At 40.4% G+C, this 143,701-nt stretch overlaps 10 protein-coding genes across 10 annotated transcripts in view; 5 read left to right on the top strand and 5 right to left on the bottom strand.

Moving 5' to 3' along the window:
• The window catches only part of gcgrb (glucagon receptor b), a 9,581-nt gene extending 763 nt beyond the window's left edge, over positions 1 to 8,818 (bottom strand). Inside the window, exons 1-12 of the mRNA XM_054604894.1 lie at positions 8,765 to 8,818; positions 8,553 to 8,649; positions 8,342 to 8,449; positions 6,559 to 6,647; positions 6,084 to 6,190; positions 5,330 to 5,486; positions 4,449 to 4,608; positions 3,325 to 3,385; positions 3,039 to 3,108; positions 1,338 to 1,426; positions 1,104 to 1,248; positions 118 to 159 (exon numbers count right to left, since the gene is read on the bottom strand). Coding sequence (XP_054460869.1) covers positions 118 to 159; positions 1,104 to 1,248; positions 1,338 to 1,426; positions 3,039 to 3,108; positions 3,325 to 3,385; positions 4,449 to 4,608; positions 5,330 to 5,486; positions 6,084 to 6,190; positions 6,559 to 6,647; positions 8,342 to 8,449; positions 8,553 to 8,649; positions 8,765 to 8,818 — 1,179 coding nt within the window. The remainder of the gene's footprint in view (positions 1 to 117; positions 160 to 1,103; positions 1,249 to 1,337; positions 1,427 to 3,038; positions 3,109 to 3,324; positions 3,386 to 4,448; positions 4,609 to 5,329; positions 5,487 to 6,083; positions 6,191 to 6,558; positions 6,648 to 8,341; positions 8,450 to 8,552; positions 8,650 to 8,764) is intronic.
• A 41,856-nt stretch (positions 8,819 to 50,674) lies between these two features.
• slc25a10b (solute carrier family 25 member 10b) lies at positions 50,675 to 61,664 on the bottom strand. The gene is made up of 11 exons (XM_054604857.1): positions 61,359 to 61,664; positions 56,719 to 56,838; positions 55,957 to 56,071; positions 55,734 to 55,782; positions 55,606 to 55,647; positions 55,471 to 55,514; positions 55,318 to 55,388; positions 54,077 to 54,169; positions 53,919 to 53,996; positions 53,737 to 53,793; positions 50,675 to 52,735 (listed from the first exon to the last, which is right to left on the bottom strand). Exons 1-11 carry the CDS (start codon positions 61,446 to 61,448, stop codon positions 52,634 to 52,636), a joined length of 861 nt encoding a protein of 286 aa, XP_054460832.1. The 5' UTR covers positions 61,449 to 61,664; the 3' UTR covers positions 50,675 to 52,633.
• Positions 61,665 to 64,059: 2,395 nt separating this feature from the next.
• On the bottom strand, positions 64,060 to 64,728 carry LOC129095673 (claudin-9-like). The gene has a single exon (XM_054604210.1). The coding sequence runs from the start codon at positions 64,726 to 64,728 to the stop codon at positions 64,060 to 64,062; it is 669 nt and encodes a 222-aa protein (XP_054460185.1).
• Positions 64,729 to 66,372: 1,644 nt separating this feature from the next.
• LOC129095764 (uncharacterized) lies at positions 66,373 to 71,013 on the top strand. The gene is made up of 3 exons (XM_054604321.1): positions 66,373 to 66,489; positions 66,590 to 67,429; positions 69,949 to 71,013. Exons 1-3 carry the CDS (start codon positions 66,468 to 66,470, stop codon positions 70,788 to 70,790), a joined length of 1,704 nt encoding a protein of 567 aa, XP_054460296.1. The 5' UTR covers positions 66,373 to 66,467; the 3' UTR covers positions 70,791 to 71,013.
• A 1,400-nt stretch (positions 71,014 to 72,413) lies between these two features.
• LOC129096166 (GTPase IMAP family member 4-like) lies at positions 72,414 to 75,135 on the bottom strand. The gene is made up of 3 exons (XM_054604852.1): positions 75,012 to 75,135; positions 74,734 to 74,805; positions 72,414 to 73,713 (listed from the first exon to the last, which is right to left on the bottom strand). The coding sequence occupies exons 1-3, from the start codon at positions 75,118 to 75,120 to the stop codon at positions 72,782 to 72,784; spliced, it is 1,113 nt and encodes a 370-aa protein (XP_054460827.1). The 5' UTR covers positions 75,121 to 75,135; the 3' UTR covers positions 72,414 to 72,781.
• A 4,814-nt stretch (positions 75,136 to 79,949) lies between these two features.
• rasd2b (RASD family member 2b) lies at positions 79,950 to 82,483 on the bottom strand. Its single transcript, XM_054604322.1, has 2 exons — positions 81,781 to 82,483; positions 79,950 to 80,470 (listed from the first exon to the last, which is right to left on the bottom strand). The coding sequence occupies exons 1-2, from the start codon at positions 82,481 to 82,483 to the stop codon at positions 79,950 to 79,952; spliced, it is 1,224 nt and encodes a 407-aa protein (XP_054460297.1).
• Positions 82,484 to 84,498: 2,015 nt separating this feature from the next.
• Positions 84,499 to 99,320, top strand: mycbpap (mycbp associated protein). Its single transcript, XM_054605106.1, has 19 exons — positions 84,499 to 84,643; positions 86,089 to 86,156; positions 86,309 to 86,465; positions 86,625 to 86,731; positions 86,881 to 87,064; positions 87,444 to 87,559; positions 87,697 to 87,847; positions 88,146 to 88,264; positions 90,152 to 90,276; positions 90,729 to 90,837; positions 93,979 to 94,171; positions 94,323 to 94,510; positions 94,644 to 94,790; positions 95,754 to 95,852; positions 96,397 to 96,524; positions 96,666 to 96,793; positions 96,873 to 97,012; positions 98,318 to 98,497; positions 99,028 to 99,320. The coding sequence occupies exons 1-19, from the start codon at positions 84,601 to 84,603 to the stop codon at positions 99,124 to 99,126; spliced, it is 2,481 nt and encodes an 826-aa protein (XP_054461081.1). The 5' UTR covers positions 84,499 to 84,600; the 3' UTR covers positions 99,127 to 99,320.
• Positions 99,321 to 99,769: 449 nt separating this feature from the next.
• Positions 99,770 to 112,989, top strand: epn3b (epsin 3b). Its single transcript, XM_054604947.1, has 12 exons — positions 99,770 to 99,953; positions 103,882 to 104,109; positions 104,359 to 104,517; positions 105,540 to 105,623; positions 105,967 to 106,270; positions 107,948 to 108,066; positions 108,867 to 108,953; positions 109,966 to 110,089; positions 110,188 to 110,358; positions 110,482 to 110,577; positions 110,988 to 111,281; positions 111,374 to 112,989. Exons 2-12 carry the CDS (start codon positions 104,041 to 104,043, stop codon positions 111,664 to 111,666), a joined length of 1,800 nt encoding a protein of 599 aa, XP_054460922.1. The 5' UTR covers positions 99,770 to 99,953; positions 103,882 to 104,040; the 3' UTR covers positions 111,667 to 112,989.
• Positions 112,990 to 117,591: 4,602 nt separating this feature from the next.
• On the top strand, positions 117,592 to 130,873 carry b3gntl1 (UDP-GlcNAc:betaGal beta-1,3-N-acetylglucosaminyltransferase-like 1). Its single transcript, XM_054604875.1, has 12 exons — positions 117,592 to 117,868; positions 118,215 to 118,331; positions 118,477 to 118,576; positions 119,581 to 119,645; positions 120,578 to 120,643; positions 121,392 to 121,487; positions 124,734 to 124,829; positions 125,628 to 125,752; positions 127,739 to 127,874; positions 127,978 to 128,046; positions 128,207 to 128,281; positions 129,443 to 130,873. The coding sequence occupies exons 1-12, from the start codon at positions 117,791 to 117,793 to the stop codon at positions 129,521 to 129,523; spliced, it is 1,104 nt and encodes a 367-aa protein (XP_054460850.1). The 5' UTR covers positions 117,592 to 117,790; the 3' UTR covers positions 129,524 to 130,873.
• Positions 130,874 to 136,930: 6,057 nt separating this feature from the next.
• Positions 136,931 to 143,144, top strand: metrnlb (meteorin like, glial cell differentiation regulator b). Its single transcript, XM_054604572.1, has 5 exons — positions 136,931 to 137,227; positions 138,357 to 138,540; positions 138,630 to 138,855; positions 141,129 to 141,188; positions 142,054 to 143,144. Exons 1-5 carry the CDS (start codon positions 137,133 to 137,135, stop codon positions 142,368 to 142,370), a joined length of 882 nt encoding a protein of 293 aa, XP_054460547.1. The 5' UTR covers positions 136,931 to 137,132; the 3' UTR covers positions 142,371 to 143,144.
• The last annotated feature ends 557 nt before the right edge of the window (positions 143,145 to 143,701 follow it).

A 143,701-nucleotide genomic window follows, 5' to 3' on the forward strand; every position in this document is an offset into this window, starting at 1 on the left:
ACACTGATGATGAATAATGTCGAATTTGTCGTCTCTACTAAAGGGAAAGGAAGGAACTGCAGCAAGAGCAGAGATTAAATTAAGGTGGTGCTTGACATGAAAGCACATCCGTCTCACCTCTTTGTTGACGAAGCAGTACAGAATGGCAACAAGCAGGCCCTGAAACAGAAGGAGGAGCTTTAACATTTCAGTCATGTCAGATACCTGAGAAGAAACTAATGTTTTTACTGAGCACAGTTCTAAATATTGAACTATTAATAACAAAAAAAAACAATATCACTTTTGCCTTTTTGTCATAGAACTCCATTGTTGTTTAAAAAGTCAAGATTTAAAAACACATGAAAGAGCTATACCATATCGCTGCTAACTATGAAGATCAATGTATTGCTAGTTTAGGTCTACAACTGATCTACTGGTGGCAGTAATACAGCCACGCACCAGCAAAGGCAGGGAGGAAGAAGACTGCTCGCAAACACACAAGGATGTTAACAATACTGTTTTTTAATCTTACGACAGCTTGTGATGTTGTCGTCACCCCTCCCACCGCTGTTTTAAAGCATCAGGACTCAAGTCTGATTTCTGCAATGGGGTTCCTCTGGGCTTGTCCTCCATCAGCAGTCATGTGGTACACGTTAATGTGGCAGGTGGCTTTGGAGAGAGGCCTGAAGGGTCTGGGATTTTTGCGATTTTTTGTTTGGATTCTATTACAATGTAGCTAACTCATGCTGGTGTCTCCAAATTTGCCTATCCCAGCTTTAATGTTGAATATTTAATATAGATTAATCAAAGAGAAATACTCAGAATTAGATTTAAAAAAAATGCATTTAAAGAAACAACATAAGGCTAATAAATTATCTTGTATGGCTCAAAAAAGAAAAGAAAAAACATATACAGTGAGAAAAACAGAGGAACATTTATGTTCAAATATTTGAGGTTAAGATAAAATAAGATAATCCTTTATTAGTCCCGCAGTGGGGACATTTGCAGTTGTTGCATGTGAGAATAAGTGAGAGTTCAGTTTTATGTAAGTCGCTTTGGATAAAAGCGTCTGCTAAATGACTGTAATGTAATGTAATGTAATGTATGTGAAGTTGAGCTCCGACCTGGAAAGAGTTGAACAGCAGGTCACAGAAGAGGCGAATGAGGCGCAGCATGGAGCCTTTAGGGACGGACTCGTCGATGACGAAGGTGAAGAGGATGGCGTGAATCCCGAGCAGAGGAATTAATGTCAGAGTGGATTTTGCTAATCTATAATCACAAGAAACCAGAGAGGTTAGACACCACTCATTTACCACCTCCATCAGGTAACAACAAAGATTCAATATTCAAAAACTCACCTGAACTTGTAGTCAGTGTATCTCATCTGATGAGCTCTGAGTTTAGACATCAGGATTTTGATAATTCGTATGAATATGAAGAAGTTAATCTGAAATAAGAAGACAGGGGGAGTTAAATGATGCAAACAAATATGCAAAATATGTTCTGAAGAGGTTAAGATGACAACATGTGTAAGAGGGAGACGGAGACGCCTGAAAATGTCTCCAGACTCTTTCTGCGCTCTGAAGGATTTAAACTGTCCACACACACACACTCTGTGATCTAGTGCAGACCCTCTCCAATGACAGAGAGCATTAATTATTAGGGCACTCAAGTTATAAGCACTCCAAATTTGGTAACGTGTGTATGTTGTCCTGACAGATGTGTCTGTGTGAATGTGTGTGTGCGTGTGTTTGAGTGCACACAAACACAGTTTATTTAGGTGTTAATGTGTGTGTGTGTGTGTGTGTGTGTGTGTGTTGTGTGTGTGTGTGTGTGTGTGTGTGTGTGTGTGTGTGTGTGTGTGTGTGTGTGTGTGTGTGTGTGTGTGTGTATGAACAATAGATGAACTGCAGGGTCGTGTTTGGGATTGCTGGAGGATGACATATAACGTTACACAACCGTTCGGCAACTATTTCAGAGATTAGGATAAAGAGAATTTTTCCAGAGAGCACAATCTGTGTGATTTACACAGTCCAGGAAACACACGGGTTTCTGAATATTTCAGCGTGTGTGTGTGAGCACACGTACGCTTCTGCATGAGGTAACAAAGGTTGCTACTGTTACTGTGCACTCCTCTTAAGTGTGCCCATCCATAATCTTGTTTGTCTCTATGGGAACGAGAGGCAGGAAACACACAAGAGGGACTCCACAACTTATTTCTGTGTGTGAGGGTGTGTGTGTGTGAGTAAGGGTGTGTACATCAATATGCAAGAACCTCAAATAAAATAATTACTGTACAAAATAACTGTATTGAAAAAAAATTGTGTACTCCCAATCACTTTTTCCTGCTTTATTTGTGAATGAATCAGTAAATGTAATCATAACTGGTTAGGTTAACTGCCAGCTGTGATTTTATTGTTGTGGTGGACTAACATTATGAGTAAGTTACTGTTATATTATTGCAAAGTGCACTGCATTAAGAGCCTGACAAAGAGTCATGTCACATCTACTCCATAAAATAAGTAAGTAAGTAGCTACACTTGACTTCACAGAGTGACCTTCTGGAGACAAAAACTAAAGTACCGTACTCAGAGAGGAGAGATTATTATGTTACTGATCTATAGGAATGTACGCTGGGAAACTGTGAAGTGAGGTGTAAGTCTTATGTAAGTGATGTTTTACTCCAACCCTCCTTCCAGCTAATGCATCTTTAAGAAAGGAGATGCACTTATGACTTCTGGTGACTAGTAGTTCTCTTGAATACCTATGTTGAATACACTTCCTGTAAGTCGCTTTGGATAAAAGCGTCTGCTAAATGACTGTAATGTAATGTAATGTAATGTAATGCATCTACATACTTTCAAAGAAGCACACAGACACCCAAACACAAGCATAGTTGGTGAATGTCAGCTGCTTTGTGTGCGTTTGTGTGTGCGTGTGTGCATCTATAGCTCGATCACATGGCAGCACACTCTAGAGTTGACTTTCCTTCATCACATTGTTCAACTGCCACATAGAGAAAATAAGGATACGAGACAAACAGATACAGACAGATTTACCAGATAAGCAAACACTATAGGAGAACGGATGATCCACCAGTATCCCATGTTGATATTCCTCTCCCAGCACCTACACACACACACACACACACACACACTTAACATTGTAACTTATTGTTGTTATCATGTATATCTGATCTTTTCACTGTATCGAAAAAGTCATCACGTATTCGTACATTATAGCAAAAACTCTCACAACTCAAACTTGTAAAATATGTTACATCTAAACTTACATCATTTGATGTGGCAACATTATTATGAAATATTAATATAAAAAGCAACTTACTCCTCGTTCTCATACAGATATTTCACTGTGATCCACGGCAACACGAATATGAGCGGTGCGCCTGAAAATCATATAACTTTGTGAGACATAAAGACATTGAGGCTGTCCTCATTTTACCAGAGAGATGTCATCATGTGCTCCCGGTCCATATTTCACTACAAAGCTTCATTTTTTAGAGCACACATCTAATGTGTTTAACGAATTACAGTTTGCTCTTTATTCATTCTTTAACCCAGTTATCAGGCTGACATGGTACTTTAGCATTATTTATGATGATGGGTTTAAAATCTCATTATCTCAAGACAAATATTTCTATTCTTCTCTGAAATGATGAAGACTTGAAACATTTTTAAATATTAAAATGTCTGCCTGTGTGAAGCAAATCTAATCTATTCACAAACCTGCTCTCTTCCTCGGACATTATCTGTTCTGTCGGGCTGCAAAGACTAACATCAATAGGACAATCCAGTTAATAATGTGGCAAAACCGTTATTTGTTATCTCCGCTCTGGGAGGACTTTCATAATCAAGGGAAACAATGTTTGAATTCTCAAGATAACTATATGATTAAATTATCATCTCAGAATAGCAATCTGAAAACTTAATATGAACATCATCGGCCTTTACTTGTTTAGAGATAATTAGAAAATTGAGTTTTCAAGAAAACAGTTCTGGAAAGATAAACCAAAGCTGCCCCGGGGCGTTCGGGTGTATTATGTGTGAGGATTTCTTATATAATATATCATTAAAATCAGTAGGAGGTAGACTAACAACATACATATTTAGATGTACCTGTTTTCTTTCAGTCTGTTATGATAATGTATTAGATATATGGGGGCTTAGCCAGTGGTTACCTGACTCATACTGAGAACTGCTCTTTCATTAGTCTGTTTACATACCTCTTAACCATTCTGCTACATGACTGACTTCCTGTTGCTGAAGACTGTTTGACGGAGTCTGTGCGCTACAACTGATCTATCTGAACTCTCTGCTTTTGGTTCAAAATCCTGTTTACTCTTCTCACTAAATTGACCAATATTTGTCTATTGGCAAAATAATAAATACACAGCTTCTGTAATAACCATAACAACATTACTGTTCACTGTGTAAGAGTGATGACCTTACCCCAGCCAATGGCCAGATAAATGTAGAAGTACTTCCTCTCGCTGAACACGGTGATGACCAGCAGGCTGTGCAGGTAGATGCCCTCCACCAACAGCCAATAGTTGTTGGCCATCACGCTGTACTGCATCATCACCATGGCACCACGACACCACGTAACAGCCTGACACGCGACACAGAACGGAGGCGGTGTGGATACAAACAATAAGCCAAGGTGAGATCCTCTCCGATAGCACAAAAGTCGAAAATTTGTAATACGAAAGCAGTTCAGAGGAAGGCCAAGGACTGTTGTCTTTCACATGAACTGCTCTGCTCACAATCCTTCACAGCAATTCAAGCTACAACATTACCTTGACTACATTTCCGATGTGTCTTGCACCTCAGCACAAAAGCAGCATATCACACTTGGAGGACATTTTTAGTTGCCCCTTGCTTATACTTCACAGGGACTGAGGCGGCCACAATGGTATTTGTACCATTTTATATGAGATATAGTGTTTATTCCAGCGTGAATGTAGCAGGAAAGGAGTGAGTGGAACTGGAAAAAAATCCAAATGTGTGGGCATTTCTTGATTTTCTTCATCAAATATTTCAGTTACACAAGTTTTGATATCTTCTTTAAAAACCGATGCAAGATTTATCTCTAGTAAATGTAATTTGTCCCAGAACATGAATTACAGGTAAAGAGGCTGAACAAATATTATCTGGTAGAATATCTCCCCCTTATCAGCACTATAAGAAGTTACATGCACTATTTTGCATTTACAATGTATGTTCCATGAGCAGTGCAGGAAGTAGTGGGATGTATTAGTCTCATGGTAAATAGCTTCACACGAAACACAACTGATAGCAGATGAGGCTGACGTGGTTGTGTCTGCTCTCACCGGTATGTTGACCCAGGCCTGTGTCCGGCTGTCACTGCTGCTCCGGGGGTCCAGTGTGAGGGACAGCAGGGCGTCTTTGACCAGGATGGACACGGCTCTCAAGATGAAGGAGGCAAACAGGTTCATGTGGATGTTGTTCCTCATACAGTGGAGCTTCCTGGTGCACAGGTGACAGTGTCTGTGAGGGCTTCTGACTTTGATAAGTTGTATTCACAGGAACATGACTGCAATTATTTTTCCAACCCTTTATTGTTAGTACTTGCTCATATCTTTTGTTCTCTACATTTGCTCCTTCTTGATTCTCACCTTCCTTCGTTCATTGTTTTTTCCTCCTCCTCTTTTTTACTTACTTTGTATCCTTCCTTGGGTCCATCCTTTACTTTTCACATTTTTTTCCACCTTTCATTCATCGTGTCTTTTTCTCTTCCTTTGATCTGTCTGTTCTTAATTCTCTCTAACCACCCTGTTTCTTTTTATTCTTCCTTTCTTTGTTTCTGCCTTCCTTCCCATTACTCTTTCCCTCATATCATTAATTGCTTTGTTCTCTTGTATTCTGAACCTCTGACCTCCTCTTTACTCCCATCTTTCTCCTTTCCATCTTTCTCCTGCTTCCCTTTATTCATTCCTTGGTTCTCTTTCCTTTTTCTTATTGTTCTTCACCCCCTTATCTTGATTAATTCCTTTCCTTTTTTTCTTTTAATTCCTCTACCTATTTCCTTCTTACTTCTCTGTTAACTCCTCGTACATGTTGTACCTGAAGGTGATGAGGATGCCCAGGGCCAGCAGCAGAGCTCCCAGGGAGAGCGAGTAGCCCACAGTGTACATGATCCGTAACTGACTGAGGGTGCGGCCATACTGCTGCTGCAGAACCAACAGGAGAGAAAGAGTCAGATGCTTCCACGCATTGCCATCCTACACACCCGCCAATCCATCCACCTCCACACACACACACACACAAACACTGGAGATCAGATTTGGCAGAAAAATATGTAAAAAAAAAAGGGTCCTAAAGAGAATTTCAACAGATGGGAGGATTTTCACATGCTGAGTCATTCGGGATCGAGTCAAGTTAAAGTATCAAGACAGTCACAATCACAATATCGTGTAACCATCTGCCAGTCCAAGTAGCTGCACACATGATAACTGTTACCGCATAAGGCAGGCTTGGCACACACACACACGCACACACACAAAAACACTGTCAAAAACACTGTACTGTGTACACACACCTCACCGGGGTCGTCCTCACATTCGCTGGTATTCTTTTGCGCCCATTGACCCTCTTCGTTGCAGACTCTGTAGACCAGACCCTGTTGAACTGTTCACACAGAGACTCACATTAGGATGGCATTGTACACTGTTCAGAAGTCGCTACATGCCCACACAATACTTTTTTGAAAGACAATATTTAGTGTCATTATCTTGATGATCATTGAGGTTCATTCTTTGCCTTCCAAACATTAGTTTCTTTCACTACAGCTCCATAAAAAGCTAGGAAGCAGAACTTGAATGAAAGTGAAATATGCTTAGACACTTTCCTGCCGAGAGCTTATTTAATAGATTGATACCAGTCTTACATCTATGGAAAATATGAAGCTACAGCATGTAGCCGTTAGCTAAGCTTAGCATAAAGACTAGAAACAAAGGGAAACATCTAGCCCTGCTCTGTCTCAAGGTAAAATTAAACACCGTACCAGCAGCTCTGAAGCTCTGAAGAACGGAGAAATGATGTGTTATTTAGGATAACACATCATTTCTTCGTTATTTAACCCATAGGCCTACAAGAATTGGGGTTATGTGTTGGGCTTTTTCCTTGACTTTCCACTGGTTGCCTGGCAACTGCTTTCAGTCATGAAATAGCCTGATACACATAACTCATATTACATGCTACAACATACGATTTTTACACCTTATAATAAGTGAGTCCCTCTTACTTTCTTATCTTTGAAAAGAGCACATCTCCAGTCTTTGTGCTAAGCTAAGCTAGCTGGCTGTGGCTTAAAGTTTACTGTACGGATACGAGGTTTCAATCTTCTCACCTATCGATGAGCAAGAAAGAAAATGCGGGTATTTTCTTTTCATTGTGCTGCAGTTAAAACTGGCCACACAAAGACTAAATATGAAACCTTAGTTGACCACACAATGTTACTTCTGAGACGTCATTGAGCCAAAGTTCAATGTCCAGTCTCCAGTAAACACAGACAATGCTCATTTGTTTTTACAACTCTTTAACCAAACTATTAACCTGAATAGTAAGTCACCATCTATGGAGCGTGTGGTTATGGCGCTGCAACTAACTTAATATGCAGATTATTGTTTTTTTATTGATTAATTGCTTAAACATTTTGTCTGTGATACCGTATAAAATATTGAAATGTGTCCATCAAAGTTTTCCAGATCCCAAAGTAACATCTTCAAATGTTTTATATATTTATTTTATTTGTTTAATATATTTTATGCCTGACAATCAAAAAAGATAAAAAAAAAGAACAGAGAGGAGCCCCTGCCAGGCTGCTCGTCAACAAGAGATAGCAGAGATTAGCTCATTTTCACACCTATTCCCTGCCTCCAAACCACCTGCAGGAAACCTGAACATTGACAAACAACTGACTCTACATTTGAAGAGCTGCTATGAACTAACGATGTTATCTATCAGAGAGAAAGTGAAGTCTTTACACCACTTTCAGGTAGGTTGTAGAGTGATAGCTGACTATATATGTGGCCTTCACACACAACTAAAGCTTAATTCACTCTCTGAAACTATTGTACACACTATTCAGTACAGCATTCATCCAACACATTGCTTTCTTTCATCCCACTTTCAGGTTAAAAGAACTGTCACATTCCATACTTCTCGTGAAGGTTTTGAGGGGTGCACACAGCTCATAAAATAACAGATTTTACTTTAATGCACATGTATTTCCACTCTTTCCTACTTGGTATTGCAACTGCTGCACGACAATTTCCCTTTGGATTAATCAAGTTTACCTGATCTCATCTGAGAACACGTACCTTTATGGTACCATGGCAGGAACCATGGGCAGGACACGTTGACAGTGGTTCCTGGGAGTCCATCAGGCCAACAGGCGTAGAGGTCAAAGGTCCTGTTACACACCAGCCCTGCAGAGGAGAGCACTTCTGTGAAACGTGTTCTCCTGGATTCATTCTCCTGCATGCATCTCTTTAGGACACAAGCTCCAACTTGTGGGGGGGGGGGGCTCACCTGTGGCAGGGGGCGTGGCGTTGTGGTAGACCAGGCACTGGTTTTTGTAGCTGCTCCACTGCTCCTTCACGAGCTCCAGGGAGTTGGTAGAGGAGACCTGCAGGAAGACGCTTCATGTTGAGTTTCAGTAACAGCTGCCGATTAAAGACACAGCTCATTCTGTGTTTGTGTGTGTGTGCAAAAAAGAGAGGGAGCGAGGCCGAGAGGCGTACCTTTGTGCAGCTGCAGAGCATAAGCAAGGCCAAGAGGAGACACACCTGGGACATCCCACTGCCGCTGGGAGGGTGGGGGTCGGTGGGGACCAGAACACAGAGGAGGCCCGACACATGAGGCGGTCCCGACCCTATCTCACCGTGAGGCCTACACACGATAGGGAGAGGCTTGTTAGTGTGATTAGTGTGATTAGTGTGTGTGTGTGTGTGTGTGTGTGTGTGTGTGTGTGTGTGTGTGTGTGTGTGTGTGTGTGTGTGTGTGTGTGTGTGTTCGGGGTCGTTTGAACTGGAACTGAAATGGAGTGATATACTGAAGATATGAAGGAAAAAAAACAACAATCAGTGAGAGACTGCCTCCTTTTGTCACAACACATGCCTACACACATCACAGCTGTCGGATGTGAAACACCAGGCACCTCCACAATGCCAGATTTTCATGAACAAAGATATAAAGTACCGAGGTATATTTGTGAGTTCATCCAATTGGTTGAATTAACATAGAAGTTTGAGTTATTTTCCATCCTACAGAAAAGCTCATGGGATTCCTCAACTCACATTTTTCACAGCAATGAAAGACAAATATTGTCATTTATCCAAGCAAACTGTGTACTGTGCATGTAGGACCGTCTCTTGTGCAAAATGTACGGCATCTCTACACATTTCTCAAATCATTTATTGCGAAATTGCCGCACAAAAGCATCAATCAATAAAGGGATTGGACGAGGATGGTGGAAGGAAGAACTGAGGTTTTTCTCAAATTGACAAATGTTTGTATGTGCTTAATCCCAGTTCAGTATACCTTATAAATTATTATGAATACCTGTTGAATGAAAGCCACAATATTTAATCCCATCAAATAGCTAGTTTGTGTGTTGATTTTGATGGCCGGTGCATATCCTGTGGCGCCAGTTGACCGTCTTCACCAGCGATGTTGGAGAACAAAACGAAATCTGAAACGTTTCTGCAAAAAACACCTTGACGATGGAAACATTTTTGGCTAAAACGTTTCAAATTTCACTCTGTTCCAGTCTCTTCTGTTGAACTGCATCCGATGATGATGATGATGATGCAGCAGCATCAGACTGTTTCTGTGTCTGTGTTTCTGTCCTTTGTATCAGATAGTTGTAGTAGATATACCTGAAAGAGACCTAAGCCAAACATTGATAGCCTGTTGTGTGCCCGGGGCGGCTGTGGCGTAGTGGAGAGCAAGGTAGCTCTCCAATCAGAGGGTCGGTGGTTCGATACCCGGCTTCGATGTGTCCTTGGGCAAGACACTTAACCCCAAGTTGCTCCCGAAGGCTTGCCATCGGTGTGGACTGGATGATGAATGTTAGTTAGAGTCTGATGGTGGCACCTTGCATGGTAGCCTGTCATCAGTGTGTGAATGGGTGAATGATATGTAATACACTACTGATTGTAAGTCGCTTTGGATAAAAGCGTCTGCTAAATGACTGTAATGTAATGTAATGTAATGTGTTATCACAGAACAGAGATTTGCGCCTTCATTTAGAAAGGACAACAGAGCAAACAACAACACAGTGAGCTGCTGCTGTATTTCCTTCCAACAATCCGAGCTTTTATCTTGTGTTGTTACAGTAATAACCTTCCTCTTTACGATCACATGCAGCTCTTATCGACTGAGATACGCCAGGAAATACGCCAGGAGTTTCTCTGTAAATTATATAAATATGGTAAATAAGGTAATGTTTTTTTATCATCAACAAATCCCATACAAAAGACCAACACCAACTATACTAACACTGAATATCCAAAGCCTGATATATATCGTAATCCTCTGTTGCATAAACATTAACACATCAAAGAGCCACATAACGGTTCACATGTACCTTCATTATTATGAGCACAGGTACCGCATTTAATCAGAGTCAATCCCACAATAACCTTCCTGCTGCTTTATTTACTCATAGAGCATGTATCAATTAATCAATCCTGTATTCATTCACAGCTGAGAATAGTCCCTACTAAATTAACGATTTACTTCTGTTTAAGTTACTTTTGGCGAAACCTACAATGCCTTGTTGTTTAAGGAAATTACTGAGCCACTGAATAAAAAAAAATTACAACAGTAGGGAGACTGACGCTCACATTGTTGGCTTTGGTCTTTTTGTTTGATTTGGTGACAATATCAGCAGTCTTATCCTTCCAGCCGTTCTTATGAGAACAAATGTGGAAATAGAGCTGCTGTTACAATAATCTTGTTATGCGGATTGATTGATAGATTTTATTCATGACTCAGATACGGACCTAAAATCAAAAGTATAACATGTTAGCACAAAAAACTAATATAATATGTTTAAGTGAAAACACATATTTCCAAGACAAAGAACACATAAAGAGGCACAAGACCTGCTATTGTTAATAACTCTATAAAATGTGTTTTCTGTCATAATATATGAACTATGCAGCTTTATTAATGTTATGTTAAATAGGATTTTAGTAATCTGCAGTTTATGTAAATTCATCTCCTAACCTCCCTCGTATGCACAGTCACATAAATAGAGAATTATTTGACTCTCATTATTAGTTAGACATATGAGAGCTAGTGTGCATATATGTGTGTATATGTGTGAGTGTGTGTATGTGTGTGTGTGTGTGGTTTGTTCGTGAACATGATCGCTAGCAGCATCTATGTGTCCTTTTTTAGTTAACCACAACACTGAGAAGAAGACAGACATAATCACAGGACTGTCTCGACCTGATAGCCTTATCGACCTCTTAGGCAGGTTTTACATACAAACACACACACACACACACACACACACACACACACACACACACACACACACACACACACACACACACACACACACACACACACACACACACACACACACACACACACACACACACACACACACACACACACACACTGTGGAATGAGGATGTTCTAATAGATTTTCCAGCCTGTGAGAGTCTCTGTTTCCAGGGTAGTAGCACCTCAGGTAATTAAATCCTCTTCCAAATGTTTGGCAGTAGCTGCTTGGTGTTGCTCTTGGATGACAATTATCACTGCGGTGAGATGTCTTTGTATCTCCCAAATGTTATGTTTTTCTGAGATTGAAAAAAAGATCTACATTGCTTGATGAAGGTGCATTCTTTTAGTTTTTTCAAAGGGTTTGAAGTAGATTATTATTTATTTTTTATAACCTTCAACAGGCTGTGAAGGTTTCTCAAAACACAAAACATCTTTTGGTGGAAGTAGAAACATAGAAATTATTTAAAAAGTTATTATTTTTTTTACCATACAGTCATTCTACAACATGGATATTTAGTCCTAGTGCTTTTTAGGCTCTTTGTCTGAATAATGAATTACTTTTATTTCAATTTGCTCAGCTAAACCTTTATTCAAACTTCAGCCACTACTGAGCTTGGATAATTCTTTCTAAATGACCTTTCTGGACGTCTTTTACACAACAAAGCAATGATAAAAGCTTTGCGTGTCTGTATGATAATCATATGAGGAATACAGAGCTGTGTGTTTGTTTGTGTGTTTTATCATGGAGAAAGACAAAGACAGAGATAGAAAGCGAGAAAATATCTGCACAAACATGCTCGCTGATTTGTATGAGCACAATCAGCCTGTGTGAGTCACAGCTCTTTCCTTTGGAATATTGCTGAATAATGCCCCGTTCATGCAAAATACATGACCGGGGGACACGCAAGCTTCTCTCTTTTTCTGTGTGTTTGTGTGTGCTGTCAATGTAACAGCACATTTAAGCCATTGTTTGCATTATTCATTTGTCTCACACTCAGACAAACATTCACGCACATACACATGCTTTTGTCCTCTTCCTTCTCTAGGGAAGACAGAGGTGGAATTTTTAGGACACACATGACTTTCACCCATGAGATTTCCCTCGATCTATTTCAGAATGCAGTTGTTCTATGGGAATATAATTCTGCAGGAGACAGGTTTGGTATATTAGTCCCTTTCATTCATATATGTCATCCTCTTCACAAGCCTCTTGAGAGAGCACCTCTTTTCATTTTCTTTCTCAGTCCATATCCGTGTGTCAGAAGGAAGAGCGTGCCTCTCTCCTTCCCTACATTTCCATTGAAGTGCACATTATGTGAGTTTGTCCGGAGGAAAAACACAGTGACAGAGCAGGAAATAAAAAGCAGAGGGAAGTAGAAGTGGAAATGTGTGACAGCAAATCATTGGGAAATCTGAGAAACACTGATCACACATCAAGGACCTCAAAACGGTCAAATGGCCGATAATGAAGTCTATCAGGAAAACAGGCAGCTCCACATCATCATTAGGGTTATGGCGTCCTCCTAATTATGTTGTTTAAATCAATAAGCCCCTATGTGATGAAGCGCGGGTAATTAGGTAGAGTATGGAGAGTATGTAGGCGGTAACGGAGGCAGGAGTGCAGCGGCTGTGATGGAGCTAAACGGAGCACTAATTATGTTGTTTCTGCCTCGGTGAGTCGCTCTGAAGCTCCAATACCATGACTTTCCCCCATCTCTCTTTATTTTGAACTACATGTTATTTGGACATGATTCAAATTTTAAAGGGTTGGTTCACCAAAATAACAAAAAAAGAATATTTTTCTCTTGTTTTATTTTGTGTAAATGACCTTAGTTTTGTCTGTTATACAGATACAGTTATTGTGATTACAGTTGAAGTGCTCAGCAGCTTGTATGACTAATCGCTCAAGACAGAATCATTCCTCTACATGTGTTGCTTAATGAATTTTTATAGTAATCATGTAGTCCACTTGTTCATTTTTGGACTTTTCATACATGACGACATATAGAAAATTGTTTAAATCTACGATAGTTCTTTTTGTTTTACCTAACTCCCATGACACTGTGCATTGCAGTAACCCCTCCGCTTCCAGCGGGCTACTTGAGGGAATCAATTTTCTCTCAAGGAGAAACGTAGTCACCTCCAAGCTAATGACAAACTGACAAAAGCGAGCCGACAACATGCAGCAGCGAAACTTGTTCCTAAGGCAACCTTTTATCGCCTACGCAAACAACACTAAACAAACAGTGGGTTGAAAATGCCATTCACGTAATACACAAATTTAATTTGTACAGTAATTTGAAAAGCATTTGAAACAATTGTGCTTTATTTTGAAACAGGCAAAACATTTTTATATAAATAGCAAAGCTGTCAATTTCATTTTGTGTATTAAGGCATGAGAAATAAAGCAAATGAAAAAAAATCAGTTATAATAACCATTAGCCCCGATGTGATCACTATAAGCAGTTTCCAGTGCACTATAAAATTGGTGTTTTTCATATTGAGTCATTTCATCAATATTTTCTTAAGGCTTTGTCATTATTTGTTACTTAAGTTATAATACTGTATTATTAAGGCTGGAGCTATTATTTTGAAGGTGAAATGCTGGTGTGTGTCTTCCAAACAATCAATAAAGGGATTTTTGTTTGTTTAGCGCCTACGATTAGTCGTTTTCATACTGTATTTAATATATAGTGAACTGACATAAATTTGATTTATGTCCTTTAAGGACACTGAGGCAGCTCTCTGTTTAGGTTTCTGTCCTCTTCAGTGACAGTAGTTTAGGCAGATCAGGTGTGTTATTGGCTTGTGAGAGTCTCAAGAGTGTGTGTGCGGGAGTGTTTGTGTGTTCGTGCATGCAAGTGTGTGAAGCTGTGTGTTATGATTAACTGAGGTAGGTGATGGGGGTGACCCAGAATCTGCTCCTTCAGCAGATGTCATGCTTCACAAACAGAGCAAGAGCCGTCTATTTTTTCCTTTTTTTTTTATCTCTCTCTGTCTCTCTATCTCTCATCATAGCTTCTCCTTGTCCTTCCCCCACTCCTCTACTTTATATCTCTCCAACCATTCAGTAGCAAACAGGCATGTCCGAAGTGGGGAAAAAAACAAACAGAGAACGCAGCCTTCCTCATTCGTTCTTTGGCCTGCTCGAGGGAGAGCTGTGTGACCATCTTGTTTCCTGTCTCTTATGGCAGCTCAGAGCAGTGGGAACCACACAGAAGACGGGCTTCAGTCCTTAGTCTTTTTAAAGCACTTCATATTGAACAGCTGATTAATAGCTGATTAAAACTCTGTCAGTAGTTCACACGTTCTGCTGTCCCATACGTTCCTTTACTCTGCAAACACTAGCGGTACTTTAGCACCACGCTAAAGAACTCAGTGACCTTTACTGTTTTGTATGTCGGCCTGTAACCATAGTATCTGTTCATTAAGAGGATTAAGTGTTTCCACTGCATGTAGAAAACCCAGCAGCTCTCTGCTTCATGGTTCTCATATCAAAATAGTGGAGATAGTTTGGCTCCCAGCACTTATATCATGCTTAAATCATCACCACTTCCACTTTGGAGACATCTGGGCCGGGAAGAAGTTTGGATGCTGCCGAAGCCACCGGCAGATGGTCCGAGCGGCTTTTGGCTGACTTGATTCAAAATCAGGCGATATTTCTGTCTGATAAGATGGCAACTTCTGAACTGTCCAGTGGTGAGTGTGGGTGTCAACCCAGTGGTGTCCAGATGAGCGCCGTAAAAGTTGTGTGTGAACTCAGAGAGTGTGCGAAAGGAAGGGGTGAGGGAGATAGAGAGAGGGAGAGCACATGGGAAGAAGGAGGCTTGGCCAGTACATACCATTCTCAGTGTCCCGTGGAGAATGCCAAGAGACAGACCCTAAATCCTCCGCCATGTGCTCCCTGGACTCCATAAAAACGCTTCATTGATACCACAGATATCCTGCTCGCTATATATTGTCCTTCAGCCTTGCATTGCTCCCACACACGCCCTCTCTCCTATGGAAACAAACAACACCACATTCCCCCGCCAGCGCACAGGCAAACAACCAAGTGAGTTAATAAGTAGAACATATATTACCACGTAACCTGCTGTAGGTTCATGCAGCTGGAAACAAATACGTAAAGTTGAGGCCCCCTTTGACAAGCCATTTTCGGTGTCAATGAGGTGAACGTCACTCAGTTATGGGACAAGTTTGACATTTTGGGAGATACGCTTGTATAGTTTCTTTCGAGTTGGATGAGTAAATTTGATACCACTCTCAGGGGTGGTGGTTGTGGCCCAGGTGGAAGAGCGTGTCGCCTCCTGATTGCAGCGTTGTCATAGAGTTCAAGCCTGCTGTCTGCGTGGTAGCTCCTCGTCAGCATTGTGAATGAGCTGCAAAAACCTTGTGAAGCACTTTTTATAAATGTAGCCATTTACCTTTAATGTCTGTTTATTCACTATACAGCAGATATATCATAAGTGATGTCTTTTCCTGGTTTTAAAGGCTACATTACAGTAAAGTGATGTCATTTTCTGAACATAACAGACTGTTCTATCTGTTCTATTGTTCTATTATGATTTTGTTCTATTCTGTTATTATTACTTTAACCTACTTAATCGTTATATCCTGATTAACAATGACTATTTATCAAAAATCTCATTGTGAAAATATTTTGTACAAGCACCAATAGTCAACCCAAATATATATATTTTCAAAATTGATATTGAGGTATTTGGTCAAAAATATTCTAATATTTGATGTTTATCCATATCGCAAAGGCCTAGCTATAAATGTGCTGACTGATGTATGTTGTTACTTTTGGATAAAGGCTGGCTGCTTCACATTTACTGTCCAGACATGACGTCAATCTTTTCATCTAACCCTCAGCGAGAACGCGAATAATGGAATTTTCCAAAATATTGAACAATTGAGCAGCATCTAATATTTTGTACGTTGACAATGTTGGTTGAGCTATTTGAAAAATCTAATCTATTACTCATAATTTATTGTAAAATAATGATATTAATAAGTACAACCACTATTTGTTACCTTATTCTCGTCACTCAGCCCGGCTCTTTGAAAAGTGTCTTTCAACAACTCTAAAGCCTCCACACCCACATGAAACATCTTCTCTATTAAACTCATGCCAAAATAAGAAACAATTGGCCAAAGTTTGATTGCACTGTATTTACAGAAGATCAACAGCTGTCTTAGCCCCAGTTACTGCACAAAGCTATTCTGACTATGTGAGGCTGTGGGCTTCACAGACTTCACTGGAGGACACAGTGCTCCTCTGCTTGCTTAAGTTACCACCTTTCCTTACCTCTAGCCCCTAAACCAAGCTAACACGTCATGACCAGCCTCTGTAATGCAAACACAGAGACCAAACTGATTAACGCCACCATCTAAATCCAAGTAAAACAGCAAACACATGGCCTTCATAAATGTAATCACTGAATTTGTTATCTCTTATACTTATCACATTACAGTAACGTGTCAGTATGTAATGGGTTACTCTTCAACACTGGTAGTTGATATATATATACACACATCAACAAGGATGGGCAAAAGGACAAAAAGGACAGAGGAACCAGGGCTGATCTAATGTCTCATACAACCCTTTCTCTGTGTAGCCAAATGTCACAAGCGACTGTGTTGGTGTGTATCATATCCAAACTAACCTGCCTGTCATGCATTTGCTAGAGACGCACCTACTAAACATGTTCCGTCACACTGTGACAACCACAAACATGAGGGACACAAACTGGTCTATGGCAGCCTGATGCAAAACAGTGACCAACGATGAGGGAAACATGCGTGAACGGTGCACAAAACCACACATAGCGGCTCTTTTAATAGCCTTGATAATGCACAAAAGCTAGTACAAAAACAAAAGAGCAAGCATAAAGAACCTAACAATCAAGTAGCACTTGTTCCTGTAGCATAGCAGCTCTGTCTCCATAAGTCAGCTGTGCATGTGTGTGCCTGCATATAGACCTGCATGCATGCATGTGTGCTGTTTAAAGGAATGGATAGAGACAATCATGGCACCAACATTGTGACCACGGTACATTGAAACACATACAGGATGATGCTGGTGGGCAAACAAACGACTGTCTGGTTCTTCTGCAGACAGAAACTTAGAAATGCTGAGTTAACCTTTTTTTAAGTTGATTATAATAACATATATGTAGCAATACATTCTGCAAAGAAAACCTACCTGCCATATTTAAGTTTGTTTCATATAAATGCCTGACATGCATTGAAATCGTCATTTTGCAGTAATATGATGTTGCCATCCGTAGTGCCACCACCACATATTGAGGGGCAGATGAGGTGTTTCAGCAACAGAAAAGTCCTGTCAGCACTTTTCACCGTAGTTGACGCTGTTAGCATCGTTAGCTACAAGCCGCTAGCTTGCCGTCACCATGTTGAGAGGCATTCGAAATGCTCCCACTCTTGTATCTTGCACCAGTGCCCAACACCAACCTGCTAGGTTATAACGAGACAAACCTGTTTACATTTTGATTGAGCTGCTGAGCAGCTGATTGACCTCAACAACCAGGCAACAACAAAACATCCTATGAACCCAAAAAACAAACTAAACACGCATTTATCATATATTACGCTTAACTTACAATGTATTAAATAAACTGAAACATCTGACTTATAATAATAATTAACCTGACTCAGAACCACTGTCAATGTTGGGGAACAGGGCCTAGAGAAAAATGAAAGGCAACCATCGACTTTGACTTCTAAAAATTGAGGTGGAAAGATGAGACTTGAGGACAAACAAGTTGGAAAACTAGTTAAAAGTCAGAACACATCAGTGCTGTATGACTGACTATTGGTTTCCTCCAATGAACCCATACAAACACACCTGAAACAGCTGATGCTAAAGGTTCACTATAAACCCTGACTGAGCTGGAAAAAAGGACATTGTATTCTTTTGAGTCATACAGAAAATTATTTCAAGGAAAAAGCAGTTGAACAACGTCCTCCAGAGCTCCACATCCATCCTGGTCTTTCGGCTGTTGTTACTTGGCAGATTTTAGCTAAAGGAAGGCTACAGGAAAAGTGACGGAAAAAGAAAGCAAAAAATTATTTAAGATTAACGTAGTTAACAGCAGTGACTGAGATCCCCTCACACATCTGACGTCTCTTTATGGGATTAAAAACCTTAGTGGATGACTTTGTATTTTTCAAATATGATATCTGAGCTGTCCCTGTCATCTAATTGCATCTGTCGAATCATGCCATTTTATGTTTTCCATTCCATTCCATTTTCCGTAACCTGCTTATCCAGTTAAGGGTCGCGGGGGTGCTGGAGCCAATCTCAGCTGTCAATGGGCGAAGGCAGGGTTCACCCTGGACAGGTCGCCAGTCTGTCGCAGGGCTGACATATAGAGACAACCATTCACACTCACATCCACACCTACGGGCAATTTAGAGTCTTCAATGCACCTAAGCTGCATGTCTTTGGACTGTGGGAGGAAGCCGGAGAACCCGGAGAGAACCCACGCTGACACGGGGAGAACATGCAAACTCCACACAGAAGGATGTCTGGCCCGGGAATTGAACCCGGGCCCCTCTTGCTGTGAGGCGACAGTGCCAACCACTACACCACCGTGCAGCCCTACATTTTATGTTTTATATCTGTTAAACATTATTATATTTTTCCAGTGTTTTTTAAAACTTTTTTCGAGCTTATTGTTTTTGTATTAATATTACTTATTATTATTATTACAATAAACAAGATAATATTCCACATTGGAGCATCTGGATTGCTATGGTACTGAAACATTTATCGCAATGTTTTTTTTTTCAAGGAAAGGGGTTGATGTTAGTGGACGTTTGTTGTCATGGTCCCATAGGTTTCTTCCTTTTTTCTCCCTGTTAAAGGGGTTTTTTAGGGGAGTTTTTCCTGTGCCGATGTGAGGGAAGATAAGATAAGATAAGATAAGATAATCCTTTATTAGTCCCGCAGCGGGGAAATTTGCAGGCTTACAGCAGCAGAGTTAAAGTGCACACAAGAGACATAGTAAAGAAAGACAAGATAAAAATAAAAATGAAAAATAAAAATAAAAAAACAAGTATTATAAATAAGTAATAAAAACAGTAGAAAAACACAATAACTGAAATATAATATTTACAGACAGAAAAAAACTATTTTAACTATTATTGCACAAGGACAAGGCATGAAGGACAGAGGATGTTGCATGTGTACAGATTGTAAAGCCCTCTGAGGCAAATTTGTAATTTGTGATTCAGGGCTATACAAAATAAACTGAAATTGAAATGGTAACAACAATAACCATGCAGTTAAAGTTAGGGAACAGCCTTGGCTGAAGTTAAAACCAACGAATGTTGATTGTTGGAGGGAAACAGAAAACTAGTTGTGGTCCTAAGTTTTGTCTGGGAAGTTTTTTCCTCCTGTCCTTCTGACAAGAACCATAATGACTGCGGCTGCTTGGTCACCTCAACGTAAACATTTGTTGTTTTTGGGGTATTTGCTGTAACGGCTGAGGCTGACATTTGTTCAAAGATGATGTTATCTGGCCCGAATATGTGTTTCCTGTCCTGTGCATCACATCAGTAAAGCAAACGGCTCCAGGTCAGGTCTTTAGGCTAAACAGGACAAATTGAATATCAGTGACTATTATTTATTTTTATGGCATGAAAAACATTTCTTACTGAGTGCCTGATGTTTGATAGAGATTGAGAGTTAGAGCAATCAGATCAATATGATTGGTGGTGGGCATCAAGATATTTAGTTATTTCTTGGTATCAAATACTGCTGCATCAGCATCGTACTGTATATTGAGACCTAAATTACAAGGAAGTGAAGGATGTGGTATTGTTTTTATCCCCTCTTTTGAATAGTAATAACGGATTTACATAATGTTGCATTTTTGTAAGATTTCTCTCTTCAAAATAAGATTGCATTCCATCCTCCTTCATCTTGTATAAACACTGTTTTGTAATACATTTTAAACCCATTCAAAAGATGAATATGACCTTCTTTCTCTCTTTCTTATTTCTGTTTTATTTGGTCTATTTGTAACAGGGAACCTATGTTAGTACGAAAAGTGAGCAAAGTAGAAGGAGGAGAGAGAATTTGGATCCTTTCTTTGCTGTCAGATGAGGTGAATTTCAGATTTAGTGAACAAACTGAATTGGATAATTCTGTTAAAGCTAAATAGACCATGTGCCAGAGGACTCTGGAGACACAGAGCTCGATCTTTCTCTCTGTGTGTGAGAGAGAAAGAGACACAAAGACAGAGTGTGTGTTGCATGCATTTGCATCTTGCTCATAACTCTACTGAGTTGTTTGGCTGCAGATTTACTCCCTTAAATCATATTACAGATAATTACATTTATAATGTTGTCTTCGGAGAAACTGAAAGGGGTAAAACATCAAAAACTCATCTATGTGTCTTGTTAAATTCAAGCCCTTAAATTATAGACTAAAGGACTTTCCTGCAAACAAATGATCTTTATGAGCAAAAATGATTAAATGTAAAAATGAGCGCACAATGACAAATGCCCAACAACCACAGATGTTGTGGATTACAAATATGTCTGTGAATAAAAAAAAACCCTGAATGAACGAAACATGCCTCCAATTGTCATTAATAAACTCCTGAATTGTCGCTTTAATCTAGGATGTTTTGAAGGTTCAGAGGTAAAAATGTGCAGCTGTCGTAAAAAAAAAGAGCTTTGGCATCTAAAGGCAAAAAAAGTTCCACTTTTCCAAAACTGTAATGGAAGCCATTGTTTCATGAGCTGGATGAGACGATCTGGGAAGTTAATGGATGTTACCTTTAATCACTTAAGCAAAGATCTTCACAGAGGGGTAACTACATTTTTCAAATGTACGTAAGCAATTTCAATGAGCTTAAATAGGCTTTTTACGTTAAAAGATGTAATGAAAGCAAAATGTAATGCAAGAGAAAAGGGCTTGCTTTTATTTTGTATGCAACCAAGGATTCCAGTGAAGACTAATAAGCTGCCTTCTCAGTTTTCCCGGCTCGTAGAATCCTGCAGGGAGTCCTAAGTAGTGTTTACCACTACAATGCGGTGACAGTGTTGTTTCAGGCCTTCCCAGGCTGAAAAGAAATGAAATCTTAAAATGATTAAAGTCCCCACACACCCACACAAGTGTTTTCAATTATTTTCCGGCTGATTAAAGCTGTGCTGGGAGTTTGCTGAGCTCATGTACGAATAGACTTTCTTTTTCAGAACACACATTTTTATTGTCATAACATGAAAAGCACAGATGTTAATTATAATATTAACCGTGGTTCCGTTCTGTTCAAGAGTCCCAGAGAGCCGTGACGGTGTGACAGTGAGCCTGCATGCACAACACCAGGACCCTGAAACTGAAGCAGCTAAATGGAATTCAGCCATTAGTATTTGTTATTTTACCTTCACCTGGCGTTTTTTTTCACAACATACATTTTGTCTCGTTACAGTAGAAGCACAGGTGTAACAAATAATATAATGTCGACTCTGTTCAATAAAACTAAGCAGACGTCAGCCATAGTTGGCTCCAAATGTCTGCTGTAAAATAGCCATTACGGTTTAAAGGTGTGGTTATATTAAAGTTTTGTAAATATTCACTCCTTCTCCCATTCACTTCAATCAAAGCCAGTACAACTGAATTAATATAATAATGCAGTTCCTGTGTTAGTACTATATTTTGGTCAACTACGATGTACTCTCAAGTCACTTTCATTCAACATTGCCTTGTGAATTTGCAATCTAAACATTGATGCACTGTGTTTGGAAATGGAGAAGTCAATATTCCAGTGCCGTGTGTTATCACCTTGTTTCGAACAATATTACTCTGCAAACAGCAGTTTTGTCTATGATTGGTAGGCTCAATATTTTTTTATTATCAGCGTTGAAAACATGACATTGCTTACTTTTTTTCTGGGCTGAATGTGGGGCAGTCTCATTGGACAGAAGGCTAATGTGATCATACCTTGAGTCAAGGGAGCTGTCAATCAAGCACAGCCTGTATAAGCCCACACAGCATGAGAAGAAGTCTAATCAATGAAAGAAGTGAAAACACCTACAGACTTAATCAGAAAATTTAAACCAGCGTTTTTTCCACCCACTGGCCAGATCAGCCAAATGTACGTTGAGGCTCTCGGAGCTGCCAATATGAGATGTTTGGTGATAGGATGTCATGTCACCAAAGAGAGTCCTACGGTTCATCTGGTGTAGCCAACTGTTCATATTTGTTCATATTTTGTTTGTTAGTGTTTCATTTTCTTCCTAATCAACATCAGTAATGTATACGCCCACAGACAGAGGCCACACAGGCCCACAGCTATGCACTCACATAATTTCCTGCAATATCCTTTCGACATGTTCTGTAGAAAAACATGTAACCCTGAATGCAACAAAGAAATTAACAACCCTGCTCACACATATATAGAAACCCCACTTGTCAAGGGTATCTTTTCACTGACTTAAGCAGCATTCTAATACAATGCGTGACAGCACACATGCTGCAGTGTATAAACTGAGATGGGTCCAAGAGTGGAGGGCGAGATGACAGGGACATATGTGTATACCTTTATGTGGAAGCAGGAGGAGAGGGCCACATGTTTTCTGTCATCTGAAGGAGAGCAGCGCTGCACAGCTCTCCATTCACTGAGGACCAAAAGGGACAACCGAGCGCATTATGTAGGTGCCATACATGATGTCAGTTATGTGTTGTGAAGTAGGCCTTTAGTAAAAGAAGTGTTGATTTGAGGACTTCCGTTTTGAAGCCTTGAGTTTGACGTTTTGGCCGTCGCCATCTTGGCTTTTTTGCAACCAATGAACCGTAGTTACCTTATTTGGACAGCGGAGAAGTGACGTGAAGACGCCATATACGGCTCTCGTAGGGTAGCGACCTTACAATCACAAGGTAGCCTGCCCTAAAGCATATTCCGCTTGATGGTCTATTTGACTCAAAATGGGACCATAATTTACTAAATAAACATCATGCTGTATTGAAGAACACTTGAAACTAGGGATTAAGACCATAAACTCATGTTTACGAGGAGTAGAAGTAGGGCAGTTTTCTCAATTCAATCGGACATCTTTTTGCAACCAGACGAGTCGCCCCCTGCAGGTCAGTAGAGAGAATCCAAGCTTTAGAGACTTCCGCATTGGCTTCACTTTTCAGAACAGAGGTTGCTTCCTGGTTTTAACAGAAACTGAAGCAGTGGGCATGTAACTGTAGTAAGAGAGCGATACTCGTTTACAAGGCGTTTTGTGACTTATTTGAATGGATTCAACAATGTGCTTTTATACTATAATGTATGCAACATAGAAATGAACAACCCTGTACACATACAAATAGAAACCCCGCATGTCTACACTCAGCACTCAGCTATCCCAGCCAACTTTAAAACACAAGCAAGGATTGCATCTGCCAAACGCAAGGTTTAGTTATCATCCTCAAAATAGAAATAAATAACACATAAATCTAACTGCTGTGATGCTCGTCAAAGTATGTTTTTCTGATTAAGATGCTGAGTTTTTGCCTGGGACTTGGCCTGATTCATTAAGCATGATGTCAGGTTTGCCTTTTTATCAAACACTGCTTTTTTTTTGCAAGACCCGTCCTGTGTAGCATTCAAGCGCTCAGATTGGTGATGCGTCGTCAATGCTCGTCGAGGTAGCAGTAACCTGATTTGTTCAGGTCCTCTACCCTGGGCAATCAGCTTTCCTGACCCTAACGCCTCGGGGTCAATGTCTAACGTTAACAATCGTCTCTGCCTTAGCTCTGCGGTGGGATACACAATTATGTGTCATGTGTGCAGCAAACAAGTGCATATTTAAGACTCTTATACAGGGTTTTTGTTTCAAAATGAGTCAGACTGCTACAGTGTTTTCAACCACCTCACAAAGGTAATGCTCATTAGCTACAGTAGCTAGCTAAAGCTGATTAATTTCGGCCCTGGAAATGAAATCCCTGCTTTTGTCAACCGCGTCTCTCATATTTGCAGAATGGAAAGTTTCAATGTGTCAATAGTCTCCTTCTGTGCTACAGTGTTTTAGAGGGAATGAATGTCCACTCAACTTGTTTTTGAACATTCCCATGATCGCCGAATCCTGATCCCGACAGAGTCACAGTCAACATAACCTGAGTGTGAGAGCTGGTTTCATCAATCTTACCGTTCCTTCCATAATCCCCTTCTCCGGCTGGCTCACTTCTGTCCAAGCTGCTTTCATCCCACTAACCATTATTAATGGAGCCGAGCCTGCAGAATGTCGGCAGCTATGACAAACCTGCCGCTACACACAAATATTTACACTCAACAGGCTAAGTGTGTCTGCACGTGTGTGATCTGCCTCAAACACCTGAAATGGCAGGACTCCGTGTGTGTGTTTTTTTGTCATGTGTGCATGCAGAGAAGAGCATTGATACGTGACAAAAAGTCAGCAAGAGTATTGCTTTGTCAACAATACCAATCAGGGTGGATCAGCTCTGACACCTATCACAAGAGTGTAATGCTGTGTGTGTGTGTGTGTGTGTGTGTGTGTGTGTGTGTGTGTGTGTGTGTGTGTGTGTGTGTGTGTGTGTGTGTGTGTGTGTGTGTGTGTCTGTGTGTGTGTGTGTGAGAAAGAAAGGAGACGTAAGAGAAAGATGTGTTAGAGACAGATTCAGATGGGAATGAGAGCACTCTCACTCTTTTTTCTGCTTTAAAGCAAAAATCACAGAGGAAATTGAAGAAGAAACACTACTAAAGATGTGAATAAAACTTAACAGGAGTAAATGACCAGAATGGAGAGCTCTGCAGGGACCGGTTGGCACACTGTAATAAATGTCAGTCACAACGTTGCAGCATCAGTGCCATAACAGACCAGCGGGTCCATTCAGATATCAACATGACGCCTTGGCCGTCTATCCAAACAGCCTCAGGTGCTTTATGTCACAAGATTAAGGAGCAAGAAAGTGTGAATGAAATCAGTTATGGCGAGGAATAGAGAGTGGATACACAGATAAGGCGGATTGATGCTGAGAGTGCTCCAACACATAAAATATCTGACAAAGTGTTAAGCGGCTGATCCTCAATCTTTATTCACACCAGTACTGTTACTGTGTTGTACACAGAGAGGTTGCACATTTCCTTTACTCATTGTACATATAAAGTACTTGATCATTACTGTTATTTCACAATTTGATCATTATTGGATCATCTGGGAAGAGGCTATGACTTGGACCTGCAGATAAAATGCTGCCTCAACTTCCCCACTTTTCCTTGTCTTATATTTCAAATGAATGAATCAAATTAACTTAAATCATAAAGGTCAATCTGAAGTTCTGTTTGCATTTTGAAACTTCGTCATCTTTAACACTGTAAACACACAATGTTCATAAGAGCAGACTGTGACTCTGTGAGTGTGCACTTGTTCGTCTTTATGCATTTAAATGTTCAACATTAGAATTCGAGTATTTAGAGCAGTGTATGGCATCCACTTTTCAACCATAATTTTCCTGTGATTCATACCCAGTTATGGAAGTATAAAACAAGAAATAGGTGTCCAGAACAGGATGCAATTTTTAATATCAAACTGTTTTGTCACTGATGTCTCAAACATAAAAGTAATAATCAAAAATAATAAAGAAACTTCCAGACAGATAAAAATACTTTCCTTCAAAAACAAAAGGAAACTGGAAGTATGTGTTTGTGTGTCAGAAACTCATGGCTGTGTGACTAATCATGAGACTAGCATCATATTTTTCTACTGAGCTAAAAAAACTCAAGGTTCCACATCCCAAAAAAATGCAGGGTCATCTGGCAAAAATAAGTTTACTGCAACATAGGCTCACATTGACCCATCTCCACAGCGCTGTGTCAAAAGGTCAGACTCCACACATTATCATTCTGGTAAAGGGGAAAAAAACCTCTGGCTTGTTTGTATTTCCTCGAACCAACTACAATCATCTTGGCTGACGTTCCGCTGAGGACACAAAATAATAATTACTGATGAATTACTTTGTCACAGTGTGATAATTTTAAGGCTGTAAAAATCTTCTTCATACAATAATAAACCACCCTGCAGTGTGCAGGCGTCTGATAAGCCTTCTAACTCATGAATCTATTACTCAAACCAGCCTTTCCTGAAGCAACAAGAGCCTCTTTAGTCTATTTCACACATGAAACCAGCTACTCTTCCAGTTTCAAATATCCGTGTACGGCAGCGGTTTGTGGTATTCGCATCCAGAAGACAGAAGACAGACACACACGCTGTAAGTGGAAGAATGGCGGTGAGCTGGAAGGCAATGAGACCAAAGACAAAGAGTGTTTTGGCTTTTCTCATAGCTTGCTGTGCCTAGATGATGAGTTTTCAGATTCAATTTGGAATAGGATGATTGTTTATTCTCACATCGCGATGCTGACCATGTGGTCTTCACTGTGGGGGGTGGGGGGTGGCTCGCATTGGCTTCAGTACTTCTAGATGTGATTTGTGCAGAGCCTGAGAGATGTCAGGAAAAACAAAAATAATTGATTGTCTTGTCTTGTGTGCATTCTTCACGCTCTCACTATGGATATCTTAAATGTAACTATTTATTTATTTTGATTTGACTTAGAAATGTGGATATCATTTTCTATCTTTGATACCCCTTAAACGTATTTAACAGGAAAACGGACTGTTTAAACGTACACATTATTAACACTGCGGATGTCATTCAGTTATAAAAGTTCAGCTCCCGGAGTGCTGGAGCACTTCATGGATGTCATCTTCCCATTCAATATTACATTGAATCGAGAGCACTAATGAAGTCATTTGTGTGCATAAATTAATAAATCAGGAGCACAAATGTGACTTCTCTATAACATCTTCTGGGCTCCCTAGGGTTTGGAATTCACTAGATTTGTTGTTCATCTTTAGAGGAATGTATTAGTGGTTTGGTCTCGATGGTTTTATGTTGTCAATTATTAGTGGGACATTAAAACGTCGAGATGAAATCCTTGGAACTGTGTGTTTCTGTTGTAGTGACAGTAGAGGTCAGTACATGGTAGCGCTGGGACACTCTGAGGTCAAACACGCAGAAGGCCCGATTTCAATCAGCCTCTCAATCCACCATGCTTAAAATCTACATCATATTGATCTGAGCTTGGCGGTCGCTCCACTCACTGATGTTCATGACGATGGTCAGCTGTGCTGCTGAGGCTGATCGTGCAGCTGATCGAGGAGAGATTGTTCATTCGGTTGTGAGCGAGCAGGTTTAACCAACACCATCAGTTGACCAATCCTGAAAACCTCTGGCTTGTTTGTATTTCTTCGAACCAACTACAATCGTCTTGGCCAACGTTCCGCTGAGGACACACAATAATAATTACTGATGAATTACTTTGTCACAGTGTGATAACTTTAAAGCTGTAAAAATCTTTCACCAGGAAGAGTTAACAAACCCAGATCCTTTCCTGAAAACTTGAATTATAAAAGATAATGGACTACATTTAATACCGTTGTAAAACTGTGATGTGTTAAACAATCACAAACATAACTAGACAGTAACAATCATGCAATATAAAAGTTTGGAAGTCTCTGGTGCATTTCGTAGAGGTATGTTTTTGGTCTGTAATCTTTTGTGAGCACTTTAGAGGGTACTTTACTGATTCAGAGATGAACTCCTCTTCCATCTATTGCGTCATTGTTGAACAGCTCAAAACTGATGCTGCAGAACCAGAGACATCATCTTTGTATTCCACAAAAAAACCTGGCTCCTACATTCCCCACAATGCAACTAGACCAACCACAGTTCCGTTGGAGATTCGGGTGTGTCGTGCTAGTAGCGGATAATGTAGCCTTGTGCTGCGAGCCCATGGATATATAATAATATAAGAACAGCGGCGCCACTCAGCCTTGCTTCCAAAATTCCCATAACACTATATTTTCTAGTATTACAGGGCTATTTGAATGCGAGGACAAAGCCTTGAGGGAAAGTATTACAAAATCTGAACATTGAAATGAATGAGTCATGCTCTCAAAAAGACCACGCTCTTGAATAAAGACAGAACAAAAAGCTCCATATTAATCCAGAATGAAGCTGGCACTACAGAGAAATCACTGTAATAATGCTCGAGGGCTATCTGTGTTCACTGAGTTAGATATTCATGGCTCTACAGTCCGTAGCAGAGAAAGCATTCATAAATATCCTGTAGTGTCACAGGCCTGACCGGGCATACTCTGCCTCCACTCTGCTCTGTGTCACACTGATCGTTGAATGAATCACAGTGTCGCTGCTCTGATGGCAGGCTGCATTAAATAACCTGCGTGTTCTTCAATCAGAGGATGACAACAATAATGAACGGAAATTGGGGAAATTATCCGGCCATGAAAACAGAACCGAGACAACACCCGAAAAAGAATCAAAAGATCTGGGTCTGGGTATAAAAATGGAATTTGGATGAGAAATAACGGTTGGTGGAACCTGAAATTTTTGTTTCCCTTTCAAATGTTTTGCCATATATCTCACAGAAAACATGGATTTTTTAAATGTAAAAGAAGAGGAGGGAGGATCCAGAATATAAGGTTGTATCTATGGAGACTCCTCTTTAAGCTCAGGGAAAAATGTACATCTGTGACTTAAAATGTCACATGATTTCCGTTTGTCTAACACATGAGGATATCTCGGAGATATCGGATACATTTTAAAACAAGTTTCCTAAATGCTAAATCCACTCTCAAAACCTACTTAACCCCAATGTCCATAATGTTATCTCTTTGGCATTAAGGCTCTATTCACCCAAAGTAAAACCAGGCTTGTCTCCGTGCTAAAAGAAAAAATACATTGGTTGCATTTCCATATACCAAATATCAAAATTTACATTGTACAATAACAGTCAATATGATAAAAACAAAAAAAGAGAGTTTTTGTGCCTAAACCAAGCCAAACCTTAACCATACCTGTGTCAGATCAGAAAACATACAGTAGATGTCATTCTTGAGGACAGTTGAAAATTTTGTTTTTTGTCATTTATTTGAAAGGTTGCCCAGAAGTCCATACTGTCTTCCTTATGATCTATGTTTTTTTTTTATGATTTGTGCCAGTCTGAAGGACAATCTGTCAATCTGAAGTGAAGAAAGGTTTTGGCAACATTGATGTTTAGCTGTTATAATGTCTACCGTGTCCGTTTAGCATGATGGCATGCTAACATTGTCATTAGTTTTGCAGATATTTGGTCGTATCCCAAAGGGGAATTTTGATCTGATGATTGTGCTAGAAAAGTAATTTTAATTAATCTTGAGAGGGACATAAACGTCAATCCATCCACTATTTGTTGAGAAATTTCACAAGAAACCAAAAATGTAAACCTTCTGTTAAAAAGTCAGGTGATCACCAAAGTCCGGATTCATTCTCTGAGGAACATGAATGTTTGTGCAAAGTTTCATCACAATCCACACAATAGATGTTGAGACATTTCAGAGTCATTAGATTTGGCTATATAGCAAAATGAATCATTTCTAACTGCTGCAATTGTTTTAGTTTCCAGTTGTCGCTTTATTTATGATAAATTAAGTTTGCACATGTCATCATTTCTTGCTAATTAGTAGAATGCATCCAATCAAAACATTTTAAAACAGTTTTCAACTATTTTGCCACATCATCCCTGATTGTTTTTCTCAAACCACTGTTGTTAAACTTTAAAACTAATTAATTGTCAGTTCACCATTAATTTGTCACTGCCAACATTAGCTCATTGACATGATGGATGGGAAGTTTTCGCAGGAGCGGACTGCCATCTAGATTAACTTCAGCTGTCCCGTAGTGAGCTAGAATAATGGTTGTCCCAACAACTGGAGTCATGACGACACAGGAGCAGCATGACTAAAACATTAGTTGGGCGTTTGTGACAGACATCGAGGGGTAAGTGATATCCTAGAGGGTAAATATTCACCTGTCTGTAAATACGGTCGCCACACAAGGCTGAATGCATGGACTTATACGCAAGCCAGACAAAACCTCGTTCAGGACGACATCACTGGTCTGCCAGCGTGATCTCTGCTCTGACAAGTCTGGACATAACCTCAGTAATGTTTTTCATTCCTGAAATTGTGTGCATGTGTGTGTGTGTGTATCTGAGAGATAGAGTTTGCTAAAAAAAAAAAAAAAAACATTTATTTACACCGTAAAGGTCAGTTAATTCATAATAAAAAAAATTCTGTCAAATTATGTACAGTAAGTAATGCTTCAATGGATTAGCGATTTTGTCAGCTAGGATTCATCCGGGTCAGGAAACAGCAGCAACAGCAGATCTGTGTTGATGGTGTCAAAATGTCTCCTTTGACTCATAGACAAACAAAGTCTATATTACCTCTCCATTTCTCCCTTCTCTCTCTTCCTCCCCCCTCGTTCTCCATCTTCCCTCCCAGCTGTGTACAGTAGATCATATTATATATTAGCGCCTCATGAATAATGGATCATCTCAGGGGCAGCGGATCGTTCGACGGCTTCACTTTGCTCCCAGCATTTCTTTGGTCCATTTGCTGCACTTAGTAAAAACCTACAGTGCTGTGGGAAAAGCACACACTCCTGCACACACATTCAGAGCGGGTAAACCACTCTTTCCTTTGTTAAATTCAACCGTCTTAAGCTTAAAGGAACAGTGTGTAACATATAGTGCAATTAATTGGCAGAAATGGAACATAATATACATAATGTTTTAATTAGTGTATAATGGCCCGATAAAAATAATTGTTATGTTTTATTTAGCTTAGAAAAAAAAGTTTATATCTACTTAGGTAGCGGGTCGTCTGCCACGGAGTCCACCGTCTAGCACAGCCATGTTTCTACAGCAGCCCAGATCAGACAAAAACTATCCAACACTGGCTTTAGAGAGAGCGGCTTGCGTTTTTTGCATTACCTACAAGGTAGAGATGGCTACCAAACTCGGTATTAAACGTGCCCCTGATTATTAAAGTTCAGAGGATTTATAAGCTTCAACCTTACTTGTGCTTTTTTATTCGTGATTTTATTTGGTGTTACTTAATATTGCCATTGCTCGATGCGTCAGCGAGCAAAGATGTCGTGATGGTGAAGTGAACTAGGTGAAGTAAAGAACACTCGAGATGACGGCAACTATTACTATTACTATTAGTTACTGTTACTGCAATAAAACATTCACAAGTGAAAAGCCAATACTTTATCAATACATCTGTTTAGCAGCAAGTACATGTAAATGAAAGTGAAACCTAATCCAATCGTTTGCTGTCATCTACTGCCGCTATGTTTACACAAGCACAGCACGCATGGCCAAAGCATTTTATTTTTTACAAACAAGCTAAAACAAAAGCGGTCTGTCTGTATTTTTTATCCTAGTTTGTGCTTGTGAAGTTCTCTGCTGGCTGAGATAAAGCAGGCAAGAGGACAGGAGGAGTGAATGATACTATCTGATGTCTGTGTTCTTCATTATTGATTATTATCATTTATAAACTTCACTCATGACTGTTATTTTAGTTTGTTTCTAAATATTCCTTTTCTCTTCTATTTTTCTGTTTCATCATTCTTCTCTCTCCTCACACATTTTTTATTCATACTGGAGCTCATCAGACATCATTTGTCTTTCAGTGTAGACAGAATGATTTTTTATTCTTAATACTGTGAAGCTTTGAGCATCAGACATCATTTGCTTTGGTGAGGACTCCCACCTCGGCACTTCTGTGCCGAGGTGGGAGAGGTTCAATTTTACGCTTCAACAAAGAGAGTGAGAAAATATGGAGAGATCCAGACTGGGACAATTTGAGAGCAAGCATTGCAGAAGGAATGGGAGAGTGTAGGGGGGAAAGATGTATTGGCAGACAGGGATTAATGTACAGTGTGAGGAGATGATGCAATAAAAGGGAAGGGGAGGAAGAAAGACAAATGGCAGAACAAGAGAGGGAGTGTGTTTAACTGACTCCCTTATCAGACAGGATGTATAAAGGAAGTATTATTCACATTAAAGGGTGAAATGGCTGCGATAACAGATTTAGATGCAGGCCAGGAACACTGAGAAGTCAGAGAGAGAAAGAGGAGGTGGTACAGTGAGGAATGACGCACACAGTGTTGACAAACCCTAACCATACCCTTAATCTAAAATAGTTTATTTACAATAACCACAAGCTGCCAACGTGAGGTTGCTTGGAGTGATGAACTTACAGAACATTAGGCAGCTCCCATTGGCTTTATGGAGCCTCATAGTTGTAGCACATTATGTAGCTGTATGTCCAGCAAACTTTACTGTTTTGGTTTCTCTTTTAATGCTCTCATTGTGTTATTTCCAACCGCAGCTGGCAACTGTTTTCAACTAAGAAGCTCTAAAAACAAACCTTACTCTACCTGCTCAGCTCCAAACGACAGATATACAGAGTTAGCGAGTAGCTCGTGAACATTGTAAAACATTTTGCAGCTAAAGAGAAAGATATACCACAAGTAGAGCTAAAGGAGAAATAATATTGGACTTAATTTAATCAGGGTGCACAGAAACCGAAACAGAAATCCAAATGATGTATAATATTGATCTGTAACTTCTGGTTGTGTATGTTTAAACATATCGTAGCTGCCATGTGCAGATATTGTAGAAGGTGGGAATTTGAAAATACACTGGCTTTGGACATGAGAAACCACTGAACAATTGTCGACATTCTTGTCTTGCAACTGGGCTGATTTGAAGTGGGTTTTGAGTGAATAGAAAAAGTTTAAGACAAAAATAAGTGAACTCAAAGATGTCGGTCCGTCCATCCATACATCTATCCATTATCTTTTGGCCTATATCTGGGGTCAGGTCGCGGGGTAAGCAAGCTTAGCAGGGTAGCCCAGACTGATTTCTCCACAGCATCGCTCACCAGCTCTTCCTGGGGAACCCCGAGGCGTTCCCAGGCCAAACAAGATATAATCTCTTCAGCGTGTTCTCAAAGTACTCTTTCCAATGCTTGGGTCCTCAGCTACATGTTCCCAGTTCACCCTCACTACACTTTTGCTTACAAAGATGTCAGTATACATAGTAAAGTAAATCCAACCAATCCAAAAAAATCTAATCTAGTAACTTTCATGTGCAACTGGCGTTGCTGTTAGTCGGCAAGACACAATGGAATTACACTGATTAGTAGCAGAAAGTGATGTAATATGCATTAATTGATCCGCAACTCTATAATGCAACAGTCAATTAAAATTCACAGAAAAAGGGTAATCTTTATTTTGTTTTTTTGTTTTTTGAAGATCAATAGCGCATACCCTGCTTTATTGTCTATCTGACTCTAAATGGGACCATACTTTACAAAACGAACATCCTGCTGTAGTGACGAAGACTTGAAACTAGCGATTGAGACCATACAAAGTTTACTCAGGTAATAAATCAAGAGAGAAGTGGGGTTATTTTCTCATAGATTTCTACACAATCAGATTTCTTTTTGCAACCGGAGGAGTCGCCCCTTGATGGCCAGTAGAGAGAAAGCAAGTTTAAGGCACTTCCGCATTAGCTTCACTATCATAACAGGAGGTTGCCGTCTGATATCCCACAACACCTGTCTCCTGAAACGTGCCTCACGTTCAACTCTACCGTGTCTGTAGAGAAAGCTCAGCAATTTAAAACATCTGTAAGGCGTGCAGCCTTGTGTCCTGCTGCCCTGCGGTCATATCCTGGATTAATTAGCCACATGAGGATCTCACGTTGATGACATCAGCATCAGACCGAGATTAGTTAATGTGATTTTCGCTGACAGATAAAATGTCTCTGTTTAACCAGCCAGGGGCAATCTGCTCCTAATGTGCTCAGAATATGTATGTGTGTGTGTGTGTGTGTGTGTGTGTGTGTGTGTGTGTGTGTGTGTGTGTGTGTGTGTGTGTGTGTGTGTGTGTGTGTGTGTGTGTGTGTGTGTGTGTGTGTGTGTGACCACAGCATGCGTCAGAAACCAGCCTGGGTCATTGTTGATTAAATAAACAATTGTGTTTATAGAGCAGACCTTCTCTCAACATGTATGCTTAGAAAAAAACACACACATATACATGGTTTTACCTTCAACATGCTATGCTGTCACACCACGTTTTTCTTATCGCTTCTAAAAAAAGTGACAAATAATATGGTTTCATGTGATGGAATAAACATCAGTGGATCAAGTAACTGTGATTTTTGACTACAAACTTGAAAAAATTTGAAATCAACCCCAAGCTCGCACACACTAAATTGTTTCATGGAAAGAACAGCAATTATATACAAACTCCTCAATTCATGTGTTGAAATTTAAAGATTTGGGGCCTGATCAGAGTATTTTTGCAGATCAATATATTTGCTGCTGCCACTGAATGTTTGTGTGTTCACATGTACTGTATGTTCATGCATGTGTGTTTGTTGGTGTGGTGATGCAGTGTGCAGGAGAGAGAGACTGTAGTGAGGCTCCTCGTGTAATCACTCGCCCCGAGTCTTCAGCCCTCCCTAATGAATAAATAACAGAGCGATCAGATAGAGGGCGGGTAAACCCTGGACAGGTCGCCAAACTAATGCAGGGCCGACATATATTTATATATAGAGAGAGACCATTCAACAACAACAACGACAACTTACTCACATTAAGTCATCAATTAACCTAAGCTACATTTCTTTGGACTGTGGGAGGAAGAACCGGAGAACCCGGAGAGAACCCACGCTGACACATCACAGCGCAGCCCCAGCTGTATATATATACCTTTTAGTTTTCCATATGATCAATACATAAAGGGACAGAGGGGAGCAGGATACGATACTACTTCACTTATAATGTAGGTTGTAGTAAATGTGAGCAGTATGAATTGTGTGGATGTCAGTCTGCTATTATGTGTAGTGTGTTGATTCAAGCACCACTTTGCACCACACTCTAAAAATGTGTCTCATTGAGCAAGAAGCATCTTCTGGAAATAAAAGAGAGTCCAATATATTAATGGACAAAAGGTTGTAGGTCACAGCACTCATTTTCTTTCACAAAAAAATTCACAATAACCCTCCTTCCTTGTCTGTTTACTGGTTGAAATAAAGATTAGTCAGTGGAACCTCAAGCTTTTTGACAATAGCGTCAGGGGGAGGAAGTTAATGGAAAAAACAAATTAGCTTACTTCGCCTGCTTTCATGTTTGAAGGCCAACGTCTGAGAATCAATATCTGCTCTTTGTGAATGTTCCCTGTTTATACGTGTGCTCCGACCCGTCCTGACCAAGCAAATCAAATCACCGGCCATCATATCATTACAAAAGAGTGGTCTGAAGAAACCACCGAGCCCTCGGGCAGGACAACTTGGGATATTACTTCTCTGAGAGTGAAAGAAGCTACAGAAGTGGGTAAAAGGACACAGAGGGATAGAAAGAGTTCTGTTGCAAACACAAGCACCGTCTTGGGGCAGCTTTTGCAAAACCAGGTTGACCGGAGCACAACTGGGATGAGGACAGAGGGGATGAATACCTCTGTGTGTGAGACAGGCTTCACTAATGGCCAAATAATAAATAAAATTATGAAGACCCTGAACACACCGCCTGAGATGACAGTAAGCCACAGAGGGCATGTATGTTACAGCTGTATATCATTATTTATTTCTACATAGGGCTGCAAGTCCTAATATTCATCATCGGTTAATCTGCTGATTGATTCCACGAGTGATTTGTTCAGATTGCTTGTTTGATTTGACAGTCAGTCCAAAACTTTCTTATATTACAAAGCAGCAAATCAGAATATTTGGACATTTTTTTGCCTGAAAAAGTGACGAAAAGGATGAATTGGTTATCTAAATAGTTGCAAATTAATGTTCTGCTGATCAACTATCTGATAAAGTAATTGTTGCAGCTCAATGATCACAACGTAATAATCTTATGATCTTGATGTAATGAGATCTTATTACAGCAGAAACCGAATGCACACCATTTGTCCCTTACATAACATGGATTTATGTCGTATGCAGCCTCTATATAGTACACTAACTAACGGATGATGACTGCAGGGCCACTCTCAGCCCCTCAAGGCATATTACGGGGACTCTGGTTGCAGCTGCATTAGGCTATAAAAATGATTCTGTCCAGATGTCGAATGTAAGCAGCAAAATAAGCGGCAGAGATGTCTGCTGATTCTAGCTGATTACCCAGCGCAGTCTGACGCATCTTTACGCAGTGATACCAAGACATTTAGGGATAAAGAAAGGGGAATTGTCTGTTGAGATTGCAAACTATTTCCTCCAGTTTCAGACGAAAAAAACAGCCCCCGTTTGATTATGATGACAAAAATAATCATTCAGCAACCTTGTTCAAATCAGACAAAATAACCCAATCGTGAAACCAGCTTTCTGCAGCTCATCATATCACACTACTCCCATCTTTTTGGAGCCACAAAACTACCAAAGTGAAATCAATAAGAAGCATTACTTTGCAGGAAATAAAATAATCGTGGAGAAAGAAAAAAAGACTGATGGATAGAAGGGGGGAAAAAAGATGAAATAACTACACTCCAAACATTTCATAATTTAATTTCAAAGATCACATGCCTCTTATTCACCATGAGCAAAGAAGCTGAGACATGCACAGCATCTATGGATTCATATTCTATGCTCTGTCTTTCTCATCAGCTCATCAAAAGTCTCAAACAACCTCAATGTATCCGTCCTGGACATCAACAAGCAAAATGATCGAACCAAATCACATTTACTCTACACATACCAAAATCATACACAGCCGCCACAACATGTAGTAGAACTATTGTGTGCCTATAGCTCCAGAAAGCAATTAAATACAATTAAATATAATACAGTAAAAAAAAAAAGAACTTACGTACATTTCAAATAAGAGGAAAGTAAATGAAACAGTGAAATTGTTTAACATGCATATGCAATGTATTGCAGGTGGATGAATCATATTGGTGAATTATGAAGTATGTGTCATGTATTATGGATGACTATGGCAGGTGATGAATAAAGACCACACTGAACTCTATTTGTTGTTCTGGCTGTTTCAAACAGACAGACAGTTGCTTGTTGAAAGAGGAAACTGTTTGTTGTATATAGCTTCTCCAATTCCCTCTTAGAGATAAGACAAGATAAGCATTATAATATAGTTCCTGAATCATCTCAAAAAAGTTGATCCAACAATCCTCTGTTCCTCTAAAGCTCAGAGAGATCAGCCAGAGTACATGGGTGAAGAAACAGAGAAAAACATCAACAGAACACAGTTTGTTTGTTTGGTTTTTTTACCTAAGCGTCCAGACCTGCTCTTGCGCCCCTGGCACCCCCCACAGAGCTGCTCATCTCTCGGGCCGACCCATCACCGCAGGTAGCCTTCAGTCCGGAGAGCACCGGCGGCGCGCATCCCCGTGTCCGAAGGTAGAGAGGGAGGGAACAGTTAAAAAAAAACAAAAAACAGGTGACTAAGGATGAAAACGGAGAAATAAAAAATAAATAATGCACTTGTGAGTTCTAAACTTTTCCTTGGTGCAAGTTCGGATCACTTTTGTTTCTATAAGTCACTTTTCTGAAGAAGTGTCGCTGGTGTTGCGGTGGACTGTGGAGCGCGTCGCACTGAGAGAGGCTGGACGTCCGCTGCTGCTGGTCCCATGCTGTGAAACCAGCCAGCATAGGAAGAGGCGACATCCGGTGGGAACCTTCACAATAAAACTCAGGGTGTACTGTACTGAAGAGGATGAACAGTGAGTGTATAGTATATATATATATATATATAATTGTAGGGGCCAATTATATATATAATTGTTTACAATATTTGTGTGTGATTATATTGACTATTTTTATAATATATGACGTAGATATATATTAGATATATATATATACACACAATTATTCTGTATTCTGTATTCATATTTGTATGCATTATTATAGCTTGCATTATACTGACATGTTGGTGACATCTATCCAAGCTAAATTGATCTATTAAGGGGTAGGACTAGATAAGTTTTTTTACTTCCTCCTAAACCCCCTTTAAAGCATGTAGAAAGTTTTTTTTAAATTTTACTTCTTTTGTGTGTTCTTTTGTTGTCTCTTTTTTTTTTTATTTCATCTATTAATAATCAATTGATAATCATTAATTGATTAATAATCATGTTTTTTATTGCTTGCATGTTCGAAATAAAGACAATCAATCAAGTGTGAGTGTGTGTGTGTGTGTGTGTGTGTGTGTGTGTGTGTGTGTGTGTGTGTGTGTGTGTGTGTGTGTGTGTGTGTGTGTGTGTGTCCATACATTTTAGGAAATTACAGTGCATCCAACCAAATGCTACAACAACGCTTCTCACAGAACACAGGAAATCAATTCCTATGAAATAAAAGTTGAAACCGACATAAAACTACATTCCACAATAAAGTAAAGTAAATAAAAGAACCAACAATGAAAATAAAACTTATTTAAAACTTTCAGGTTTTTTTCCAACTAGCTATGTAAGATTTCCTAGTGACTGATGTGTCTGCTCGTCCGCAAGTGCAAAGTGTCCTCATCAACCATCTTACTGATGGGAAAGGACGTCCGTCCAGAGAGCTGTAATACCTCTGTCAGGTAGTCTATTGATCATTTATGCCCACGCACTCTTTGTAGTGGAGGGGGTCACGACCTTTTGAACAGAATAATGAGAGTGCAATGTTAACTGACAGCAGGTACTGAACTCTGTCCCTCCTAACAAGTATCTTTGAGATGTGTGTGTGTGTGTGTGTGTGTGTGTGTGTGTGTGTGTGTGTGTGTGTGTGTGTGTGTGTGTGTGTGTGTGTGTGTGTTTGTGTTTACTTCATTAAATGTCTCAGTGTGATCATAGCCTGACCTGCCATATAATGATAACCAATGTTAAAATTAAATCTATTGTGATCCCATTATAACTAGCCTGAAACCGGGGAATTAAGTCGTTGCATCGAAAATAAGCACATTTACTATTTTGGGTCTAATATTTTACACTAGAAATGACTTTGAATGTAGCATTAGAAGGCTTATGTTATGTAAATGTGATTAATGTTTAAAAAAAAGAAAAGTAAAAATGTACTTTTTTTATAATGATTAAATGATATTTATAATGGGAATATGTTATTACTGTAAATATATTTATAAGGTCTTTATATATGTAGGCCTGATATCCAATATGCCGGGATATAAACTTGCATTTTAAAAGCTACAGTCCTCTTAATGTGTTTAGTTGAGCTGAAACACATTACACATTACTGCCACCATTGTTGTAGCACATGAGGAAAACTGTATAACAAGATATTCGACAATGCTAAAGATGACAGAACTTACAAATAGCTGATTAGGTTTAGTCCAGAGCACAGGAATGTAAAGATCACTACTCCCTTGAAGTTGTTCAGAGCTGGTGCTCTCTCCTGAATCTCAGTGATAAATGAAGCGGAGGTTAGTTTGTCTCAAGGTTCGGTCTGTTCCCTCTAAAGGGGTTTGGTTTCCCTTCACTTCTGTAAACCACACAGCATGATGTCATACAAGTAGGAGGTAAAGCATCAACTCAGGAATTTGTAGGCATCCTCAGCTCCTCCACAGCCCTGGAGGAATAAATCCGATTATGTTTATCATTTTTTTGTGTGGCACTGTGCTTTTATAGTTTTATTTTGAAATACCATTTGCTAGACTTCCGTTTAGATGATTCTAAGTGCAGGTCGCTTTATCCAGGTCGGCGATTATAACTGAATGTGGACCAGTCATTTCACTTTTTTTCTGTCTGACTCATGGAAGCCAGTGTTAACCAACCCTTAGTCCAAAGGAATGTAACAGGAAGTGATTTTAATGTTGATTTTTTTTTTTGGTCTTTTTAAAGAAAAAGATAGACTGCCATGATGAACAACAATACTGTTGTGTCTGAGAAAAAAAGATGCAGAGATAGGAGGAGCAAACCTGTCCACCAGGTCACCTGACATGACCTGATCACACACACCTGCTCATCTGTTCACATTCCCAAATCATCCTCACCTTCTGACACACCTGTCTCACATCATCTCCTCAGTTCTTCAGTGAATGTTACCATCTTTTCCAGTTCGTCGTGCTACCACCGTTGTGCACCTGTGGTGATAAAACATTGGTTTCTGTTCGGTTTCAGTGTCTGCATTTGGGTCCTGACTCCTTGTACACACCTGCTGATAAAGCGATGAGACTCGTGAGGGAAACAAAGTGGAGACCCTGTTTGTTTTCTGTTCTCTGGCTACAGTCCCATGACTTTCAGCTCTTTAAATTGGCTGCACGTCTCAGTATCATAGGATGCTCAGCCAGTAGAAAAAAAGGAAATAAGGTTACAATTTACAGAAAAATTCAGAGATACCAAGATTAAACTGAAATCACTGAAAACACTGATTGTACAATAACACAGATGACAGTTCATTGCTTATAACCGGCGACAGTGTTTACCATGTGTTTCTTTTTCGGCTACACATTTTAAAAGAGAGTTTGTCTTGTCTGTTGCCAGCTTTGATTTTGATGGAGGAGTTGAGTTGTTTAAATATTTAACAAGCATCCCCATCCCCTATGATTCTCCATCTTATGCTGTTCTGCCTCAATAATAAGACAATGTGATTCACCATTGCTCAGAGAGATTTCTTTCAGGGTCAGTGCCCTGTAATTAGCAGCATAGCCTCTCTGATCATCAGTGAGAGTCTTAAGGGAGTGATGAATGGGAGGGTGCTGGCTGACTGTATGTTGGCATTTGTGATGTTTACCAAGAGGAAGTGATAGGATAAATAGAAGTAAACAGGAACATGTGAATGGATAAAAGCCCCGAGGAACAGTTTGACTTGAGTGACGAATGAAGCGATAAGGGAGAGTGAATGAAGCAGTCGTCGTGAGGGAACCCTCGCAAAATGAAATTATTATGCAAACACAATAAACCATCGATGACATTTAACAGATTTAGCTGGTTCAATGTTATTTTAGCTGTGAAAACACAGGATTAAAATGCAACACATGATGATGAACCTTTGTCTTCACGTCTAAATAATTGGCTCTGATACTGATGATTAACGTAGTGTCTCATTTAAAAGTGTCTAATGTTATTTCTGCATAATGTTACTAGAATCAAAGTGGTTGAAAAAAACTTAATTGTATTTGTCAGACAAACTCTAATCAGCCTTGTTCGGAATTGAAGATGGTCAGAGTTTGGGGGAAAATCATCATAAAACCCTTTTTGTTCCTAATTCATCATTCTGAAAAGAGTGGGAACCAGTGAGGCTTTTTTTTTCATACAGAAGGATTCTCTGAATCTCATTTGAGATATAAATGACAATCTATTAATTTGAGGCCTGGCTCGGCACTCTAAGATTGAATCTGATCTCAGGTCAGATGCTAAATGCTCCCAGTGATGGACATTGTTGTCTTTCTACCTCTTCCTCATTCTCTGTGGTATTGAAGGTGGTCTTTATGAATAATGCAATTAAATATCAGAGTGACCTCTGACCTCGAGCTGTCGCAGCTTCGTATGTGCTTAACACAGACCAGAGCCTTTTAAGGATGATCCTAAAACGTGAACGGAACAAATTAGCACGGAAACACGGCAACAGCATTCAGAAGACCACCATCATTTACACGTACAAATGTTCAAACACACACAAACACATGCATGTTTGCAAACTCAACTTACACATTTGATTCTAATAACGCTACAAGCTGTGATTGTGACTTATGATGGGAAATCAGATTAAATGTCAAGGTTCAGAGAGAGTTGAAAGCTCGAAGCATCTGAAAATGCATTCAAATATTTTAAGTCAACTGACAGTATTTTGTTGAATGAACAAAGAATTCATTTATTTAGGCCTATGTTGTGTAACAAATTTGATTTGATTTTATGAGCCTGAATGAGGAGAAAAAATGAAAAGTCCCACTTACGTCAGAGCTGCTTCACATGAAGAAAAGTAACATTTTCCTGCCTAACTTTTCTATCAATTGTTGTTTATTCATTAAAGTGATCACTGGAAAACTCTCGGTGAGTCATTCTTTACTCCTGCTGTGAATAGACTGACAGCTCTGATCTGAATTTGGAACTAACACATAAAGATGTATCTGGTAAATTAATTTGTAAACATTGTGCAGATGGCAGCTGGAGAGCTTCATAATGATAAGACTCTTTGTTACCATCTGCTCCATTCCATTAATGTATTTTTAATTTCCCTCAACAGTTGTGACGAAAACCTTTGAAATTGTGTGTGAGTGTGAGAATAAAAAAAAAAAAGGCATATTAGTCAAAGTCCAAGTAATGTTTCTTAGATTAAAACTGAAAAAAATAACAGCAAGTTGATCATCTGCGAAATACTAATTAACATTTTGCTCTGAAAATGGGTTCGAAACTAGAGTAACATCTATAGTGTGAAACAGAAACAGCGTTGAGCTTCACATTCCAAAGGATCTCGGGTACATTACCGCAGAAAAATAGGAAACATTAAATCCCCCTCAATGGTTATTATCAGCCTCACCATGACGTCTCTCCTTTATTGTTCTCCATTGATGTATTTTGTTTCACCCATTTAAAATCAATAAACCCAGAGTTGTCTGTTGTTTATTGAATGCTGGATGTCCCCAAACTCTCTCCAACTGAATATCATTAACTATGAGATCATTGTTGTCGGCCCCTACTAATGAATAGATAAATAAATTATGATCACTCCTGATAACCTCTCTGTGCGTCCACAGCTGGGAATATTGAAATGCAGTTCAGTTTTGTATGATTGTGTTTGTGTAAATGTCTTTTTTGTCTGGTAGGTCAGTGGTAACGCACTTTGTTTCTTATTCCTGATCAATGAAGAAAAACATTTCATAGATATGAACGTGGAGTTACCAGACAGCCAGAGTAAAGAGTTAGTGGACTAAACCAAACAATCCATTAACTACCTGTCCGTTTAGCTAAAACTAACATTGGAAGAATGAGTTTCAGGTACCATGCACCTTTTAAATGGAATAAACCGCAAACTGCCCGGAAACTCTATTCTTTAATTCACATTGAATAGTTAACTACTTGATGTTTCTCATGACTCTTGCAATGGTTTTCACTAATCCTTTGTGTCACTTGATTGATGCATGTGTTAACTTGTTGATTCAGTGGGAGTGAGTGAGCAGGCGAGCAACAGAAATATATGATTCAAAGGCAATTGTGATCTGCAGAACTTTTGTCTGGTTGCCACACAGTTTAACAAATTTCCAATGAATTATTTTGCTTTCAATGTAAAGCAACAGAATCTGAAACAAGACAGGCATGAATGGGAATCATTAGATGCATATATATGCAAATGATCTGTTCTTGGTTTTTTTTACAGCTGGCTTATGTGTCGGCGCAGGCTGAAAACTCACCTCTTCAAGAAGTACTACCCTGAGCCTTCCTCGTAGCACTTATTGTATTTGTATTAGTTTGTTTCTGCACTTATTGTATTCGTATTCGTTTACTGCACTTATCCTATTCGTAGTAGTTTGTAGCACTTATTATATTCGTATTAGTCTGTTCCAATTATTGTTTTCGTAGTAATTTGCCTCTGCACTATACTTTTGCTCTGGTTTATGCTTTAAGATGCTTGTTTAAGAAAGGAGATGCACTTATGACTTCTGGTGACTAGTAGTTCTCTTGAATACCTATGTTGAATACACTTCCTGTAAGTCGCTTTGGATAAAAGCGTCTGCTAAATGCCTGTAATGTAATGTAATGTAATGTAATGTAATGTTTCCCCCCTATCCTCACATTTCCTAGAAATGTGGTTTTAATAGCTCTTTCCTGTGTTGCTTATAACGCCCCGTGAGACAATGTGGCAACAATCTGCAAGTCCACACTGCGATTAATGTCACACAGTAGATAATAAAATAATCATGAACCATGAGTGGAACCGTAAAGAAAAGAGTGAGAAATAACACCACCTTCGGCATCTCGAAGGAAGTTTCACAGACGCACATCCCTTCAATAACACTTAAGATGAAAACCTAGTTAAAGTCAGCGTGCACTCATAGATCAGGCCTGGATATCCTTTCACATAGAGACATGTGTGCACATACACTCTGTGCTTTATGTCTTACACAGGAGAAAACAGGTCATTGCCACAGACTATTTGTCTCTAAGCCCCTTGTTTTTTGATACGCCATCAACCACACACCTTGCCCTCCTGCATACACACACACACACACACACACACACACACACACAACACACACTCAGTACGGGCAAACATCTGCATCTCCCCCCCTTTGTCCCTCAGTCAGAGGGTGAGTTATGATCATTCACATATTCCTCCCAGCAGAAATGCAATGCCAGTGTGTCAGAGACAGAGAATTTTTCTCCCGGTCGTACACCCAATTTATAACACAGTTTTTTGGCAGAGGCATCAGTCTTATTGGTTGTGATGAAGTCATGAAAGTGTGAGGTGAAATATGTGTTCTGGTTTGTATGTGTGAGAGAATGAAATAACTCAGTTACTCACGAGCCCTCTGGCTTTTCTCATACTCTTTTCTAACAATAAATACCTCCGATACATCCCCTTCTGCAGTTGTGTTATTTTGTTTTCTTCCTCTACATGTAAAACTTTCTGAATCCTCTATGTCCTAAACACTTAAACAATGGATATCAAACATGAACGTAATGTGTCATTTCAGTTTTGTGAATTGTTCGTCTAAGCCACTATCTTAAAAAATATGATGTTGCAATTTATTTGGCAACAGTAGCACATGTTATGAAATAGAGAGGCACGAGCTCGTTATAATTACATTTAGGGTTTTAACAGGTACTTTTTATTCTTAAGTGTTCTTGTAAAGATGTTTCCTAATTTCTTTCAAACTTGGATCTGTCTTCTTAGCAATTTACCACCGTTAACTAATAAAGTATTTCTGATTCTGATGTTGTTGCTCTTTGCAAAGGTTTCTCATAAAATTTTGGTGCACTTTGTTAAGCAGATATGCTTCTGTTTACCAATAGCAAACTGTTAAAGGTTTTCTATAAAATATTCAGAGCATTAATATAGCAGCAAACAACTATTTGCCGTGTATATTTCTCTCTCTCTCTTTCTGTGTGAGTGTGTGTAGCGTTGTTTGCAGTGTTAGCACTGTTGAGAGCCGTGTGGAGGCAATAGATATGATTTAAATTTAGTTTTGAGCACCTTCAAGGTTCAAAAGTCACACTTTAATCCATACATTTTAGGAAATTACAGTGCATCCAACCAAATGCTACAACAACGCTTCTCACAGAACACAGGAAATCAATTCCTATGAAATAAAAGTTGAAACCGACATAAAACTACATTCCACAATAAAGTAAGTAAATAAAAGAACCAACAATGAAAATAAAACTTATTTAAAACTTTCAGGTTTTTTCCAACTAGCTATGTAAGATTTCCTAGTGACTGATGTGTCTGCTCGTCCGCAAGTGCAAAGTGTCCTCATCAACCATCTTACTGATGGGAAAGGACGTCCGTCCAGAGAGCTGTAATATCTCTGTCAGGTAGTCTATTGATCATTTATGCCCACACACTCTTTGTAGTGGAGGGGGTCACGACCTTTTGAACAGAATAATGAGAGTGCAATGTTAACTGACAGCAGGTACTGAACTCTGTCCCTCCTAACAAGTGTCTTTGAGATAAGTGTGTGTTTGTGTGTGTGTGTGTGTGTGTGTGTGTGTGTGTGTGTGTGTGTGTGTGTGTGTGTGTGTGTGTGTGTGTGTGTGTGTGTGTGTGTGTGTGTCTTTGAATGGGTGGGTGGGTGGTGGCTGAGTGAAAGACAGAGAGAGAGATCGACAGAAAAAAGGGACATTGAGTTATTTTATTTAATGAACTAAAATAATGTACACCAATTAAAAATAGATGTCACATTTTGAGCCACACTAAACATTATCAACTTGATGTCTGATATATTAACTGTGAAACGCAGTGAAACAGGTTACATTTGTGTTCAATAACAACTGCCTCCTTGCTAAAATATATAATGTATATATATACACATATATATATACACATTATATATTATGAAAAGGCAACTAAGTGCTTTATAACACAAATTATACGGATAAAAATTATTTCATAAGGAAATTAAAAAGATTAAACAGAAACATATTGACGGAGGTTCAGGATGTAAGCACAAAGTGTAATTAAAATGTAGATTTTAACTGTTTTTTCTGCTCCACAGGACAGTAGGATGCAGTACAGTGCATTTCCTTAAAGATGACTTTAAACTGACTGTGCAGTTGTCTATTGTCCTGCCTCTTTACTGTGCAACAAAATGCAAAGCGGTGTGTATGTTTGTTGATCAGACTATTACTATAGTCTTCAGTCATGACATCATTTCCTCTTTGTGTCTCATTATCACCTTTCTCAGCTTCTACGCTTCTTTTCCTTTTTTTTCTCTGGCCACCTGGGGGCAGAACAACATACTGTGATCACAACACTGACATATCACCTTTTTAGTTGGTTCATGTCTAAGCAAACATATTCCTATTTACACATCCAGCAGACACAGAGCAACAGAGCAATCATCTTTCAGTATTGTTGAGTATTGTTTCTGGTGATGGGAAGAATTTAAGTCCAATTTATTCTCTCCTTCCGGCTCCTGTTGTCAGGCTCATCACCCTGAGGGAAATATGTATCCTTTTTAGCTGCTAAATGCTAAAGAGATACATATTTAGTGTAGAGTAGCGCAGAGTGGGTTAGTAGAGCTTTTTTGCTTAATGCAGCGGACAAAGCAACACTATGTCCATTATAGTCGCTGTAAGTATGTACACTAATCTGACAAAATATAAACAGAGGGAATTATTCTAACTTCCTTTATAAAGTAATATTTTCAAATACTAGGTCATATTGCATACTTGTCTGTTCTAGCCATGTTATCTTGTGCTAAGGAACTGACTGAAAAAAATTAGCTTCATTCTTATCCCTCCTTCACTCTCACCAAAGCGTCACTGTGGCCTTTCAGCTTCAGCTCAAATGACCCCAATCTCTTTTCTCTGAGCCCTCGGCTGTGCTCAGATTAAACTCAACTAAAGCTGGCCTTTTCGATCACATTCACTCGAGTGAAGTGGGGGATTACTTATTATTCCTACTCTATCAATGCTCTCTCCTGGGTAGATCACTTTACTGAGTGAAAAGAAAATCATCCACAATCTTGACAGAGCAGAGTTAATGGAAGTTATCACTCTATCATTTATTAATTACAGTGAAATTTATGTTTTGATCTCCACTAATACATGTTGGACCTCTTCACCAGCTGGAAGCTAACTTTGTCTGCCTGCTGTTGCTTCGAGGGCGCTAATTGTCTCTATGTTCATATTTCACATTCCGCAAAATTGATGAGAAATATTAATTTGTTAGCTTTAACCTGAGTTGAAGGATACATTTCATATTTCCCTTTTTTTATATTCTATCCTAGGGAAATAAAACTTAAATCCTTATTTGTATTTTAACAAAAATAACATTAAACTTTCAATCAGAGACACTTACAGTAGGTGAAGGAAATGATAGCAAATGGTTATGTCGCAGGTCCCAGACATGCAAACCCACACCCGTATTTAAGACAGCCTAAAAGTTACCTTTTTTTTTAACAATAACAATATGAAAACACAGACTCAAATATTACAGTCGTTAAGAAGTGTAAAATCAGTAAAATTCTGTAAATAAGTGGTTAACTTAATGTGCAAAGTAATTCTGGTTACTGGAGCTCTTGAGTTTTCAACCCAAATAAAGTAAGGAACAGGTAAATACAAAGTAGGCTGAACAAAACGTTAGACCACCAAGATGGAAGATCTACTCACTCTGCTGGTCTATAGAGGTGAATTGGGACTAGGTATGGGGAAATCCGAATAAGCTAGTGGTGTGGCGTTGTTGGGGGGGTGAGGCGGGGAATATGACGGAGTATGATGACGTGGCGGTGATGGAGGAGAGTGTCCGGCTGGTTGGTGTGGCAGGAAGTAAAGGGCGAGAGTGCAGGTAAGTCTGAGTCTAAATTTTCAGGCAGATCCTTCGACACAGAGAGAGTCCTTAGAAACGAGGTAAATAAACAAACATGGCGCTAACGTCACAAACGTTAAGCTGAGTACTACCACTGAGGGCTGTCAACAAACTAGCAAACAGTAGGTGACGAGTCGGGGGTTTATACACTGTGTTTGATGAGGCTGATGGAGGGCAGGTGTGCTGGAGTGGTGGAACGACCAGCTGATGAACCACAGGTGAGTGAAAGTAGAGCAGCTAACTTAATAAGGGAAACCACGGCAACATACACTCTCACAGACAAAGCAGAGGAAGACAGGTGGGCAGACAGACACAGGAGCGACTGGGAAACATGTTGAACATGATGAAACTCAATTCCCAATGACCTTAAAGGGACAGTGTGTAGTATTTGGTGGCATCTAGCGTTGTGGTTGCAGATTGCAATCAACTTAACACCCTTTGGCTCACTCACTTCACTTTCTAAGACTGCGGTGAGGTGAGCTGTTGAGTGCAAATCTGTGGTAACGCCATTTGGCTTGCTGAAAGTACATCCTTAACCACAATAACATTACTTTAAGAACAAGCTGTTTTGGAGGTCTACGGTGGCCTTCAGATAACTTTAAAATGTGTAAAGCTCTCTCTAGAGCTCGTGTTTAGCTTGTCCGTTCTGGGCTACTGTAGAAACAATTTAAAGAGGACCCGCTCCTTATGTAGAAATATATAACTCATTCTAAGGTAACGAAAACACAACAATTCTTAGTTTAAGGTCATTATGCACTAATGAAAATATAGTTATAAATAAAATATTCCATTTTACTGATAATAATTCCTAAAATCCTACATGCTGGATCTTTAAAAACTTAAAACAACTGCTCTATTTCACATTTACACACCCACTCATCATGCTGAGATGTAAATCTTGAGGAGACCTTGTGACTCCGTTGATCAATGTTGCCTCTTAGCTTTGCCTTGAAAGAAAATTAATGAAACAAATGTTTGATCCAATAGTAAGGTCCTTCATTGGAACTCAAACATGTTTTTTTCCCTCTTCTTGTTGGTAGAAGGGTGAAGGTTGATGTTAAAGAACAGGAATAAAAACATTTGGAGATGTGATGTCGCTTTAGGCAGAACATGTTGCAAAGTCAAATGTCTTGCTTTGCCTTTTGAACTCAATTTAATTACAAGTCATATTTTTGACACCTGTTAAATTGTAAATTATTAAAGTGTATTTATAACACAGCCATCACCTGAAAAAAGTGAGACATCCGAATCTAACCATGTTTGAATTCGGCCTATTCATCCGTCGCCTATGTGTCTTTGCTTCTCATTTAATAGAATATGCCTCTTTAATATTAGAAATTGTAGCTCCTGAACCATTTCTTTGTCCTTGTATGTATCAGTACTGGTAATGGTTTTTTGTTATCCCTATGGGGAACATTTTTTGTCAGGCACTTGCATACAAAAAAAAGGCAGCAACAAAATGGTGTCAAGTCAGAAAAAAATACATAATCTGTGTTGGTATTTTGAATATACAGAAAAATAAAACTATCTGTGTGCAATAAAGGAAAAATCTTTCATTCTTCTTGCTCGTTCGTAATGATTAAGATTCAGATCATCAAACCTGATGTGCTTGATTATAAATGTTTCACTTTCCGTAGGCCCACAGGCTGATTCTCCGTTTCACTGCATACACAGGCAGCAAAGCAGTCCATGCAGAGAGGCATAATGCTCACACATTCCCACACGTATATATGTGATGGTAGAGGTGAGTGCTCACCGTCATTAATGCTTTGCATGTGATGGATAGTATTAATAAAGCAACGGTCATTTAGGTGGAGGAACAGAGCCACGCTGTCGCCATTCATCATTACAGCTGAATACTACCTCTTAACCACGGATGGTCCTTTCACACGGTGCAGGCCGGGAAGCCTTAACTCTGCAAAATAAGAACTGATCTTAGGTCTGTGGGCTGGTGAGAAAGAACAGCAGAGCTAAATTTAAAATCTGTCGTTGTGATGAGGGCAAATCCCAGAGGGTGAAGCTTGACTCACAATCAGCATCAGTTGAGCCTGTGGCAGCAGAAAAAAACCACAAAGATCACACTGCTTTTATTACATGGATTAAACACTGATCACAGGGGCTGCAGCTGTTTTATTAAATTATAAGGATAATTATAAAAATGTGGAGTGATTTGCATCAATCTGATTTACAACCAAAAAAAAAAGTTTATAGCCTGACGTACTGTTTTACCAAAGAAACCGATGAAATAACACAAAAACACACATTTCTCATTAGTATTTTAATTCCTAAATCAACAATTGGTAATCTACATAATATAAATTCACAGCACCCAGAACTGTAGGTCCCCTCCAGTTACATGTCTGTGCATATGAATAAAGCTGGGGTTAACATTAGTCACTATGGCTGATCTACAGTACCTCATGGTTTTGAACATGCAGGTTCACATTATGTGAGGTTGCTCTGAGCTTGTGGCTCAATTCTTTATTGTATTATTTATTCATCATTGGATGAAGGTGCAGGGCTTCACAGGACGCCCAAGAGAGCATAGTTCAGGTTGTTTGCATCGATATCATTCACACGCTACTATACCGCCCCCTGGAGGACACACACTGTAAGGCAACGTGACTTGGCGAGGTCTCCGTCAAGAGAGCAGGCACAGCACAGAGAATGCATCATATCACTGGAACAAGGCCAAACTTATCATTGGACAATAACTGGCATGCAACATGTCAAATACATTACACATTGGCCTCAAGTGGAACTGTTAACATTGTGAACTCAAAACATCTGATATCATTTTTTTTTTTTTTTTTTTTTTTGAACTTTCAGAACGTTACAGTATGCAGCAGGTTAGTCAGTACAGAGTCCGGGGATTTTAATAAAGTGCCTTTTAAAACAGAGTAGCATCCTGAGTCATAAAGTCTGACATGCGCTCAGCTAAACGAAACAGTAACATTGCGGATGGAATTGCTACATTTACACTTTTACAGTCCAGCAGTCCTCTACAGACATCTCTATTCATACAGTAACAACTTTTTAAGAGTTTAAGTGGTCATACAGCATTTCACATGGACCGGAAAACTAATAGAGACACTAACAAATGTACCTTCACCAGTCTGCTCTCTCTGCTTCACAGTTTCCACACAAACTACCTCCCTACTTAAAAAACACAAGACAAAACAAACTTGGTCCTGCGAAAGATTTAAGCGTGAAACGATTAAAGAGTAATTCGGAATGAAGTGTCGGGTCAAAGTTAACAACATTTTAACTTGCTAGTAGTTGATTTCCAGTTAGAAAACATTAATTTAGTGAAGAAAAAGCAAAAAAAATGTATATATATATATTTTCTTTTTTTTTAATTCCAGGAGTATCACATATGGTCACCACTGTTGGGAATGATTACTATGTCATAACATAACAGATTGTTCAGTCATGTTTTATTATTATTGGCTTTTTGGGAAATAGTTTAGATTTGAAAGGATGGCACTGGTGACAAGGCTACACTGTTTGTTTGCGTTTAGTTCTTCCGCTGTATCACAAACTCTGTCCCGGCCTTATATCACACCAATAATCTGTTGCAGAGGACTAATAGGAAACACATTCCTGACGCTAACTTTTTAAGCCACAATCGTTGAGCCCTGAAGGCGCTGTGCACCGCTGGTGAACCAAGCCTAAGTACAAAGAAATAAAACATGAAAAAAATTATTTGGAATTAGTTAAAATTAACATTTTATCTTAATACGTCTAACTAACCCCACCTGAAATACACTGGACAACTACATCGAACATCTGCTAGGGCTAATTCTAATCTTCTCTCTAAATCCGGCAGTTCACTCTAATAACCCCATTAAAGCACTTTAATATTAAGCATGATCATTCTTATCATCATGTTGATAATCTAAGCTGATCGAGGAAATCGACTGTTTGTTCTGTTAGTGTTTATTCTTCCTAGAAGTTGATGCTCATAATAATCAAAGCCATTGGTAGCTGGAGGTAGAGCAAAAAGAAGAAGAAAAACATGCACAAATCCAAAATAAACCGTACATGACTCCCTTTCTTCCCTTCTTTTCTGGTAAATGCCCGAGAATAGAGCGATGAGTGGCAGTGTCGTCGTTGGTGGTGTGTGTGTGTGTGTGTGTGTGTGTGTGTGTGTGTGTGTGTGTGTGTGTGTGTGTGTGTGTGGGGGGGGGGTGAAGGGCAGCTCGTCACGGAGCGCGCTCAGGAGATGATGCGAATGCCAAAGTATTTCTTGAGCTGCTCGAGGAAGATGAAGGTGAGCACTGTGTGAGGAATCAAGCGGATCCCTGCGGGGACGAGACCCTGCAACAAAAATTTGCATTAGATCACCATTTGCAATTTTCTCACATTACCTTTATCAATTTACAGCTGCTGTGCATAATTGTAGCTTAGTATAAAACAGGTTCTTAATCGTAACAGGTGGATTCCAAGCTACTGTAAAAGCAGGTAATTTATCACATTGACATGCAGCCAGCGTGCTCTTTAATAAGGCCGTCAACAATATTCATATGATTTGACAAATTTACTGTTAAAAGGGAAAATTCACAACCTTTTATGTAGATGTCCAGTAAATGTAGGCGATGAGGCAATACATTCCTCAGAGTGTGCTATATATTGTCTGAGAAAGCTGAGTAAGGATGCATTACACGCTAGCTGCTGTTGCCAGGAAGATCACCAGTCGGCCATATCCTCCTGCTAGGCTAAAGCAGCTGCAGCCTCGGCCTCTCGGTGGCTTCTCTTCGGCCGTGTACTCTTGCCCGAATAAATCAGGCTGAATATCCGAGTCAGTCAAATCACAGTAAAAGTGTATCCTCAGCCATGACGTCCTCTGCACTCATATTTTTGAATAAGTAACTCATTTGCAATACAAGGTAAGAGAGCAATGAAGTTCTGTTATTGATCGGCATTTAAAGCATGGTACCCCCCCCTGGCTACCCAGAGGAGGAGACTAGAAATTCAAGATGAAACAGCAGAAGAACAATAGGTTTTCAGCTGCGCACTCAGCTTTCTCAGTTAACATATAGAACACACAGTAAATGTATTGCTTTATCGACTACATCTACCATCAACACTGATTGGACATCCACAGGAAATGTGGCAAATGTCCACTTTAATACTTTTTCATTGTTGGAAGCTACATCAGAAATGCTCCTTTATGCCTCTGAGTGGGCAGGTTTGTATTTGTGTTTGATAGACAGCTGAGCTAGCGGTGTCTCATTGCAATTTGCCCTTGCTATTTTAACCTCTGACTAAACATGGGACTAAATAACCCTTGGTGGTTTTAATATATGATGTTGTCGTACCTTGTAAAACGCCGAAGGACCAAGCTTGGCAGTTTCTCTTAAGCAATGACTCACCCCCTAAAGACAGAGACACACTGGATTAGAAGCAACGCTGAGGAATGAAGAGGATGGACAAACAGAAACAGACTAATGGAAGGATTAGAGGGCACAATGATGGGGGGGGAGGGGGTAGATCCACTCACTGTGTACTCTCCCTTTGAGCTCATCAGCCTCGTCTTCATGACATCCAGAGGTTGACACAAGAATGTAGCACAGCCTCCCTGCAGAGGGAACAAGCCATCAGTCCACAGAACTGACTCAAAGGGGTTTCTGGGGCCCTCAAATGAAACCTGATACTCACGGCAATGGAGCTGGAAACAAAGTGTGTGAGTATGTTGTCTCCCATCATGCCTGTTCCCAGCACGAGCTGCTTGGCCTGGTCATAACACGCCAACTAAATTAAAAAGGAAGAGGAGGAAAGATTTGTGTCATTCTGATGATCAATGTATTCTAATACAGCTGGACTTCCACATAGCTGTGTCTAATGAGCCACTGAAGATAAAGCAAACAACTCCCGTTTCACATGGAATCAGCTCTAACTGAATTAAATTACCAGCCCTGTGTCATAAACAAACACCCACAATCCTTCACCTTCACTCATGACTTCTGGAAGCCACAGTCACAGGCTGGAATCAAGGCTTTTTAACAACATTAAGTAGGTTGGCCTTTATGTGGTTCAAAAATAGATATTAAGATCAATCAAACAATATGAATCTGTCACTTCTAAAGCACCGTTTGAAAATGTCAGACTTTTTCTGGCATGGTCAAATCTTTCATCAACTACCGGATGATCTTGGGTATTCGGTGTATGCGCAGGTCAGAAATATTTTGACGGTAAACTAAAAAGCTGCATGTTCTGGCATTTGAAGAACAAACAACGATAACATATGAATCAACCAGGGCACATCTGACATGTTTTTGTTTTACAGTTCTATCAAAGTAGTTTGAAGGCAGCCTGCAACAATCTACTTGTAACATTTTTAGAGCATGCCCAGTGTTGCGCTAACATGCTATGTATTCTATGTTGTACCTTATTGTGTGGTACTAACTTAATCTGTATAAATACGTTGACTTTATTGGACTAATTGGAAGTGAATAGTTGTTTTCTACTACAGTCTGAAGTAAATGTCCTGTGGATAGGCTTGCCAACACAGACTTTACAAAGTTAAGTGAGGCTGAGGTTAAATTAATTCATGCATAATGCAATGTCTAAATGGAACAACCTGAACAAGCAGCATATTCATCTAGGAAACGGATTCAGCATTGATTAATTAATGTACCATTGATTTAAATCCATTACCTTATTAAAAAGACTTACAAATGGATTCTGAATTTGACATACCATTTCACATGATTAACATCTTCTTAATGCATTGAGAAGACTCTAAATTGGGATTGCGTTAGCCCAGGTAGAATAGAGTACAATACAAAAAGGTAAAGAAATAGACTTTGCTCTTCACTAAGAATGCTTGGGGTCCCTTTAAATCTTCTATGGATTCAAAAGGATGTAGTTAAGTTGCCCTTTGAACATCAGTGACTTGCCTGTCCCACAGTGACCATCGCTCCTCTGCTGGAGGCCATGGTGGCTCCTGAGAACAGCCTCCTCAGACCCTCTGTGGGCCAAATCACAGGTCAGACATGACGCCACAGTGTGCTTTACATCATGGTACACACAATATACTGCTTTGGCTTTACCTTCTCTAAAGACTCTGTAGAGCCCATCGATGGCATGTTTGTAGCTGAAAGAAAGAAGAATCAGGGTTAAATTAGAATAACATATTTAGAACTTCTAAGTGAGCATTTTTAGCTACAGTGAGTAACAAGACTCACTTTCTCCTCAGTTCTGGTGGTAGTTTCATGTCATTTTGCATCCTAGAAGCAGGAGAAAAAGTGAGTTTGTTTTGAATAATTAGAATTGTGCACATATTAATGAAGATTTGAATTGCCATGGATGTTACCTGACATTCACCATGTCTGCTGGCGAGCCAACAAACCCACCAGTGAAACCTGTTAGTAGAGAAAGCACACAATCCTGTATGAGTGACACTGTCTGTCTCTCTGTGTGTGTGTGTGTGTGTGTGTGTGTGTGTGTGTGTGTGTGTGTGTGTGTGTGTGTGTGTGTGTGTGTGTGTGTGTGTGTGTGTGTGTGTGTAAGGAGAGGCAGAATGTGTGTGTTCCCACCTCCGAAGGCTCCCAGCAGGACCTTCTGGTAAAAGGGCATCGGGCCCTGGCTTGTGCTGCCCAACATGTCCCTCACTGTCTCATAGATTGCAAATCTGGTGAGGGAATAGGACATCTGAGAGAAGAGGAGAGGACACGAGAAGAGGAAACGAGGGGAGTGGACACGTGACAAGAGGAGAGGAGAAAATAATGAGTATCCTATACTCTCCTCACCATTTGAATTTCTCTTTTTTCAACCACTAGGAGGAGCCACTGGCAACACAACCTAACCTGATCTAAAGAAATAAAAAAATAAAAAAAGTTTTAGAGGACAGGTTTTATCATTAGAAAAAGTCTGTGACTACTCTTCTTCTTCATCCAGTGGCTGTGATTCAAACTTTTCCTTCTCCCTCAAATCATTATACTGAAACTCCTACAATATACAGACCTGCTGAACACACTGCTATCATCCTACGATTTATAAAAATAACCCATTGGTTAATTAAGATTATCCTTCAGCCACAAATCAACATTTTGGTCATGTGTCTATAGTAACCTCACATGAAGTCAGCATTACCACAACTCATGTTTTACGAACAAACTCACAGAGGCAACAGCAGAAAAATCTCATTGAAGGTCATTAGACAAGGTACCCAAAAAACCTGTTCTAATGTGGTATGTCGTACTCTCTCGTTTTGCATGCTTAAATAAAGTGAAACTACTGAACACTACAACATACACAGGCTCAAAGACAGTCTTAGGCTTGCACACAGACACACATACCTGTCTACACAGGGAGGCAGAGAGGCCACTGTAAAGAGCCAGCACGCCATCGCTCTTCACCACATGAATGGCCATCCCCACCATCCTCTTCTTCACTTCCTGCTGTGTCTGCAGGTGTACCTGGAAGGACAGTCATATATTCAATACCAAGTTAGGCACCATAGAGACATCATTAAGAAAACATCTGAAAAAACACAAACTTTTTCTTATGGGGTAAGACACCAGCGGGGCAACTAACTGTGTCGAGGGGCTACATGTGTTACGTCTTTAAAAAGGGCACGCTGATTTAGTATTGCACTTCTAGAAAGTTAAGAGACAAATGAAAAATAACAACGGCCAAATTCTAGTCAGAGGAAGGCGAGATATCCCGATTCCTTTTCTTTTTCTTAGTGGGTCCAAAAAACACTGGATCCTACACTTCCCATAATGCAACTTAATACCATCTGTAATTAGACCCTTGCTGTCTGCTAAACAAACGTGCCTTTCAAACTCCACACATCCTGTTTGAAACAGAGGTTCAGATTTAAAAAAAAAAAAAAAAAAAAAAGAAGCTCGCCAGGGTTACAGAAATGTTTTCACAGGCTGAGAAATACTGACCACGACAAGTAAAAAGGAGGAAGATAGTTTTTTGTAACATAGGCAGTTATAACACAATACCCACGGTTTCTAAATCGCACTATTGACGTCAACAGCGCTACAATGTGGCCTTTGTCCTCTGTCCTAATCAGCATTTGGGTTTTAAGGCCTTCAAAGCACAATGTTTTCATTTTCACCGTTTCATCACTTTACACAAAGTTGACCTTCATTTTGTACTAAGAGTCATATAAGTCATTAGATAACCTTTTCATAATAGTGAGCTCACAAACATTTGAGTGTCAATGGCAAAAAAACATGCCAATGTTTACCATGCTTATCATGTTAGTTTAGCATGTTAGCATGCTAAACATTAGTTTTGCAGGGGTGTGCTCATAAACCTATTACCTGATGATGGCACAACATGAAAGTTAAGAGATCACCAAAGTTATTATAATTCATTCTTAGGGGGTGGGGGGGGGCATAATGTTGAAATATTTAACTGGATGGACTGAAAATGTTGGCCGCATAGTGGCACTAAAGCAAAAGTCAGAGGGATCACCAAAGTGATTAGGAACATGAATGTCATTACAGGGTTTAATGATGATCCAAAGTGGTGGACCGACCAAAAGACATTTCCATCCATAGAACAGGGGAGCTAACATGGCTAAAAATCCACCAGAAAATCCTACGAACTATACTAGTTTAACACTGTCTGAGAGCAAGGATTCACATTGTGGAAAATGTTTTTAAAATACTTCAGGGAACTTAATGTATTGAGTGCAACTCTACTGCAACTCTGGTATTTTCCTTTAACCGCTGATAAAGGGAAGCACAAACTGTTCAGCAGCAAGCTGAGTACGGGAACACACACACACACACAGTGAAATATTTAACCCAGATGCATTGTTAAGTGTCTGGCTTAAAGATTGTCTTTTTAGGTGAGGTCAGACAAGTCCTGTGAGGACAACAACAGAGCAGTCTATCTAATGGTGTAATGGATACCTGGGAGGAAGGAGAAAAGTTAAAAAAAACCAGACTAGACAAAGATTGCCATGTGATACATTTGTTTTTGTAATCCCTTCTTCCCTGCTGAAACCACAGTGACATATTCTCTACTCTCAATTACATTTCAGTTTGGACATTTACTGTGCTGTAGCTGAAATAAACACAGGGCTCCCACACTCTTATTTATTTATTTATTTATATATATATAAATATATTTTTATATATATAAATATATAACAATTTAATTCAAATGTGAATAATTGAGAACTTCTCAATTAGATTTTACAGTGTTCTTTCACATATTCTCATATTTTGAGAAAAGAACTCCCTTTTACCAGCTAAATCACCTCCTAGTGAAAGCACCAGTCCTGATAGTGGACCAGCACCTAAAACATTCCTCCCCTGACTGCTAATTTAGCAGTTTGATTGGGGTTAAACCACCTTCCTGGTGCGGTCTGTAATTATTTGGACAGTGACACATTCTTTTGTTCTGCTTGCTCTATTCTGTACAGCACAATGGACCTGAAGCAAAACAATGACTTTGAGGTTTAGGTACCGACTCCAAGTATGGAGATACTGTATAAGGTAAAAGGGAAAAGTGCACGCTGGTATTCTGAACGCAAGTGGGAGTTACTTATTGTAGTTTGACCCGTTTAGCAACTTAATGCGTAAGCATTTGGAGCTGCAACAGTGGCAGTGGATGGCCCATGAAGACAATGATTGTACCTTAAAGGGGAAACTACACCCAAATAAAATGAATTCATGTTATTTCTATGGTCTAAGACAGCACAACATGAAGGTAAAAACAGTAGGTTCACGCCACCATCATTATTACGCTGCTGATAGTGGGGTTACATTTGTTATTTTAATGTCCTCAGACAACAGCAGAATAAATATTATATGTAAGGTAAATAAAACATGTTTACTGCTCAGACAGGGTTGTTCTTGATAAGGATAGCTCCTTAAAATATTCTACTTCGCTTTGTTTAGATGTTATCTAAAGTCCAGGAAATCCACCAAGTACATCTAGTGTGTTTGCAACTGAGACCATCGAGTTCTGCGGTTTTGTAGATTAACAAAGAGTCCCACAGTCCTGGATTAAAAACACCTCTTAGACAATTCTTAAAGAGTTTCTTAAAGAACTATCATCTATTGATCCAGATCATGTACACTCAATGTTGACATTTAGCCCTCCTAAGAGGTTTTGTCACAATGGAGAAGATGCTCAGGACTAAACCGAGGGGAAGATGTTTTACTCAATTTTTGGTAATAATTTTTTATGTTGGTAAAGCTCACTTAAATTAAAAACAAAAAACAGAAAAATAACTTTTGAAAATCCGTTTGATGAAGATTAATATTCTAATAGCTATGATACCGACCTCTCCTCTTCTCAGGATTTTAAAAATATGTATAGAAACACTTGTGCTGATGCGATTTGTTACTTTTCATAGTTTGTAAATGTTGTTTGGTGTCATATGCAGAAACATGCCAGGTATAACACTAAAGTTGTCCGAAATACTACAGGTACAGCTAGAATACAGCAACACGGAAAATTACTACATGTATAGACACAAAATCCTGTATGTAGTAAATGTAGAGAAAAAACCCTTTATGGACTTCATGAGCTTTGAAATAACTAAATCACCAGAAGTTTAATTCCTCTGTTTTATACTACTTTGAGTATACATGGCATCACCAGCTAGTAAGCAAGATAGGGAAGAAATGAACCACTCCAGAGGAGAAGTTTTACTGCAATGTGATGATTTGCGGCCTCGTCTACATAATTACACACAGCATGACTGCCTGAGGAGCAGTTAACATTATCACAGTTATGTGCAGCAGTCTTCAATCCAAACCAGAGAGAGGTGCCAGAACAGTAATGCGACTAAGGATTTTGGCATTAGGTAGAGACGTAGCCTACTGATTTACTCCTCTGTGAAATCACAGCGAGGCAAAGATTAACAAGACTGAACATGCATGACCCCACTGACTAACACATACTAACACACACAGGAAGGGTCAGACAAGTATCCAGCTCTGCTCTATAAACTCTCATGCAGTTATTTGTTTTAATTTTTCAGGCTGGTTTAGTGATTTGGAGCTAGTCATAGTTAAACTTTGTGAAATAATGATACTCGTTACTCAGAGAGTTTGGAAGGATAGACATAAATATATATACACACACACACACACACACACACACACATACATACATATATACACACACACACACACACATATATATATATACACACACACATACATACATACATACATACATACATACATATATATATATATATATGCTACGCTAGCTTCTGTAGGCATAATGCATGTTCACATATGCTGCTTTGCTTTATTATGATTGTCACAGTGAATTAAGACCTACACAGCTTTACAGGAACAGTGTTGTTCCTTCATTTTATTGTCTCTATTGTTTTATTGCCTGGATATATCCTTACAACACATATAGTAGACCCTTTTGTCTGCTTTTCTGTGTAATCTGTTTAGTTTTTCCCCATAATGTAATAATATGTATACAGCAGTTAGTGGCAGTGTGGGCTCCCTGGTACAGATTCACAGAGCAGCAGCAGAGGGTCAATTGTCCTCAATGGTCCAGATTGTAAGTTATTCATCTCAATAAAACACAACTATTGAAGAAAACACTGAATCTATTTATTTATTTTTTATTTTATTTTTTTAATGAATACAACAATAACCTCACTACCTCATTACCAGTTAATGGCAGTAGGGCAAACACGCCTTGCCCTAACCTGTGCCCTATTTTTGAACAGCCCTGCACATCCCAATAGACATTACAGTGATGCCATGGTTGACATGGTTGACATGGTTGACATGTGATACTATGGCAGGCCCCACGCACACAGACATCTAAAACAGCAACATGATGAGTGAATCACTGTAATCTATCCTGCTGTAGGTCTGCTGCTGGAAACAGCTGTGGCCTGGTATTCAGGCCTCTCTCTCTCTCTCTCTCTCTCTCTGTCTCTCTCTCCTCTGCACACCCACGGAGGGTTACACTGTCGCCCTCAGCTCACCTTCAGCAGGTCCAGAGGATGCGTGCAGCAGGCGGCTCCGCACGACGCCAAACCCCCGAAATACCACCGAGACATCCGCTTCTCGGCCATGGCTTTTCCGCGCTCCTGGTACAGCGGTGACTTCCGAGCTCCCGGTCCGCCTTGGACACGCTTGTCCGCCTGCTGGCTCTGCTTCCCGGCCTGCACGGCGTGGTCTTACTGGGCACCGGTGACCTGGTTAGACTTCAAACACTCTGATAAGAGCACCGCGGACCGGTGAACTTTGGGCTCCTGCAGCATCGTGCACACTCTTGCCACATGACGTGCATGCATCACACACAACACGGCTGCACACTTTCACCTCTCTGCAAACTGAGGCTTTAAAGCGACACGCAGCCTCCCTGCAGCTGTGGACTCGTAGTGATCACGCTGTGGCTTTAAGAGGAAGAGGAGACTACGTGACCCTCTCCAACGAGCACACAACTTCATTCAGTTAACCGTGAAACGACCCTTGTCGGTTTTGACACACACACACACACACACACACACACACACACACACACACACACACACACACACACACACACACACACACACTGGAATTGAGTTGAAATTACTACAATTGGTCATTTGGAAAGTAAGATTCACACATATGAGACAAATATAAAACAACCTGCATGTTCATTGCAGGATATTTTAAGGAAGTTAATGAAATCATTATAAACTGGTTGTTTTATTTTGAGGTAGATGTCATTACGGCCCATTAGCAATGAAGTTTGTTGGTAAGAAGTATCCTGTCTCACTTTATCTAGAAAAGGGATAAAGAGTATCCACACACCAGGCCTAGTGCAGTGTTGAAATAACAAAGACCCGAATCAGGAAAGTTACAGAATGAGCAGTCCCTTTCCAGGAAAGATTAACTTTTATCACAGTCCAAAGGGCAGCAGGTCTTTGCATGAATGCCTTTAATAACATTTTCTTTGCAAAATCTGTTTTGCAGAGTTAACAGGGCAGCAGGCAGGCAACAAAGACACTGCATATCTGTTCCTTTTCTATGTTGATTGTTGGCAGCATGCTGTGTCAGTGTCTGAAATAATGTCTCAAGTGCAGCTTTTCATTCAACACACAAAACTGACACCTAAAAAAATGAAAGAATGTGAAATAGTCCTCATTTCAAATACTCTGACATACATAAGAGGTTGGCAAAAGCTGCAAACTGGATATTGGTGTCCGTGTTTGCTATTGTTGACTAATTTAAATATATAACTCTTCATCAGGTGTTGCCCAATGCCTGTATATATAAATAATAATGTCATATAATAAGCACATCAGTTACTGAGTGTTTACTGCCCCCAAGTGTACGATGTCTGCTGTCACCACTCCACTACTCAAAGTGGTTGAATAATGGTTTGGGTTGATCCAACTGGGATCGAATCAATTTCAATAAATATGTGGTTTGGAGTCAGTGTGCAGGCGTTAAAACCACTGTCCTCCACCTCAGGAAAACAAATGGCAGCAAACATAACTTATTTTGTAGGTAATAACTACTAGATAACTAGAAGAAGATGGGAATGATCCTGTGTTTCACAGTCCTTGAAAACATGCTTACTTCTAAAGTAAAATAAAAAACAGTTGAGGTGGAATGCAAACACATTTATTGTGCATTAGTGGTTATAAATAACACAAACAACAGTCAATAAAAGAAAACTAAAGGTGGAAAATGAAATGTCACACTTATGTACATGTACTGCATAATGTATATTCTACAATGTTATTAAGTCAACTGTGGTAAACGCTGGATTAAACATAAGACTTGCTCCATCTCTAGACGTAAGAATCTCTACTGTCTAGGTGTAGGATGTATCTACACATATAAAGTAAGAGAACATGATGAAAACAATTAACACAGTTCAGATCAGCAACAAGTTATGTTGTGGAACTACTACTTGTGGAAATGATAATACTAAATAAACATTAATAAATATCTCTCTTATGAAGGCAAATGAAAAAAGCCCTACTATTTAGAACAGATATCAATAAAAGGGGGCAGTAGAAATACATTACACAGAACCACTGTCAAATTAAGTATGAACAACGATAAAGAAATAAATAAAAATTAAATATGAAGAGCAAAATTGCCTAATACCCCTAATACACATTCGTCAACAATCAACATTCATAAAAAATAAATAAACAGGCATCGCTCTGACTGCCCACACATGTTGTCAGTGAACACACCAGCATACACAGCCATGTACACTAGCCTTCTGTACACAGACCTCCATACACACACACACACACACACACACACACACACACACACACACACACACACACACACACACACACACACACACACACACACACACACACACACACACACACACAGGCAGAGGCAGACTGGAATTTAAGAAATGTAAGTCACACACATTAGTAAACTTCTAAACATTTAAAACCTCCCACAATTCATATTAAATCCCACTCTGACAGAAAGCTATTAAATAATATAAGTAATATTAGAAACCATTAGCTGAGTAGTTCATCATCTCATTTCATTATTAAATGTAAAATAATAATTTGCCAAAGTGTAATGGAATCCACATTATGATTTAAATAAACCAAATGAAACTCTGTTCTATAGGATATAAAACACAATATGGGCTGATGTCTTCTAATAGATGGTGACCTTGTAGTTTGACCTCACATGTCCAATAAAATCATCTCATACAAATGACTTTTCCTGCGGCTTCACCTCCCCTGCCGCCCCCGTGTGTGGGTTGTCCTTCGCTGCTCTGCCGAAAACAGGCAGCGCCCTTGCTCCCGGTGGGGAGGAGCCCACATGGAGCAGGGACCCCCCCACCAGGAGCAGCAAGCTGGCCCCCCAGCCCAGGTACAGCGCCGGCCCCAGCTCTCTCTTGAAAGGCGCAGCAACAGTCGGATCATAGAAGTCCCTGATAACTGCATGGGCGGTCCAACAGATGGGTATCAAGTAGGCCAAGCCAGCCACGACGAAGAGCAGCCCCGCTACCCTGGCCATCCGAGACTTGGAGGCCTGGTTGGCGTCCCCCATGCAGTGAGTACACTTGGCCCCTGTCACCCCGAGCATGAGGGCCAGGAGGCAGAGGAGCAGGGAGAGGACAGTGAGGCCCCGGGCGGCCTGGGCGGATTTGGGCAGGGCCAAGGTGGAGTCATAGCTCTTGCACTGGATCTGGCCTGTGGACTGAGACAGGCAGTTCATCCACAGGCCCTCCCACACCACCTGGGCGATCACCAGCTCCCCACCCACAAAGGCGGACACACGCCACAGAGGAGCGGCGCACACCAACGCCCCAAACACCCAACCCAGCACAGCCAACACCAAGCCCAGCAGCTGAAGACCTGTAGATGCCATGGCCCGCTGGAGAAGCTCCTCTCACGCTCTCAATGGAAGAAAAACAGGAAAATCTCTCTGATATTTCTCTTGTCTTTCTCGCCGGGAAGTTACCGAGCACTCAGTAGATGAAAGTCAAAGCTTGCCGCTGTATATTCTCAGTCATGCAGTAAGAGGTCCAGGGATTGTGAGTTCTTGAGATGAGTCCCCTTCTTCTCCTCAGTGTCCTTTCTTGAGGAACACCTTCTGTTAGGATGACAGAGTTTTTAACAAATTTACTTTAGAGAAGCACATTTTAAATTAACTCATTGAGTCATTTTAGATCTGAGCCAATGCTGCATTACAGTTGGGTTTTTTAACCAGTACAATATAACAGTAAAGTAAAGTTAACACTTGTTCCAGCTGTTTTTTTTTTTTGGTTCAATCAATTCACTCATTTTCTCACGTTGCAGCTAAATAAACTCCACAAAACATACCTTTCAATCACTAATCAAGCCACCAGATGTTCACAGATGGCGTGTCGATGATCCTCTGTGTGTTTCTTGGCTGTATAGTCGCGTGATGTGAGTAGTTGGTGTCTTTCTTCTGTTATGACTGGCCAGCTTGTCTCCTTGGATCTCATACACAGGGGTGTGGGAGGGCAGCAGTGTGTAATACTGCATACTAAACACACACACACGCACACGCACACACACACACACACACACACACACACACACACACACACACACACACACACACACACACACACACACACACACACACACACACAGATAGTTATGCAGAAAATGACAGCACAAGGACACTTTGTTACAGACATTGTGGATTGCTACCATGTAGTTGTTTCTTGCTGTTTGAGTGGCCATTATGGGGCAACATATGGAGCCGAGGTGAAGATGAGAGCTGAGAGGAGCCTGATGCATTTAGGAGACCGGACAAGCACAACATGAAACAACTCCCATGTCAAATTATTCTGGATTGTAACTTCATTTGCTGAAAACATGTATCACTATTTGAGTGCAGTTAGTGAGGACACAGCATGCAGGTCGATCAATCATAAGCTGCTCTGTAGAGCCACTAGATGGCATTAGAGAAACTGCCACCATTCCCACACTGACTTCAACGTCCCCTCCTTTAAAGCCCTTTGCTTAGTATCTGGCGGGCTGAAAATAAGCCGCCTGGTATGATGCCTGGCAGTTGTTAAGCTTTATCAGAGTTTGAAATCAAAGTCCATGCTGAGGAGCCAGACTTGTTCAATACTATGTAAGTCTTCCCTGGCCCCCAAGTGGCAATAATCAGTTAATACAAGTTTAATTCTGTTCTAATTTACTGTCTTTGTCTCATTTATATATTTTCTCAGTGTGCAGCATTTAGGGGCTGCAACTGCATTTCATTGTGCAATCCTTTATGGTGTAATGCTAATGAAAAAGTACCTTGAGCCTTGATTATCAAAACATAAAACAATTAGTCAACTAGATCTCTGGTTTCTCTCTATTAAAAGTCAATGCAAGTGAGTTAGGATGCCTAGTTTCCATGCCATAATGTTTTGATACCCATGTTTTTGAAAGTCATAGTTTCGTTTTCCGGGAAACCACTGTGGTGTGGAGAGAGAGAGAGAGAGAGAGAGAGAGAGAGAGAGGGAGGGAGGGAGGGGAATGAATACTAGCAAACAGAAGTACAGACGTACTGTGATACAGTAAAGGTTAGGAAACACACAAAGTCAGGTTAAACTTTTCTGATACTTTATTTTCTACAACACAATGGGTTTGACCTCAATGCTAGGTGAGTGTCTTTACTTGTATGCAGGCTTTTTGCACTCTGAGCAGACCTTAAAGCTCTCACAAGATCAAATGAAGTGTCTCTCTGTTGTTTTTCTCCACAGACTGCAGCTCTCCAGTTGTCGGGGACTTGAGGATCGTCCTGCTGGGGAAGACTGGATCAGGAAAGAGTGCAACAGGGAACACCATCCTGGGACGAAAAGCTTTCCGCTCAGAGATTTCCCCTTCTTCTGTGACACAGACATGTGGGAAAAAAAGGAGCCACGTTGATAAAAGGACTGTGAGTGTGGTCGACACCCCTGGAGTCTTTGACACGGCGATGAAAGAAGCCCAGCTGAAGAGTGAAATAGAGAAATGTATCGAGCTGTCTGAACCAGGACCCCATATATTCCTGCTAGTGATCAGCCTGAGTGCTCGCTTAACTGAGGAGGAGAAGAATGCCGTCAAGTGGATCAAGTACAACTTTGGTGAGGAAGTCGCCAATTACACTCTGGTGCTCTTCACTAGGGGTGACGAGCTCAAGGAGAAGACAATTGAGGAATATTTAGATCAAGATCATGACCTTAAGGAGTTAATCAGTGGCTATAAAGAAAGGTACACTGTGTTTGACAACACATGCATGATAAATCGCACTCAGGTGGCTGATCTGTTTGAAAAGATAGACAAGATAGTGCACTTAAATGAAAGCCATTATACCAGGAGCATGTACGACGACGCCCAGAGAAAGAAGAGCTCAAAGGAATGGTGGAGCAGATGGGCAGGCTATGCGAACACTGCAAGTAATAATTTGTTTGTGGCAGCAGCAGCAGCAACAGCTGCCCCTGTAGCTGGTGCTGCTATAATGGCAGAGGAAGCAGCAGTCTTTTCCATGAGACCGGTTTTATTCGTCACAGGTGGAGGGATAACTAAAGCAATCGGGCGGTGGATGAAACCTAAAACAGACAGTTGAGTCATGTCAAGCCGTGATCATTTAAGAAAGCTAGTGATGTCATCCATCGATTGCCTTCTTTGGTACATTGACTTCATATTTGACTTTTTTTGTGCAAAACTGTATTTATTCCTTTATTTAATTAATGTACATGCATACAGATTAGTCACAGCTTGCCTGCTTTAAACTGTAAATAAACTTTTTATGACCAATCATCTAATGTTGACACTGCACACTCTTATGATGGATATCATTCTGTGTGGAAAACACTATTGTAATTGTTCTGTTTGAAAAGTAAGAATAAAATATAACAATGTGACGAGAGCTTCAAAAGGTGTCGTTTGATTTTGTATTCCATGGCAAGTCTCAGTTAAGAAAGCAAGCATTCCCATAACAAATTCCAGGGCTCCAGTGAATTATAAGACACAGATCCACTGTGGGTCTAATGTAAAATTGAAAATGTCTTGTGGGATGATGTAAGCTGAAAAACATGCAGTTAGCAACTTCCGGTAACATGACTGCAGTTATCAGCCCTCAATTCAAAGCTCCAGTTGATATAAATATTTCTGTACCAATTTTTGCCCATATAAACTACAGCTAAATTCACATTCTGTATATAATTAAATTATGTATCCAACAGATGGGGAAAATGCATTCTTGAACTGATCAGAAATTAAAATAAAGGCATGTTTACTGCTGCATTTATCGCTCTGCTCACCAAACGCTTGCCAAGAATAAGCAAGAATAAGCATTTTTCCCAAAGTGTCAAACTGTTCCTTTAAGGGCAAAAGAAACAATGTTTTCATAAAATATGTTACGATGCCATATGATAAAACTCATACATCATTACAAGTATGATTAATCCTTTACCAGCTTTGTTTTACGTAAAGGGTCAAAAGGTTTTCTGAACATCGTGGTATTCTCTGCACAATAGAAAGTGGTAAATTATTGTTTTGATGACTCATATGTTCCTTCATGCAAAGGGAACATACTGATCACACTTGATCCTGGTAACCACAGCCACATTCAACATTCTTTAAAGATATTTAAAGAACATAAACAGAACCATAACCTTGTTTAACAAACATCTGGGACATCTGGTTCTACGGGAACACAGGCATCGCATCAGAAAAGTCACTTCCTGTCTTCCACTCCCCACCGCTCATACTGGCACTATTATCAACCTCAGACTCAACTCTTTTTATAGAGACCATTTCTTCAGCAGAAAGTAGTTCCAATGAAAACCTTTAAAAGCACATTGTATTGATTAGACACAGAAACTGAGATGTTGCTGAGAAAAAAAGGCACCCAAAGGTGCTGCATTGGTTTTAATCTGATCTTTTTTCAAAGGTTTTTGCTTAAGAATACAAACATTACATTTGTCATTTTGTGCTGTTCTGTTTATTATTTATCACTTGCACTCCTACCTCACTCCCACTTCCACTGTGTTTATTTGCACTGTAGCTTACCAGTTATATTACTCTTATTGTGTGGTTGGAGGGGTATATACTTCTGGTTTTTTTTATTCTACCTATTTTCCCAATGTTATTCTAATTTAATTTATTTGTCTCATTTATACAATTTCTCAGTGTGCAATGATGACAGGGGAAAACAGCATTTCATTGCACAGTTCTGTATTGTGTAATGCCGATTAGGATGAACCTTGAACCATGATCATACCTGAAAGGCAAATATAAGTAGAAAAATGCCACGTCTCAACTCAAGAGTTTGTGCCAAATTTGAGATTAGGGTGTAACCTGCTTTCCATCTAAGCTATTTCAGTGTTTTAAACCTAATTGTCAACAGCTTTTATGAAAGTTTCAGTTTCACTTCCCAGGAAACTACTTAGGAAGAGAGAGAGACAGAGAAAGAGAGGGAGGGAGGAATAACTAGCACACAGAAGAATAGATGTACTGTACAGTAATCTGAAGGAAACACACAAATAGATTTAGTGGTTCAATGTCAAGTTTTACTTGTCTTTCCTGGTATTTCTTTATCTAAAACAAGAAGGGTTTAAGCTCAATGGAAGGTGAGTGTCTTTACTTGTATGCAGGGTTTTTGCACTCCTTATGTGAGCAGACCTAAAAGCTCTCAGGAGTTCAAATGAAGTGTCTCTCTGTCTTTAGCTTTTAATAAGTTTACATTCAGACTATTTTAATTATGTTTTTGATCCCCTTGTTTTGGAAACTCATAGTTTCGTTTTCCGGGAAACCACTGTGGTGTGGAGAGAGAGAGAGAGAGAGAGAGAGAGAGAGAGAGAGAGAGAGAGAGAGAGAGAGGGAGGGGAGGAATGACTAGCAAACAGAAGTACAGACATACTGTGATCTGGAAATAACGGTTAAGAAATGCACAGACAGAGTTAGTGGTTCAAAGTCAGGTTAAACTTTTCTGATACTTTATTTTCTACAACACGATGGGTTTTTCCTCAATGCTAGGTGAGTGTCTTTACTTGTATGCAGGCTTTTTGCACTCTGAGCAGACCTTAAAGCTCTCACAAGATCAAATGAAGTGTCTCTCTGTTGTTTTTCTCCACAGACTGCAGCTCTCCAGTTGTCAGGGACTTGAGGATCGTCCTGCTGGGGAAGACTGGATCAGGAAAGAGTGCAACAGGGAACACCATCCTGGGACGACATGCTTTCCATTCAGAGATTTCCCCTTCTTCTATGACACTGACATGTGAAAAAGAAAGCGGCCACTTTGATAAAAGGACTGTGAGTGTGGTCGACACCCCTGGAGTCTTTGACACGGCGATGAAAGAAGCCCAGCTGAAGAGTGAAATAGAGAAATGTATCGAGCTGTCTGAACCAGGACCCCATATATTCCTGCTAGTGATCAGCCTGGGTGCTCGCTTTACTGAGGAGGAGAAGAATGCCGTCAAGTGGATCAAGGACAACTTTGGTGAGGAAGTCGCCAATTACACTCTGGTGCTCTTCACTAGGGGTGACGAGCTCAAGGAGAAGACAATTGAGGAATATTTAGATCGAGATCCTGAACTCAAGGAGTTAATCAGTGGCTATAAAGAAAGGTACACTGTGTTTGACAACACATGCATGAGAAATCGCACTCAGGTGGCTGATCTGTTTGAAATGATAGACAAGATAGTGCACTTAAATGGAAGCCATTATACCAGGAGCATGTACGACGACGCCCAGAGAAAGAAGAGCTCAAAGGAATGGTGGAGCAGATGGGCAGGCTATGCGAACACTGCAAGTAATAATTTGTTTGTGGCAGCCGCAGTCACAGCAGCGATTAACTTCCCTGTAGTTGGTGCCTCTGCAGCAGCAGCTGCATCCATGAGACCAATTTTAATGATCACTGGTGCAGGTATTTCTAAAGCCATCGGGTGGTGGATGAAACCTGAAACAAAAGATAACTGAGTTGTTTTTGCAAAACTTAATTGTATTTCTTTGCTATCGTACATGCATGCATCATAGTCACAGCTTGCCTGCTTTAAACGATACATGAACCTTTTATGCCCAACCTTTTTAAATGTTCATGCTTTACACTCTGATCCTGAATGTCATTTTGTGCAGAAAACACTATTGTAATTGTTAATTATTGTTTGCTTTGTAAGAATAAAATAAAACAATATGACAACAACTTCTAAAGGTGTCTTTGTTTTTGTACCAAATATTTTATTACATGAAGATTTCAGTTGTGAAAGCACGAATTCCCACAAAAGATTCCAGAGCTCCAAACTGTTCCTTGTTTGGCATTAAGAGCAAACACATTCAAAATGCTCGACGTGTGAAAATACTTTTCACACCTGAAAAGTTACCTTTCGTCCACTCTCCACCACTCACACTATATAAATATAAATAAATGGGAAAATATGTTGTTAGCTAATTTATCTGATCAGATTTGACTTGAGATTGTTCCTTTTGCGATTGTAATTGTTGACCAAATGTATATCAAAGTTTTGCATTTCATTCTAATACTAAATTTTACAATGACATTAAGCTGAACCATAATCTTTGAACTTTGAGATATTCAGTTGCAGTGCATTTCATGTATTAATTGTAAATGCTTGTCAAATCCAGTAACCACTCCGGACATGAAAGGCATTCATTGATTTATTGTGTAGAGGGAATGTGTAACCTGTCACAAAATGTTAATGTTTCGCTTCATTTCGGCTTTTATATAAATGGAATTACAGTTTTTAATTTATTTTTTTCACCTTAAAATCAAATTTAAGTCTTTGATAACACGACCGAAATCTGTCCTCTGCTGGACAAAGAAGTAAGCCTGAGGGGGTTGTTTCATTTAGATAAAAAGCCACAAAGAGAGGAGGTTGCCTTTCTCGGGTTAAAATCTTTATATGATGGAGGCTAATCTGAATTATTTTACATATGTAATGAAAAAACACAACTTAACTTGTAAAAAAAATAGCAAAAAAGATGGACAGTTTGGAACTATTTGAAAACTGTTAATCTAAGTTACCTAATGCATTTTATTAATGTATTTTTCTTTCTTGTTAGGTATTACCATTAAGCCTTAAGACTCAATCTACCAGACCCACAAAATGTCTCAAGCAAGCTAACCTCTGAATAGCACATTTCAAGTAACACAAAGGCCTTATACTAAGATCAGCTAATACGTCTGTGCTAGTTTTGTTTTTTAAAGAAATGTAATGCAGCTTCATCCCCACATTTTAAAGCTAAAGTACCCTTACTTTGATCAATATGTGGTTGACTCAGACCGGCCTACAGCTCATCATTCTAAGGCGTTTTTGGTCATTGTGTTGTAGATGTTATGTGCTGGTGGCTGACAGGAATGTGCTGTCAGTATAGTGACGGGTTTGCTGTGTTAACAATGCTTCCTCGCTGGAATGTGATCAGCCAGCGGACGTTTACCATTGTCCCTCGTTTCCTTTAGGGAAGTGAGCTAGTAATGTTGCTAATAATAAAGCAAGGCAAACAGCCCGTCACAGTTTAAATAAGGAACATTAGCACATGTGCATGGATATTCTATTTGGAGCAATTATCACAAGTTACGGAAGTATAAACTGTGAAAAATAATGTATTTATATAGAACAATTTCTCAATACATTCTAACAGTATTTATTAGGAGTTTCATAAATAAGAGAGTATCCGTTCAAGTATAAATCATGATGTGGGTTTCATGTTTGAGCTCCAAACAGTAAATGAGTGAAAAGAAAACCAAAAGAAAACTCATTTCATACCGTTTGTTTACTGTCAGCATTAAATTCACATACTTGTAATATTCCTGGTAGCAGAATGCAGAAAAGGGCCATAACAACATCATTCACTGGTAAGCGCAAAACAGTAAATAGTAATGTGTGTAATACTTTCACTGTATATTCAGGGTCACATACTGCAGATGTCCTTGTCACTCGCCCTTCGCGTTGTTATACTGGAACATTTGCTTTGGCTTTGCATCTTATGTCCTTCCACAAGCAAAAGGCAGCAAAACCACATAACACTCCCAGGACGAGCACAGGAGCTCCGAGAGCCAGAGCCACCGTGGCGTCGGCTCCCACGGCTATAATCGCCCCGGCAACCACCAACAAAGCAGCAGCCGCCGAGGCCACACGTATATTCTTTCTTTTCACCTTTTTCACCTTTTCTCTCTCCTTCACTATCTTCTCCCTCTCTGCATCCCACATTTTCTTCTCCTCCTCTTGCTTCTCTTCCTCCTCTTGCTTCTTGCGCTCCTCCTCCTCCCTCAGCTTCCTCTGGGCTTTCTCATACAGCTCGTTGGTGTAGTGTTTCCCCCCGTTGTCCTGTATCATTTCCTTGATCATGGTGATCAGCTCCTTGACCTGCACTTGGTCCTCTGCGTCGTTGTTGTTGAAGGCGTGGTACCTGCGTCCAAATGTAATAGAGAGTCTGCGCAGCTCCTTGCACTCCTTCAGAGCATTGTCAGCTTTGGCCTGATCTTTGCACGTAAACAGCATGATAGTGTACATGGAGGCATCGTCTCCGAAGTTCTCCTGGATCCACTTCACAGCGTTCCTCTCCTCCTCAGTGAACCGCACCCCGAGCCTGATCACCAGCAGGAAGGCGTGAGGGCCAGGCACCGACATCTTCACGCACTCCTCTATTCTGGTTTTTAATTCTTCCTCTGTGATGCCTGTGTCGAACAGACCCGGAGTGTCGATCACCTGGACCGCCGTGCCGTCCACTTCCCCGCTCTGTGTCTCGCAGTGTTTGGTCACAGACACAGGGCTCGGGTCCTCTTTGAAGGCCGCTCTACCGAGGATGGTGTTTCCTGATGCGCTCTTACCCGATCCAGTCTTGCCCACCAGGACGATCCTCAACCCTCCAGACAAATCCAGAGCTGTAACAGCAGAAGCACAATGAATGCTGAGCACAAGGAAAAGTCAATCCTTTCTTCATTTTCCTTTTTTTGGCACGGTAGTCTGCAGTGAGTGTTTTTACTTATGGCCACCACTTGCTGAAATTGTGAAAGAACTGTTTGAATGGTGTATCTCCCTCTAACTTGCTTTATCTTTTCAGCTGATTTCTTTAAAAGGCAATCTGTTGAGTTTTTGACCTCAAGTAGTGACATAAAGCAATGTTTCTGAGCAATATTTGCATGTGGAAGTACAACTGATCGACAGTTGGTGGCAGTAATGTGCAAGAAGTAAAGTATTAGTGCAAACAAAGGCAAAAAGGATGCTCATGCAGGCAAACATGGATGTAAACATAAAAGTAGTAAGAGGCAACGTATTAAACAGGCAGCAAATAAGGTTGACTGAAATTGTCATGGAGGTAAAACTTTCACCTGGAAAAGATATTTATATCTCTGTGACATCATCCCAATGAGAGGTCTATGAGTCGAGTGTGGCCACATGGGCGGGGCCAGCAGGCGGAACACTAAAGTCCATGCGCTTGGCTTATTGATTTACATTCAAATGACTGGCCGCCATCATTTAGTTTGGTAATTCAGATCTTAAGACACATGTATGATGTAAACATTGCATAATCAAAAATATTTATAAATGACAATTAAAAACGCTACTCTATTGTGCAAAATGTCCCAAGTTAATCAAGGACTAATAAGTAATTAAGTCTGCAGTTATCGATGTAAGAAACTTAAAGACAGTTTCTAATGAAAATTTTTGCTTTTTCAGATAAGCCGTCAAAACAGAGAAGCTCCTAGTAACACTAATACTAGAGAAGAATGAACACCAGACAAAGGGATGTTTTACAACCTGGCAACCCCAAATGTGTTTCTGATCAAAAAGGATCAATATTCCTTATATTTACATTAGTCAAGCAATTAATGAAGGTCTACGTAAAGAGTTCCTTGTCAGAAGGTGGTATACAGATATAAAGAGACAATGAATGGGCATACCGTCAAAGTTATTCAGACCACACCCATCCGACCGAGGTAGAGTTTTCTGTTTCTTTTCTCGCAGTGGTATTGCTGTGATATGAAATAATAATACCATAGAGACACAAAAGAAAACACACTATTAGTCAATGACATCATTATCAAGGTCTACGTTTTTACGATTTCCCTCTCATGTCCTTTCCAGTGTCACAGTGTCACAGTAAGTGTTACATCCTAAAGTAACCAAAAGATCACTGCTGTTTTTTTTTTTTTAACACAAGTCAGATAGATTGTCTTACCTTCAGCCATAACTTCAGATTTATTTTTTCCAGTTCCCTCGCGGCCAAATGCCTTGTTCCAGGCCTGAGTTTTGAACTTAGACGAGCTCTGTGGCTTGACTTCAGACATTAGTATTCTGGGAAACTTCTGGAGGTCTGGCATTTGCTCAGGGGGCTTCCTATTTCCTTGTATTGTCTTTAGTTTGCATCTGAAAATGTGCATCCCCAAAGAGGCTGTCCACAGCTCTGTGAATAGGTCTGTTTAAGGACATGGGCGTGTTGTGTGTTGTGTGTTAGAAAGTCCCTCAACAACACGGGAACAGCATTTAAGCTCTTTAACTGATAAACATTGTCTTACTATAAACACATTATGAGGCAACAAGAGAGCCTCTGGAGAAAATAATCACATCTGAACCCGAAATATCTTTAATATATCAGTACAGTTGCAACACACATATCAAAACCAATGGATAACCTTTTGAAATAGGTCTGCCAATCTGCGAACACTAATACAGATGTGTATTTTTCTGTCTTGAATCCAGATGATGCTGATATGGTAAGTGATTGGTGTCCAGAGTGAGTCCGTAGAGATACAAAATGAAATCAGAGATGAAAGCCAGGAGAAGGAAACTTAACTTCAGACTTTGTTGTTTTCAACTCACACAATCCCACATAGAGCGTGTTTCACAACAGGATCCTCAGTAAAAAACAATAACTTGTTTCAGCCATGTTTTATGCCACTTCCTTTCCCTTTTTCTCACAGATACCTCAACTCCATAAATATATTTATAGTGCATTTAAAGCTCAAGTGCTCCACTCTCTCTTATCTGAATACTCATCCTGTCTTCCTTCTTTCTTCGCTCTCCCTCCTCCTCCTCCTCCTCCTCCCTCTTTTCCCTCTCCTCCTCAAGTTTCTCCTGGACTCTCTGGTACATCCGTCCTGGGCTGTCGATGACAACAATATTCTTGTCACCATCGATGATCTCTTCTCTGTGACAGCCTTTTGTCCCAGACACGGGTGACATTTCTTTTTTTAAGGGCATTTACAATCCCCAGGATGGTGTTTCTGGGAGCACTCTTTCCTGATCCAGTTTTTCTAACCAGATTGAGCCTCAGGTCTTTCAACATCTTTGTAACAGGGTTCTCTGTCAAAAACAAAGTAATGAAAAAGAAGAAAACTAAATCTATAAAAGTAAGTAAATATTTTTAGAAAATGACAAAATAAATCCTGTCATAAGTTGTTTGGTTATATAATTAAAACAGTCAAAGCACTCTTCTCCCATTAAAACAGATATTTTCAACGCATCTGACAAGTGTTTCCTCAGCTGTGTGATATGTTGGCAGGTGGGAAGACACTTTTATAGCACAATAATCAGATAACACCAAACTGTCTAAAATCAATGATGCTGAACTGTTTTAAGTTCCAGGTTTCCCTCTAAGCATCACCTAAAATTCAGTGTCTACATTTTGTTTCATTTCATTGGCAAATAATACTTCTAGAGCATTATGGCATAAACCCACTAAGGTTACTGTTAGAGAGGAGGGGGCCAAAAACTGGTGACGTGTGTGTGTGCTTGTTTGTGTGCTTCTTCCATCATTATCATTTCAATTCTCCATCACTTGCGTGACCAGCCACCTGCCTCCCTTCATCTTTATCTCGGTGGCATGATATCGCCCCAGCTGCTGTGAACTAGTGACTGATTGGACTGCTGACAAACACTGCTCTTCGCACACTAGGTGTAGACATGCTCATTTAGCATATAACAATATACTGCATGAGTCTCAGTGGGCAGCATCAACATCAATTCCAGACCAAGCCCAAGGCCCCAACACAATGAGGAAAAGCCCTTAAAAACCCCTTAGAACATCAGTGAAAAGGAAATATTAGAGACACATAGTTCACATTTATAAATACTGGACAGAGAGCTGTCACAGTTAATACAAATACAACATCCATTTATCTTCCCCCTGAGCTCGCAGAATGTGGAGAACAAAACGTAAAGCTATGCTAGCTATTGTAGATCTTTCCTGTGAAGGACAAGGCCGAGTAGAGAAGCAGCATCACGTTTTAGTAGTTCACCTAGAAAGAAGCCTGTTATCCTGCGTGTGTGCATGTAGCTGTATGTGTGTGTGATGGAAACAGACAAACAGAACAACAAGAACATGATGAGAATCCTCCCACGTGCAGTCAGAGGCTGGAGAGTTTGGCTCAGTGTGTGTGTGTGTGTGTGTGTGTGTTTGTGTGTGTGTGTGTGGCAGTGTGTTTGTGTGTGTGTTTGTGCGTACATGCAGTGATTGCTATAACAATGAAGAAGGCTTCAAGTGTCACTGCACGTGCAAAAAAACGTTGGGGCCACACAGGAGTGAAATTGTTCAGACTGCAGACGCAGAAAACATAGACGGAAGAAATATAATCAATATGTCAAAGAAACATAACATTAAATGATTATATTATATAATTCAAACAAACAAGCAATAATAATAATAATGATAAAAAATAAAGAGTGAACTGATTTTTAACAGATGTGACTTCATCCTGCTCTTAATTTACAGACGTTATACCTTCAATAAACACATCTGTCATCTTCAATCTCAAAGTCTTTACTGTAGTAAAGTTAAAAGGAAAAATGATTTTGTAATTGTGAAAGCTTGCCAGCGTTATATTAGATCAAAATGAAAGTCTGATTGTACATTGTTTCTTACATTACAGGACTAACATTGCAATTTAAAGAACAATGCCCTTACTTTATCTAATGTCTTCTACATGGATTATTAACTGGTGACTTTTGGCCTTGGTAGCTTCAGCCTCAGTCTTTTTGCACAATACTATACATACAGCCATCAAGGTCTATTCAGGACCACTTTTAGAGTTTTCTTGTTATGAATCAAAAATCTGCCATTTTCAACCAGTTGCTGTAAGGTAAGCATAATAAGCGTGCATATCAACCATCAAAATTCAGAATCTTTTGCCTGTTTTTTGTTTTTGTTTTGACTCTTCCAAAGGTTTTTTTTAGGGGAGTTTTTCCTGTGCCGATGTGAGGGTTCCGGGACAGAGGATATCACATGTGTACAGATTGTAAAGCCCTCTGAGGCAAATTTGTAATTTGTGATTTGGGCTATACAAAATAAATTAATTAATAGATTTAACAGGCACAGCAACAGTAACTTATAGTTACCTATCTTAGGGGCTTAGAGAACAGTCAACTGTCATTTCTGTTAATTGTAACTTAATGGCTTTTGACCAGTTATATCATAAATTATAATACACACTGATGAATGCTAGCTGGAAATATGTTTTCTTGGAGGAGATGATGAGTGAGCAGCAGGTATCCAACTTTCACTGTTCATCCCTTGAATTGCATAGAAGAAAATGTCACAGGTCTTCAGGTGATTTATTCTTAGTCCAGTGAATATGAGATTTTATTGGATTTTAGCCTGAATTCTTCCTAAATGTGTTCTTAGGAACGGTTCTTTTTACTCAGAAACTAGGTTTTGTCCGAGGTCCTTAAACGTCTCTGAGCCTCGGCCTCACTTCAGTTCAGTCACATGCACATCACACATCTATATAATGGCAGCCACTTAGAGCTCTGTGAGTAAACACTCAACTCTCACATTTCTTTTGTTCAGAATAACACACGGGATCTCGCAAGTGACGTGGTGTGTTTATCACGTTTAATGCCTTAAGAAGAGGTGTCACTTTGATCACCATTTTTAGGTGACAGCGTGGGCGTGTGACGTTACCAATACATTTATCATTGCACTGAGTACTTTTATGTGCTTTTTACAAATGCTGCTGGTGGGGATCATGTGAGGTTTACAGAAGGTGTAAAGCCCTAGTGGTCTGAATAAAAACTCAAAGCGGTGGCCATGGAAACGCTCTACTGTACCTCCAGCAAGAGAAGCAAACAACCTTCACAAAGTGCAGCACACACAGAAAAAAAAAACATCCATCTTATTTACTTCTACTGCAAGGTGTCTTTGTGATTAACACCGAGCTATTAAACTGTATATGGTGACCACAAACATTATATGATGCAACTTTGTAACTGTTATTCATTCATTTCATATAGTTTGAGGTGCATCCTAGTTGTCATGTCTTGGTGCTACAAAGCTTCACTTTATAACACTTCTCCCTCATGACTTTGCCCTTTACAGAGGCTTAACAAAATCAAGATGGAGCTGAAAGTCCACATGAGCTGAAAGTCCACTTGTTTGCAGACATTAAACGCCCACTGAGTTACAGAACTAACTGAGAGGTCATTTATAGAGTAGTTAAGGATCGGAAGGTAACTTCTGGTTCAGAACTGGAAACCTCGGCTGTAATCTGATTGCTCAGGATGTGTGGGATTCGAGCTGTGGACTTCTGGCTATCCTGACTGCAGGTTAACACGCAAACACATTCACAAACACATACACATTTGCACACAGGAAGATAAAAAGAAGAGTGGGCGAGAGAAGGAGTTGCTAATCTAATTTCAATAAAGGTTATGCAATAGTCATGGCTACAATAATAATCAAGTCAAATCTGACACACAATGTCACAAACACACACACACAGATAGATAGATAGATAGATAGATAGATAGATAGATAGATAGATAGATAGATAGATAGATAGATAGATAGATAGATGGATGGATGGATGGATGGATGGATGGATGGATGGATGGATGGATAGATGGATAGATAGATAGATAGATAGATAGATAGATAGATAGATAGATAGATAGATAGATAGATAGATAGATAGATAGATAGATAGATAGATAGATAGATAGATAGATGCACAGCTTCTTGGGTAAATAAGCAAGCCATTATGATAATAAAAATATTATAATTTGAAAACATCATCTCAAGTGCATTGAATTAAATAATGATACTGCATTACATTATGTACATGACTATGAACATCAGTCCTTTATTTCTCTGTAACACTTCGTCTCGTACTGTAATTGTCTCTCATTGAATCTGACATTTCTCCAGCGCTTTGCCCGTCTTTCTTGCAGTATGTGGCCCAATAACCTGTCGGAGATCCGTGCTAAAACTCGGCCGACGGGCCAGTGGGTGCAGGGCACCGCAGGCTTCATCTCGCCCCCCCGGGGTGTGACTGCCCGTCCCCGACACCCGGCCTGTCCGCATCGCCTGGTATGAACGGAGGGAGAGTTTGCGGTGCAGAGACGGGCCAGTTTCAGTCGGAAGCCCGCCTAGCGTCGCCAAGGTTTCGAAGACTTTCTCCAAGTTCGTGCTTTCCTTTGCAGATGTTTCAAAATAGGCGCAGTCATCACCGAGGACTTCAAGAACCTCTGCCTTAGATATTCCCCTATCAGACTTCGGGATATCCATCTTGTTGGCGCAGACCACCAGAGGAACAGAGGATTTGGTGAGCTTGGATTTAGCTGCAAGTATCTCAGATCTCAGGGCGCAGACCTCGTCGAAAGAGCTCCGGTCATCCAGACTGAATACTAGGAGGAAAATGTCTCCTGCAAAGAAGAAAGAAAATGAATTATTTTCCTCTGATAGTTGACATTTGTATGCATGCATTGTATCCGAGAGAGAATAGCATTTACGCACACATCAATATCTTTTCTGCAACAATTCATCTGTTTTGAAAAAATTGAAATAACTGACAAGCAATTGTAAGTTTCTGCAGACTTTAATAATAATAATAATAATAATAATAATAATAATAATAATAATAATAACTTTATTTATATAGCACCTTTTAAAAACAAGGTTTACAAAGTGCTTCGACAGACAAGACAGCAAAACAGTGCAATAGAAGAAACATTAAGAAACATTGTGCACAGATTGTAAAGCCCTCTGAGGCAAATTTGTAATTTGTGATTCTGGGCTATACAAAATAAACTGAATTGAATTGAATTGAATTAAGAACAGTCGTTGGGATAAAACTAAACTCAGAAACAAAAATGAAATAACAAGTGACAATCAAATAAACCAACAAAATAAATGAAATATAAACTAGTAAACGAATACAAGAGAAAATACTAAAACCAATTCAAACAAAAACATTAAAACGACGACATCACATAAAACTTATCCTATTCGTAGTAGTTTGTAGCACTTATTGTATTCGTATTAGTCTGTTGCAATTATTGTTTTCGTAGTAATTTGCCTCTGCACTATACTTTTGCTCTGGTTTATGCTTTAAGATGCTTGTTTAAGAAAGGACTTATTGTATTCATATTAGTTAGTTGCACTTATTGTATTCATATTAGTTAGTTGCACTTATTGTATTCATATTAGTTTGTTGCACTTATTGTATTCACTTATTGTATTCATATTTTGTTGCACTTATTGTATTCATATTAGTTAGTTGCACTTATTGTATTCATATTAGTTTGTTGCACTTATTGTATTCATATTAGTTTGTTGCACTTATTGTATTCGTATTAGTTTGTTGCACTTATTGTATTCATTAGTTAGTTTAGTATTCATATTTTGTTGCACTTATTGTATTCATATTAGTTAGTTGCACTTATTGTATTCGTATTAGTTAGTTGCACTTATTGTATTCATATTAGTTAGTTGCACTTATTGCATTCATATTAGTGTGTTTCTGTACTTTTGCTCTGGTTTATGCTTTAAGATGCTTGTTTAAGAAAGGAGATGCACTTATGACTTCTGGTGACTAGTAGTTCTCTATGTTGAATACACTTATTGTAAGTCTCTTTGGATAAAAACATCTGCTAAATGACTGTAATGTAATGTAATAAAAGCCATTCTGTAAACATGTGTCTTAAGAAGTGATGTACAGAGATGACTGACTGACCGGTGAGGATAGACAGCCGCCTCTTGGCTGGGAAAGCCCGCTCCCTGGACGCGTCCAGGACGTCGATTTGGTAAGTCTCTCCTCGGATACGAAACAGCTTCCTGAGGAAATCCTCCGAGGTGGGACTGTAATCCTCCACAAACCCGTCCCTAAAGTATCTCCTCAGGATGGAGGTCTTCCCGACCCGCGGAGCACCGAGGACCACGATGCGTTTACAGTTCTGAGGCTTGGTCTTTGCTTGCTCCTCCCCGATGTGTTGCTGTCTGATTTGTCCGTGGAGAACCAGAGCTGCCAGATGATCAAGTGTGGATTTCTTGCAGGGATGGCTGCTGTTGGCTGTGGACAGTGGCCTCACACCTGAACGGGTCTTCTTGTCCTGTTTCCACTGAGACGAGGCCACTTTAAGGATCCCCAATCCCGTTTTGATTCCCAATGAAGTCAGATGCTGAGATGCGTTTTTGTAAGACAGCAAGACTGTGGAGGAGCCGGTGCAAGGCCCATCAGTGGTGGAGCAGCTGACGGGGATGGAGGTGGTCTGGGTGGAGATGATGCTGCTGCCTCTCTCCATCGTTGGTCCTTGGCTCCACGCAACAAAGTGGGCAGAATCTGCAATCTGACCTTTCATAAGCTTGTCTCCGGCCGGGAGGCTGATGTAGTCGTCTTTATATAGACCATCCTCCACCCAGTGACTCATCCGCGTCATGATGATTGACAGAGAGAGTCGACGTGTTCCTCTGGAGAAGGCTGTGTGTTGGCAAGACACAAGGTGGGCTATACTACTGATCATACCGCATACAGGCTATAGGCATTTACATTACATTACATTACATTACATTACAGTCATTTAGCAGATGTTTTTATCCAAAGAGACTTACAATAAGTGTATTCAACATAGGTATTCAAGAGAACTACTAGTCACCAGAAGTCATAAGTGCATCTCCTTTCTTAAACAAGCATCTAAAAGCATAAACCAGAGCAAAAAAAGCAAACAGAAACAAACTAATACGAATACAATAAGTGCAACTAACTAATATGAATACAATAAGTGCAACAAACTAACACGAATACAATAAGTGCAACTAACTAATACGAATGCAATAAGTGCAACAAACTAATATGAATACAATAAGTGCAACAAACTAATATGAATACAATAAGTGCAACAAACTAATATGAATACAATAAGTGCAACAAACTAATACGAATACAATAAGTGCAACAAACTAATATGAATGAATACAATAAGTGCAACTAATATGAAACTAATGCAACAAACTAATATGAATACAACAATATGAATACAATAAGTGCAATAAGTAACAAACTAATACGAATACAATAAGTGCAGAAAAGAACTAATATGAATATAATAAGTGCAACAAACTAATACGAATACAATAAGTGCAACAAACTAATATGAATACAATAAGTGCAACAAACTAATACGAATACAATAAGTGCAACAAACTAATATGAATACAATAATACGAATACAATAAGTGCAACAAACTAATATGAAACTAAGTGCAACAAACGAATACAATAAGTGCAACTAACTAATATGAATACAATAAGTGCAACAAACTAATACGAATACAATAAGTGCAACAAACTAATATGAATACAATAACAAAACAATAAGTGCAACAAACTAATATGAATACAATAAGTGCAACAAACTAATACGAATACAATAAGTGCAACTAAACTAATATGAATACAATAAGTGCAACAAACTAATAGGAATACAATAAGTGCTAAGTGGAAGGCTCAGGGTAGTGCTTCTTGGTAGGCCTATATTATTTACCTGTGGCATATTTCTGAAACACCTTGATAACTTGAAGTGTGCGTCAAATATGATTCTATATGCAATGTCCTTAATTATTGTCATTATTATCTTAAAACTATTATTGCTGCTACAGAAAGCTATTGCTTAAAGTACATGAATAGGCCTATGTTGTACTCGCACATTTAGCCTAAAAGAAAATGTAAACTCAATTATGTTGGGTAGTTAGTGTTATTGAGGACATAAATATATTTATAAGCTATATTTTTCCCTTGCTCCTGTTCTTTGTCTTGTCTTTTGTTCATACAGTAGTAGGCCTATGCGCGTGTGCTTTTTATAGATTGTTTCCATTTTTTGGATTTGTAAATTGTTTTAGTTTTTCAATTGCTTATGAAAGAAAGAAAGAAGTTAATAAAGAAAGAAGTTAATAAAGAAAGAAAGAAGTTAATAAAGAAAGAAGAAAGAAAGAAGTCAATAAAGAAAGAAAAGTTAATAAAGAAAGAAATAAGTTAAGAAAGAGAGAAAGAAGTCAATAAAGAAAGAAGTAAAGAAGTTGATAAAGAAAGAAGTAAATAAAGAAGTTAATAAAGAAAGAAAGAAGTTAATAAAGAAAGAAGTAAAGAAGTTAATAAAGAAAGAAAGAAAGAAGTAAATAAAGAAAGAAGTTAAGAAAGAAATAAAGAAAGAAAGAAGTCAATAAAGAAAGAAAGAAGTTAATAAAGAAGTTAATAAAGAAGTAAAGAAGTTAATAAAGAAGTAAAGAAGTTAATAAAGAAGTAAAGAAGTTAATAAAGAAGTAAAGAAGTTAATAAAGAAGTAAAGAAGTTAATAAAGAAGTAAAGAAGTAGGAAAAAGGCTCTGTCGTTGCTCAGTGACGTGAACGCATCCGTTGTCATGGTTACTTGTAAACACACCAGGGGAGCAGTGCTAGCTCGGTTAGCTCTGCTAGCTCACTAACCACACGTTGGCCGTCAGTGGCCGTCAGAGACCGTCAGTGGCCGTCAGAGACCGTCAGTGACCGTCAGTTGGAGCAAATGAGCCGCGTCGAGCCACCGCACAAGTCCAGACGTGACGCAGGTCAGCTAACTACAACTGTCTCTGTCCCAACTGTGTCCGTGTCCTCTCCTCCAGAGACGAGTCCACTGTAGTCCAGTTGAGTGCTTGGTACTCTGTGACACCTCCACGTGTGTGTGTGTGTGTGTGTGTGTGTGTGTGTGTGTGTGTGTGTGTGTGTGTGTGTGTGTGTGTGTGTGTGTGTGTGTGTGTGTGTGTGTGTGTGTAGCCTCTCTGTAGACGTGCGTTGATAGAAGTCACTAAAGCTGCTATAGGAGTTATGTCTGAGTGACGTCACTGAAGTCAAAGTGAGGCCCGCAGTGTCGACATGGCTCAGCCTGCTTGTCACAGGTAGATGTCCTGCCTACAGCAGTATACCAAGTATACCAAGGACAAGTACAACACTACTACCAGTACTCGTGCTCTTACTCGTTTTATGAACTATTCTTAACCTGCAAAGTAGCTGTTAAGTTATCTAACAAATGTGAGAAGGTACAGAACCAGTGAAAAGTTTGTTCACACCTTCTCATTCAACTACTGTGAAGAATGTAAAATATAAAACATATTCTGGTTTGTTGAGCATTTGTTTGTTTACCACATGATTCCATATGTGTTCCTTCATAGTTTGGATGTCTTCAATATTAATCTACAATGTAGAAAAAAATAAAAATTAAGGAAAAACCATTGAATGAGAAGGTGTGTCCAAACTTTTGACTGGTACTGTAATACAGGAAAAAAAGTACAATATATCCCCCTGAAATGTAGTGGAGTAGAAGTATAAAGTAGCATTAATGGGATACTCAAGTGTACAATACTTGAGTGAATGTACTAAGTATCATTCCATCACCTTTTTTTAAATAGTTATAGTGAAAAGCAAATGTGGATTTAATGCTTTGAATGTCAAGAAGAAATACATAAGATCTTAACAAAAAATATTGATCATTCGTTTCCTTTGCAAAGACACATCGAAGTGCTGCAGCAATTTCTTTCCTCAAGGGTCAAGGGCGTCTCTTACACAGCAAAGCTCTTATCCGAATAACTGTATTGAGTCTGTGAAGGAAAACACGGAGGAAGCACGGCACAACACTTGCAAAAGAAAAAGGATTATTCACTGTTGGTGTGGCCATGGCAACCATAATCAGGCACTGGTAGATAAAGAGACATGTGCTGAATTGCATAACCATGTCAGTAGTTCAGGTTAATCTTTTTGTCTCTGTATGAGTGTTTGTGTGTGTGTTTGTGAGCACTGATGTACTTTGCACACAATGAAGTCAAAGCTCTTTTCACTTTTCAAAATGTTAGAGGATCGCAAAAAGCAGAAAATTAATCCATATAATCTGTGCGTGTGTAGCGATTACAGATTACAGAGAGACTTCAAAGTATTGTATCCCTCGGTTTGAAATAATATAACATCAATAGAGCACACACAAACTGTTGCCATTTTACATCATATCTTTCATCTCCTCCAGAGAACAAGAAGCTAAAAACATCAGAGGACATCCAGGTTCTTGCCATTCACCCACAGGACCTCAATAACGTAAGCCCAACACATTAGCTACAATTAGTTGGAAAATGTCTTTGTTCCCAAATAAAATACAAATCACGTGTGTGTGTGGCACCAAGGTATTCACCAAGGCTTTTATTTTAAAGCAGTCTTATGTGTAACTGAGAATGCGATGATGTCTGCAGATTCATACACCAAAGCCACCCAAGGGTTGTCAAAAACCAGCGCTCATGGCTTGTGTGCGTAAAACGCGGTCGGCTGGTGAAGTAAGAGATGCTGTGCGAGGGCCGGTGCCTCACCCAGTGAATCTGGATCCATACTCTCAACTTCTCGACTACACAGGTTGGTCAAATTCCTTTGCCCTCATGGATATTTACACACTGTACGGTAGCCTATTCAAATATTTCCTGAAGATAAAAAGAGATCTTATTCTAGTCATAATATGCATCCATGAGGCTAAAATGACAGGGTTTTTTTCTGTCCTATTCTTCTCTTTTTCAGGATCAGAAGGGCTTCGGTTTGATGACCAAGGGATGGTTCTTCCACACAGCATTCTGGGTAGTTTAGAGGATTTCAGAAGCTATCTGGAGGCCAAAGGGGAGACGGAGGTAAAGTCAGAAAACATAATGGGATCAAGTAAAAGTTGTTTACATACAGCATTTCAAATATGTAAGAGAACTGGCAAACCTGACAATTGCAATTGAACTACATTGACTGTACTGCGTTAGTCACCTCTGGTTCCTTCTCCACCATACAGTTGGTGAACCGCGTCACAAATTCCAGGAGATATGATCCATCCGAGGCCCCATGGAGGCATCATTCTGACGCTGTGGAGAATGGCCATGGGATCCCTTCAGGCCACAGAAACGTTCAGCGTAATGCCCTGCAGCACTGGCATACACATATGACGCAGCGCAGACGGCAGCAGGACTTTTTATCTGGTGAGCTGATTAGAGAATACAGCAACCTGCTCCAGAAAGTCGACATATTAACAGCATCATTACAGCCTTTATATGTTTCATTTTAATTATTTGTGCTCTTGTGTTTGTAATTGTATTGTTTTTATTGTGGACTTATGGTGTCTTCATGTCTGGAGCGCTGGTCCAAACAAAACCAAAGGCAATATATTATTAAAGCCTTGAACCTGATTCAGGAGTTCATGAATTAATAAATCTCTTCCATGCATAATCTAAAATTAGGTTTAAATAAATTAAAGAGGAAGATATGCGCTAATTTATGACAACTATTTGATTTACAAAGTATGCTTTAACTTTCTATCTTCATCTTTATGCATCTGCTGCTCTTTTCAATTCTTTCCAGACTTGCTTGACAGGCCGGTCGAATACTTACTGATGAACCAAGCTGACCATTTCAGAGAAACTCAGGAGAAGAGGGAGCTTCTAAACCAAGTCATGCCACTCATCCACTCTGGATATGTATGACACATCTTTGGTCTTCTGTGTCTTGAGTCATCTGTCAGAATCATATCACTTTTATTATATTTCTACAAAACAATGGAATGATTTGACCCGTTGCTTCTCTATTCATGTGTGTCCTTACTTCTATGTCTTAGGGTTACCGTGTGGGCAGTGAGTTTTGGAGCCTGCCCCAGCGTTATGGAGATGAAATGAGTGGCATCGCAGCTACTCTGACTCAGACAGAGCAAGGCAGACGGGAGCCTGTCACACATGTAGGACAGCCGAGCAGCATTCGCCAGGAATCAGGTACACGTAGACACCTACGCTGTGTTCAAATTGTTCCCCTCCGCCTTGTTCTCGAAAGTGTTTCTTCTGATTGTGCATTTCAAAATATTTCAAAATAATTTGATCTGTGAAGTGACAGTTAAGCTGTCCACTTTCCCCATCAATGAGAAATATTTGATGACCACATTTGGCATTAAGGGCAATACAAAAACATCTTGAAATAAGCTCAGGAAAGACAAAAAAGAGCCACTTATTTGGGGGGATTAATATGAACTGAGAGGAACTCTATTCTGACTCTGGCAAATGTTTCATCCTCTAGGAATAATTTGTGCTGAGACTCTGCGTCCAGCCTCTCGGACTTGGGACCAGAGTGAATACCTGCAGCACCAGTGTCAGGAGCTCGGAGAGGTTCTATGGGACATGGACATCAAACAGCCGGTAATGCACCATAAAAAATTATAACACTGAATTTTGCTCTGGCTCAGTAGCACTTCAAATGAACAGAACTGTTCTCTATTTGACCTTTGCAATAGGCCCTTGCTCCCTCTGATTTGCTGTTTTAAACTTGTAACATTTCCTAATAAGTTGGAAAAATATGTCAGGTTGAAAAGGTCAAAAGGTTTTCAACTAAATGTATAGGACCGAGCCAACTGCAGATACAGCAATATAATCATTTATGTTTTGCCGATAAATAACTAAACATTTCAGTACAGAAAAATTTTTTATCCTAAAAAAGCACTAATTAAAACTGACATGCCAGGGGGGCAGCCTCAGAATATAAAAAAAACAAAGTGAAATAAATACATACAAAATAAAAATGATTACGCAAATAGTTAATAAAAAGAAAAAAGGCAACAGAACAAATCTAATTGTAAGATTACAGACTTGGTTCACAGGTTCACAGGCAATGCTGTTACATGCATGTAACATGCTGTTAAAGTTTTAAAGGCCTTTTTGGTGGTACAGCTTTTAGTTTTTTGTATAGTTCAAAGTTGTTTTAAAAAACACTAAAAAGAGATCTTTGGCTTTTACACTTATACTTGCGTGTATAAAGTTTGCCTAGATCATTAAGCAGATTCATGAAAAATGCCCATTCCTCAAGTTTAAACAAAGTCATAACTGCGACAGATATTTTATGTTTGAGACCAGCAAAGATTACTTTCAGTTTTTTCAAATGTAAAATGTCCCACTAAAACAAATCTATGAATCAAAACTTTATCAGGTAAACGTTTGCTCCCGTATAGATTTTATCAAGTTAAACAGCTCTCCCTGAGCCAACCACATTATTGGACCACCCGCTGTCCAACCACACAACCCTCTGAAGCTGCTCCCACCCACAGGACACTCTGTCTCTGGAGCTGCTTGCTGCCCATGATCAGGCCGTGTCTTCACAAACAGCCTGTGATTATCCAGCATTGGCAACACTGTTCTTGGTTTCCTGTACAAAGAACAGTACATGGGCAAAGCATCCAAGCACATGCACAAGCACAGCCACACAATTGAACCTACGCATGCAGGCACACGGGCATAAACCTGGTCACATACTGTTGTGCCAAAATGTGATGATATATATTTCATAACCTGCGAAATGTATATTAAGTACAAGCATGCATCATGTGATTAATGAGGCACTGGAGCCCTTCCACAAACACTCGTGTCCGCATAAGGAATGTTTCTGAACAACAGATTGTCCTGTCAGCATCTGACTTGTCCACGGCTTTGGGAAATATGTGTAAAAGGAGAGAGATGGTTAGGACAGGGTGAACCTATTGAGCAAAAATAGAAGAGAGAGGTAGGTAAGTAGACGAGGAGGAAGAAGAGGAATGAGCGGAAGAAAATGAAGCCCCCTGTGTAACTTAAAAGTACATTATAGTTTGAACTTGAGGACGAAGGGGAAAACATTATATGCATGTGCATTGTTTGTGTCACTCTGCCTCTCACATAATGTGACAGTAGAGCTATGTTTTTGGCAGCATTCAGATGTGTAATATTGTAAGGGAGGGGAGGTAAAGTAATAACACAGTGTAAAGCAAATATGAACGTGAAGGACAATGTTTGTGCACATTGTGGTGCTTTAATTTAGCCAACTGGACAGACTGTTCAAAACTGTTCACACAACACCTCGTCCTGTCATATTGAAGGTTGCATCAGACACCTCATATTTTACTCTATCGATGCACTTTCTGGATGCAAGTGGATAGGACATACATATCATGAAAAGGACTTTGGCTATTATTTTTCAATGACAGGAATCAGGACGTTGAATGGACATACAAAGCTGACCACCTCTTTCACAACCACCTCTCTGTGTCACTTTGAATACAGGAAATCGATGGACTGGAGGTTATTGGCTGTAGCAAGCCATTCACTTTTGTCTCAGTGTGTCGTGGTGACCTACTGGAGAAGGAGGAAGAGGAGACAGAGCATGAGAAGATGAAGAAGGAGAACCTGTAAGCTGTGCTTTATTGATTTCAAAGGCACTAAAAAACACAATGAGAGAATCCACAGTCATTAATTTAATGCTGCATTAATTAAGTTGGGCAGTGCCATGTGACCTATATATATATGTATGTGTGTGTATATATATATAAAAAATATATATATATATAAAAATATATATATATAAAAATATGTGGATATATTTTCTATTAATGTGGGACTCAGTTGTCCTCATGTTATAATGTTACACGTATCTCAAACTTATGTTGTGGAAATGGTTTCTGTTGTCACTGCCAAAATTTCCAGTTGAACAAGGAACGCTTGAATGCGTCATTGCATCCTCGTGGGCTGTGTACTTTGAAGGATCCAACCCCTGAACCGGGACACAGCTACATGACTGCCTGACTCATTTACATATTGTCTAACTGGATTGGTACTTCTGCGTTCTCATTGTCTTCCACAGTGACCCACTGGCACAGCATGATGCTGTTCAGTCAGAGGCTCTGCTCATTCCTGCCTTGAGATTCTGTGGTCAGCTTGCTAGCTGGACTGGAAACTCCACCACAAACCAGGTATAAGAAACACCTTCACATAAGAGAAGGTTGCAAAAGAACATTTATTTGGGGACATTTCGGTGCTAGACCTTCATCAGGCAAATGCTTTGTAACTATGAGAAGCCACCTTAAATAGGGAGTGGCTGCAAGTCTGCAACCACTCACACATTTCAAACCTCCCATTTCATAGTAAGGCATAAATACAAGACAATTTACTCTATAGCAATCACCAATATCAACGAATATATACATACCTCCACAATAAATACAGCAAAGCCTCACAAAATACCATGCAAACACGTAATCAATGTATAGATATGTTAAACAGCAATAATCAAATATACTCTTATCCGATCAAGGCCAAATGCCTAAAATTAAGAAGGTCCCTATAAATTGATAATACAAGTCCCAAGAGGTAATTGCAGTGAAAAAAATGCACATTATTATCGGGTTACATTAGTGGATGAACCTCACTTAACACTAGATTCAAAGTTAACAATAACAAATTTACTTAGAACAATAGACATCAGGGCCTCAAAATGCAGCATTAATGCATACATATATACATGGACACAATCAAAGGTCAAATTGGTAAATGAACCTGATAATATGTGTACATATTCATACCTATTGAGGACTGTCTGGAGCTGGACGAGGCACTCCTCAGATGACACAGTAAGAAAGGCATACAGAAAACAATCTCGAGAAAGATCCCAACATTTGCAAGTCCACAGGGACAGCCTATCATATAGATCACACGTCTCGATAAACAAGTACCGTATTTTCCGCACTATAGGGCGCACTGGATTATAAGGCGCACTGTCAATGAATGGTCTATTTTCGATCTTTTTTCATATGTAAGGCGCACCGGACTATAAGGCGCATTAAGCGAAACAAAACAGTCAGTCAGTCAAACTTCCTCCACTTCCGTACCATTGATTCATTAATGTTGAATTCTCTCGCAGCTGCTCTATTCCCATGTTCTACTGCGTGACTGATAGACTTGAGTGTGAAGTCCGCGTCGTCAGCGTGTCTCTTGACAGGAGCCATGTTGGTCCTTATCCACACACACTGTAATATTATGGTGAAGCACAGTATGTATTACTCCTGACGCTCCTGACTACGGTAGCCGTAATGCTGCAAGCGGTGCGGCTTTGTAGTTTACCAAAGTCGGACTAAAACATTTTGACAGAGCGCCGTGTACCACACAAAATCGCTTCGAGGTCAGTAAGCACAACCAGAATTAATCCATATATAAGGCGCTCCGGATTATAAGGCGCACTGTCGTTTTTTGAGAAAATTAAAGGCTTTTAAGTGCGCCTTATAGTGCGGAAAATACGGTAAATGGTATATGGACTTGTTCATGTATGGGGCTTTTTTTAGTTTTCCGACAACTCAAAGGGCTTTAACACTATATGTCATTAACCCATTCGTGCACAGACGGCATGGGATACCAAGCAAGGTGCCACCTGCCCATCAGGACTATCTCATCATTCATACCCTTTCACACACCGATGGCACAGCCTTCGGGAGCAATTTGGTGTTGAGTGCCCTGCCCAAGGACACATTGACATAGAAGAGCGGAGCCGTGGATCGAAACGCCGATCTTCTGATTGAAGGACGACCCGCTCTACTACTGAGCCACAGTCGCCCCGAGTAATGACTCTGTTCATGGAAAATGTTGCTTCTGTGGAGAAGAAACCAATAATTAGTCTTAATGGTGGTGTTGCATTCTGCACAACCAACGCAGTGGTAGTTGCCCTTGGAAAGAGAGTGCAAGCATGTCTGCATGCATTGACTGTTTTTCATTGGCACGAACCAAGTGATCCATTGTGTTTTTCCAAAAAAAGAAGAAAGTTCAGGGTCAGGCTTTAGGATAGATCATTTCCTTAAAGCATCTCACACTTCTCTTAGGGATCAGTTGAGTTTTATTTATTTATTTTTACTATCCTTTCAGTGTTGCCTACAAATCATCCTAGAAAACTTATATTTTTACTCTATGTTTGAGACACATTACTCATCATACATCAGGGCGGCCCAAGTTCATGTCTCACTGATGTTTTAGACATGTTTCTTTGTACAGAGTGTTTGTGTTCAGTCTGAGTATTAGTTGCACCATCTCATTCAATGTGAGATGATGACCCGCTGATGGGCCCATTCACAGTGTTGCTGTTTTTCTTTCACTGATTATAGCTGCCCCCTTCCCAACCTGGATTTTATGTTAGTCCACAATTCTCTTATTTAGTTTTTGGTAGCACATTAACTAAGAATAGATAAAAAACGATATACAATCTTAAACCAGTCAGTGTTGCCTCTACACTGCACAGAAAAGGTTCTGTTGCCATGGCAGTGTAATAGTTTCTCTCTAAAAGAGGGTTCAAGCATGTCTGTATGCCCAGATAGTCAACATTCGCATGGACCAAGTGATCCCTTATGTCTTCCATCTTTAATTTGCAAATAGCGGTGGTTCTCCAAAAATAGAAGAGTTCAGGGTCAGGCTTTAGGATAAGCCAGTGTTTTTTCTTTTGTTTGTTTTTTTAAATCAATCTCATTGTAGTAGAGAGGGCCGAGTGTTCAGTGATACATGATACATGCCAACTCATATGCTTGATCAATCCACGGTGCTGGGTACCCTTGCTGTGCAAATCTTATATTCATATAGACGGCCTTCTCCATACAGTCCCCCGTGAAATGCCAGATGCATCATAAAAAAAGAGATGTAGCTAACAACAAGGTGTGTTTTTTTTTTGTTTTTTTTAGCAATGTCTCTGCGGTAGAGTGTTGTTATGACGGAGCCCTTTTTTTCATGACCCACATGTCTAAGAAACTCACTTTATCATTACTATTGTTAGATGTAAGTTGTAGATTAATGTTGAAATTGTTCAACGAAACTTCAAACACAAATGTACTTATGCGAGTTAAATAGTGTGAAGGATTGTTTTTTGCAACTTTTGGTCTATTCGTTCCTCTCGTACGTCTCAGGAAATAGATGCTCAAAGTGTTCTCTGGTCTGTTTGTATTTTCTGCACACATACTACACACACATCTATAAACACACGGCTAGATAATGCATTGTTTGCTTTCCTGCTTTTGACACTTGAGACCAGTCTTGCTTTGATTCGTCTCACCTTCTCTCTCTCTCCTTGACTCATTGATCAGGTAGAAGTCGGACTCAGTGCCACTTTATTCTTTGAGGTCCCGACTGGAGAAAGAGCCTCATCCCACCTTGAGCTCCACAATGAGGGCAGCACAGCCATCTTCTACAGCTGGGAGCAGCTTCCCGTGCCAAACAGCTTTCCTAACCTGCGGTCACAAACAAAGACTGTGCACTTCTACTTTAACTCCTCCTCTGGTACACACAAACATTACCGGACACCTGCTGCCTTTTAACCCCACTTCATACGCTGTTTGTCCCTGTCAGCCCATCATACTGGATCTTTCAACCAGTACCAGTACAGCTACACACCTTCCATCTTTAAATGTTTGCTTCCCCACCCATCCAGGTGTGATCCGTCCAGGTGACTCCCAGCGGGTTGAGTTCACATTTAAGTCCGAGGAGCCCGGCCTCCAAACTGAACAATGGCAGCTCAACACCCACCCTGTGCTGCTGCAAGGAGCCGCCATGCAGGTCACATTGAGGGGAGTCGCTCTGTACCAGGACCAAACTGCAGACCAGAGGCTTTTCATAGAGGTTGTGTACAATTTAACTGTTTGTCTGAAAGTGAGACAGAAAGAAACGCATGGATAGAGGGCGCTAAAGTTCCAATAACCAGAAACTCACTCTTTTTTTTTTGTCTGTGTTTCTGTTGTGTATACACGAGCAGACAAAGCTGGAAGAGGTGGTGAAGGTAAAAATGTGTCTGTCGATTGTGAATGAGGTGCTTTGGGGGGTCCGCAGCCCAGAGAGACCCAGCTCTCCGGCAGAACTCTATGTCACTGAGGACCAAGAGTTTTTAAGCAAAAACCCCAAGGTAAGTTCCTTAGAGCATCTCACACTTCTCTTAGTGGTCGGTTGAGTTTATTTTTTTTATACTATCCTTATGACTTCAGCGTTGCCTACAGAGAATGATCCCATAAAACTTATATTTTGTTTAATATAGTTTGAGACACATTACTCATCATACATCAGGCCGGTCCAAGTTCATGTCTCACTGATGTTTTAGACATGTTTCTTTGTACAGAGTGTTTGTGTTCAGTCTGAGTATTAGTTGCACCATCTCATTCAATGTGAGATGATGACCCGCTAATGGGCCCATTCACAGTGTTGCTGTTTTTCTTTCACTGAATATAGCTGCCCCCTTCCCAACCTGGATTTTATGTTAGTCCACAATTCTCTTATTGCCATCATAATTTATGGTAGCACATTAACTAAGAATAGATAAAAACCGATACAATCTTAAACCAGTCAGTGTTGCCTCTACACTGCACAAAAGAGGTTCTGTTGCCATGGCAGTGTAATAGGAATCTGGCTTTAACTGGGTTAATTGGCAGGGGATATAAAGCATGCCTGACTTAAAGGTCTCTTAAGGATAACTTTTTAATAGAGAAAAGCAAGAGACATGGGAGGGAATGACTGGATAGAAGATTACTAGAAGAGTAAACAAACATGAATATTATCTCTTATTGTAGGCCCTCTATTTGGGATAAAAGGAGGACTTTCATTTAATAGTTTCATTCAAAATATTATGATGATTACAGCTCTCTAAACTTTTCACATGTTCACATTTTATCAACACAAAGGGTGGAGCACATATGTTCTTCTCGTCCCTTCAGGGAGTGCTTAGAAATGACAAGACACGTCATAGTTGTTGGAGGAGGAAAACTATAAGTGGGGATTATTATTCTGCAGCGTGACAGTAATTTCCCTTCATGTGAGTCCTGTGGTCACATGTTTATACTCCTCACATAAATAACTGCTCCATACGTTGTTTTAGTTGCAGTACCTCCATCAGCCAGTGGAGGACCTAAAGAGACTGTGGCAAGAAGTGCATCCAGAACGCCCCTGGGACTTCTCTGTCCATACACTCCGACAGGTAAAGACATTATGTGATGTTATCTTTTTTTTTTTTAAACCCATTTTTACAGACTTACTTTTATGTAATGTGGTCGCTTTCATGGTTTTTTTTATTACTGGTTTTACTAAATTATTTTACTAAATTATTTTACTATATTATTTTACATGTATTTTATTTATTTTATTTGTTAATTCCTTTTCTATTGTATCAATTGGTTTTACCGTGTTAAATATTGTTATGTTTTATGTTGGTTTGAGCCTCATTGTTGAACTTTCTGTTGTTTTATTGCCTTTCTTTTTCAGCTTTGTCTATCAAAGCACTTTTTAAACTCTGTTTTTAAAGGTACTATATAAATAAAGTTATTATTATTATTATTATTATTATTAATATGGTGCATTGTATCACTTGGTTAGTGCATTTTTAATTTTTAAAATTAAAATTTATAAAAAGGTAGATCCACAAGCCTCTTTGGATGCACTGCACACCCCTCTGTAAAATATTATACCATGACGATGCATCAAAAACATAACATTTTTGTCCGTTTACCTTTTATCTACTTAAGGCTGTGCTGTCTCTGCATGAGCAAGAGTCAGAGCAGGAAAAGAGCCTGGCCCAGCTCAACTCGCTGCTCCTGCAGCTTTCTGAACCTTCTCAACTGAATCCCCACGAGCTGACAACAGCAGCTATAGGGTGAGGCACGGACACGTCAGTATCTCATTTAGCATCTCTATCATAGCATCTTGGTTCCGTCACATACACACTCATGATCCACACCTGCACACTTAATGTGGTAAGCCGACAGGTTATTGTAGTGTGTGGTGCCCCCTGCAGGCAGCAGCTGTGGAGGAAGCTGCTTGACACGATGTCTGCTGAGGCCATGAGGCTCAGAAACCTGCTGGGCCTTCCAGAGAGAGAAACACAGGTCGATAATCAGGAGGAAGCACCAATCTCTGATGCTGGTGAGAATCACAGACTTTCAATCAGACATATATATTGGTGAAGATTTAGGCTGCTTACCGCTGTGTTATTACATTGCAGATGTGGCCGATAACAAAGATGAGAAGAGTGAGAAAAAGGGAGGAGCAGCTGCTAAAGAGGAGAGGAGTGGGGTGAGGTCCAGAATTAAGGAGGACAACAAAGGGGAGTCCCAGTCAGCACTAACTGAAAAATCAGTGGAGGTGAGGGGAGAAACTATAAAATGTTCTGCCACTGAGTGGCAGCAGACTCAAAAGTGTTGTAATTATGAGTATGAATGAAACACAACTTCACGACTTCAAACAAGCTGTCAGTTCATCGTTCATACATCTGCCATTCAACAAGACAACTACCTTCTCACTGAGGAGAACTAGGCAGTTCCTACAGTTTTTACAATTTACATATACAATTTTATGTTCTGTTGGCTAGTTTTCTAAAACAATGTTTTATTTGCCGTGTGTGTGCGTATTCTGGGTTCTCTATAATACTAAGAAGTTGGTTTCATTTATAGGAAGAGCATCTGTGTCACCTAATACAACTGTGTAACCATTTGTGTGGTTATACATGTATGTATTTTTGACTAATTCACGCCTCTGTATTCATGTGCAGTTATGGGCTTGTGTGTGTGTGTGTGTATTTGTGTGTTTATGGCTTACCATCTGATATGTAGTGCTTAACGAGTCCTTCCATATTCAGTCCTCCCACTAAGTGTAGGAGGCTAATCCTCTCCATCCAGTGTTTTGTCCCCCAGAGAAGTCATTATAGTCGCTTAGCAATCCAACACGGTCGTGGCCATTCATGTTTTTGTTGTGTGTGACTGGTGGAGTCCGATAATGAGCAAAAGCTTTCACTTAGTTCCCATCCATTTTAATGCAGATGATTGTTTCCCCTGCACCCATCCTCATCATACTCTCCCACTTTGGTGCATCGTCCTATTCATGAATCTGAATTTCAGCAACTTTTCATAGTCAGCGCTGGGAATGAGAGCCTTAATGAGGACGCTGACTGTGTTGCTCAGATACAGACGAGATGTGGTGGCTCAGTGGGTCTTCACATAAACAATGTTTTTGGGTGTGAATCTGTCCTGGGACCTGTTACAACATATCTCTCCTCATGGTTCGTGTCTCCATCGTCAGCCATCGTCAGCCAAGACGTGATTCTCTCTTCTGCGTGATGGTTGAGTCATAGGTAAGGTACAGCCTATTACTCACAGGGAACCATGGTAACAGGACACTGTGTGAAAATGTCCACCTGCTCTCCAACCATGCATCCAGGGTGTGAATTAATAGCACCTAGACCAGTCCAAGCCATCTGTGGATACAAACGGCCATACGTTGCGTCAAACAGCACATGACATCCAATATATTAAACACTGTGAAGTGTGTGGGAGGTAATATTTCATGACATAGGATGCATCCAACCACTTACCAGCCTGCAAATTTGACTGCTCAGTAAAAGCTGTAATTTATCAGTAAGTCTGTCTTCTATCTGTCCGTTGTTCTTTACAGGACATTAAAAAGAAGGGTGAAAAAAGGGAGGAAGTGGGGAAACGCACTAAGGAAAAGCAGGGAAAGGAAACAACCTCGTTGACTGATATCCCATCAGACAGCGTCGGTCAACAACCTCCTGGTTACCCAAATGTAGTGGTGGAGGTGACGGACGTTTACACAAGGCTGCTCCACACAAAGGCAAGTCTTTTAATTATCTTACAGTTTTTTTTATTTTGAAGGGGCTCTCACAATAGTTCAGCATTCTCGTTATGAGGAAGACAAACCTGTGGCAACAGTGTGATATCTGCTTTGTCTCTGGAGAGGTTTTCTGAAGTTTGGGAAAGTTACCCTGATGACGTCATCAAGGTTATCTCAGGTCGGGCTTGAGACTTTAACTTTTTAACCCCTGCTTTACAAACTGTAAGATGGGGTTATGATAAAAGTGGACATTTAGGAGGGGGGTGTCTAATAAAAGTAGCTGTTCGGCTGCATGGGAAATAAAGGAATCTTTGTTGTTGAGATTGATTCATACTAGAAATTAAAAGTCATGACGTCTCGGCCTCTGCTTCTTTAATTATGACCACTGTTTTTTTTTTAAAATCTATCTCTCTCCAGTCCCCCAACTTTATGAACCACTACATTCCTGCAGTACCTTCCTGCAGCTTAAAGGTATCCTACAGTCCTGTACGTCCAATGAATACATTAACCGCTATTTATCTACCTGACAGGTCTACGTGCTGATGGAAGACCTGGTGGACAACCTGTGTGACCTGATGGATGAGCTGAAAGAAGGAGATGAGCAGGACACACACACTGTTAACACGTGAGAGGCAGGCACAGGAGCCCACTCAGAACATACAACCAAATGTAACGAATATCTGTTGTTGTTGTGGAATCAATAAACTGATCATTCTTCTAGCCCAGTGGATGTGCAGTCATGTTCATCATGTGGGGCGGCTGTGGCGTAGTGGAGAGCAAGGTAGTTCTCCAATCAGAGGGTCGGTGGTTCGATACCTGGCTTCGGTCGATGTGTCCTTGGGCAAGACACTTAACCCCAAGTTGCTCCTGAAGGCTTGCCATCGGTGTGGACTGGATGTTGCATGAATGTTAGTTAGAGTCTGATGGTGGCACCTTGCATGGTAGCCTGTCATCAGTGTGTGAATGGGTGAATGATATGTAACACACTACTGATAAGTCTCTTTGGATAAAAGCGTCTGCTAAATGACTGTAATGTAATGTAATGTGTCACTCTCGCGTCAGTAGGTTAACGCTGACTCTGCAAACGACGCGCCCCCGTCCCCCTGCCTCTCTCTCTCCTACTCACCGCTGTGGTTGTGTGGATGAGTGAGAGAGGGAGCGAGGGAGCCGTGCGCTGTGGCTCATCCTCGTCCTATGCGGATTTCACCACTGCCTGCCCGAGCGGCGCGCATCATCCACGGTAGGCCGACGTGCCCATCCAGGGGACAGCACTCACTGCGCGGCTCCTCTCTCACGTTTTTGCCGGATACAGGAGCAGGATCGGGGGGAGTGAGTGGATCGTGGCGTTGATCCCAGCGGATCAGGGGGGACATCATTCGGGAGTCGGGGAGGAGGAGATAGCGGAGAGGAGAGGATGCTCAGTGGACAAGGCGGCGGGAGATGAGCAATGGGCAAGGTACTGTAATGTAGCTGTGCTGCTGTGATATGTGTCAGCTGGCCTTCCACATGAATCTGTGCTACACATGGCAGCTCACACAGGGAATCCACCGCAAGAGTGTGTGTGTGTGTGTGTGTGTGTGTGTGTGTGTCTGTGAGAGAGAGAGAGTGTGTGTGTGTGTGTGTGTGTGTGTGTGTGTGTGTGTGTGTGTGTGTGTGTGTGTGTGTGAGTGTGTGTGTGTCTGAGAGAGAGAGAGAAGTGTGTGTGTGTGTGTGTGTGTCTGTGAGAGAGAGAATGTGTGTGTGTGTGTGTGTCTGTGAGAGAGAGAGAGAATGTGTGTGTGTGTGTGTCTGTGAGCGAGAGAGAGAATGTGTGTCTGTGAGAGAGAGAGAGAATGTGTGTGTGTGTGTGTGTGAGAGAGAGAGAGAATGTGTGTGTGTGTGTGTGTGTGTGTGTGTCTGTGAGAGAGAGAGAGAATGTGTGTGTGTGTGTGTGTCTGTGAGAGAGAGAGATGTGTGTCTGTGAGAGAGAGAGAATGTGTGTGTGTGTGTGTCTGTGAGAGAGAGAGAGATGTGTGTGTGTGTGTGTCTGTGTGTGTGTGTGTCTGTGAGAGAGAGAGAGTGTGTGTGTGTGTGTGTGTGTGTGTGTCTGTGTGTGTGTGTGTGTGTGTGTCTGTGAGAGAGAGAGAGAATGTGTGTGTGTGTGAGAATGTGTGTGTGTGTGTGGGGGGGAGGTTGATAAATGCATTATGTAGACCCACCATAAGCGCTCTCCTCCTCCTCCTCCTCCTCCTCCTCCTCCTCTCCATCACCACCTGAAATATACAGTAGCCTACACCTGCTGTCACATCACGCATGCGCGCAAACGACGGGTTGGCGTAGGTTCTCTGTGTTTTGAGCATGTTGGCGCATCAGGCCGGGCCATGTCAGCTCATAAACAAAGGTAGTATTTGAAGTTAGTGATAGTATCTACAGACAGCGGTCTCCCTGCAGTCCAGCAGAGTTGGGGATTTCATCAGGTGACTCTTCTAGGAGATGGTCCATCATTAGTTAGAAGTTATTACACCCAGATGAGTCATTTGAATCTAAAGCTCATAGCTATGAATCAGAAACTATCCATGGGGGCTGTAGTTGTGTCCAAGGAGTTGTTGCATGACTCACAACTTCACAGTTTGTCCCTGGATGACTCCAACACTACTGTCTGTCTCTGCATGTGAGTTTAAGAAATCCACACTTAAAAATGAGCTGCACAATTTTTCAAGAATGTCTTGTTGATTATACTTCAGGGGAGATCTTACCCCTTGAACTTAAAAAACAATTTTGGGTGTTTGTGGAGCTGCGCTTATTAAATGGTGCAAGTAAGAAGCGTATTGGCACCTCAAATAATGTTATTAAAATTAATTTTAGAGCTGTTTCGATCTGATGGGATGTCGCCAGCTGGTTGCATTCCTGATAGGACAGGAGAGAATGATAATGTAGATGGTATTCAAAACGCAAAGTTGGAATATAACTAATTTACTCAAGTAGCCTACTGCACCTAAATACAACTTTGAAATACAAGTACTTTCCTTGAGTATTTCTGTTTGATGCTATACTTTATACTTCTATGCCCAAAAAAATATTGTAGTTTTTACTTAGCAGCTATTGTCACTTGTAATTTTTAAGAATAAGTTTTACATAAAAACACATCATTTTATAAAACTTTATGGATTCTTATAGGTTATATATTTCTACAACATTAAACTGCAGTTTACAACTTAATGCAGTAATTGCAATGATAAATATTCATGTAACACTGACAGGGGCCGCTCTTCATAAAGAATACAGCTACAAAAGTACAAAAGTATGCTTTTACATCGGTTAAAATTTGTAATGGATTATATTTAAAGTGTGTGATTGCCTTTACTTTGGTAGATTACTTTTTCCACCACTGTCAAGTAGTGCGAGTCGTCATGCACACACAATTATCTGTCGTGGTGTGAGGGTCAGGTAAAGGGTTTAAAAACAGCAACAGTTTCAAACACCTTGCAGTAGCATTTGATAACCTTTGTGTGTGTGTGTGTGTGTGTGTGTGTGTGTGTGTGTGTGTGTGTGTGTGTGTGTGTGTGTGTGTGTGTGTTGATGATCTTGCAGAAAGGTGATACTGGTTGAAGTTGCTGAGCTCTCTGAACTCTCTTCTTCATGCCCTTCATTCTCTCTCTCTCTCTCTCTCTCTCACTCTCTGTGTCTCTCCTGCACATGCACACAAACACTCTCAGGCTCTCTCTCCTCCAGTTTTCTGTCTGCGTTTCTGCTGTGTGCATCTCAGTTCCTCTGCACTTCTGCTGATGTTTGCTTTTGGGCATCCTGTGACTCTTTACAGTGTGACAGCCTTTGTGAACTGTTGTGGAGCAGCAGTGCACAGTGACATTGAAATTAAATCAATTCAGAATTAATGCACAGGACTCTTTAAAGAGTTAGTCATTTTAAAATATAATCATTGTTGTTAGTCGGCATGATAATAGCAGTGGCAGTCTTTAATTAATGTTCTTATATTCAGAGTCAAATGCATGGTTGGATTACTGACTGGGCTTACTGGGTACAAACTCCAGGGCCCAGTAGGTCAGAGGGCCCATACTGGATTGACTTTCAAAGGGCTCAGTCAAACGTAGGGGTCTCCTGATAAAACAATTTATACCCCTGATCATAAATCTTTTATACTTAACAGCTTCCCATATGTACTATTTGATGAAGTTTATGTAATTGCATGATTATTGTACTTTTTGGACTTGTACCCACATCAGTTATACATAAGTAAAGCCTTATATTTGGCTAGAATTACATACAGGAACAGGAATCGTCAATATCCAGCACATGGATATTGACAGAGGAAGGGAACAGCATCTACACTTGGAGTGAACCAAGTACACAAATAATTTCATGTTTAGAGAAAGACCACAACACCACTCACAGTGAGAAGCCCGGCTAACCACAGGCAAAGCATCCATATAAACCCACATCACAATACTGATCACATCAAATAGTTTAAAATCATCCGAATGATCTGATCAAGCCCATGAAATGTCTAATAATGCCCTTTACATACAGTATGATCATCACGGATATGTTCTGATACTGAAGTCTCAGGCAGAAAAAGAAGTATCACAGGACCCATTATCGATTCCCTTGTGTCCTTTCTGAAATATGAATTCGTAGGAGAAAATGGGTTGGTTGGTGTGTGTGTGTGTGTGTGTGTGTGTGTGTGTGTGTGTGTGTGTGTGTGTGTGTGTGTGTGTGTGCGTGTGCACAGGCAGCTGCATGTGAGTGTTGGCTTGAATAAATTAAGCTGCCCAGAAGCATCATCAGACACCTGAGTGCCAAAGCTTTTGTATAACCTACTTCCTGAGCGGGCAACAATTGTGAGCCACTCATTCATGCACTATCCTCAGTCATTGTTTGTATCGTGCAGTGTTTTCATATTGACCTAAATAGCAAAGAAATAAATCAGCTAATGCAGCCTTTAACTTGACTCATTGTTCTCAGCCGTACTAGCAATCTGGCCGTGTGGATGGCAATGTTGTTTATGTTCCCTTCAGGATGAAGAGTGATAACCTGTGTAGCATCAGGTCTAAATTGCAACTTGTCCAAGTCTTTGACCAAATTCCTACAAAACTATCATATGATATCTGCTTAACAACAGCATGTTAGCATCGTCATTATATGAGTCAGAAATCCTAGGAAGAGGACTCCAGAACTTGCCTGAGAATCATCAGCGTTACTCCATGAATCTAAAGCAACATTATACTTACTGTTTACATCCAACGCATTGAACAGTAGTTCCAAACATTGTTGATTTTCATAACGTCTCATCAGCAGGTTGAGGACTTTAAGATCAAATCTTATACGGTGAGAATGACATAAAGTTACTTTAAAATTGTATTTTTATTCAAATATTGTCTTTCTTACAGGGGCGTCCTAGAACTCCTGACAGAGAAGAGGAGCCTTCTTTGCCGTAGCCACCTCCCCTCTCCTCTCCTCCTCCAGTCCACGTTTCCCCTTTCAGACCTGTTGAGTGTTTTTTTTTTGTTTCACTTTCTATCCCTCCACATCCTCCATCATCTGACACCATGACAACCTCAGCCCTGCGCCGGCAGGTGAAGAATATTGTGCACAACTACTCAGAAGCGGAGATCAAGGTATTATAAAATAACTGCTTGGTGTCATTGTGCAGTTGCTTTTATGTGTTTGACTTCAAATCAAAACACGCTAGAACAAAACTCTCTACTGCCTCTTATTTCTGGACTTCTTTGTCACAAATGTGCTTTGACACTTGTAATTTCTCACTTTTATGAGACTGTTACTCTGGGTAAGAAATAACATTATATGCATGAATTGTAAACATGATTAGAAAGGGACATCATTGTTCCTCTGCTGGTGACGTGTAGGTTCGAGAGGCCACCTCGAACGATCCATGGGGCCCGTCCTCGTCTCTCATGTCAGAGATCGCTGACTTGACCTTTAACGTGGTGGCGTTTGCTGAGGTCATGGGCATGGTGTGGAAACGCCTCAACGACAGCGGCAAGAACTGGAGACATGTCTACAAGGTGACCTCATGATCTGTCAGATTTGACTCCTCAGTTTAATTGGATGACTGTGGCTCAGTGGTAGAGCAGGGTTTTCCTTCAATCAGAGGACACATCGACATTCACTGGCTGAGCTGGGGGTCGAACCGCTAGTGCATGTCGATGTGTCCTTTGGCAAGACACACGTAACCCCAGATTGGGCATGAATGATTAGTTAGAGTCCTGATGGACAGATGGCACCTTGCATTGGAGCCCTTACCATCAGTGTATGAATGTGTGTGAATGGGTGAATGATGACATGTAGTGTTAAAGTGTTTTCAGTGTTAGGAAGACTAGAAAAGCGCCATGTAAGTACAAGAGTCCATTTAACAATTACAAATCCTCTGTGTTTGTGTTTCTCTTCCTTTCTACTTAACGTTAACTGTTTCTGTAGCTTCTCTCTGACCACTCACCACCGCTTCCCTCTCTTCATCTTTCACCCGCTTTAATAATTGATTTAATATTCTTCTGAGATGTTGACATTTGTGGTGCAGAGTGAAATATCTTGACATTTATCAGCTGGATTGCCATATAATTTACAAGAGATGTTTAAGGTCTTAAGGATATATTATAACTAATATGCTGTTCCTCTGAATTTTACTCTAGCGTCACCAGCAAATCAAAGTTTCTTTCACTTATCCTATAAAATGTCTCAACATCTACTCTATGGATTGTCACACAATGTGGTACAGATACCCATAGTGCCCAGAGGGTGCATCTTTTCTCTCAGGTTGACTTTTAGTTCTTAATGGTGTTTATATCAACCTCAGCTAGTTAGCAAATGTTAGCATGCTTACATGCTAAACCATCATGGTGCTTGTGGTAAACATTATACCTGCTAAACTACGACACCCTAGCATTAGCATTGTATGCATGCTAGAATAGTACAGCCCCACAGAGCCGTAGGCATGGCTTATACCATTCTTTTTAGCGTAGATCGATTCATTAAAATAATGTTTTTGTATTTTGGAGTATCAGTGTGGTAATGAGCACTTTGACTACAGGCCCTGACTCTGTTGGATTACCTGCTGAAGACAGGATCAGAGAGAGTGGCCCAACAATGCCGTGAGAACGCCTTCACTATTCAGGTACTGGACTTAACCAAGTGGAGAACCTCAGCAATCTGAACGTCTCAGGAACAGATCCTCTTTATGTTTATTAATCATTTGGATCATCTCTACCTTTGGCAATCAATACTCCTCTTGAGTCCATATTTAGAAGAACTACATTAAACATTTCCCATTATAAACTCTTAGTGTATGTTTTCTTTCCTTATCAAACTAAGATGTCTTCACATTCATGAGGATCACATTATTGAAGTTTTCCTGCATCTTCTAAAACACAACTTGAATTACAATTTCTTTTTTTTTTAAAGTTCAGGTGGATCTTTAAAATATCATCAAGTGACTTTTTTCTTTATGTGTGGTTCAGACGCTACGTGACTTCCAGTACGTGGACCGCGACGGCAGAGATCAGGGGGCCAACGTGAGAGAAAAAGCACGCCAACTGGTGTGCCTCCTCCGGGACGAGGAGCGGCTCCGCCAGGAGAGGAGTCAAGCCCTAAAGACCAAGGAGCGGATGGCTGGGGGAGGCAGTGGAGGGGGCGGGGGTGGGGGTGTGTATGGAGGTATACCTCCGTCCTACCATCCAGGCAGACGCACAAGCCAGCCCAGCATGGCCGTGCTGTACGGGGAGGAGTTCAGCCGCTCCAGAGGCTCTCCATCCTCCTTTAACTGTGAGTATTTTGGGTATTTAAACCTGCAAGAACTGATTTATTTTGCCACTTATATTGACACATCAAGCAGTCACAGAGCAACATTATCATTCATTTCGAGTTGTGTTTCTGGTCGCATGGCCGATGTTAGTCCAATATTCTCTCGTCTTTTAGCTCTGTGTTTGATCTCCACCAGCTCCTAAGGAAAATATCTGACCCTTTAGCTGCTAAATGCTCACGTTCACCTTTGGTGCTGAGCAGGTAGTGTACAGAGGGCTTGCATAATCCGGTCTTGACTTTTTTTAATCCATGCAGGAGACCCTGAAAAACCACAAAATTGAAAACAATTGTTTGAAAACACTTCTGAAAAAGCGTAAATCTCATCTTTGTGTTGCTTAATTAAGTACGTTTTCTTGTGTGTCCAAAAGCACCCACGGTTGAATTGGCCGTTTTCCTTCAGTGTCACAATGTCAGGAAGGGCCGGCCTTTTTAGAGCGTTTCAGCTGAAAACAGTGGAGTTGCCAGAAAAGCTAAACAATGAGCTGAAACTCTATGTACAGTACATCTCTGTAAAGCTGAGGAGAACTACAGATTCTGGTGATAATTATCTGTAGCTCCATCAGCTCCTTTCACATTGTCCTTTGCTGCATTGTTATTATAAAACATATAGATTACATCCATCCTCCATTTTCCGTAACCTGCTTATCCAGTTAAGGGTCGCAGGGGTGCTGGAGCCGATCTCAGCTGTCAATGGGTGAAGGCAGGGTTCACCCTGGACAGGTCGCCAGGCTGACATATATAGACAACCATTAACACTCACATCCACACCTACGGGCAATTTAGAGTCTTCAATGCACCTAAGCTGCATGTCTTTGGACTGTGGGAGGAAGCCGGAGAACCCGGAGAGAACCCACGCTGACACGGGGAGAACATGCAAACTCCACACAGAAGGTTGTCCAGCCCGGGAATTGAACCCGGGCCCCTCTTGCTGTGAGGCGACAGTGCTAACCACTACACCACCGTGCAGCCCTCATATAGATTACAGCTTCTTTAAAATGGCAAAAGTTGAAATTCAGAGTTTTGATATAGCAGCAAACACCTATTAATTATATAAAGAGCTGGTGGACTAACGGCGTCCCGAGCACAGAAGGAAGTTACTCTCTCTCTCTCTCTCTCTCTCTCTCTCTCTGTCTTAATGCAAGCTTCTCTGTGATTTGAGAATCCCCCCCCCCCCCCAGGTTAACCCTGTTAGCTCTGTCAGCACTGTTTGCGTTGTTTGCACTTTTATGCACTGTTAGCACGGTTAGCTCCTTGCTGCCAGCTCAGCCGACGCCATGTTGAGAGCTGTATGGAGGCAATCTCTCAATCATCATTATGCTCTGGATTTAGAATTTAGGACCTTAAGAGTGTGAACATAAATGGAGAACTGAACAGCACATTTTAGTGTTGGCATTCATAAATGGATGAAGTGTTAAAAATACACACTCTATGAAATGCATTTTTGTGCTGTAGCCCAGCACTTTGGACCATCCACCACATAGATTATCAATACTGCAGTGTAGGCCTGAAAATAATCAAGTCAGCCCCACACTTCTTGTGCTCCGGTCTCTATGCATCTTACTCATGCATCCCCACATCATTCTGACCATAACTCTGGGAGCTTCCTCCCTCAAACTCCCTCAATTGTTCCCTCTGCAGCCTCGTCCTCGTCACCTCACGCCGCCTCAGACCTGGAGCAGGCTCGACCGCAGACCAGCGGCGAGGAGGAGCTGCAGCTCCAGCTGGCTTTAGCCATGAGCAGGGAGGAGAGTCAGAAGGTAAAACACACAACACACACACACACACACACACACACACACACACACACACACACACACACACACACACACACACACACACACACACACACATACAATGATAATGAGTGACCTCCTTTAGCTCCTCTAATGTGACAGCATAACCTCCTCTCCACACTCTACACTCACTGTATTCGAGCCACAAATCTCTCATTGCCTCTTGATGATTCCAATAATGAAAATGTTGTTACAAGCGTTCTGAACATTCGCCCACCTCAATCTAGCTAGCCCTTCCATCCCCTGTTACCATAGAGATGGATGAAGACACACAACTACAGATTGCTTTAATCCTTATCACAAAGGAGCATGAGCAGGTACACACACACAGAAACACACCTCACTTCTAACCCTTCAGTGTCAGCATTTATTAACCAGGTAGTTAACAAAGCTTAACTAAATGACTTACCTGTGGCCATCCAATGAATTTATTCCTAGCTTTTTCCTTCGTTGGCCAGCTCAGTCCTTTCCAGGACCACTGGCTCTCAAACATACATTTCTATTTTCTCACAAATATTTTTTAACTTCTATGAAACATCCTCTGCATTATCTCTCTCTGCTTTGCTCTAAAACAGCCTCTGGTCTTTGTCAACTAAATATTTCATCAGCACAAAAAAGCCACCAGCGCTGCCTTAGTTTTGTTGTGCCAAGCCAACCATCAATGTTTCACTAACGTTGGTGTGTATGTGCATTTGTGTGTGTAAATGTTCACACTCATAGCTTTTTGCGATTACGTTGATGATGTCACGATGCCGCCCCTGCAGGAGCAGTGCTGTCGCCAAGGAGACGAGTCTCTGTTACAGAAGGCCCTGGATGAGAGCAGGAGAGAGAGTCAGTCAGAGACACAGGAGGTGAGTTTTTAAAATGTGTGTGTGCTGTACAGTATGTGCGTGGGTGTCTGGATGCTACATGAGTGTGTGTGTTTGCAGGGAGAGGTGGGCAGGTGCATTTATTGGTGTTTTTTGGCAGGCATTTGGAGGATGAAATGGAGTTCATAGTGCAGACTGTGGGAAAAGGAGGAAAATGAGACAAAAAGCATAGATCATCATAATGAGGGAGGTTTGAGAGAGAAACGGTAGGGAGGGAGCTGAGAGAGGAGAAAGAGTCGCCTACTGAATGATAATGACCTTCTCTTGTCTAACCTTGAGCTCAGCATGACATTTCCCTGAAAGCATACTCCTTATGTTGTTGCACACAAGCTCCTTCACTTATTGGCCTGTCAACAAGCCAATCAGAGTCACCAGCTGTCTTATGTAAAGGTCTCCATGGCTTGTAATTGGTCATAATATACTGCTTATCATAGAAATCCTGCTACTTTCAGGTGCTCCATAGACATTCCCAATGGTTCCTGACATATCCATAAGGACGCTTATGGGTTCCGCTCCTGCTGCTATAAATGATTGTTTTCACTACAGTGGGAGTGACACATTGTGCACATTCATTCTCCAAAAACAACTTTTTCAGTGACAAAACCATAAAGAAATCAGTCGGGGTTTCTGAAAAATCAAAAAAAAGTATACATTTTGGAGATTCATGGTTTTCTTTGGACAGTGAAATAGTTTTAACCGACACAGCACGAGAAAACATTTCATAATTTCTTCTTTTGCTTGGTTCACAGACATTTAATTTTGTCCTAGTTACTTTATTTAACTAAGACCTGCCAAGCTGAATGAAATAGTGTTTTAAAGTTATTGTCGTATTATATTTTACAATCACAATTACCTTTTCAATCCCTTTTTTCTCCTTAATAGAACTCAACAGGGTTGGATTAGTTTCATCCTGCATGGTTCAAAACCCCATCCAGATACACATCATGTGAATGTTTGCCACAGATTCATAGACAGGTTTTGTCTCCCTCTGTAGTCGGCCATGCTGGACCTGGTGGACATTTTTGGCTCCTCGTCTGAGGCCCCACGTCAGCCGGGTGACCCTTGGAGCTCTGCCCCACCCGCCGATGACATCACCTCTGACCCCTGGGACTCTGTAGGTGGGTTGCTCATCACAGAAACACATTCTGTGAGTTTGTTTGTCTCTAATGGTTCAAACTGAGTTTTGTGTTTTTTTGCCGCCTGCCTCTCATCACAGCGGTCCACTCCAGCACTCCTGTGATTGGTAGCCCTTGGACTGCCCCACCCACATCCTCCAACGCGTCCAATCCCTGGGCTCCATGTGAGGACTCGTGCACAGATCCCTGGGAAACAGCACCTGTCTCTTCCAGTCCTGTCAATCATGCGTGGGACTGCCCACCAGACGGAGGTACCTTTCAGAAACACAAGCCTCATCGAAATGCATAAACATTGTAGTTTTCAATATATGAAAAAATAAATGCAAAGATCTGCACACCGGCTAAGATAATACTGTTTTCAATTTGACAAGCAGGTGGTGATGAGACGGATCCGTTTGCTGATCAGGAAGAGGATAATCCCAAACAGGAGATTCCTCAAGTGTCCTCCCCTCAACCTGCTAGTCCCACAGGTAGTGTAGTACAAGACAGCCAGAAGTACTCTGAATTGTACCGTACATTTGGATCTCACATAAGCAATAAGTCTCCTGCACTGACAGTGGTTGGAAAGGAAAAACTCTTATTCCAGCACCATGGGCAGCAGGAAGACTGATAGTACACAGGAGATAACTAAATATAGGTACGCAGCGCAATAAGCAGGTGGTCGATTTAGTGTTTGATTAATTCACATTTAAAGGTATGTATTGTACTGCAATACATTAAATGTTCCAGAGATGGAGACATCGAAGACACTTGAACAAGTAAATGCAATCTAATACAATGGCATTCAAACATGTAATAAAAATGTATCACCCATGCATCATGTTGAAGCATATCTCCTCAATAACTATTTTTAAAACCTTTTTTTCTGTTCCTTATGCAGATTCCGAGCTGTTTGGAGCAACGGCAGATTCTGACCCATTTGCTGGAGCAGATTCCGGGCCAGATCCATTTGGGTCTGACCCGCCGGGGAAACCGCAGGTAAATGGACGAGAGTCGTCCAGCCCGGAGATGTTCGACCTGTCCCGGCTAGCGCCCCCGCTCAGCGCCCCCCCAACACGCATGTGTCGAACCCCAGAGGCCTTCCTGGGACCCACGGGGGCCTCGCTGGTCAATTTAGACGCGCTGATACCCTCCAACCCCCCCAACAAGATGCACAACAACCCCTTCCTCTTAGGTAACAAACAGCTTTAACTCATATGCTGTACTCACAGGCACATTATTGTGATATTATTAAAAATGTCCACTAACTCAATTCTGTCTTCTCAGGTCTGAGTGCTCCGTCTCCCACCAACCCCTTCCACTGCGATCAGCCTCGCCTCACCCTCAACCAAATGCGACCGGCCTCTACATCCCCACTGCCCCCCCACATGCTCTCCTACAGCCCGTCTCTGCCTCTCCCTCTGCACCACCAGGCGCCCGTCCTCCCCTCCTCTCTCACACAACCTCCCGCCGGACTCCTGGACCTTCCCTCAAACCTCCCTCAGCCCCTGCTCCCCCTTTCTCCCCGACCGGCTCAGCGCTCTCAGTCACAGACACACAGCCACAACCCCTTCCTCTGAGACCGCCTGCGTCTTTCTAGCTCTGCAGGGTTAGACGACAGAGTGGACTCTTTTTGGATCAATCTATGCCGACTTCAACGAGACTGGTTTAAATGAGCCTGAACTGGATCCTGGTCTGATGTCATTGTGCACACTTGAAGAGGAAGAAACTCGGACTGGATGCATTTGTGTCTCTGTCTAAAGCCACACCAGCTGCTATATACCCTGAACTCTTGAAGGAAAGTTAACTCACACACAATCACATATACATGCACATACACACACACACATGCACTCAGGCGCACTTAAAGGTGCATCGACACAAACATGCACACCCACCCAAACTAACAGGGTGTATCTCAACAGCCCCTTTGATGCCTTTTCCCCATCAACAGTGACAACTCCGAGCACCCTTTGACCACAGAGCCAGAACGGTTCCTTTAGAAGATTGTGATGAAGCCTCATACTCTGATTGTCCACCGAGATTCACCAGGATCCTTACCGCTGCTGCTTCACCGACGAAAGCATGAATGCAACCCACCCCCTCCCCGAGACTCCAAACTATTCTATTCTGCTGAGCACCTGAGACTAGTTCTTCAAATAAATCCTTTTTTTCTGATGAGTCAAATAGTATCTTGAGCTTTGTTGGCACAATTGAATCACCGGAGAAATCCTGGAAGTGTGTCACTGTTAGATTCAAGACAGCATTCAGCACTGTCCAAGAGCTAACTGACTCACTTATTCCTCCCTACATGCACACAATGGTATCTATTTTGCATTAACGTGTTACCTAGCGACCTCCACAGTATCTGGCCCTTAGTTACATATTTGTGAAAGTAGCCCCAAAAGGATCCAGATGGTTTCAAACCAGACTGAACCAGCCTAAGCTAAACCCGACTGTCTCAATCTGGACCTAAACTGATCACTGATTGTAACCCATCTGACCCGCGTGCCTGTCTCTACAGCTGACCCACAATGCATTTCCGGCTGGTTCATATTGGCGTCATAAAGGAGGACCTCAGGGAGACTGCTCCGTCCCTCCTCCAGTGAAATTCAACCTTAGTGAGTGGAAGGGCATCGGTCTACTGATTACAACAACATTTCAGATATGAGCATAAAAGTGAAGGATGAGGAGAACATATTAAGGAGAAGGGGAGAGTAAGAGAAAGATTAAAATGATCACAGATGATAAACTGATGTATTGATGAGCAGTAGCTCTCTCTTCTGCTCCGCGTTCACTTCTGTGTTAGGACAAGAGAATCTAGAAGAGATGTTTGGTCATCACTGCACTGAAGCTGAATGTGAAATGCCTGCCTATAGAAACAACGGGCAAAGTACATATGTATTTAACAGAATGAAACCTATAAAGTATTATAGAATATTATGCCAATAAATGAATGGTGTTTGCATTATAATTTCTAAAGTGTTTATGTGATTGATTGATGAATTATTCCTTTCATCTTTTCATTTCTTGCAGTCAGGATGACTGAGATAATACTTTTTTCTACTCTGTTTTAGCTTTCTGCATTATCATATCATTGTTAAGGTATTTCCCACACTGCCTGCTGTTCAGCAAAAGTTACATAGTTAAAGGCCTCTATACATTTTAACAAAGTCAGATATGAATCAAGATTAGTGCATTAAAATTACAAAAGATTTGTATTTAGTGTCTTAAATAAATTACAAATAATAATCTTCTGCCTTAATGGCTTCCTAGACAACATCCTAGTTTCTGCTGTTTCTCTCTTCTCTCACTTGGTTGAGCAGTAACAAGTTGTGAAAACTACATTGAGTCTATCTTGAAAGCATTAATATACTGTTTATAATTACACATCCAGCAGTTTTGGAGCAACATTACTATTCATCTGGAGTCTAGTTTCTGTCCACCTGATGAATGTAAGTCCAATATTCACTTTCTTTTACCTCTGTGTTTGGTCTCTACCAACTCCTGAGGGAAATATCTGGCACTTGTGTTGCTAATTGTTCACCAGCTGGCCTGTGTTTGTCTTAGTGTCACCTTAGTGTACAGTGGGGTTTAGTGCTTATGGAGCCAAAAGTCCTGATCATTTGAGAAAAATAATTGAAGTTTCGGTCTTGAACTTCGAAAAATACAACAATGTATTCAAAATAAAAAATAAGTGAATGAAAAGCTTTTTGGGGGTTGAATATAATTTTGATTCAATTCTGGAATTGTTTTGAATGAAATATTTATTTTCATTTTTCACTTTCATATACTTTTTGGTTCTTAGTTGCAGTTTTCCTATTTTCAGATTGAAATCTTATTTTCAGTTTCAGATCTTATTTATTTGGTTTCAATTTTATTTTCAGTTTCAGATCTTTTTTAAATGATCGGGACTTTTGCCTCCGTACCTGCTGTGGCTGCAAACGATGCTACTAGAGCTGTGAAAGTGAACTGAAACAGGACATTTGTGGGCTGGACAGCTAAACAACGAGCTGAAACTGCTACGAAACTATATAAAGCCGAGGGGATCTACAGCTTCACATGATAATTCTGTCTAGGTTCATCACTGCATCCCTTTCACGTTGTCACATTGACATTCAATTATTTATTATTTCATTTTCTTGGTGACATAAGTTCACCCATCATCTACTTTGAGACTTGAAGGACGTCTTTCTTTCTTTAACCATAAACTACCAACAACAGCATCACAGGTTGAAAAAATTTAAGTAACTGTTAAATGTTCTGATTGACCACAAACATTCAGCAAGAAACACTCACAAACATAAACATGCAATCACATCAACAGGAATCAAGGCATTAGTTTTAATTGATGTATTTTGTCGCTCAAGAGAAGATAGAGTTTATATCATCAATTTCACTCATTGACCACTAGATGGTAGAATTGAAACAATGTATAACTGGTTTTGCAACCTTCACATATTTTTTTCTAGCTATTTAGTGATTATTTTACACCTGGGATACAAAATGGATATTATAACTTCACTGTTAATGAAGCGAAGCAGCAGCCAGCTCAAATAAGTAGTACTGTTAAAAGCAGCTGTACCACAGCCATCATTGTTGATGTGTTGCACTGAACAGTTGATATTCTGCCATTTGTATGAGTGTGTTTGTTTTTTATCCAGCTAAGCACTACAGCAGCTGCTCTCACTGATGAGGGCTACACCTAACATTCTCCAAAGAAAGGGAACTGATACACTGCTGTAAAAATCTTTCTCTCTAGCAAGGGAAAGAATATGTTTATGTAGCATTGCTTATTCAGATACATCAAAGAGAAGCCAAATATCTTTTAGAAATAAGATAAAAGTAAGTTATCTCACACTGCTCTGAAGACATTTATTGAATCAGCACATTAAACTAATGTTTCAGTCCTATGGGGCCATGGGATTTTCCTGATACATTGTCATGGACTTAAGTATGACAGTACTGCCAGTTACATGCTGAGTTTTCTTGGCAATGACACTATTGAAATAAAAGAAACACTGCTTAGGCCCTGCTGCCATTTCCATTTAATTGGTTTAAAATGACCCCTGTCGACAAGCTGTGTGTGTCCGCATGTGATGCTGCGCGAGATACATCAAAACAACCTCAAATCCTTTCAAAAGGTCAATTATGCACCATTCCCAAAGCGAGACTAAATGAATGAAGGAAATCCAATCACGCCGGTACCCCCTGACACACTCGCACACTTCCCTTCTGTTTGATGTCTGGCATTTCTGTCCAAACAAAATCAAGTGCAGTCTGATCGCAGATCTAAACAGCTGCTGGCTCGACCTCCAGATACAGTAACAAAACGCGGGTGCACGTTTGATTTGCGACGTCCCCATGTGGTGTAAATTTGGTGGAGGAAGTGGTTGAGTGGATGTGAGAAGGGTTGTGAGAGTGAGTGCAGGATCATTTCTGTTGCGAAAGAATATCAGAGGCCCTGTGGACGTGCAGTGCAAGAACCTGGTCAAACTTTATATCCACAGTCGTGACCTCAACCTGAACCTCAAAGGGTGAAACATCTGGGTATTAAATTAGCCTTTTGGTTAATCGTGCATAGCTCTCTGCAACTATCAATCTCTATTAGCCAGTGCCTCTGAAAAAGAGTAAATCTTAATTCCTTTGTTAGCTACTTCCATAAGAACCATTCTGTTTAGCAGGTGTGTGTGTGCTGTTGCATCTGTACAGACAGGCCAGGTTTTATCTTGATCCCATATATCATGCGCTCAAGCATGAGAGAATAATTCCTGATCTTGGCCCTGGTCTGTTGCCCCCTGGAGCTGTTGTTCCTGGCCTGTAGTGAGGCGCTCGTCCAATTAAAAGACGCATACGGAGTGATAAATTAAGCTTCGTCCGATTAAGATGCTGCTGCAATGTGGGAACAATTATTCCCCAGTGAAATCTCTAATCTACATCCTGTCTGAGTGGTGCCCTGATTAAGGAGGATTGTGTGTAATAAAATTCAGGACTTCATTTAAAAAAAAATAATAGGACGTTAAGCAGCTTACGTTCCTCCAGGCTCTTTATTGCTCATGAATTGTTTTATCAGGACAGAAATAATAAATAAAAAAAACAAACAAGGATTAATATGACAATAATAGGGGGCCGTCTGTTCTCTGTCTGGAAGTAGTTCAGATCTAATGGGTAACAGAGTTTGGATGTTTCATAATCCAGGACTGGTTTATGGTTTCATTCCTGACAGGAATCATGAATTGTTGGATCATCCTGCTCAGTGTTGTGATGTTTGTTCAGTTTGTTGTTACAGTTGCTACAGTTATTGTTAATTTAAATGTATCTTAGTCACTCTGAATGACTCACACATACTGATGAAAGACCTGCAGCTACAACAGTACAAAACATACTGCACTGTACCTGCTACCTGCTATTGGTTGGAAACAGACAACACACACAACACACACACACACACACACACACACACACACACACACACACACACACACACACACACACACACACACACACACACACACACACACACACACACATACTAAGTCTCTATCACTCTCCCACTATTCATTTATTTACCTTACTGAGAGAAAATGAAAACGATGGTCAAAAACAATATTTCAGCCCATCCTGTTTTTCTGTCTGCTCACAAAGATAGACCCTCCCATGCTGCAGCTGCCAACGTTAAAAACACACTGATCTGGTTCCCTATTCAACACTCTACAGGAAAGCTAGAGAGAGTTGCTCTGTTACATGTCACCAGAAATGAGTCTGACCAAACAAAACATGCAAAAACAAAAAAGTAGAACTCTTTACTTTTTTAATTGTTTGAAATGAATTCAAAATTCCATTTAAAAAATACCTGAAACATTTCATCATTGATATCAACTGATGGTTGTCCTTCTGTGTTTTACAGAATTGCTGTTGCTTTTTACATGTGTTCAATCTGTTTGTTTCTTTTTCTTCCCAAATACATGATATGACATATGAATCCCATTATTGAGTCTCACAACTAAACAATCTCCATGAGAACTAAACAAACTCCACTCGCTAATGAAGGCCACAAGATGTGGATGAAAGCTGTGGAAAATTTCCAGTAAGTACATCTTTTGCTAAGAATTACTCATAATCAAATATTGACAACCATGACACAAATTGTATGTCACATCAGGTCCACATAAGACGCCAGAGAGACTTTGACGAAATTTCTGATAAAAAGTACAATATATATATTCAAACAATAATTTTTTTATTGAACATTAATGATAATTAGTTTGTTTAGATATTGAAATACTTGAAAATTTACTCATTTTAAGATATACTTTTTTTAGATTTTACTTTTTCTTTGGCGAGGAAAACGCAGAAGAAAGAAAGAAAGCTGTTTTACACACTGTCGGTGACGTCACCGTTCCGGTTGATTGACAGTGAGTTACAGCGAATCCGGCGTCTGTCCGTGTTTTGCACGAACCAATCAGAACCCGACATTCATTGTTTGCGGAAGTGGTGAAGCTGTTGCCCGCGCTGCGAGTTTGGGCTACACGTTTAGCTAGAATTGTCACTTTTAGCGTCACTAAATCCAACAGAATACCTTTCAAGAGATAACATTTGTTGAGGTGGATACATTTTACACAGAGAACAGTTTAAACACGAGTATTTTTCCGACATTGTTATAAACGTGTCTTTTTAAACGTCAGGTCAGGTGTCGGTGTTCAGATGAGTGACGCCGCAACAGGAGGGAAGGAGGAGGAGGAGGAGGAGGAGGAGGAGGAGGAGAGGGGAGCAGTGGACGTGGTGGGTGATAACACGCTCCCTCACACAACTAACATTAATGTAACGTTACTGCTCTCAATGAGGATAAATGTTTTGTGATGTGGCCAGACTTGAGAAATTAGAACATTTTAGGTGTAAACAGCAATTTTAAGCTTTGTATTGAATCAGCTTGATGATTTGCCAAAATGTAAACAATTTTCAAACACAGATGTATCCCAAATCATCTGTGTTGCTGCGGTAGTTTAACAGAGAACCATGTGAACTGACAGATTGCATTCTCCTTTATGTGGTTCTTGTTGGTTTCTTATTCATGCATTGATTAGTTACACTCACTGTCGTATCTCTCTGTGTGTTTTTCTGTGCTCAGAGTATTACCATGCCAATGTACAATGCATCCTGTTGGCTGGATGAATGTCTGCAGGCCATATTACACCAAGACTTCACTGGAACCATGGAGCTCTCTGTCTTTGACGACGCAAGCACTGTGAGGTTTTTTTATTTTGCATATTTACTGGCAGATATGTTATGTCTCAAAATAATGAGACCTCAGTTAAAGTTCAACCTGTGTGTGTGTGTGTGTGTGTGTGTGTGTGTGTGTGTGTGTGTGTGTGTGTCTTTGTGTTCTTTAGGATGACTCCAGGAAAGTGGTCGAGGGTTGGAGGGAGAGGCTGGAGGCGAGGGGCATCTCAGTTGTGATCTCTGGCCACAACTCTGCCCAACCCAGAGGAGGTCAGTAGACTCTTAGGTTGTTTATCTTGTCAAACTTTGACCTCAGGAATCGATTTTCTATTGAAGATGGTTGAATGAGATGATAGACAAATAAAAAAGAAATTGATCATACAGTTTTTGAGGGGAAAAATGTGCATAATATGTGAAAAAACTTTGAAACACGCCAATTTTTTAATAATTAATTCTAAACAAAAGTCCACTCATTAGCTTTTTCTATAGCTTTCAAATGTATCTCATGTTCTTCTTTTTCAAGCTAGCTCATAGCTTCCCACTAGATCCTTTACAGTTTTGGTCGGGTGTTTACAGACAGCTGACATTGTTTCTAGAGTTCTAAGTGTCATGCTTGAAGGCAGTTAAAGGAGGGTCAAGTAATTGGACCTTGAGTTAAGAATATATTGTCAAAAATGCTTATAATTCAGGGACTGGCTGAGAAAATTAGTAATGTATGTTTGTGGGCCATTAAAGTAAGATATGTGATAGGGCTGCCCTCGAACAAAGAAATTCTTAGTTGACTAACACAGAATGTTTTCCACAAATCATTTTGTGATTCACAAAGAATCATGCAAAACCCCCACTTTAAATCTTGAGTTCACCAGAAATGTGCTCATACTTTTCTTGGAAATGAGTCATTCAAGGTGACAAAAAGCAAAGTAACGATTATTATTATTTCAACAAGAGACATGTCTTCTTTGTCACTAAATATTGTGTGTTTTGTTTGAAATGAAGAAGCTTGCTGTTTATTTTTATTTTTACATCTGCTGATTAACCAGGGAGGAATATTGTAAAGCATAAAACAACATAATAATAACTGACTCACATACTGTTTCATTCATATGACAGGTATGGTCTCACATTTTGAAAATGGCATGTTATTACATTATGTTTAAGTGTTGAACATAATAATTACTTACACATGGCAAAATGAAAGTAGTTAGCACAGAGAGGCATATACAAATCAATCTGCAAACACACACAAACATAAACATACTTCTTTTGTTTTTCAGTGGGATATGCAAAGAATAGGGCAATAACTCAGAGCTGTGGACAATACTTGTGCTTTCAGGATGCGGTAAGTGTGTGTGTGTGTGTGTGTGTGTGTGTGTGTGTGTGTGTGTGTGTGTGTGTGTGTGTGTGTGTGTGTGTGTGTGTGTGTGTGTGTGTGTGTGTGTGTGTGTGTCAGTCAGCCAGCCAGCCAGAACATGTTTTATTTCACCGTCCAGATGTCTTTCATAACACACAGTAGTGAGTCAACAATAATTAGATCATATTGGTTTGTCTAAATACACACGCTGTACAAGGACACATTCACACAGAGCTCAGCAGCTCAGCGGCTGTTTGACGGACCTGTCAGAACTCATGACTAATGAGCTGAGCGCAGCGTTGGATATATGTGTGTTTTATGTGTTTATGTTCATATGGCAGCTCTGTCGTTGAAACAGGGCTTTGTCAGCCACAACATCTAAATAAGTGATCCATGTTTAGATTCATATTTTGTAACTGCTTGAGCTAAATAGAGTTTATCAAATACCCTTTTCTGCTCAAAGAATAAAAGACTAATAAAAGAAGATTGCTTTCTCAGAAGACAGACAATTTCTTCTATTTGATCTCTTGCATTTGTGTACATAATAGCTAAATGTTTATATCTGTCCTTGTTTTTAGCGGTATTTCTATTTCTGTGCATGTACAATGAGAGCAAAAATGATCGGAGTCATACAGATTTTCGCAGTATGTGTTCTCATACCTGCTGATTGTTATTCTAATGTAAACCTTTTTTGACCAAACCTCCGATAACATATTTGTTCAAGTGTGTTTGTAAAGAACAATCTTTTACAAAAAAAAATACCACAAAGGTATTCAGAGATACACCACACAGCATATTAAATCGTAAATGATGGCGAAGTAAATTATTAAGCTTAAAGTAACCTTGTTGTCACATGATGATGAATGCTCACTATAATTAACATGTGATATGTGTCTGACTTGATATTTTTTGTACTCCAGGATGACGCAATGTTGCCCCAAAGAGTTTGTCTGCAGTATGAGGCATCTGTCCTCCACCCAAACTCTGTAAGTTCTCCCTCAAGTATGTGCTTACTAACTTCCTTTCCTCCCTCACCCTTCCTCCCCTTCTTTTCTCCTCACTTCTCTCACACCCCTTCCCTTTCTCTCTCTTTCACTCCACTCACTGACCATCTGACCAATCCCTTCCCCCCAAAATATCCATGGTTGTGTGAGTGAGCGTGTTTGTGGGCTTGCTTCCATGCAGTTGGCATGCAGAACAGTGTGAGTATCCGGTGTTGATGCTTTCTGTGGCCTGCCAGGTCAAAGGTCAAAGGTTGAGTGTGAGAGGGAAGTGAGGGAGACAGCATGGAGACAGCGGGCTTGCCGCCCTGCACAAACAGCCTGACTCTTTCTGTTATGGCTGTAATATTTTATGGTTCTGGATGAAAAATATGGTCCTTTGCTTGTTATTCAGTTCTGCATAACCTCGTCCTTCTTTATGTAAACCGCTCTTTACTCCTCCTTGACCCCTCTCCTCTGAGATTTGACCGAGTATTTCAGCATCGACAAACTTTTTGAATTTTGAAAATTTGAAAATTGGTTTTGAAAATTCAAACATCGAGTTTCCTTTGTAGTTCTAAGACTATTTAAATTTAAATGTACCTTTAGTCCTGAGATATTTGCAGCCTAACACCAATCTACAAAAAAACCTAGTTACTTACCACTTATTTCTATAGCAGCACATTTCTAAAATGTCTGCAAATGTTTTCAATGTTTCCTTTTTGTTTTTTGTGTTTGTGTGTTTTCATGATAGCTGATTGGCTGTGAAGTTCAGAGGGTTCCAGAGGGATCGACTGAGCGTTACACTCGCTGGATCAACACAATCACTCAGGATCAGCTCATCACACAGGTAAATACCCACAGCTTCAAACAGCATGTGTGCTTGGACGCTGTGTGTTTGTGTGTATGTGAGAGGTCATGTGCCAGGCAGCTACCAGGGCAGACAGAAACAGGATACGTACCTGCCGTCCGCAGTTTCCACGGAAATGTGGCAGTGTACTGGACGGAGGACGCAGCATCACTCCTGACCCCTCAGTCCATCCCAGTCCCACCAGAGGAAACGGGTCACACTGCCAGCTGTCTGCTGAGGGTAGTCCGTAGGGGAAATTGTCAGCAATGGAAACGTTTATTTGCAGACAAAAGAACTGCAAGCTTTTTCTGTTTCAACTGCTCCTGCAATACTCGTTTTGAAATGTAATGCATATTGTATTCCATCAATTTGTGAACGTTCCGGTAAATTAATCCATCTCTAAAATGTAAACAATTGTCATCAGATTCTGCACTCAACCATGTTGGATTTCAGAAGAAATCCCTTTATGGCCCAAAACAGAAATATTAGCTGAAGTTTCCTGCTGTGGTAGATGTGGAAATGAATAAAGATGGGAAATTGTGAAAAGTGTCATCTGCCAAGTCACAGCAAACATTTATGACTCTATTATCACCTAACCATCTCGAATTACAAAAATAATGGTAACGTGACCCAGCACAAGCCAACCAGACTGATAACATAATAAAATAATAATAATAAAATTGCAGTAATTGTACTGCATTTGGCATTACTAGTGTTGATTAGACATTTTACACACCAGAAGATACCACGTAGATATAAACTGGCAGGGCAGCAGCTACTTAAAGATGTTATTCAGTGAAATTCTTTACATACCCCTTTAACAGCAAATTCTTCTACTTTCACCATATTAAATGTCTAGTTAATCACTAAATGATAAGTGATATAAATGTGACACCACTGGCCATATTTCTATTTATGTAGAGATGGAAGTCCACTCTCTCTGTCTGAACAAAACACACTGTAACCAAGGATACAAGACAACCTGGACCTACTCTCTCTCACACACACAAGTCGAGTTTCATGACTTTTGGGGACATTACATTGACTTACATTTATTACCCTAACCATAAGCGCTACCAGCCTAATCCGAACCCTCATTTTATCCTTAACCCAAGTCTTCACCCTCAAATGTAATGATTTAAGTTATGGGGACGTGGATTTTTTCCCCCAAGAAAAGGCGAGTCCCCACAATGTGACTGTGTAATCAGATGCATGTCCCCACAAGAAGGGTAAAACACGGACACACACACCGTCTGCATAACTCCTTAGCAGGCATTCCTGGATATTTATGTGATATTAAGTTTCATGGAGCATGAGAATGAGATCATACATTGATTCTGCAGGCTTAGAGGCAGCTCGTTTCCCTTCCCATTTTCTTTCTTTGCTTTATCAGCCTTCACTTTAACGTTTCTGGGTAAAGAAACAGAATCTAACTGAGTTAAACCAGAGCTTTACTCGGGACGGGGCTCCTTTAACATGATCCAGAGGTGGACCCTGAGTGTTCATCTGTAGGACATTAGATATGGTTATCCCAAACCTTCCCGACCACTCTGACTTCTCACATCCACACCAACTCTCCCTCCCTCCCCCTCCCCCTCCCCCTCCCCCTCCCTCTGTCCCCTGGTTTCCCAGAACTCATTCTTATTCATGCTTTTGGCCACAGCTTACATCTGCAAAATGTTGCAATATTACAACAGAAGGGAGAGGAGATGTTCGTAGGTGGACACACACGCACACACTCACTAGATTCTGTCCAGCTGTTCAACTGGCTCGGTCCAGATGTTTTCCACAATTTTCTTCCTCTGCGATGCATTTCAGTTGTGCAGCATTTAACTTCAACCAAAACCAGTCTCACACACACACACACACACACACACACACACACACACACACACACACACACACACACACACACACACATGCACGTGTACACAAACACAGACGCACAGCAAGTGAAACACAGTGACATAGTTGAAGGAGGAAACAGCTCCACCTCAAATGACCCACAGATTCAAATCGCAACAACACCACTGAACAAAAAACACACACACAAGTACAAGAAAGGAGGAACAAGAGGTAGTGGGGGTGGGCTGCGGTGGAAGGAATGCGGTGTGATGGTAGAAATAAATAAAATGTAGGAGCCTTAATGTGGTCCTGGAGCATTAAGGAGGTCGTCGTTAGAAAGAGAAGTAGAGGCCAAAACAAAGTCATTAGTCAGAGATCATACGCAAAAGGATGGAAGTGTGTGAGTCCTTCCTCTGAACACTTCAGGAAGCGCACACTTCTGTAAGAGAGCACATGCGGCTGCACTCTAACCTATTTTGTTTGCAGGATTAGAAGTTGTGCAGAATCTTCATAGCCTAATGGGAAATTTCCATTCCCATCTGCCAAATTCTGGTCAGATTTCAGCTGATATGGAGGTTATGTTCTGTAACAATGACAAGAAGTAGCTTTATTTATAAAGTGGAGCTGAAACAAAATGCTGCTTTCTGCACCGTGTGTGTGTGTGTGTGTGTGTGTGTGTGTGTGTGTGTGTGTGTGTGTGTGTGTGTGTGTGTGTGTGTGTGTGTGTGTGTGTGTGTGTGTGTGTGTGTGTGTGTGTGTGTGTGTGTTTGTTTGTGTGTGTGTGTGTGTGTGTGAGAGCTTGTTGAGAGACAAACTACAGGGGATATCCTGGTAACTCTTGCAGGATTTGATTGTAGAAGCCAGAGTGCAAACTTTTGTGTATGTTTGCATTAAACATAGATATGAATTACATTACATTACAGTCATTTAGCATATGATAATGCTAAATGAATATGATAATACTATATTTATACTCCCAGCTAATACTATGTACTTAGGTGTACTGGCCATACTGTAGTTTATTTTTATTCTCACTTCTATAAACTTATTTCAGAGTGTCATGTTTTCTGTTCCTCAGTGCACTCCTCAACATTTACTGAAGAATCACAAATTGACTTTTATTCAACATCAGATCAATTGCATATTTTTCAAAAGCTATTTTGTTTCTGTTCCTATTACTGCTATTTATTCTGTTGTCTCTCTAGTTCGTCCCCTACCAAACACACAAACTTAGTTTAAAATAGAGCAAGACTTAGATACTTTTTTTTTAATTGTCTGTTCACAGTGACCAGTATGGACACTTACTGTATGTCCACAACACATATGACTGATAAATTGTTATTTCTGGATTGTGTTTGTCGAAATGTTCTGTGTATAATCTGAACTGTTTGTGTGTCTCAGGTGTACACGTCTCACGGGCCCACAGTCATCATGCCGACATGGTTCTGCTCAAGGAACTGGTACCTGAAGGTTGGACCATTTGATGAGGGAGGCAAGGTGAGAGTATACGCCCAAACTACTCCTCAAGCTCCTTCAGCCTGTTTCTTGTGCCTCCCTTCACTGTCTTTTCCAGTCGGAATGACAGTCCAACCATCCATCCCTCCTTAGTTTGCCTCCATTTTCTTTGAAAATCTAAAATGTTATTTTATTTGTTTAGTATTTCCCTCCTATAACATTGTCCAACTCACAGTGGGCAGTTTGAAAAAATTACCAGATTGATTTCATTTTCAATCTTCAAACCCAAACGTTCAGATTTCACGCAGCTCAAACTTTTTTTCCCCCCACATACACAGCAGTACTCCCCAAGAGCTTTAAACACACTCTGATGTGTACATTTGGTGTTTGAGCTCTCCTTTAAAGCAAGATGCTTAGATCAAAGGTAAAAATATTAAAGATTAAACTGCTCCTTGCAACTTCTAGCAAAGTCTCTGTGTCAACCGAAAATGCCGTTGGTGGGACAGATACATCGCTTTCTACTGACTGGTTTGGGCCGAAATGAAGACACATGAACACAATGTAATGCTAAATGAATGAAAAAAAGTGAAATGGCAATTCAGTCTGATCATTAGGCAAAAACTTAATTTTAACTAAGTTTTGACCTGCTCTCACGTCACTTAATTTGTTTTATGTCCTCGCCTCAATGGACTCAGTCGCTATGACAACATACGGAAGCAAAGAATGTTCCGAACTTACGTGAGCTCAATTTGCACATAGTCAGTGAATTTGAAATGTATTAAAGTTATAAACTGTCATCTCCAACCTTTATCTCACACTCCTCTACCTCCTCCTCTCCAGGGAGTCCCAGAGGACCTGCTCTTCTTCTACCAGAGTCTTCGTCTGGGAGGGGGCGTGGCCAGGGTGGATCAGTGCCTGCTGGTGTACCGTTACCATGAGAAGGCCGCCACACACTCTGTAACAGAGTCAGTCTCACTACACACACCTTCCCCTGCTGCACACACACACACACACACACACACACACACACACACACACACACACACACACACACACACACACACACACACACACACACACACACACACACACACTTGGACACAGTGTTGATCCTCTACATACTCACACCTGCCTGCAGGCATCCCAGATTTTCTCAAGGCTCGATACTCTAACACACAAATATGCACACGCATGCACACATAGGCATGTTTTTTTATTCTTGAGATTTTCAGAATATGTTGGATGCGGAATTCCAGACACTTTCCCAGCATATGAATCAGGGATTTTATCCTCTTCACTTCCCTCTGTGGAATGTTCAGGGTCTCTCAGACACTGTGGGAATCGGATCTTGTTTTGAACCATGTTTGAGATGGTATTTGTGTGTGTGTGTGTGTGTGTGTGTGTGTGTGTGTGTGTGTGTGTGTGTGTGTGTGTGTGTGTGTGTGTTGTGTGTGTGTGTGTGTGTGTGTGTGTGTGTGTGTGTGTGTGTGTGTGTGTGTGTCTGAAGGATCTAACACTCCTGCTGCTGCTTGTGCTTCAGCAAGGTCATGTAGCGTCTGTCGGTGCGTGTGAGTGCCTCAAATGATAAAACACACCAAAGGAGAAGGTCCTTCCTGCCTTCCCTCCCCCCTATCCTCCCTTCCTTTCATCCCCTCTTTCCTTTCCTCCTTCCTTCCTTACTTCCTTCCTTCTTCCCCTACGTCTGTCCGATGCTCGTATATCTGCTTGTGTTGACGCACTCCTTCACCGATCATCCTCCTCTCTGTCTTCATCTATCGTCTTGTCTATTTTTGGATGCCTATTTCAAGCGAGCCTTGCCTACTTTCCACTCTCCCCCACTTCTTGTCACCCCTTCCCATCCACAGCCTGCCTACTTCCTCTCTTTAGCCAAATTAAACCATCATCTTTCTTCTGTCTCTCACACGCACACACATACTGTGTGACTGTAGATGCTCTGTCGGTGAGGTGAGAATTGTTTTTAAAAAGTTTAGATGGTGCCAAATAGTGACTGAGAGGAGAGGCTTCTCAACACAGAAAGCCTGTGTTTATAAATGTGAGCGTGTGTGTCAGAGTTCTTGAAAATGTGTTTGCCTTTTGATCTGTAGGGTGTTAGGAGGATGAAGGCACCAGTATGTGTATACAGATACAGTTTATAGTAAATCTCTGCCATGTTGCTGCCATAGAATCAAAGCCCATAGAGAATGTATAGAAAAGTAATCTGGAGACCACCCGCGCTCAACCATGGTGGTGGGTTTGTTTGGCATATGAGGCCCACTGTAAGACCCAGTAAGGCGCTCACATCAGGAGATGAGAGCGGAGAACCTCCTGTGAATGTGGCCACACAATCACTCAACATCATGGCATGTGTGTGTGTGTGTGTGTGTGTGTGTGTGTGTGTGTGTGTGTGTGTGTGTGTGTGTGTGTGTGTGTGTGTGTGTGTGTGTGTGTGTGTGTGTGTGTGTGTGTGTGTGTGAGAGAGACAGTGGAGGAAGAGGTTAAGAGCATGAATGGAGCGTGAAGACGCATATCTGAGAGTAAAAGTGTGTGTGTGTGTGTGTGTGTGTGTGTGTGTGTGTGTGTGTGTGTGTGTGTGTGTGTGTGTGTGTGTGTGTGTGTGTGTGTGTGTGTGTGTGTGTGTGTGTGTGTGTGTGAGTGAGGCCTGTGCACAGCTGTGGATGTCAGTCAAAGTGCAGGCAACGGGAAAACAAGCTAATTTAAAACAGGCACAATTTTACCATCCACTTGCAAAATCAGACTGTGTCAAAATTCAGTCCTTGTTTTTATTTAATGCAGCGAATGCATTTGAAAAAATTATTTTCTGATAGTAAAGGAATGATTCCGATTTAGTACAATTTGGGTCTTATTATTGTAGAAACAATCTTGACCGTTTTTTTAATCTACCTTCTTCTGTGTCCATCCTCTGATCCTCCACTCATCTCCTCCGTTTCCAGGGAAACCATTTGGAAGCTGCGAGTGGACTTCCTGCAGGAGCGAGTTCTCAGCCAATGGGAGAGTTTCACCATATGGAACGCCGGGAAACAGGGCCGTAAACTGTACCGAAGCCTGAGCCCGACCAATCAGGAGAAGGTATGCAACCTCCAGCTATGCTGTAAGATGTGAGGCACATAAAACTATTGGAAAAATGTTGGTGTGTGCCAGCTTTCACCACCTTTCTGGTTCATTTCATCAGGTAAAGGCTTTCTGTGACGTCGATGAGAACAAGATCCAGAAAGGCTTTTACACATATGAGGAATCCAAGGTGAGATCAGCTACTGTCGATACCAAATACAACATGTTTAGTGTGATTCAATCTGAGCCAGGCCAAGATATAAGCTATTATTCAAATGAATGGTCATCTAGTGAATTAGATTTCGATGAAGCTGTCACCAACAACTACTCTTTCTCCTGATATTCTTCAGCAAAGACCTAAGCCAAGAATCCCAGTTCTGCACTACAAAGACGCCTCGGCTCCCTTCATTATCTGTGTTAAACTGGTGAGCAGAACAGTTTGTGTGTTGTATGTTTGGTGTTTCTGACCGCCTATCCCTAAGGTCTGTAATCTAACTTAACAACATAATGATCAAGGGCGTGTGCCCAGCACAGGACGTAGCACACACACACACACACACACACACACACACACACACACACACACACACACACACACACACACACACACACACACACACACACACACACACACACACACACACACACACACACACACACACAGAGGGGGCAGTCAGGAAATGGGTAGAGACAGCAGCCTGATCTTTGATCACATGGCGTTCATACAAACATCTGATGTTTTTGCCACTGTTCACTTTTGTTTCACTTTCTTTTCTTAAAATAGTGACCTTCTCTTTTTATTCATTTTTTAAATGAATGTACAATACACACACACACACACACACACACACACATCTTGCAGTTCGCCAAATCGCTAATTGCCTATTTATCACCTAGCCAGATTCAGACGTCAAATCTAGACTGACCCCACCTACGGGGGCTACTAATTGCTCAATTATGGGAATTGGGAGAAGTAATTATTGTCAGAGGACAAGGAGACCTGGACTCAATCATTCTCCCTCTCCCGTTCTCTATGACACACACACACACACACACACACACACACACACACACACACACACACACACACACACACACACGCATTAACACCTGGAATGAATCATACAAGTTTTTTTATACCAAGTTGTCATATAACTTTAACAACAAATATTCATCATTTGAACTTTGTACATTTTTCACCGTTAAACCCAGTGTATTGTTGCTGAGTCTGAATCTCTAAAGCCTGTTTACAACTTTTAACTTTAGTTCATTGCAGTTAAAAAACTGAAGACAACAGGAACTTCAATTTAAAAGGCAATGGAAATTGTATAAGTGTATAAGGGCATTTCCATTTCAACCTTTCTTTTTACAATCAACACTTGAAATGATAAAGGCACTTTCAAATGAGGAGGTAGTACAAAATGTAAACCATACTTTTTTTCCTCTTTACTTAAGATTCCATTAAACTTAAACTTTCTCTTTACAAAATGTGCCAAAACAATGGTAACGGGTAAGTTTCTTTTAACCTTCCACTATTTTCTGTTCCAGTTGTTTCTCTCATGTTGTTGTTGTTGTTTCATCTGTAGGACATGACAGGAGGCGTTCTGGAGGAAAACCTCAACTCTCTGCAGCTGAAGGAAGGAACAGATTTCTACCATTTCAACTGACAGCTCAGACTGACGGAGGCAACTAGAGGAGCCCTGCAGCTTTAACAGGCTAAGAGGAACTCACACAAACTGAGGGAGAGGCAGGTGATAATAAGGAGTGAACTTAACACTGGGGAAGGGTCAATGACATCACCAAGACCAGGGAAAGATAGTTATTATGTATTTTACTTGTTCAATATGCTTTTTGTGTTGGAAACAATGACAATTGAAAGTTCTCATAGTTGAAAGATCTGCTGATGATGCACAACAGTACATCTAAAGCTTCGTTTCCTCCGCCTCACATCTGAACAACAACACTGGGATGGTTGTTAGTTTTTAGTGATGCGCAGGTCGCAGTTATATCCATGGGCACCCTTACTAATCCGCTCAATGGACGGGTCATAAACATGAACATTCATTTTAATACAGATGGGTTTCGGTATGTGAAATAATACATCATTAATGAGTAAAATAGGAATTACATTCTCTAAAAAGAGAAATGCTGTACGCATTTAACTATGAGGAACAGAAGCGTAACTTCATTGATAATTTCAGAAGCTAAATCTTTGGTTTCTATTTCCTTTGTTCATATGTCTCATGATATTCGCTGCAGTGACATTATTACATGCATGGAAACGTTAACAATAACTGAGAGCAGCCTCTCTAATCATTAAAGTAAATCGTTAAAGAAAACATACATCATATGAAATGAAATGTCCATGTGTGTGCCGGTCTCTAAATCTGAAAACAATTCATTCGGATGGTGGGTGGACGATTAATGCATACACATGGATTCATATCACATCAGAGCCAATCCACACATCTCTATTAGTTATTGTTGTTAGATGAGCATGGAAACAGATAGTCTGGCTCTGTCCAATGGTAACAAAATACAGCAACCATTTCCTCTAAAACTCCCATAAAAAAGGAATTTTAAATATATCAATATGTGGGTTGTTTTGCTGAACTATTTTGTTGATGTGGGTTCACAGTTACTCAAGGTTTTTGTTCATTTTTACACTCTGATTTTTGTGCGACTCAAACAAACTAGATTTAAAATGTTAATTAGAGAGCTTTAGAGGTAGTGGTATGGAGATTTTTGAATTTTACATTGAGGCTAGTCGTTTCCAGTCTTTGTGCTAACATAAACTAAACATTCCCTAGCCGTATCTCTTTATCTTCTTGTCAAATTAAATGCAGGAAAGAGAATATTGGTTTCTCCCAAAACATCAAACTATTGCTTGTAAAAGTTTGAACACCATTGTTTAACCTGACCTGGAGTGGAAAGAAAGAAAAAGTGGAAGGATGATTTTGTAATTGAATTACAAAGAACATATATTACAGATATTTATTATGCAAGAAGACATGACTGTTGCCAATGTTGACCATTGGAGGAATAAAATGTTATTGTGTTTTCTAATCCTGTGTGGACTGACATTGGTATTTACCAAACTTTTCACTTCAACTGAAATTAATGAAAGTTGTCGGGAGTCAGCACGTCATCACAGAAGGTTCAACTTATAAAAGGGTGGGAAGTCGCATGATCGGAATCACACTGGTTTCTCAACAGCCCTCTCTGATGCAACCATGCAAAATCAGATACTCACACGCAGCTGCTACAAACGTACAAACATGGATACTGCACGTATTTGTTTGGCTTTCCCTGGGTCTCTTATGAAATCTAAAGAACAATAACCTCTTTAAGAGAGCACAGTTCTGATACATAAACACGCACAAAAAAGTTTATTTTACCTCACAGGGAGTAGAGTTTCTTCTGCCCAAAGGTAAACAGACCTTTCACCACAAAATCTCCCGGTGTTTCCTGGGTCGGAGACGTGGTCTGCCTTACTGTAACTCTGGCCGCAGCAGTTTGTAGGGAGGCAACAGTGTCAGTAAAAACAACTGGAGGGGGTCTTCAACTCGGTCAAAATTGTATTTTCACTACCTTCGTTTGTTATCATGAACTGAACATACAGTTGCACAGTGGTGTGAATGCACAGAATCACTGTTGGCCTTGAATTCATAGAGTTTGATATATTGCAGGACTGTTTGTATCCGATTCAGGAGGGGGTTTGAGGTGGAAACCCCCGGCCTCGGTGACCCACAGCAGCACAGGGCCGTGTAGGGGCTGAGAAAAATATCACATCCACTTAGCACTCAGTCTCCACCTAAACCCCTCTTCCCTCTCTGTGTTTCAAACACTTAAACAAGAAGTGTGATTCTTTACAGTAGGGCTGCAACCGACTATGTTTGTTATTGATTATTCTTATGATTAGTTTCTTGGTTGTTTTGGATAAAAGGAAAACAGGCAATAGTACAAAATGTTCATTACATTTTCAAAAACCCAAATTGACACATTCAAAAACCCAAAAGATATTTAGTTTATTGTCACATACGACAAATTAAGTCTTGCTTGAAAATGACAAATGATAAAAAGAATGTTTCAATAAATTAATTGATCAATTCAATTAGTTATTCAACTAAACATTTGTGTTTACTTTACCGGATTTCATTGTTTTTGCACACACAACTGTATTAATCTAACTTTTTAATTACTATACACGCTTGCCGGCTAGCAAAGGCAGCATGGTATTGCGTGGTCAGATGGTCGGTCCACCACTTTGGTCCAAACTGAAATATTTCAACCAATAGTAGATGGTTTGCCATGACATGTATGGTCCCCCATTGTACTTATGACTATGGTGATCCTCTGAAATATCTCAACACCAACTAATAACAGACACAAAATTGAGTTCAGAACATTGATGGTCCCCAATGGATGATTTCTAAATACTTTGGTGATCTCATTCTCTCTTCATTTTCTTTCATGACCTCAATCCCATGAGCCTTGCCTCTACATGTGCTAAGTGCTTATTAACAAATATAAGCATGTTACACACTAAAATAAGATGTTGAACATGATAAATGTTATACCTACCAAACATCAACAGGTTTACGTTGTCATTGTGAGCGTGTTAGCATGCTGATGTTATTAGCATTTAGCTCAAAGCACTGCTGTCTTTTTTTTCAACACACACTTAATGCATTCATAACCTCTGCTCAACATGCCTGTTGCTGAATATTTGAGTGACACAGTTCTTCGTTGCCATTCATATTGAAAGTAAACACAGTCATGGAGCTATAAGGTGCTTTGGAGTTATGTCCACTAAATGGACGCTGTATATTTTATATTGCAACGACCCAGGGTGATTTGTTTAAGTAAGAGCATGCTCTGTCTAAATACATTCTGTCTCCTCTACCCACTCTGCCCTCATGATAAAGCACTTGGTGGATGATCAGAGCGAGCTCTAATGGAGAATCTATGAGAGAGACTCTGAGAGAGAGTAAACAGAGCTTTACTCACTGTTTACTCTCCGTCCCTCTGCACACATCAGACCTGATAACACACACATGCACACAATGAATGACCCTGACCCTGGTGCCTTCTTGCCCTCACTGGTCAAATATACCTGCACATGTGTAGACAAAAATGCACACACACACACACACACACACACACACACACATACGCACTTAGACAGCTGTGTGTTCTCCGGCAGTGCAGCTGATAAGAGAAAGAGATAAGAGTCGGTGTGTTTGGGTGAAGAGAGCTCACAGAGGTCAGACACTGAAGGCTTTTTATTCACCTGCAACTTTACCACATTCCTTTGTTTCAACATCTCTCTTTATTGAAGTAAGATGTGTGTGTGTGTGTGTGTGTGTGTGTGTGGTGTACGTCTGTCACAGTGAGACTGAAAAGAGAGATTGTCTGTCAAGTCAAAGGCTCGTTCTACGCTGCCAAAGTGCATAAGCTACATATTTTGTCACAAATTAGTTGAAATTATAATAGAAATGTATACATTTTTAATACAATTTAACCTTTTTAGAGTTATTGTTCTCTATCTAATTGAAAAATATCAATTTTGATGAACCAACATGTTAATAATTCAGTTGGATGGAACAGAAGCTAAATCAATTTGTGATTCTCCTGCTAAAGATAGCCAGCTCAGCTTTAATGACATTCACCTGGTGAACGTAAATAACCTTTAAATGCTTTAATTTGTTGATTTATTATTGAAATCAATAATAATGTACTACTACATATTTACCGTAAATGTTTAAAGGACTAGGATGTATTTATTAGCAAAAATGGAATATAATATATAAATCTATGTTTTCATTAGTGCATAATGACCTGAAACTTAGAATTGTTACATTAGAATGAGACGTTTATTTCTACATAGGAAGCAAATACTCTTCACGGAGTCCATGTTGCAATGCAGTGTTTCTACAGTGGCCCAGAACGGACAAAACAAGCACTGGCTGTAGATAGGGTCTTTGATCTTTTTACGTTACCTGAAGGCCACCGTTGTTCTCCGACACGCTGGATAAACTGGGGTAACGTGAGCCTAGGTAACACCAGCAGCTGCCTAGATTTTGCTGCTTTTAAAGTAATCAAGGCGAAGGTCTTGAAAGATACCATGGCGTTACCATGGTTTTGCACTTGACGGCTTACGATGCCAAAAGTCTTGAAATGGGAGGAATGAGCAGAGGGGTTCTCAGTTGGCTGCCATCTGCAACCTCACCACTACCTTCCAAATGTTATGTAGACAAGCACAATAAAACTATTGTTCAAATGGACAAAGAAGCTCACAGAACAAATTTAGTTAGTTGATAGATGTGTTTCCCCCTGAAAACCGTTGAAAAACAGCCTGCATTATCTGTATACTTCAGGAGGTTCTATTGCAGGTGTGAAAGTACTTATTCTGGCGGGTTTGAATGGAGGTCGGCCTTAAAACTGTTTACCATGCTTCTCCTTTTCTCTGCTTCTGTATTTACTGCTCTAATTTTTGTGAGACAGTACAAATTTGTCAGTGCTGTGAGTTTAATGTGTGATGTTCTTCCCCCTTTTTCAACTACTGCCCTTGAGCAAGGCACCCAACCTCTGTAAAGATCCAGTGGAGCTGCTCAGTAAAGATTTTTTTAAAAGAGAGAGGAGTGTGCTGTGTGAGTAATGACTGCAAGTAATGACTTAATAAAGGTCAGGAAGATTGTAATCAGAGATAGAGGAATGTGTGCGTGTGTGTTTGTGTGTGTGTCTCGTGAGGAAGCAGTGTGCGGACAGACGAAGCGTTCCTCCTGTCAGGCCGCTTGAGAGGAGCCAGGTGGCGGCGGGGGGGTACGGGGAGCAGGTCAGGGGCTCTGCTGCTCTGTAAATATTTCACATGGTGAAGGAGCACATGAGGTCAAACAGCACCTCAGCGGCTCAGACTTCCTCTGTTGTGGTGACAGGATTAGACTTCAGGACTCTGGGCTTCGGTTGTGTTCATGGTGAAACTGTATGTTTTTGGATTCCAGTGAACTGTATGGAAATGTGTTCATGGTATAGTGATACAGACGTGTTGGGCTTCATTTAAAGAGAGAGACAGGAAGTGTAGAAAATCACCCTACCTGTCGGGTCATTCAGTGGGGCGATTGTCAGCACACCTGAGCTAGTAGGAGTTGTTCCTTCAGTCCAAATTCTTATTTTTTTATTTGAGCAGCACACAAAAACGTGATGTCATTGTTTTGATAGCACTATGTACCTTGGACACATTTTAGTAAGTTATATATTATCATTTTGGACACCATTTTAAGTCACCTTCAATGAAGGGTTTAAAAGTTGTAACTAATCACTTTAATTCTAAAACATATGTTAATGTTTTATAGGTCAATTGTTAGCCAACATGTTCCATCTGGTATTTGGTGGTGAAGCACTTATACATGTTGAGTGAATGTTTAATAGGTTTTTAATTTTGATCTACATTCTCTGGAGCCATGAAGTGGTTTAAGGTTCAGCCTTATTGTTATTATACAATACAGGATTGTAAAATGATACGCAGTTGCAAAAGATCAAATGTTGTCCTATGAATGGCTTAAGCCTGATCCATAAAACATTAGCAGATGATTTACTATTATGAATGAAGCCATTCGTTACAACTGATTAATTAATAGTGCACTTACTAGAAAGTGGAAGCTTGTTTTAATTCAGTTTACAGAGTACTATTTTAGTGTTTAGAGTTACGCCTAGTTGTTGCTTTCATTTGACTTACAGCACAGCATCATCAATAACAATTTTAAAAGAAGTGGGGAAATTGATTTAGATTTATTTATAATATTAAATGTAATTTATATGAAACAAAATGAATGGCTCCTTGAATGAGTCCTGGTACTTTCACATAACAGCACTATAGCAGAATTGGAAATTCCCATTTCCACAGAGACATAATGGAGGCGTGTGTGTGGGTGTCTTGTGTGTGAGGGGAGGCGTGTAAGGGAGTCTGTGTTTCGGTATTTCTCAAAATGCGTTCCATAGCTCAGGCTGTGTGGGGGAATGTGACGAGTCAGTAACATGCTTGCCGTTCCGACTGTTTTCTCACGGGAAAACCAGCCGAGAACCAAACAGACGTTTAGAGCCCCCGTGTGACTTCTCTTTACGTCAGGGCCTTCTCTCTCTTTCCAAAGAGGTCGACTAGAGAAATAACACAGCAATTATACTGCTATATTATACTATTAGAACTACTCCACATAGAATCACTTAAATCCCAGTGAGGATTATGTCAGGTAATGCTGCAAATGAAAGAAACATATTCCTGAAATGAAATATCATTACAGTTTTTAAGAGTCTGGCAGTGACCAAAGGGGTTTCGGTGAATGTTTGTGGGAGTCCTGTGCTGCTGTTCCAGACCTGCATGCTGCTCTAATCTTCACTGCCATAATATGACCCATCTGCTTATAAAAGCCAACACACACACACACAACACATAAACACACTTTAGAACTGGTTCTTTCTGGCATCATAAGACCTGCAGAGCGGATGCTGAATAGAATAGAAATTATCTAAAAAAAAAAAGAACTTGGCAAGTATGTGGACTTGGCTAAAAAGAAAGAAAATGTTTTGAAAGTGGATCATTAGTCATAATGCTTCTTTTTTTATTACATTACATTACATTACAGTCATTTAGCAGACGCTTTTATCCAAAGCGACTTACAGGAAGTGTATTCAACATAGGTATTCAAGAGAACTACTAGTCACCAGAAGTCATAAGTGCATCTCCTTTCTTAAACAAGCATCTTAAAGCATAAACCAGAGCAAAAGTATAGTGCAGAAGCAAATTACTATGAAAACAATAATTGCAACAGACTAATCCGAATATAGTAAGTGCTACAAACTACTACGAATAGGATAAGTGCAGTTTTTTTTTATGTTGTTTGGGTTTTTTTTGTTGCATTTGATCATTTGGAGGCTTATTGTATCTATTGCTAAAGTTTCAAACTTTACTTTTGTGAAAGTCTGACAGTATTTCTCAGCTCTACACACATCTTCCAGGGGGGGGTGTGGGCGTGGGCGTGGTTTGGAGGGAGCGTTCGCGTGTCACTCAAGTGGAGTCTGCAGCTGGCACGCGTCCACTGTGACGTGAAGCGAGGCGTACAGAGCAACAGTGTGTTTTAACCAGTCTCTACTTCTTTTACCCCAAAAAAAACCCAATATGTTCCTCTGCGGGGACTGACCTCGCCATGAGCGGAGCTGGATCTCTTTAACGGGGTCTCGCTGGTTCGGGTCTCGCTGGTCTGGTACGGACAGGCCACCATGCTGCGGCCGTGGGCTGCGCACTGGATCGCGGCTGTGCTCCTGTGTCGGGCGGTGGCGCAGTACTCCAGCGACCAGTGCAGCTGGAGAGGAAGGTGAGGATGAAGATGGACAAAGAAAGGACTGATCCATCTTATAGGAGCAGATCTCATTCTGAAATATAACAAAAGAAAACACACATAACTCAGGAATGTTACAGCTTGTTCATACTTTCTTAAAGAAGTTCATAAGGAAATAGAATCATGTGTGTTTTGATCTTTCACTTTCATGCGTTTTTTGACTTTAATCCGTGGAGATCCAGGAGTCATGAGAGGAACTCCAGTCGCATGTGAGATGGAGGGAGGTTGTGTCTTTGAAGTGGCTCTTGTTTGCATTACTCCTCGGGCTTTCAGAGGGCTCAAAGGACTAATTAGAGCCATGGATGTTTGATTAAGATTTAATGTAATCTGCAGTAAGGACACTGGAAGGTCAGAGTAAAAAATAAATTACTTTCATATCCTAAAGCAAATAAGCAATGGAAACAGTTAAATATGTTTTTTAATCCGCTTTGTGCCATTACTTGTGGTTACTGCTCAGGCACATTATGGAGTCACATATTAGTAATTCATAATATCTTTATTAAAATCTTTTTTTACACGATTACTCTTCGCAAAGAGGAAAATGAAATCACAGGGGCCACCAAAGCAATTGTATGTGGACAGGAGATTATATTATTAGAACTATCATGACAATCTCTTATAATACATCTGAAAGATACTCTTTCTTTAAGATTTTGGAAAAGTATGATCAGAGGAATGTCTCTGCTTCAGTTCCTATCTTAAGTAAATACAGCTATATGGCCCCTATATGGTCCCTGTTGTAAAGTTTACCAGCCACAAAACTTCTTACAGCTTAATGACCCACTCAGTTCCTGGTGTCGAGGTAGCTTATGCACATCATGTGCGACCACATCTGTCCAAAGTGAGAGTTTTTTTCTTTGTTCTTTTGGCAGACAGCTGCACCAGAGTTGCTCTTAATGAGTGCTGCAGTATCTTTAGATCCCTTCCATATGTCTCGTTAACAATGATTTTCTAGACTGTTGTTATAGATTTCACTAGGACAATTTAAAGGCTCTATAATCCTGAATCCAATTTGTTTTTTTGTTGGTAATTTTGATGATTTTAGACATTTGATCTTGTTCCTCACTCTGAATAAGAGAAAAATAACCTGTCTTCTCGTCTGCAGTGGTTTGAGCCATGAGTCCCATCGAAGAGATGTGGAGCAGGTCTACCTCCGCTGCTCTCAGGGCTCTCTGGAGTGGCTCTACCCCACAGGAGCCATCATTGTCAACCTGCGACCAAACACAGAGCCCTCATCGGGGCACATGGCGGATCTTCATGTGTGCATCAAACCCCACACTCACTCCCAGGTAGAGTATGACACCATAGTGTCACTACGGCAGCGTGACGTATCAAATAGATGGCGCTCATTCGTGTCTTCCTGGCCCTCCATGTTCAGGGCTCTCATGTGTATCTGGAGCATAACGGGGATCTGAGGATGCTGCTGGCGGAGACGGACCAGGCTCAGGGCACAGTGCACTGTTTCAGCCTGGCAGAGGGAGCTCTCTTTGTGGAGGCCGTCCCTCAGGCGGACATCAGCCGGAGGATCACAGCTTTCCAATACGAGCTGGTGTCCAGTCAGGGGCCCGGAGCGCACATGTACCCATACCTGCACCCTGGTTCAGGTAAGGGATCTGGTTAACCCATTCTTCCATATATATATATATATATATATATATATATATATATATGTGTGTTTTCTTAGATGTAGGATAAAGAGATTTGAGTAGATTTACTCAAGTTTGGTACTTTTCTGCAACTTTAAGATACTTGTATTTCCAACAATTCAGAAGGAAAGTGTGTAGTTTTACTCCACAGCTAAAGTTACTTTTCAGATGAAGATTTGCATTGCAAATTTATGATCAGCTAATAACATTTGATGTGTTTGTATAGATTAAACTACCCAACACTATATGAAGTAGATAAAATTAGGTCAACTTTGACCAACTACAGCATGGGTGTACAGCTAACATTAATAGACTAATAATATGATCCAAATGTATAATCAGATAACATTAATAGTTGTAATTCTGCATAATAAGTACTTTAACTTTTGATACTTCAAGTACATTATGCTAGTGCTTATATACTGTTACTATATGTGACATTTTGAATGCAGAGCTTTTACTTGCAATAGAGAATTTTTAATATTGTGCTTTTTTTACTTCAAGCTAATTATTTTAATACTTCATCCACCACTTGCTGAATGTTTGTGAACTTAAACACACCAACAAGCACGTTTCCAAAACTTCTCATGCTTGCTATTTATTAATCACCAGAAGAAAAATATCACTGGAGAAAAGTCTAAATGTTCACGGCAATAGATTAAAGCTTGATAAATGCGTGCCGCATCCGCAAGGGGGCCGCAATTATCCACACGGCCAAAGACACATCACACCATCAAACACGGCTCCAGCTACATATTTACCGTACAGACAAGAGAGTACATCCTCTCGTCTAACTCTCGACATAAAGCAAATAAATGTAACTCCCAAACAGTCAAACTCAAAGTGATACTTTACTCAACAGTGGTAGACTAATAATATGATCCAAATGTATAATCAGATAACATTAATGTTACTGTTACTATATGTGACAATTTGAATGCAGAGCTTTTACTTGCAATAGAGAATTTTTAATATTGTGCTTTTTTTACTTCAAACTAATTATTTTAATACTTCATCCACCACTTGCTGAATGTTTGTGAACTTAAACACACCAACAAGCACGTTTCCAAAACTTCTCATGCTTGCTATTTATTAATCACCAGAAGAAAAATATCACTGGAGAAAAGTCTAAATGTTCACGGCAATAGATTAAAGCTTGATAAATGCGTGCCGCATCCGCAAGGGGGCCGCAATTATCCACACGGCCAAAGACACATCACACCATCAAACACGGCCCTTCGCAGGTTTTTTTTCGTGCGGCAGGTTTACGCCTGTCTGTGCACAGCCAACATTTTCTGACTAAGACGCTGATTGGCTGAGAGAATAAAAACTCTGAGGAGCTTTGAGAATGTCGGTAAGCCGCGAGGGAAACCCACACATTGTATAAAAGATTCACACATTTACGCGTCACGATTCCGCCTCAGTTCATGTCCGTGCGATCGCCTTGCAGAAAGTATGGCAGAGGCTTTACTGTCTCAAGTAAGTTTCAGTTCTCTTGAAGTACGTTTATCTGTATTTGTGTAAATTAATTTAATCGGTTGAAATGGTCTGTCAAACTCTTCCGCCGTCTTCTCACTGACATTAAGTGAACGTGACAAAATACCACATTACTGTTTCACCCGCGTTTCTTCATCTCACTTACATGCTGCACCTCTCACACCCTCCCCACTTCCTCCCTTCCACACTCCCTTGTCTCAGTCAAACTTATGAAAACAAGCAGGCCAATCAAAAGGTTACGTTAGGGTCAAGCACAAGGGTCAGACAATCATCTCTCAACTGTCAATCAAAAACAGGCGTTTGCCCCCAAAGCGGTGAATTTTGGGTAGGCCACCCGTATGAGTAAAGCGTTCTGGTGGAGGGGAGGGACGGTGGGTGGAGAGGAAAGGCTGGACTGCTTTCCTAATGAGACAGAAGAAAGCCTGTCCAAGCCTGTCTGTCTGTGTGTCTGGGCGTTTTATAGATGTTTTTATAGCTGACAGGGTCAAGGGGTAATTCTGTGATTACGTCTCTTCCCTCACCTGCTGTTCTCATTCACTCTCTGGATGTCTCTTTCGTCTCATAAACACCCGCCATAATGGAGAAAAAGAGAGGGACCCAGACACAGGGTGAAACATGGTGAAACAAAAGCTAAGGAGGAAAGAAAATGGAGAGTGAAAATAAGAACTTCTGTGGTTTCTCATGCTGAATTAATTAACGTTTCACGTTTTCTTCTTTCATGTTTTCCATTGTAGTAACCTGTAAACCCTGTTCAGATGAAGAGGTCCTTATGGCTGTGTGTACCAGTGACTTTGGTAAATACATACACACAAACATACACATACACATTATAGGAATAGTTTGACATTTGGGGAAATACTCTGGCTCCCTTTTTGCCAAAGAGTAAGACGAGAAGATTGATACCACTCTCGGCGGTACGGTAAATATAAAGCTACAGCCACTGGTTAGCTTAACTTAGCATAAAAGGCTGGGAACAGGAAGAAACAGCTAGCCTGTCTCTGTACAAAGGAAACACAACCGGCCGAGATGCACTTAAGCTCACTAACTAACACGTTATATCTAGTTTGTTAAATCTGCACATAGAGCAATGTGTACAAATGAAAATGTGCTGTTTTGCGGGTTATTATGTGCCAGACTATTTCTTGGCCGGGCCAGTAACCAAACAACCAGCCAGGACTTCAGGAAATTACTATTTTCAGTCTTAATGCTAAGCTAAGCTAACTAGCTCCAGCTACATATTTACCGTACAGACAAGAGAGTACATCCTCTCGTCTAACTCTCGACATAAAGCAAATAAATGTAACTCCCAAACAGTCAAACCCAAAGTGATACTTTACTCAACAGTGGTCATTAGAGCAACTAGTCACAGCAACAGGATAATGACAAATTACATTTTCTTACATTGCCCAAGTTTCTATGTATGGTTAGAAAGTTAGCAAACTCACTCAGTTACACAACTGTGTAACACTAATGCTAACATTAGCCACCGTAAGGAGTAAGGAATTGTTTTATTGCTTATTAATTGATTCATAAGAAGACGATTGTTTTATGTCTGTTTTCAAAATAGTCCCTCTTTAATTCATACACTTTAATTTTTACTATCCTTGATTAATGAATTAAATCTCCTTTTATGTATCTCTCTTGTTCCTGTCCCTGTAGCTGGCAGTGGCATCTTTCGAGCTGTTGCATCAGGTACTAAAGACCACTCTCCTGCTGTGGTGACTCTGAGTCGACTGTTTCGCCAGAAGAGTAGGGTGTTTGCTCGGGGTGGAGCCAGAGGGCGGGGCTCGGGAGGCCGCATCAATGTCCCCGCACAATGCAGTGTGCAGCCTGGAGGGGATGAGTACCTTTTGACCGGCTCTGTCCATTTTGGCAAAGCCTGGCTTGGCTGCGCACCGCGCTACAAGGACTTCATGAAGCTGTACATCAGAGCACAGAAAGCGGGAACAAACCCCTGTGAAATAGACACAGACTGAGTGATCTCTTCAAAACAGGGAGGAGTGACATCATCTTTGAGCCTTGCAGAGAGATAAGCAGGGTTACAAACCAACAGCCATCATTAAAGGATACTTCTGCAGACTCTTTTCAATGCTGTACAACTTTTTGTCGCCTTGCAGCAGAAAAGACAGCTGGGCAGTTTGAACATTTTAACCAATGAGCTCAATGACTGACGATGGGCTCAAATTACTTTGTGCCTAACTTGTTAATGTTTTTATTCTCATGACGATACTGCTTGTGTGATCATTCTCGAAATGAATGTTTGCTTTGTAAAAAGCTTTCTGTAAAATTTAGGAGTCTTCTGACAGAAGTGTACAGTATGCAGCTCTGTGAGTCTTTATGTACCAAGTGTGTGTGGGTTTTGCTAACGAGTTCAGAGGGTCTTTATATTTAAAGAAAATAAAAAAATGAAAGGTATAGAGGCCTGTATAGAGGGATTCTGCATTAATATTATTGTTTCTCTTACTGCATGACACAGTGAGGAGTGTGGTTGAGGTGCAGATGATTAAGAACAGATGGCAAGTAAATAGTAGAACCAAAAAATGAAGGAGCAAAAGTTACCGGCCTCCCTGCTGCCAACAAAGACATTATCCACCTAACTACCCAAAAGAAAAAATCATTATGAGTGTTCAGTGACCATTAGCTGGCAGGGGAGCAGCGGTGCGTTAGTGCTGACGTAGCTTCCCCTGTGGAGTTTTAAGGAGCCACTGTTCTGGTTGGCATCCGCTGTGTGTGTGTGTGTGTGTGTGTGTGTGTGTGTGTGTGTGTGTGTGTGTGTGTGTGTGTGTGTGTGTGTGTGTGTGTGTGTGTGTGTGTGTGTGTGTGTGTGTGTGTGTGTGTGTGTGTGTGTGTGTGTGTGTGTGTGTGTGTGTGTGTGTGTGTGTACTAAGGACCAGTTAAATGGGGACGGCTTGTCCAATTGCGGAAAAAAGCTGTGTCCTTATTTGGGAAAAAGCTGATTTTGGGTCATTGGTTAAGGTTGTGGTTATTGTTTGGGTAAGTTTCCACGGAATTAATGTAAGTCAATGTACTGTCCCCAAAAGTGACCTAAGTAAATATGTGTGCGTGTTCATGCATTCACACCTGAGAGAGAGACAACTAATTTCCCCAAATATCCAGCAGGTCCAATTCAATAACTGATCTGCTAATGTTTTTTTCCCCTTGATTTTCATAAAAGCAGACTCATGTGGCCGGAATAAAAAAATAACTCAGATCAACATCTTTTTTTTTTGTCACAGAGGCATTTACAGCTGTCAGTATGCGAGCTACTGTCAAGTAGATGGATGTTTAAGACTGTTAGAGCTTGATG

The sequence above is a fragment of the Anoplopoma fimbria genome, chromosome 9, assembly GCF_027596085.1.
Source record: "Anoplopoma fimbria isolate UVic2021 breed Golden Eagle Sablefish chromosome 9, Afim_UVic_2022, whole genome shotgun sequence".
Classification (NCBI taxonomy): domain Eukaryota; kingdom Metazoa; phylum Chordata; class Actinopteri; order Perciformes; family Anoplopomatidae; genus Anoplopoma; species Anoplopoma fimbria.

Excerpts from the sequence above, each read along its gene's own strand:
- slc25a10b (XM_054604857.1), bottom strand. The coding sequence starts at position 61,448 with ATGGCCGAGAAGCGGATGTCTCGGTGGTATTTCGGGGGTTTGGCGTCG. Across the intron at positions 55,783-55,956 it reads CCTGCTGGGAGCCTTCGGAG|GTTTCACTGGTGGGTTTGTT; the intron begins GTGGGAACACAC and ends CTCTACTAACAG. Across the intron at positions 54,170-55,317 it reads CGATGGTCACTGTGGGACAG|TTGGCGTGTTATGACCAGGC; the intron begins GCAAGTCACTGA and ends TTTTTAATTTAG.
- LOC129095673 (XM_054604210.1), bottom strand. The coding sequence starts at position 64,728 with ATGGCATCTACAGGTCTTCAGCTGCTGGGCTTGGTGTTGGCTGTGCTG.
- LOC129095764 (XM_054604321.1), top strand. The coding sequence starts at position 66,468 with ATGGGTTTGACCTCAATGCTAG. Across the intron at positions 66,490-66,589 it reads GGGTTTGACCTCAATGCTAG|ACTGCAGCTCTCCAGTTGTC; the intron begins GTGAGTGTCTTT and ends TTTTCTCCACAG. Across the intron at positions 67,430-69,948 it reads GATGAAACCTAAAACAGACA|ACTGCAGCTCTCCAGTTGTC; the intron begins GTTGAGTCATGT and ends TTTTCTCCACAG.
- LOC129096166 (XM_054604852.1), bottom strand. The coding sequence starts at position 75,120 with ATGTCTGAAGTCAAGCCACAGAGCTCGTCTAAGTTCAAAACTCAGGCC. Across the intron at positions 74,806-75,011 it reads ATCTGAAGTTATGGCTGAAG|CAATACCACTGCGAGAAAAG; the intron begins GTAAGACAATCT and ends TTCATATCACAG. Across the intron at positions 73,714-74,733 it reads TGGTCTGAATAACTTTGACG|CTCTGGATTTGTCTGGAGGG; the intron begins GTATGCCCATTC and ends CTGCTGTTACAG.
- rasd2b (XM_054604322.1), bottom strand. The coding sequence starts at position 82,483 with ATGACGCGGATGAGTCACTGGGTGGAGGATGGTCTATATAAAGACGAC. Across the intron at positions 80,471-81,780 it reads GCGGCTGTCTATCCTCACCG|GAGACATTTTCCTCCTAGTA; the intron begins GTCAGTCAGTCA and ends TCTTCTTTGCAG.
- mycbpap (XM_054605106.1), top strand. The coding sequence starts at position 84,601 with ATGAGCCGCGTCGAGCCACCGCACAAGTCCAGACGTGACGCAG. Across the intron at positions 86,157-86,308 it reads ACCCACAGGACCTCAATAAC|ATTCATACACCAAAGCCACC; the intron begins GTAAGCCCAACA and ends TGATGTCTGCAG. Across the intron at positions 96,794-96,872 it reads AGCACCAATCTCTGATGCTG|ATGTGGCCGATAACAAAGAT; the intron begins GTGAGAATCACA and ends ATTACATTGCAG.
- epn3b (XM_054604947.1), top strand. The coding sequence starts at position 104,041 with ATGACAACCTCAGCCCTGCGCCGGCAGGTGAAGAATATTGTGCACAAC. Across the intron at positions 108,067-108,866 it reads GCAGGGAGGAGAGTCAGAAG|GAGCAGTGCTGTCGCCAAGG; the intron begins GTAAAACACACA and ends CCGCCCCTGCAG. Across the intron at positions 111,282-111,373 it reads CAACAACCCCTTCCTCTTAG|GTCTGAGTGCTCCGTCTCCC; the intron begins GTAACAAACAGC and ends CTGTCTTCTCAG.
- b3gntl1 (XM_054604875.1), top strand. The coding sequence starts at position 117,791 with ATGAGTGACGCCGCAACAGGAGGGAAGGAGGAGGAGGAGGAGGAGGAG. Across the intron at positions 120,644-121,391 it reads CTGTCCTCCACCCAAACTCT|CTGATTGGCTGTGAAGTTCA; the intron begins GTAAGTTCTCCC and ends TTTTCATGATAG. Across the intron at positions 128,282-129,442 it reads TCATTATCTGTGTTAAACTG|GACATGACAGGAGGCGTTCT; the intron begins GTGAGCAGAACA and ends TTTCATCTGTAG.
- metrnlb (XM_054604572.1), top strand. The coding sequence starts at position 137,133 with ATGCTGCGGCCGTGGGCTGCGCACTGGATCGCGGCTGTGCTCCTGTGT. Across the intron at positions 137,228-138,356 it reads CAGTGCAGCTGGAGAGGAAG|TGGTTTGAGCCATGAGTCCC; the intron begins GTGAGGATGAAG and ends TCTCGTCTGCAG. Across the intron at positions 138,541-138,629 it reads AACCCCACACTCACTCCCAG|GGCTCTCATGTGTATCTGGA; the intron begins GTAGAGTATGAC and ends CTCCATGTTCAG.